General features: G+C 51.4%; 7 protein-coding genes across 10 annotated transcripts; 4 read left to right on the forward strand and 3 right to left on the reverse strand.

Moving 5' to 3' along the window:
* Positions 1–31,230: 31,230 nt before the first annotated feature.
* Positions 31,231–42,335, reverse strand: WDR93 (WD repeat domain 93). Its single transcript, XM_063345379.1, has 15 exons — positions 42,072–42,335; positions 41,113–41,308; positions 40,422–40,486; positions 40,113–40,191; positions 39,119–39,240; positions 37,645–37,732; positions 36,821–37,004; positions 36,525–36,595; positions 35,980–36,066; positions 35,534–35,665; positions 34,770–34,986; positions 34,005–34,065; positions 33,093–33,249; positions 32,796–32,976; positions 31,231–31,664 (listed from the first exon to the last, which is right to left on the reverse strand). Exons 1-15 carry the CDS (start codon positions 42,333–42,335, stop codon positions 31,547–31,549), a joined length of 2,022 nt encoding a protein of 673 aa, XP_063201449.1. The 3' UTR covers positions 31,231–31,546.
* Positions 42,336–43,124: 789 nt separating this feature from the next.
* PEX11A (peroxisomal biogenesis factor 11 alpha) lies at positions 43,125–48,553 on the forward strand. The gene is made up of 3 exons (XM_063346924.1): positions 43,125–43,248; positions 43,594–43,709; positions 45,277–48,553. Exons 1-3 carry the CDS (start codon positions 43,193–43,195, stop codon positions 45,840–45,842), a joined length of 738 nt encoding a protein of 245 aa, XP_063202994.1. The 5' UTR covers positions 43,125–43,192; the 3' UTR covers positions 45,843–48,553.
* A 4,154-nt stretch (positions 48,554–52,707) lies between these two features.
* On the forward strand, positions 52,708–60,086 carry PLIN1 (perilipin 1). Its single transcript, XM_063345509.1, has 9 exons — positions 52,708–52,789; positions 53,959–54,017; positions 55,413–55,611; positions 55,759–55,841; positions 56,210–56,462; positions 56,654–56,853; positions 57,401–57,553; positions 58,244–58,477; positions 58,991–60,086. Exons 2-9 carry the CDS (start codon positions 53,973–53,975, stop codon positions 59,360–59,362), a joined length of 1,539 nt encoding a protein of 512 aa, XP_063201579.1. The 5' UTR covers positions 52,708–52,789; positions 53,959–53,972; the 3' UTR covers positions 59,363–60,086.
* A 203-nt stretch (positions 60,087–60,289) lies between these two features.
* On the reverse strand, positions 60,290–64,579 carry LOC134520758 (ras-related and estrogen-regulated growth inhibitor-like protein). Its single transcript, XM_063346530.1, is given in 6 exon segments — positions 60,290–61,683; positions 62,257–62,333; positions 62,788–62,841; positions 63,282–63,429; positions 63,431–63,469; positions 63,471–64,579. Coding segments are annotated over 6 exon segments (1,035 nt in total). The 5' UTR covers positions 63,762–64,579; the 3' UTR covers positions 60,290–61,257.
* Positions 64,580–64,653: 74 nt separating this feature from the next.
* KIF7 (kinesin family member 7) lies at positions 64,654–76,720 on the forward strand. 2 transcript variants are annotated; one of them, XM_063346528.1, is made up of 18 exons: positions 64,654–65,455; positions 66,709–66,909; positions 67,131–67,545; positions 68,293–68,824; positions 69,123–69,260; positions 69,407–69,634; positions 70,032–70,231; positions 70,515–70,621; positions 70,944–71,099; positions 71,438–71,640; positions 71,757–71,954; positions 72,203–72,328; positions 73,440–73,616; positions 73,918–74,133; positions 74,644–74,850; positions 75,237–75,435; positions 75,529–75,672; positions 75,872–76,720. In XM_063346528.1, the coding sequence occupies exons 1-18, from the start codon at positions 64,942–64,944 to the stop codon at positions 76,255–76,257; spliced, it is 4,347 nt and encodes a 1,448-aa protein (XP_063202598.1). In that variant the 5' UTR covers positions 64,654–64,941; the 3' UTR covers positions 76,258–76,720. The 2 variants fall into 2 exon arrangements, with proteins under 2 accessions (XP_063202598.1, XP_063202599.1); XM_063346529.1 differs by having other exon boundaries at positions 75,875–76,720.
* Positions 76,721–78,480: 1,760 nt separating this feature from the next.
* Positions 78,481–96,229, reverse strand: TICRR (TOPBP1 interacting checkpoint and replication regulator). Of its 3 annotated transcripts, none has more exons than XM_063346996.1 (22): positions 95,462–96,229; positions 94,630–94,915; positions 93,840–94,078; positions 93,343–93,586; positions 92,679–92,814; positions 91,785–91,927; positions 90,831–91,043; positions 90,099–90,247; positions 89,230–89,324; positions 88,777–88,870; positions 88,525–88,604; positions 87,953–88,195; positions 87,245–87,341; positions 86,914–86,983; positions 86,134–86,274; positions 85,547–85,637; positions 84,969–85,030; positions 84,016–84,168; positions 83,123–83,280; positions 80,625–82,917; positions 79,261–79,374; positions 78,481–78,911 (listed from the first exon to the last, which is right to left on the reverse strand). In XM_063346996.1, the coding sequence occupies exons 1-22, from the start codon at positions 96,119–96,121 to the stop codon at positions 78,793–78,795; spliced, it is 5,880 nt and encodes a 1,959-aa protein (XP_063203066.1). In that variant the 5' UTR covers positions 96,122–96,229; the 3' UTR covers positions 78,481–78,792. The 3 variants fall into 3 exon arrangements, with proteins under 3 accessions (XP_063203066.1, XP_063203067.1, XP_063203065.1); XM_063346997.1 differs by having other exon boundaries at positions 83,123–83,217; positions 93,840–94,081; XM_063346995.1 differs by having other exon boundaries at positions 93,840–94,081.
* Positions 96,230–102,094: 5,865 nt separating this feature from the next.
* On the forward strand, positions 102,095–111,043 carry RHCG (Rh family C glycoprotein). Its single transcript, XM_063347183.1, has 10 exons — positions 102,095–102,538; positions 105,947–106,133; positions 106,585–106,735; positions 107,495–107,642; positions 108,038–108,204; positions 108,906–109,043; positions 109,400–109,536; positions 110,070–110,194; positions 110,520–110,593; positions 110,722–111,043. Exons 1-10 carry the CDS (start codon positions 102,328–102,330, stop codon positions 110,785–110,787), a joined length of 1,404 nt encoding a protein of 467 aa, XP_063203253.1. The 5' UTR covers positions 102,095–102,327; the 3' UTR covers positions 110,788–111,043.
* The last annotated feature ends 27,708 nt before the right edge of the window (positions 111,044–138,751 follow it).

A 138,751-nucleotide genomic window follows, 5' to 3' on the forward strand; every position in this document is an offset into this window, starting at 1 on the left:
AAACAAAACCGAAATAATAGTCTACATAGATTGCAGCAGCATGCTTTGTACAAATGTACATTCAGTTTGTGCTTCCATCTGGCTCACGTGAGTCCCTACGCAAAGAGACTTTCCAATCCCAACCACCACCACCTAAAGAGAAGGAACATTGCAAGAAGGTGGAGAAAAAGCCAGTTTCCTAGATCATATCAAAGCTGTTGATGAAGACAAAGTGGGAACACGAGCCTCCTTTCCTGCAGGAGATGCTGAAGGAACAGCAAGCTGTGCCCAGCAGCAAGGCCCCTGAGGGCACCAGCTGCTTTGAAGAGCTAGACACAAAGCCATGTATTGCCATCTGTCTCTTGGTGGCAGCTCGTGTCCCAGACGTCGGTGGGAGCCACCCTCGGTGGCAGAGGTGCTGCCTCGCAGCAGCACAGGGATGCGCACAGTGCTTCAGAAGAGAACAAGTGCCTCAGACAAACAAGAGAGCTTGAATTCCTGCCCAGCAAATCATCCCCTTGAAAGGGAACTTTCAGATCAGCGTTTATTAATTCTGGAGCGTGATTTTGTTTCCAAGAAACTTTGTCGGCTGCAACAATAAAAAAAAAAATATGCTGGTTTGGCAAAGTTTCTGATTGAGGAGAATTCAAGTGACAGCAGGAGCGTTTTGCTGATAACGAAATCATGTACGTTTTTTGTTTTATAGCCCCTGCTATTTGCTGCAGGATGTTTACGGGATGTGCAAAAAAACCAAAATCTCTAAACGCTCGGCACGGCTCAAACTTCTTTCCCCTGGATGGGTCCTTTTCCCAGTCAGGAGTTTTGACTGGGGGAAGTGCAGATGTTACCTCCCAGAGGTCCAACCAGCCGACACCTCTGCTGCACACACGTGGCCAGCTCACCCCTCCTGCGTGGCACCAGGTCTGCCAGGAGACACCAGATGGAGCAGGGAGGAGCTGCACGAGACGCGTACTCATCCCTGTCCATGAAATCCTGTTAGCTGGGGTGCAACAGCCCCTGCGGGCTGAGGTCGAGGAGGCAGAGGAACCAAAGGGACCTCAGCTCACAGGGCTGCCGCTGCTTCAAAGCCCCCAGGCTCCCCCCAGCTGGTCACAGAGCCCCAGCCCAGCCACAGCATTACTTTATCCAGCATACAGCAAAGCCTTCACCAAAGAAATCTCACCTGGGAAACCGATCAGAAGTTTAGCCAGAGGAACACGCAGTTGTCCTGCTCCTGTGCACGAGGCACATAAAAGCCCACTCAGCAGCTCTGTTTCCCTCTGATAGTTTAGTTTAAATCAAATCAACATTAGTCCAAATAGATGCTCTCATTTAAGCTGTTTCTAGGCAGCCTAGCTTATGAGTGGTTTTTTATCTGACTTGAAAGTCTTTTTTTTTTTTTTTTTTTTAAACACCTCTCGCAGTTGAGACTGGAAGCATAAGGCAATTTCCAGCTCTGGCTCCTGCCTCGCTCAGTTCGCCTGATAGATCTTCGGGCAACGCTGCAGATTAGTGGATTGTTGCTAGATCTCGCATTGCCACCTCTGAAAAAAGAGTGTGTTGACAGACACCGATGACTGCAGGTCAGAGCAAACAGCTGGCAAATGGCTACTAGTGTTTCTGTGGAGGAAGCAAGACTATCAAGCCTGGAGTATTTATCAGGCTGCAGGAGAGCTGACTCGCCTGCTAAACAGGGTGGGCCGGGTTTTCCTCCTCCATTCAGATGGGGAGGGAGTAGGAATCTCATCCGGCTGTTCGCTGGAAAGGAACAGCTTTCCAGCCTAGCGATAGCAGCCCTGCCTGAATTACCACTATCCTGACAGCCAGGATATATTGCCTTGCTACTTTTTAAAGAACAAAAATTCATGGAATCGCAGCTACAACCCCTACCATTAATCATCAAGATCCAGAGATCTGACTTTTCTGCACCTCCAGCACAGCTCTTTGATATGCAAAAGTTGTCTCTAACCCACAGGTGATGTCTCTAACATGGAGGTCCAAGAGCACAAACCAGGACCACATGTTTCCATTTAGAAGAAGGACCACAGTACGAGTCAGTGGCATTGTGAAGGGTCTGGACACCAGCCGATACCCACCTTCCTTAAAGACACGTGCATGCTGGAGATGTAGAAGTCTCCAACTCAATTAGGAATCGCAGCCTCCACACACCAGGTCAGGATACCCTGCTGAACAGTTCAGCTCCGCATTTTCCAGGTAAAAACATCCCAGGTACATGCAGACAGGGCACTGCTCCGAAGTCATGACGTGTCTGCCATCGTTACTGAACACAGCTGGTTTCATTCATTTCTCAGTTAAGCTCATCAATCCACAGAGCGGCTATTACTGTTACTGATGTGCCTCAGACCCCAGGGGTCCTCAGACTTCCAACCCCAAGAGCTTTAAAGTCATGAATTAAGCCCTAAGAGTCATTATTAAAAGAGCTCCAACCATTGCATTATTTTCATCTGCCAGCTGTTTAAATGCTTTAGGCTATACTTAGCTCAAGGTTTCTCTCCACAAGAGCTAGAAATGTACTTGCTCTTAATGAAAAAAGTCCTATTGTCCTGGAGTTATGCAATGATTTGAATTGAAGTTTTCATTATTGCAATACTTGCAGTACAGGCAAAATGCTGCGGTGCTCCCAGCTTGCCTTTAAGAACGCCTTTCTCAAGGTGGGGAAGGGTGAAAATCCAGCATCTGGCCAGAGTTCATCTCACAGCGTTTGTTCCCACACACCTGTGGAAGACAGAGGTGAGACCATGCCACAGTTCACATCGAGACAGTAATTTTCTTAGAATTAGTTTTCCTATATCTTGGGTGTTCATCAGCACTCCTCATCTTTGATTTTAAATCACTAGATCAAGAGCAATACGGTTTACCTTAACTTTTCCACTCTGATTCATTTTCAAGCCACTAAAAGCAAATTGGAAAGCAGACCACAGCTTGAGTTTCCTAATTTGCTCTGATGGATCCACCCCACTCCTCACAGAAAACAGCCTTCATTCACCTGCTTTCACCAAGAGCAACATTAATGGTAACAAATGTGGAGAAGATAAGAGAATATTTGCCCTCAAAAGAAGGTTTTTTACATTTTGCATTTTCCTCTTTACTGAAGTCCCATTTCCCCCAAGTTCTAAAAGAGGAACAAAGCTCAATTACAGCTGAATAAAAGGTGTTCCCTTCAGCAGTTACAGTATCTGAGGTCCATAGGCTCCAGCCAGAAATAGCCCGTTTAGATTTTTAACTACTTCTTCCAATTCCCATAGTAGAAAGTTTGTGGTTATAAATGAGGACCCAGTGCTCCTTGAAATCAGTGAAAAAATGGCACTGACATCAGACTTGGCCTTGCAAAGGAAAAAAAAAAAAATCTTTCTTTAAGAATAGCCTTAATTTCTATATTCAGCAGGAATTCAAGAAAAATCCAGTATGTTTTTCAAGCCAGGCAGCGCTTCAGTTTATTTTGTGCTTTATAAAATAATCCTATTGGAAACATCTCTGTGCATACATTCAGTAACTCTGTTTCAACAGAAAAGGAAGCCCTACCCAATACTGTAGATAGCTTTAACAAATATTGGAAGGATTGCTCTACAAATACCGCAGCCCTGGGCGGCTCTGGAATCAAGAACAGCGGCTGGAAGGTGGATGCATCGTCCCCATACATAAAGCACCCCACTCCCCTTCCACAATCCCCTCGCTATGCAATAATCCCCTCTATTTGGGTATCAGCTCAGTCAATAGTAATATAAAGCAGATGTATAGTAAGACATCCACAAAATAAAATGGCAAGGAATTCACGCATTCGCATTGCTGGTAAGGTCATTGCTCCATTAAGGAATTAAACCGTTCACTGAAGTCAGTGGAAAGGGTCTTTATTTGTAAATGAGAGCCCACAAAAATATCTGTGCCTTGTGCTCCGAGCAGCTCCAGCTCGCCCAACTTGACTTTGGAAGTTGTGAGCAGACTCGGGCATCCGCGAGTCTTCACATCATTGATGAGGCCTGGGCACTTTGCACAGCCCCTGCTGCACTTTTGGGTGGCAAGATGCACAAAAACCAGAAGTAATAAGTTAAGACCCTAAATAAACCCCGAGTGAAAACAATTTTCACATTCAAAACACGCCCGTCCTGGCCGAATCAATTAGTGTTTCCTGCTGCTGACACCACGCTCTCGTTTCTGGAGAGCACTGAATGCTCTAAAGCAGCTGTATCACTCACTCGCAAGGGCACTAACAATTCTTTTAATAAGTAATTTTTCAACCACCTACCACATTCAGCCATTCATGTCTTCGGTGCTCATCTGCTGCTTTACTGAGGCCCTTTGTTAAGGCACAACGTGATTGACTGGAAGCTCTCTAGGGTGAGCCAATTTTCACAGAATATGGCTTTAACAAATTCTACGTAGCCAACTGGAAAATTAAGAACTGTCTCTTTTTCTCTGGGATTTATTGAGGTTGAAGTGGTCTTTATAAGTGTCTTCTCAACATGCCGGTGCTATCTAATCAATTGAAGTTAAATTAAGGGTTTGATCAGATTTTCTGTCACAGGAATTGACCTGATGATTAGAGACGATGCCCTGTGTGTTACTTCATCCAGTGCAAGAAAAAAACAACCGTAACTTGCTAGGAGTGGTCAGTTTTGGGTGTTTGAGGCAACCTGACCCATTAAGCATCACTCAGTCCTACTGTTGACTAACAGTGACTGTACAACATATTTTCTTTTCATTTGACTTTGCAGGAGAACTGTCATTGTTGTTATTTAAATAGCTTTAAACTGTGACAGCTTGAAGTGCAGAGGGGCAGACCAGGCCACGCAAACCCAAGCAGCTCCTATGGTCATGACAAAGCCTCCTCTATAGCCTTCCTGGCCAAGAGACAGAAATGCCTTCCGATTTTCCTTCTCAAAAAGACGACAGCACCATCTCCAAGCAGTCAAGGGTAGTTAACAGGGGTAAAACCCAGATCCACCTTCACACATTCAAATTCCCATGTCAGGTAACCAGCCACATCCTAAACCAGGTAGGGAAAAGGCTGGGAAGCCCACGCCAACCTTCCCTCAGACACCCGCAGGGTCTGTAGAAATACCCACACACACCATGGAGGCATCTTCCCAGCATCTACAGGGTAATCCTTCAAACTCTACACCATTCAGGGCAGCCAGACACTAACCTTAACACAGCTGCTTTGGCTTGCTATCCAGGCGTCAGAATTGCTGGACAATTTGACAAATTTGGCCCAATATCCCTCTCAGTTGCAAGAGGTGCGTCTCAGACACACAGTACTGCAAGTCTCCCACATGCCTGCAGAGACCCTGAAACAGCCAGGTATTCATTTCAGGGAAATCGTTGAAACAGGGACAGGAAAAAAAAAATATAACCCACAGGAAAAAAAAATTAGTTTCTATTTGAGTGTAACGGATAGCCCCCGGGAAGATGACAACCTTTGTGTATTTGTTGATAGAACAAGCCGATGATATGACTGGGCCACAAGAGAGGCTAATGAGTTTCTGCAATTATTACAGAAGGTCTGCTTAGGAGAAGCTGGAGATTAGTGTGATTGGCTCAGGCAGCGGTAGGGGATCTGAAAAACAGGACAAGCCCAGGCATCCCAATTCAAAAAAGATCTAATTCAGACCGGAACAGGTACAAAGAACTGTAGTTGTTTAGTTAATCTGACAAAAGGAGATTAAAAATAGCTCATTTTAGTTTGCAAACGAAAGGCCAGGGGTACAATTACAGTCTTTGAATCAATCAGGGAGATTACTAGCATCAGACCCTGCCTATTTTTACACTGGGAGCTGGAGCGATCCCCGTCTCCACCGACAACGTGCAAGACAAAAAGCAGTTTTGGCACAAGGGAAATTTTGCACATAATTTCCAGCACAAACTCACCGGTTAGTTAAGCGTCTAAGCCTTTGATGAGAGCAAGGCTGGAAAAGCTTTCCCATAGGAGGAGAGGGAGAAATGGGCATCCCTCATTAAAGGGCATCTTACCAGCTAGAGAGGGTGACGCTGTGACACAGCCGGGTCTGGACTTCATTCGCTCTTCCTTCGACAGCAATGTCTACATCAACATCGTTTTATGTTTTCACTGATGACCACCTTTCCCCCGGATTGCTGGCTGAGCACATCCCAGCAGCAGCTCCTTGCAAGTTCCCTGAACAGGGCTGGGATTCTTCCTTGAGCCAAAACGCTCAGTTAAACTTCCAGCTGCTTTCCTTTTCTCCCTGACCCCACACAGCAATTTGTGTGGATACCAAAAAGCCCCAGTAGCAACTGCAAAGCTGTCCATATTTTTCAGTCTCCCCACCACTGACTATTTCCATGAAGCAACTGTGAGTGTTTCAGAAGAGGAAGGTGGCAGGGGGTGGAGGCGGGGGAAACAATTTTAACATATTGAAAAATTAAAAATTTAGGGGCAGGATAAAACTAATTGAATCTTATGTTAAATTATCCAACTGCAGGAACGCCAGTGCAATTTTACCATTCATACTTAGCCTAATAAAGCCCTCAGGCCTTTAATTTATCTCCACTCCGGTACCATCCTGCATCACAAAAGGGTTTTGCTGCGGAGCAGAGGTCAGGCTTGCCGCAGAGCGCCACGAGCTGTAAATACAGGCGGCTGGATTCAGCAGCTTCCCCTGTGGGACCGGCATCAGGCTGCTCTTTTCTAAGGATAAATCAGAGAGAAGCACAGCACCCGAGAGCTCATTTGCTTTTGTGCTCTGTACAACTGCTTTGCTGTTCAAATTGGGCACAAGACCACACCAAGCGAGGACGGGAGGAGTCTCAGCTGGGTTTGTCCATTCAGCGCAGTGTCACCAACACACAGCAATAACTCACGGATCATGCGATCGCTGCTCTTCAACAGGACAGGAGGAACAGCTTTCCTTTTTCCAAACACCCTGGTCCATCCCTTCACTCCTCTCTGCACAGCATCCATTCCAGCCACACTGAGACCTACCTTCAGCTCCCTCATCACCATCATGGTTTTCCTCCTCAGCATGCCCCAGGCCCTGGGCACACAACCCGCACCCTTCACCTGCGCCCACAGGGCAGCTCCACCACCCCGGCCACCTCAAACGAGCTCACAACCATAATGCAGCAGCTCCATCGCCACCACTTGCCCTCAAAGGGATCCCAACAGCATTAACTGTGTTGCTGTTTTACTGGATTTCCGTATTTTAAAATGCTCCGAATACAGCATAGCTCAGCAAAACGCTCCCCTTCACCCGACCTCCCATCCAGATTTTTTGGGGAGAAGGAGGTGACACCACAGCAGAAGAGAGCAGGCAGCACAATACAGGAAAGGGAAATTTTTGCCCATAAGATGCTTCAGACATTATTATCCCCAAAGGCTAAAAGCTTATAGGGCCCTGGAGATATAAATACCTTTAATTTCCCACGCACCAGAGGAGATGGCAGTGCGTAATGCAGCGGGAAATAGGAGCCCTCGGATCTCACCAAACCTGGCTGGAGCACAATGACGTTGCCATGGTCAAACCCAACTTGTTAGGAATCTCACGTGTTTTCTGGGGCAGCAGCAAACACAGCATAAAGGCGAGTCAAGCTTTGAGATATGGTCAGGAACTAATACATTAATTCCACCCTTTTGGTAACCTGCATTTAGAGAACCTCCTGTAACTACTCAAGCACCACGAGGTGTTTAAGCCAGGGAAGCTGGCGTCCTCAGGATTTACTGAGCTTCCTCAGCCCATTCCCAAATTGCCTGTAAAAGGGCAGGGCCGTGTACCAAGCAGTTGCCGGCAGCACATCAGACCCCAGGAGACAGAACAGCTAGTGCTGGAGCTTGCGTGACCTGCGAGACCTGCTGTATGTTAGTCCCCAGACGTGTAGGGATATGTGACATTTTCTATATCTTCTGGACTAGAGATTTATTGCATTTACCTGAGCTCAGCATGCCAGCTGATCCCTGTTAGCCCCGTGCCCCTGTACTCCTTTGAAGCCCTGTTTTGAGTTGATGGGAATTCAACATGTTCTGGAAGATCTGTGTGGCTCCACCTGCCTGAGACCTGGGCGGATTTTGATTTCACACATCAAGTTGCTCAGTGAGAACTTTCTGCTCCATGTCTATTTCACAGCAGGGTGCACAGGACCTTGCACTTGGAGCACTGGTCCCTGCCAGTCACTCACCCCGCTCAAACCTCAAGCTCAGCCTGCGCTCCATCAGTAACCCCAAACTGGTCAGAGTATGAATTTCCACAACGCGTTTTAAGAAAATTTCTACTACAAAAAGCCAACAAGAAAATGAACAGCCAACTAAACTGTGGCAAAACTGACACGTTGCACGTTTTTGAGGAATTATTTAATTTCCCTTATTCATACAAGCTATGCATTCGTAAGCAGCTCGGTGCCTCACCAGCCTCCTGCCAGCCTGAATCATTTTAGCTGGAAGATGAGAAACCGCAAGAGTTCAAGGTCGCCACAACAGCAACCAGGCTTTAGGTCTGGAAATACTGTAGACAAGTAAGCAAAATATCCCTCGGCCTCAGGACATTTGAGATTCAATTTCGTCTAATAAAGGCAGCCACGTGTGATCCACTGTGGTACCCAGCAGCATCACAGGCAGAGGGAGGCACACGCCGATGCCCACTGGAGGCAGCGACCGCCCCCGGGATGGGGTCCCTGGGAGCTCTTTGGTGGCCCCAGTGGCACAGGATGGAGGGAGCCACCAGGCACCAAAGGGTACCCTGGAGAGATCGGTGCTGTCTCTGCTGCAAAGATGCCCTTTAGGTAGTTCTTACCTCATAAGTTTTAACCCCTCCCAGGTGAAAAGGACCACCAGAGCATCTCCCCCAGACTGAGAAAGGCAACACTACCCTGCTGCCTCTACAGGGACATCTCGCACGGCAACCTGTAGAGCTGCACTACACAGGTACATATGGCCAGGGACCACCTTCAACACACAGCGGTTTTAATTATTTTTGTTGCTGTGCCAGACATACGGCATTTTACCTTTTGTTTAAGTGCTATCAGCTTCTATTCCCATACTGTTCCTATCCAAAAACTTGTTCCCTTTCTCCCCCCTTCAATATTTTAGGCTGCAATGGAACTAGATTTTTTTCCAAAGGAAAAGTTAGTAGCCAAACAAATATGTCAGTGTCATAAGATGAATGATTATACAGCTAAAGCAGTGATGCTTTCAGGATTAATCTTACCTAAATATTTCATTTCTTCGTTTTGAATTATGAACTTCTTTTTACATAAATAGTGATAGAGTTTATAGATCATTCCTGAAAGCAAAGCTTGATTAAAAAACTAGAAAACCACTTGGGAAAGAGGACTTACAGTCTTATCCAAAAGACAGTTTTTGCTATCTACCAAAGAACCCATGGCAAGATGACAGATAGGTCACTTATTTTTGATAGTGTTTTTATTTTGACTAAGAGGGCTATCATCAGTCTTGCGCTATTTCTGCCATTGTTGGATTAATATAATGAAATATTTACTTGAGAATAAAACCATTAGGCACTGTCAGGGACTATCTGGGACTCACCATTCTGCAAGGATTCAGCACTGCCTGCACCTCCTGGATTGTGGAATTCATTGAGAGCTGTCAATACACATTTCCTTCAGAAAATTAGAAAGCATAAGAAACCCTGTGGCAGACATGATGCAAGACTGATGAGCTGCAATCAGTATAAATTAGCACCTGCAAAGGATAAATCCAATACACAAGGAAAGAGAAAACACCTATTATGATTACCAGCAAAAAATCCAGGTGCAACATGAGCTTGAGGAAGTCACAAGATCGTTATTTACAGCAAGACCTGTTCAGCAACTGGAGCTTTGCAAAAAGCCGAGACTCTGCTAACACCCACTTCGACACCGTGAAGAGGGGCGTACACCACCACAGCCAGGCAAACCCAGCTCCCTCGTGCACTGAGCTAGCTTTAGTCTGCATTCACACACTCTTCTTCCTGGCAGAATCACGCATCCACGAAGGATGGATGTCTCTGAGTCCTGAGCAGCAGCAACACCTGCACCAGCTGCTGAGGGCAGCGGCGTGGGCATAGGACCGTGCAGACAGCAGAGGCTGGGAGGCTGACAGAGGTGGAGGCAGCTCCAGAGCACAACACTCAGTGCCTTCTGTAAATTAACAAGATGCCCCCAGCCGAGCTGCAGCACCCACCGCAGTGATCTCCTCTGGGGCCAGCAGCTCTGCCAGAGCCAGGCAAGGCGGCCCCCCTGTCGGCGCAAGCTTTTTGAGATACGGTGGGGTGGGCAAACCTCTTGCTGCATCCTTCTTGAACAGCCTGTCTCTCCAGCCACCTGCCAGTTAGGGCAATGTCCTTCTCAGCTCTTAGTTAACATGGAAGAGCTCCTGGAAAGCCCCCAGATAGCACAAGCTGCTGGGGAGCAGCCTGGGAGACCCTGAAGGCAAACCCCTTCCTCCAGTATGGGACAATTCTGACCTAGCTTTTCCTGATGACTCTGGTCTTCCCTCCTCATCAGTGCTCTGTGTTGTCTGTGCTGGCCCTGGCATCCCAGATGTTTTCCATCTGTAGTCTGATACACAGTCTTTCTCCAGCCACCAGGCAGGACTGCCCATGCCCCAGTTCCCCACCACTGACTCCCACCTGCTCTGAAGACCACTTTATCAGACCCTGCATTGACCTGGGTTAGCTCTAGAACTTGGTGCCTTGCCTTAATAATCCAGCTAATATGGAGAAGTCCCTCCCACATGCTGCTGGGTGTATCTAGTCCCCAGGTCCTGTCCATGCTCCTTGCACCAAAGCCAGATGCTCAACCCCCAGCTGGGCACCAGCTCAGAGGTTGTTGGAGGGCCAGCTGGGGAGGAAAAAAAAGTGGTAGATCTTCCAGAGGAGCAGTTCTGACAAGGTTTCTGCATGTCATGCAGGTCCAACAAGGTCTATTTTTCTCCTGTGGGTTGCTGCATGGCCAGGATGGAGACCCAAACTGGAGTGGAAATGCTCTAACGGACCATGCAGATGAGAAGAGGAGATGGGTGTCAAGGGCAAACACAGCCCAGTGTCACCAGGCATCCCAGAAGGTGACACAAATCATCTAAGTTATAAGTTTCATTTAGATCCCCATGTTGTTGCTACATCTGCACAATCCAGGTAGCAATCTCATCCAACAGCTCTTCCTGAACCAGAAGATAAGTACCATTAATTACCAGCAGGCCTGAGGGTATCTCCTTTCCCTACTACCCTACTTTCTCTTTGATAAATACTGAGTTTCCTCTTGCAGGGGGAGGGATCATATCTGCAAACTGTTAATAGTCTAAAGCCACTTTCAGAATAGCTTGTACCAGCTGATAAGTTTATCCTGCATCTCGGCGCTTTAAAAACAGCAGCTCCAAACATATTCCCCCACTCCCGCACCCCCCCCACACCCCCCCGACCAATTTATCAAGATTTATATCAGATTTGGGCTCTCTATTCCAGCTTGACTTGCCCAATTTTTCAGCATTCTGTAATCAAACCCCGAGAGACTCATGACTCCCGCGCACAACATCTTCTGCTTTCGAGACGCTCCCGTGTTATGAAATGAAGAGGTAACCGTGTCAGGCAATAAGCGGGAAGCGAATATTTCATGAATACAAAAGCAGTAATTAAAACTCAGCCATTTATTTGAGAACATGTATGTGCTTTTGTTGGTAGGAGAATGTCATCCCCAGCTTTTTTTTTAATCTCGAGATGCGCTGATGTATTGTGGCACTTTGTGCTTTGCGGTGCCGTGCATTTCCATCCATTTCGTTCCCTCGAGTGGGGCAGGCTTTCCGTCGGGTTGTCACCATTTAGTAATTACAAATATAAATGTCACCGCTGTCAAATAATATAACACACCTCACGCATCAGGACACAAGCTGTTTAAAATCAAACTATTATAGTAAAGCTGCTGCTGTGTGAACACGCCTTGATTAAATTCATAGACATTAATCATTTTTAATAAAAGCTGAATTTTGTCAAGGCAGCAATGAACTTTCCAGAAGATAGAGGAGCAAAATGATGCTTCCAGAAGCCACTGTTCCTCCAGTCATCGCTTTAGCACTGGAGACTAGTTCAAGAACGTAACGCAGAGCTGCAAAAAGCATTTTATCAGAGTGACTTCCATACAGCAGTTCAAGACCGCAAAAGCCCTGAAAGCCGCAACTCTCAACATATGGCAACTGCTCGCCTGAGCACAAGCGGAGCCGTGGCCATCAGCGTTGTCTGAATAAGCCCAGCCCTGGCAAGCCGAGGCCGGGGGCCGCAGTAATTGGGTTTACCGCACTGTCAATCCCCGCCCCAGGAAGAGGTTCCCCTGCCAGCCTGCTCAACACCAAGACAGTTTCCATTTTCCACACTGTCAGTCTCAAATCCTATCAGATTTCAGGCTGGAGAAGATAGATTATCTCAGCAGCATTATGATGGATGCACTGCTGAGGATGTCCAGTTACTCAAAGAGAAAAGGGTAAATTTTTTCTCCCTATGCCTTTCTGTCACCGTCAGACCCATCTGCCATCCACCGCCGCGTTCATCTTCGTCACGCCTGGGAACTGAGACCCTACCAAAGGGTCTGCGGCACGCATTAATTAAGCGGAAACACAGTTTGATGGAAGGATTTAGCTTCTTTATCTTTCTAGAGAAGGGACATCCTGGGAAAACAAGCCGTGATTATTTCCCCTACATATATTAAAGAAGTTACTCTGCATCGCGATCAAATTGCAGTCACGGAGTGGAACGGCCACTTGGCACGATGATAGATTGCTGTATCAGTCATACCTGTGAACCTTATTTACAGAAGCACTGCAAAAATATTTGAGCTGGCAGCTGTTCCATTTTGAGGGCAAATGTATCTAAAAATGCTTTCTATTCTGCAGAATTTACAAGTTTAAAAAAAAAAAAGCTCATGCAAAACATGTCTCTCTCCCCACAGTCCTTCAGCTCCTGCTGGCCTTTTTCAATAGGAAACAAAACAAAAAATCTTAAAAGCATAAAGTATTTGCTAAAATACAGGCAACGATGTTGATGTCGCTGTTCAGCCTACTTATGAGAGTCCAACTCTGAGACCGAGAGCAGATGAAAGAGGAGAGACATCACGTTCAGACCCAGCTGGCTGCACACCCAGCTGAGCCAGAGGCTCTGTGTTCTGGACAGAGTCTAGTTGGAGACCAGTGACGAGTGGTGTTCCCCAGGGGTCAGTACTGGGTCCAGTCCTCTTCAACATATTCATCAATGACCTGGATGAGGGGATAGAGTGCACCCTCAGCAAGTTTGCTGATGACACCAAGCTGGGTGGGGTGGCTGACACACCGGAAGGCTGTGCCGCCATACAGAGAGACCTACACAGGTTGGAGATCTGGGCAGAGAGAAACCTTATGAAGTTCAACAAGGGCAAGTGTAGGGTGCTGCACCTGGGGAGGAATAACCCCCTGCACCAGGACAGGTTGGGGGCTGACCTGCTGGAGAGCAGCTCTGTGGAAAGAGACCTGGGAGCCCTGGGGGACAACAGGATGACCATGAGTCAGCAATGTGCCCTTGTGGCCAAGAAGGCCAATGGCATCCTGGGGTGCATCAAGAAGAGCGTGGCCAGCAGGTCGAGGGAAGTCATCCTCCCCCTCTGCTCTGCCTTGGTGAGGCCGCATCTGGAGCACTGTGTCCAGTTCTGGGCTCCCCGGTTCAAGAGGGACAGGGAACTGCTGGAGAGGGTGCAGCAGAGGGCTACAAAGATGATTGGGGGACTGGAACACCTCTCTTATGAGGAAAGGCTGAGGGATTTGGGTCTCTTCAGTCTCGAAAAAAGACGTCTGAGGGGTGACCTTATCAACACTTATAAATACTTAAAGGGTGGGTGTCAGGAGGATGGGGCCAGGCTCTTTTCAGTGGTGCCTGGGGACAGGACAAGAGGCAATGGGCACAAACTTGACCATAGGAAGTTCCACCTAAACATGAGGAGGAACTTCTTTACCCTGAGGGTGGCAGAGCACTGGAACAGTCTGCCCAGAGAGGTGGTGGAGTCTCCAACTCTGGAGACATTCAAAACCCGCCTGGACGCGTTCCTGTGTAACCTGCTCTAGGTGACCCTGCTCTGGCAGGGGGGTTGGACTAGATGATCTCCAGAGGTCCCTTCCAACCCTATGATTCTATGATTCTATGATTCACACCCCTGGAGCTGGGTTACACCATCATAGAGTCAGCCTGCACTTAAAACACTGGTTTCCCAGGTGGGAGTGAGCCTTCTCCAGCCTGGGGTGAGTGGAGACACTGGTACCAGTCCAAGCAACGGTGCACAGGTGACAGCATAAGTCCCCTGGGGACAGAGCCACTACCCACTCCCAGAGTCAAACCAGCCCCAAAGATGAAATTTCTTACCTTTCCCCTGACTTCAAAATCCCAGGAGAGCTCAGAGCCCCCTCATGAACTGGGCACAGCCCCAGGGATGACCCTGCCCCTCATCCCATGCTGCTCCCCCCATCACCCCACCGCAGCTGCACACACAGCTGCACAGCAAAGCAGACTGAGGAGCCGATCGGGGCTAAAAATAGGGGCCACTCTTTGCAAGCAGTCTCTTAATTTAGCTTCAGAAGAGGCAGCAAAACTCTGCTTGAACAAGGCTGCTCTGCTGGGACCGAGACACCTCCTGGCAGGGAGCACCCACCGTGGCACGCTCAGCTCCTCCCAGGAGATGAGGGGTTTCTCCTGCCGCCCTCATGCTCCTCAGCATCGCACAGGGCAGAGCCTGTGGTCCCCAGCATCACCACGGTCCTCCCCTGGGCCACCCGCTGCCAAGCACAAAACATCACGAGGCAGCTCCGCCAACTTCCCCCCAGGGTACTCGGTGGCTTTACCACATCATCTTAGCCAACAGCAAAAGCCTCTAAATTTGGGGGTTTACCATTTTTAATACATTTTCCTGATCAGCTGAAATATGCATCCAGGCGTTCCACAAAAGCAATCTCTCTGCAGCCAGCAAAGAGAAGCAGACAGGCAAAAAAAAAAAGACAGAATTTGTTATAAATGCAACAGCCAGAGTCCACAGCCCTTCCCCTTCCAGATGACGGCCCCTGCCTCAACCAAGCACATTAACCAGCTCTGCAGCTCGGTCCCCTCTTCCCGATATAAATGCACATCAGGAGAGACTGTGTGCCAGGACACAGACCACATTTGCACCTACCAACAGAGCCAGCGCTGTGCTTCATACCCACAAATCTCTCCCGGGTGCTTGTTACAAACTCACGTCAACATTTGACTTCCCTGGCACCAACCGGAGCAGCTCTACTGAAAGCTGCTCAAACTGCAAGAGCTTGCACTGGCACAGCCCCCTCTCCCCAAACATGCTCCTTGAAAGACCGGAGAACTTCACTCTATCCAAATAGGTTTGCTTTCTCACTTGGCTTGCCCATCTCCTGCTCCTCAGCACCCCACAACAAGAGACTGAGCCCCAAAGTAAAGCAGCTGTTTCAAGCACAAGTGAAACCAGAGAAGTCACCCACCTAACCTCCATCTAGGCTCTCAAGCAGTTCCTCTTCCCACAGCCATCGCCTTCCTCTGCAAAGGCTCTTCACCCTGCAAGTCTCCAACCTGAGCTCCTCACTCACCACCATCTCCCTGACGTGGGGCTGGGCCTTTTATCAACTCATGGCCCCTAATGATTTTCAGGTGGTTTGCATTCGATGCACCAAAAAAAAAAAGCTCATCTTCTCCACCTGAAAGCTCTTACCCCAGCCTCCTGCATTGTCCAGGGAGGAAACCCGTGACTTTCACCACAAATCATTTGTGTTTCTTCATGGGAGAGAGAGGAGAGGCTAACCTAGCGGAAAAGGCTGACAGAGTCCAAATGGAATTGGTTTTGGTGGTTTGGTTTGGGCCTTTTTTTCTTTCTGGACAAAGAAACAAGTGGTAGAAATATGAAGATGTTAGGGGTAGAGTCAGCAGCAAAGCTCACATCTTCTCCTAAAAAAAATAGCACGTGTGTATAGATGTAATAAAAGCATCCGGGTCTCGCTCCGAGCTTCAGCCCTAGTGTGTCCCTGACGCATTCCTGCCTCAAACCAGACAAACCAGAGCTGCTGCTCCACCAGCGATGGAAGAACAACCTGGAGTCTACTTGGCCTCATAAATCACCAGCAAAACTGTCCCGAGCAGAGAGATCCCCCGCTGCAGCCGGGGTGGGGGAGCAGAAAGAGCCCAGCTCGGTGTCCCCAGCCCGGCCGCGGTGGCCAGCGGGGCTGGTAGCAGCCACGACCTGTCGGAATGGGATCTCGAACCACGGTGTGCTGTCTTGCCCTTCGCTTTTCAGCGCCTGTTTTTAATGTGCAGGGTTAAATTTGTTTGCATTAGTTTTGGGAGAGAGAACAGGTCCTCAGTAGTCACCAGCACTACACACCTGCCAGCGCTTGCTGCTGGGGTGCCATGAGGCATCCCCTACTCTTATCCACGCTTTACAAACGAAAGCCAGAGTAACAGCCACGCTTGACAATCTAGAGGAACCTTCCTGTGGACCACTGCAGAAACGATGCTCTGCAAAACGTGGTTTTGGTCTGCACGTGCAGAACAGGAGCTCACTGAGATCACACAGGTGTTTGTTACTTGCAGGACCAGAGCCCCGAAACCCCTGTGCCGTGTCCAGCCCGGGGCAGCCGCAGGGGCCGAGAGCAGCGTGCCCGCTACAGCATCCCTGAGGCACCTCTGGCATACACCAGGGTGGATTGCACCCGGATTCTCCCTCCCACAGCAATCCCAAGAGCACGGCATCCTCCTCATCTCCATAACCCCGGCGCAGGAGCAGAAGGAGTGAGCACTGCAGCCTGTTTCTGTGGGGCTGGGAGAAGCAGTCATCCTGCCGGCAGGGCTCCAGGAGGTAAAGAAAAGTAGTTTTGCTGAAGTGATGGCTGTGCACGGTGCTCTAGTGATAACACGGCCATAGAACTGAGCACCGATCTCCACAAACATCGTCCTTCTGATCTGAATCTGAAAACCTTTACAAAACCCTTTCATACACCTCAATTATTTTAACCACTTAGCCATCACGTTCCAGTATTGATTTGAACACATACCAATTATTTAAGTCAATTGCCTATTAAAATTCATTTTTGGTGAAAGGTCAAACCTGCAAATTGAAACCAGTTGCAGTACATTATGCCTATCAGTATTGTGATCTGCACACAAGTTCATTATTCTGTTTCTGCAGAAGTAATTTCTCTTGTCAAATTTTGCTCCACACGCCAGTGTCGCTATTACAAGCTCTACTAATTAAGAGGGCTTTTATTATTATTATTATTATTATTAACTGAAAGTTTTAAACACTGCAGTCTCAAATAAAGATATGTACAAAGGCGTCAGGGTTTACCCACCTATAGCACGCTGCTCACGTTGTTTGGCAGGAAATGAAAAGGAATTAAGTTTGCAGCTGGATGTGCATTTTATTCGGTTACAGAAGATCTGAGGAGCTTTGAGGCTCCCTGTTGAGAGGAGCAGTGGTAAGTGGTACCCTCGTCCGAAGCTGCCAGCAACATCCCCGTCGCACATGCCGGGCTGCATCGCTTGTAAAGCGCGGTGACTTCTGGGCAGCCGTTAATCCACTTGAAGCCCATCAAGAGGGAAAAGGCCCCGGGAATGGCCTCTCCGTGTCACCTCGAAACTTCTGCCGACTCCTGATGAAAGGCAGCAGAAGTACAGCAAACCTCAAAGAAGTCTCAAAGCAGTCGCGCTGCTCTCTCCCTTCGTAGCCAGAGCCGGGAAATCCCACCTTGCTTTTGGGTTGCCCTGGGCTAGCATCCCATTTTAAGGACCTAGAAAAATAAAGGCCTGTTGCTCCTGGGTTGCTCTGCCACTGCTCGCACGTGTCTTCCCCCAACGCACCCGCTGCCCTTCACATCTCTCTTTTATGTAAAAGGATACGAGTGCCCTATGCAGCAAGGAGGACGTTGGCACACAGGGGAAAACGCGGCATTTTCTCCCAGAGTATCCGAAGTGTTTTGTTTCCTTTGAGATTGACCCTGTAATTGTCCCGAGGGAAAAATTAATTTTCTTCCAAACTAAAAATCATTTGAAAGGAAGCCAGCAGTTCCAGTGGGAAAATGCTGGCATTTCCCTCGGGAAAACTGGAAACAAGCCAAAATGGAAACCTGCATGTTTAAAATGACAACTTGAAATGGGATATTTGCATTTCTGCCCTCCAATACCAGGCATTGTTTTCCTACTAAGATGTTTTTAAAAAGGTCGCGTTTTGGTGGAAGGAGGGGGTGTTTGATAATTCTGATAGGAAAATCTGTTCTCTGACCACTGAACATCTGAAAGTGTTTTGAGCTCTTTGCAGCACAACCTACATTCTCATTTCAGGATGCTACAAGCTGCACAGATTAAATCAACAGATTTTAAGCATCTTACGGGTAGTTCAGTTCATTATGTGTCTCCCAGACCAGGGAATCACTTCATTTGCACGTTGCACCAACACAGACCAAGGCTGTACTTTAATTACAGCTATTTCCGCAGTTCTTCCAAGATTTCCTAATAGCTAAGACAATTTCTGGGGAAAAGTGGAAGAGAAAAGCCAAGAGAAGCCAAGCGCAGTTGGCGGTTCAGCAAGCACCCACAGGCGAATGATCTTTTCTTCGTGAAAGTGGAACCTCTTCTTTCTGAAGTTCTTATTACTTTCTTGTAAAAATATTTCTTTTCGGTGTGGATCTATAAAATCTTTCGATTTCCTTATGTTGTATTTGCTGAAGAAAGGAGCCAGAAGCAAGTGGAGGCACGTAGGTGTCACAGGGAGTGTGCACGGGGGGTGCGACCCTTGGAGCTCCATCCTCAGTGGGCCCATTGTCCCCTTATCTGCCACAATCAACTGCATTTTTTTTCTGCTGTTGAGCACAGCTGGGTTTTCTTGTGGCGTTTACAACAACAGTGGAATGGCCACATTTACTGGCTCTCAGGAAAAAAGGGGGAGGTGGCTGGCACCTCCAAAGCGTCCCTACAGAAACATCTGCTCCTGGATTTAGCTCTTGTATCCCAAAGCCCTTGTTCCCACTCCCACAGAGGGGCTGGACTTTGCTGCCTGGCTGACAGCGGCCGAGGAGCCCTACGAGATCGCTCTGAGCAGCTCTGCTTCCAGGTCCCCCGTGTTTGCATGGCCTGGGGAAGGGCCCCAAGGGGGCAGGAAGGGAGAAAGAGAACAATAGGACCAGGAGGACAATTTTAACAACAGGCTGAAGCCATGCTGTGATTGCAGAAGAGGTCTGGGGATGGCGAGTGACGTCCTTGGAGCTCCCATCTGCAGCTTGCTGTTAGGTGGCAGAAATACACCTCCCTGGGGAAGATGGATGAGAAACTCCATCCAGCTCCGTGACTGGCTCTAGGTGTATAACCAAGAAAGAAAACTCACAACAAAATATTTGTTTGTTCCCTTGCACCCACCTCTCTGGTTAAAACTGAGATAAATGTCACTGAAATGAGAGGAAAAATTTTAATTTTCAACTTATATTGAGAGCAAGCAGAGTAGCCAGGCTCCAGCTGACTTGTCCAGGAAGGTCTGGGATAGCGGGACTTGCATAATAAAGCAAAGAGTATGTTATTTCTTATTCTCCCAACACCTCCCTTGAAATTAAACCCAGGGAAGAATATATTTTATTTTACAGAAGAGTTGGTATCCTACAGGGAAGTCTTGGAAAGGTGCGGGTGAAGGGGCTGCAGCCGGAGGAGGTGTCTCTCTGCTGCACATCTCGAGGGAAATGAGAAAGCATCTCCTGAAACCGGGAGCGTTGTGCAAACAGACACGGAAAACGGGGTTGAGGAAAGCCATCAATAAGAGAGAGTCCTGTTTGAAGGGATGCAGTGTCGGTCCTGCTTCTGGTTGTGTTGCACTTATCCCTCTCTAAAGTTATTTTCAAATACCTCTGCGGGCCCAGCCTCTAGAAAGGATCACTGGAGGGGATCAAGTTGGTCTCTCAGTGCCCATCGTATTTCCAGTTCAGCTGCAGGGGCAGCTGGTCTAAAGGCAGGTTGGGGCTTCTCTTGCAGCAGGTTTTGTGAAAGAGGCATGTACCTGCTGGGAAGAGAGTGGCGTGGCCAGGCCAGCAACGCTAGCAGATGGTGAGGATCTTCCATCTCAGCACAAGCCGCAGGGCCGTCTCAGGAGGAGGGCAGGCTCAACACCTGCTCTTCGAGTCTCACATGGCTCCAAGCAAGCAAAGGGATGATCCAGGAGGAGGAGACGCACTGCCCAGGGCACCACCTCCCCAGCTGTGATCTCTGGAGGCCACGGCAAGAGGTCTGCAGGACCACGGCTTTTGGAATTCCTCACTGGAGATTAAAACTGCTCCATTTGGCCGAAAGAAACCATAGGAAGGGCTAATTCTTTGGAGCTGTGTAACTCAGGGGTTATATCCCATATTCTAATATCTTCTCTCCACCTCTCTTCCTTCCTTCCTCAAAACAAGGATGAGATAGGTAAGAACCCAGCCTTGGGCAGGACTTCACAGTCCGTGTCAGGCAAGTTCTCCCTCTCTGAATGTGCTTCCAAACGACCAACATCGAGGAGTTACAACAATTTGGCTGAGCTCATCCCAGCGCCAGTGCGAGACGGTCCCCGGGTAGGGTACGCAGCTGATGCGAAACTGATGCTACACTTGATCTTAGCTGAAAGGCCATTAAAAAGAAATCAGAAGAGACTGGCTAAAAGCAATTTATGGGGTTACAAAATGATGTATTACATGCACCATGGCTCCAGGTTTGCAGTAATTTAGGCTGGTATTGATTGAGGAGGGACTGGGGCATATTCCACCACCTTTTTAATTTCAGTCTGATTTGGCCGCTGCTTGCAGGTCAGCAGGCAATTTGATGAGACAAAAACAAACCAAGCATTAGAGCAGCCTAAATCACCCGCTTTTAGAAGTACCTTGTAAATAACTTTTAAGGCCGAACAAGGAGAACAAAATGAAAGAACTGGCTATTAAGGAAATCGAGACTGAAGTTTCAGGCTGAGAAAAAATGGTTTCATGGCACAGTTAGGAAGGAGTATCACTCACACATACCATCGTTGCCTGCCTTTATTTTCCCAAACAAATATGCTGTCTTTTTCCTCATATTACGGTGCTAATTCTGATTCAGTGTGAACTGAGTAGATACCATAATAAAGCCAAAGTACATACAGTTGCTTACAAAGGCCTCTAATCATATCACTGCGGCAATGGGATGGATGACCTGGTGGGATTCCAGATTACTCAAGCCATGTGATGGTGTAGGATTGTCTCTACACCCCAAAGAAAGGGACGGGCTGTAAATCTGAGTGTACATTTCCTGGGAGGGCAAATCTGGGCTGATTTTTCTGCTGGAGGTAGCGATTACAGTACTAAGTGTAGAGGCACACAGGAGGTGATAGTGAATAGTGGAAACCCATCAGTATCTGAGGTGGGGAAATTGCCCATCGACTGACATCAGGGAAGAAAACTTGCCACATACCAGGTGATATTCAGCAGACAAAGCATAGGCAGACGAAGTGGAGGAAAGGTAATTTAATTTTTAATTACGTCCCTTTCATTCTGGGGTTGAAGTGGTCCCCTCCTCACAAACCTGCATTAATGTGCATGAAATCCCCGTCCCTTTCCCCTCTCCCTGCTGGAAATCAGCCCCATGCGTTACCTGTAACTTCTGAAACATGCCCAGAGCCTCACAGGGCAGAAGGGCGGAGGAGGGATGTGGTAAAAGGGGGAATCGCATCAAACCAACAAGAGTATCCGACTGCAAACTGCCTTCAGTGTCAGCTGTGGCCCCGAGCTCACCTTCACTGCGTTCGTGTATTGATCGCGCGCAGGTCATAGGCAAAGGTCTGAGTAAAGAAGATTGATTACGTAGCTTATACCAGCCATCGGGTGTTGGATATAAACGGATTTTCCAAGTTTACTGTGACTACCAAAAGCTTGAACTCTGATGTGCACAGGGAAAGAGAGACACACAAATCTCTGATTGGCCTAATTAGCACTTTCCTGCAAGAAAGCTTCTCTGATCTCTAATTGCATGTTCATTTCAGTCTTTTAATATCGTGCTTGTGAGGCTCTTTTCTGCTTCCTGCAGGTAAAGGGAGACGTGACCTCGTATTCCGTCACACGTGTTGGTAGAGCAGCAGATGTGACACCCGGGTTTGCTGAAGCTCGGGAGGGAGCGGGAAAACTCTCTGCATTTACTCCAGACCAAGCAATAGCTGAGGACCCAGTTCTCTATTTCTGGCTAGCGGGGCGTTTGATCAAACGGCATCCCAGGCAAGACAAAGTCCCACAGGTTTGGCTCATAATAAAACCAAGTTGAGTGGATTGAGGGAGGATAACGTCACCTTCCATGGGCCTGTGGAAATGATAACCTGCTCCCAAATACACACGCACGCTGGGAAGGCCAGCCCAGCCGGGCTCTGATGGATTCTCGCAGTTAGCACAGAAACTGCAGGGCTCAGCCGCCAGTGAACCCGCTTCCACCCTTCTCATAATTAGATGTACAATCAAATGAAACCACCTGAGCATCTTGTTCCTTTGCTTCAACTCCAGAAGTCAAAGACCTCAAAAGTTATTGGCAGTTTTAATTAAAACTAGCTTTGAGATACAGAGCAACTTATAATGGTTATGGCTCGTTCTAGATAATACTGTAATAAGCCTCTCTCATATTAAATATAGCAGCAATATTGTTCACCAGAGAGGAGGACATTAGCACAAATAATCAGCCTCGCTGTCACGGGGAGGGCACTGAAGCCAAGAGGGGGTCTAAAATGATTGCATAAAAGGCATTTGCTCCTGAAAAAGGGAATATCCTGCAACTCCCTGCCCTCTTCAGCATCCTTCCCAGAAGGCCCCTGAGCCTCCAGCAGATTTCGTTCAAAACCCCCTTCCTCCCTCAGGAACGTGCTGCCAGTGGGAGGCAATTTCCAGGTTCCTGCCCCTGCCTGGCCTGTGCTGGGCCATCTCATTCACCTGAGCCATTTGTCACCGGCACAGAGCTGTAGCAGGGCAGGCTGCAGGCACAGCAGTTGCAGATGTGTCCACAATTTCAGCCCCGTTCAGTTTTTCCCTCATTCCAGACCCTTGGCTCTGCCCAAGGGGTTGCAGCACACGCAGGGCTCAGCTCACCGTTTACTCAGAACTTAATGTTCGAGTAGGCTGAGAAATATAATGGCTGCGTTGCTGCATTTCAGTGCTGGGGTGGCCATGCTGCTCCAGCAGAAAGGCTTTTCTTGGGAGCCCATGAGGCTCTGCCTTGGCCTGGAGATGCTGAGAGCCACCGTGGGTTAGCAAACCCTTGCTCTGAAGCAGTGAAGCCCAATGGCTAAGGACGTGTTCCACGAATGTACCCCTGATGCAATGCCAGGGGGACAGAGAGAGGGTCCTCCAGGAAAACTCACCTTCTGCTCGTTTCTAAATCCTCTGAGTGGCTGCAGGTAACTAAAGTTCCCGCCTCTTGATTTAAATAGGAAATGTTTTTTCCCTGGTGTAAATCCACTGAAGTCAAGACATTCAAGGAAGCCACATGAGGAATGAATTTGAGCCAGGGAAGTTGATTTCACAGTCCCAGGTGGCCACTGAAACTGTCCAAGTCAAATGGCCCTTGCAGTATCAGCCCAGCGCAATTTTATGGGGCAATGGAAAATTTAGTTTTTTCCTCACATGAATGACGTGTGCATTTTCTAGGGAAATATCTTATGTTCATTTGAAAAACCTTAAAAGACTCCGATTTGATTTGAAGGAGGCCTTTTGGGGACAATGAAAACAGTCCATTTGAAGGAACTCTAGTTGAGTATCACGAGGTAAAGGCATCCAAGATCACTCATTTCTTTTGAAAGCCATGCCTCCATTCTTTCCCAAAACACTGAGCATGTGCACGGAGCTCGCTGAAACAAGTTTTTGCTCAAAAGACCATTTCAGTGAAAAGCACCGTGGTTTTTTAAACTAATGAAACAAAATACAGCAATATTTCTCCTTTGAGAAAAATAAAAAAATAAAGCCTGCTTCCTTAGAGTTCTTATTCCCTCTTCACCCTGTGCCTCTAATTAGATAATAAAGACAAGTGAAAAACTACTGGGTTTGTACTCAAAATTTGAAAATGTCTTCACAGGATTTTTTTCAAACTTCTTGGGGAAGCGCTTAGCTTTCCGACAGATGATACATACCTTACTTATACAGCTATAAGCTCCTGCTAACTTGAAATCCCTCACATATGAAATGCACTTCAGTGGCCATTCTGTTCGGGAACAGTTCATCCTTGGGAAAATATTATCGCTGGAATGCTACGTGAGTCCACAGCTTAGAGCTGAAAGATGCATTTAAATTCTCTAAAGAGGCTTTAGGAATTCATAACGGTTCTTGATCTACCTTTGGGGGAGGGAATGTGTCTTTTTTTTTGCACCGCAACAGCTGAAAGCATTAATTGGTTGATCTTTTTGCCAACAATTCATTATATTTCATTACGTGCCTTTTATGTGTCCGTTCTGTTGCCCCAGCGCCTTGCTAAACACTTCCTAACTGCAGGATGGCATCTTTGAAAGAGGGAGAGGGGCTCTAGCAGTTGCTCTGTTCCCAAAGAATGAAAGCAAAGTCAAAATTAAATGGGTAAATGACTGTCACCACAATGATAATCAAACTGCAAACTGTATTAGCGTTTTTCTTCTGGAAGCTCCGGAATGAGACAACAAGATGCATGTCTTTCAACGACATAATTATGTTATAATGAGACTGGCCTATTGTGTTCAGCAAGAGGAACTGTTGTTAAGATTGACTTAAATGGAAGTGCACAAGCAGAACAAGTAGCCTAAATGACAGTTAGGCTCCATATTTTCTTCCCCAATCTGGCAGATTAGGATCAGTGTGGTCATAGCGAGACGCCAGCGTAAAATCCAGATCTGGATTTCAGGTTTGGCCTCAAGAGGTGGAGAATATACAGAGGAAGGCTTTTGATTCAGACTCCTTTTGTAAAGGAAACGTGTAAGTCTCTATCTGTTCACTCTGTTTCCAACAAGTAAATAACCTCAGCCTCTCTGATCCCTGAGGAATGATGATTTACAACACTGGTAATGTGCACTGAAGAAAAATACAACTTGTTCCTGAAAACCACTGATTAAAGTGATCATAGCAAAGCAAAATAACTCAAGGCTTCCTCCTTTTATCACTCATGCCTGCTTTACCCCTTGTTACTCCGTTCAGCAGCACTGGCTCCGATTTAATCTGCAGGAAGGGTGCTTGTCCGCAATGCCGATCAGCACAATTCAGCCTTCGCAAACATTTACCAGTGCCAAGGGACCTTCCGGTAATGATTTTAGCAGAAATATTTGTAAGAAAATGAATTGCTAAAATATAACTTCCCCTGAGACAGCACTAGGATTAAAAAAAGAAATTAAAAAGAAGAAAAAGGGACGATAAAACTGTAGTATCCATTGTCTCCTCACTGTGAAGGGTAGGAGCTATTGAAACGGGAGGGAAGCACAACCTGGCAGATCTGCTTAGTCCTGTCTCATTCACCATCACTGCCGCAGTCTCTGCCAGGAGTCTGTCATGGGGGAGATCCATAAAGGCCAAAAGCTACTAGTAATGGAATTGAGCATTCAATTCCCATTGGGGAAATTGCAAATCTTTTTCCTGGTCTCTCTCCCCTCTCCTGTTGCCTCCCTGCACTGCCACAGGAATTGGGTGAAATGCTTTTCTCATTTTCCTTCACCACATCTTACAGCCTTCACGGAGAGCAAAGGACCAGAGCGCAGAGTGTATGAGGAAGGCTTCAGGCACCCAGACCACTTCAATTCTAGAAACTAAGAATCATGGGAAACTTAGGCTAGAAAGAACTCAAGAGTTCCCCCTGTACTAGTGAATCTCCCTGGCCAGGGCAAGGTCTATACGATGCCACTCAGGGTAGATCACAGAATCACAGCATGGCAGGGGTTGGAAGGGACCTCTGGAGATCATCTAGTCCAACCCCCTGCCAGAGCAGGGTCACCCAGAGCAGGTCACACAGGAACGCGTCCAGGGGGGTTCTGAATGTCTCCAGAGACGGAGACTCCACCACCTCTCTGGGCAGCCTGTGCCAGGGCTCTGACACCCTCAGGGTAAAGAAGTTCCTCCTCATGTTTAGGTGGAACGTCCTATGGTCAAATTTGTGCCCGTTACCTCTTGTCCTGTCGCTGGGCACCACTGAAAAGAGTCTGGCCCCATCCTCCTGACACCCGCCCTTTAAGTACTTATAAGTGTTGATAAGATCCCCCCCTCAGTCGTCTTTTTTCGAGACTGAAGAGACCCAAATCCCTCAGCCTTTCTTCATAAGAGAGGTGTTCCAGTCCCCTAATCATCTTGGTAGCCCTTTGCTGTCCCCTCTCCAGCAGTTCCCTGTCCTTCTCTAGATGTTTGAGAAGGCTTCCATAGACAGACGCTGCATGACTCCCCAGAAAAACTACACTAATGCTGCCTCCACAGCCAGTACAAATTTCCCTTCATACCTAACCTGAACCCACTACTTTGCTCCACCGGGGACACTGAGATCTATTTAGTGTCCCTGCACCTGTTTTGCACACACACACAGAGCTTGTAAATCCCTCCAGACAAACCATACCTTTTGCTGGCGGGCTCTTCCATCTCCCAGAGATCCAGCAAGGTCCAGTGACTGGAAGCTGGAACGTGACCTATTCGGATTAGAAACAGTGCAAATTCAAACAGCACAGGTTTATATATTTATATATGTATATATATATACATTTATATATTATAACAACTGGGACAATTTACCACAGGCTGCTCTGGCAGCTATGATGGGCAGTTTAAAATTAGGATACCGGATGTTTTTAAATGATCACTGTGTTTCAAAAAGGAATTAATTCAGAAACATCCTTTACCTAGTGTTTACCCCGCATTACTATGCTATATTATCCTATAATTGGTTGTTAGGTCAGGATTGCAACCTGGCAGGTTCCTCTTCCCTGCCTAATTAGTGTTTCTTCCTCATTGCTCAGCGCGGGACTTGGTTTTTTCCCCCTACAGATCTCCGTCTCCTGCGCACACCCCCTCACCACGGACACCCATTCCCTCTCCCGCCAACGACGATCCAGCCCTCCACATGCAGAAGAGCTGCCGTTCGCCCAAGCGGGCTGACGCCACGTTTCTAACAAAACGAGCCGCTCAGCCTGACGCGCTCGAGGCGGCCAGAGGGTTTCACACTTGGCAGCCCGGGCCAATTTGCCATTCAGATACTGTACATTTCCCTCCTGCCTAATCGGCAGCCCTGCAGTGACATGAGTCATTCGCCTTCCCCTCCTCTTAAGGCATGGACTTTCCTGGGGCTGAGCCAACCCATGGCACTGCACAGAGGTGTCCACGTGAAGACCTGGCTCTTGCGATGACAAATCCTCCCCTACTGCACGGCCAGTCTGCTGTGCTACATCCCAGCCCCAGCACTTGGCTTAGGTAGGGTGCAAGTTCTTTATAGCACGAGCCCTGTCTGTCTTCAGCTGTGTAAAATGCCTGTACATCCATGGGGCGATAGCCAAAACACAGCATCACCCTAGTCAGCATGCAAATCTCTTATCTCTCAAGCACCCTCAGCTAGGCTCAGCCAGCTTCCTCCTGTATTTTGGCCTCGAAAACACGGCTCATTTCTCATCCCAGCTAATGGCCCTGCTCTTGCAAAATCAGGTACGAAGGGCAGCTGAACCGGGAGCCCCTTGCCCTGTGAGTGACCACACATGAATATTGTACCAGGTCCTCAATAGAGCAGGAGCAGAAACACTGGACAAACTGCAAGGGGTTTGCAGAAACTCAAAATTAAACTAGACTGAGATGTCTCACACAATGCATTAGGGGAGATTAAAAGAGTTAATCTGCATAGCTTGGCTGAACAGCACAACTCGACAGCTATAGCCTGGACTCAAAGGAAGATGAGAAACTGTACCCTGGTACAGGGAACTGGCATTAGAGGTAATGAAGCGACACTAGTTTGGACAACGAGAGCTATTTGAGCGATTAGGAATGGGATGCGGTGCCTGGTTCACCTATATGTAGACACAAATTTGTAGAGCAGGGGAGGAGCATGACTTTGTGCTGCCCCCAGACCCAAGTATACCCCTACTTCCAGAGCAAACAGAGCAAACACTTGCTGGGACTGCCTTGCCCTAGGCACCACCGCACGTCCCACGGTGTCTTGTGGGGACATTATTTGTCCCAGATAGGACACAGAGGTCTTTGCAGATTCCTCCTTAGGATGGCTTCAAGTTATACATGGCGGGGCACTATGAGATGTGTGGGTTGTTGCATTAAGGCTGGCAACACGAGTGCACAGAGTGCAGCTCTCAGAACACACAACAATTCAGCTCTTCTGAGGACCACGCTCCTTCCAACAGCACAGACGTGACTTAAACCAAACAGCCCCAACTTCTGCTGACCCTCAGAAGTGGGGGAATCTTATCAGATCAGCCTCTGATTTCCTCTGCTTCCACAGCACAATCAAGTATGCAAAGAAGTAAGATGACATTTTGCTTCTTGCAGAGAGCAGCAGATAATTTACTGAGATTAAAGAAACAGCCTCCTCTCCCACAGAAACCATCTCCGCATGGCTGGGCAGTAACCTGGCTCCGCTGGAACGATGCTGCTCGAGCGCCTCTCTGTGGATCTCAGCTCTTTTTCTTCCCTCTACAATCCTCAATCCACTCACTGATTTTTTAATTTTATTTTAGTTTTTTAAAATACAGAGCCAAATCGCTCCTATTATACCCGGGTAGCACCTCTGAGTGCACTGAACTTGGCACTGAGCTAGGAGTTGGCCCAGCCAGAACTCTTACAGTATCATCTTTTGATGGTGATATTTATGGTACCTCTGAAGGCCTTTCTATAGTTTCCAGCAGCAGAATAACTCGAATTGGCTCAGACCTACAGCTGCCTGGGGCTCATGGAGTGACCAGGAATGGAAGAATAGCTAGTAAAGGCACCATCTTTGGAATTAGCAATCAGGTGTCTCTGGTCCGCTCCAGACCATGCTGTGGAGCTCAGCACACAGCTCCATCACAAACATACATGTCAACACACAGATCACACCAATTTTTCTGTATCACTTCAAAGAAGCAGGAAACAAATGGTCCCCTGCTGAAGTCATGAGTAAAAACAAAGGCTCTTCATCAGCCTCCTGCAGCTGCTTGTTGTTTTCCTTTCTCTGCGGAGCCTGCCAGCTCCTAGTTATCTTGGCCAAGCACATGATTAGGGTTTCAGAGCAAATTCAATCTGCAAACAAACAAGCACATCTTGAGATGAATACACACAAACTGGTGGATGCACAGTATGTCTGGCTGTTTAGGAGATCCTGTCCTGCCTCTTCTTCTGATGCTAGGCCAGCCCTGCTCCTCTTCTGGATGGGAAGCAGATGGGGTAGGATAACGGGCACAGATCCCCTAGCCCTCTACATTTGCGCAAATAGCAAGAACTAGACCCAGTGCTGTTTGAGGGGCCACGTATTAGTAGTGCTGGCTCTCTGCAGCGTGGGAAGCAATGCGGGAATAGAAATTCCTGCCCTGAGTAATCCCCTGTGCCCAGTTACGGCAGAAGGCCCATTGTTTCTTAACTTAATGACAGAGACAAAATAATTAAGTTGTTACTGCCACCACAGCAAGAGCAGAAGAAAGGATCGAGGATCATTCCTTGTTCACTTCAGTGCTGAACCAGGTGGCTCAGTTTAAACAGGCATTGAAGGTGGTTTGAGCTAACCCGCTTGACTTTGCCCTGAAGCAGATGGCAAGTGCTCACACAACCCAGTATCAATATCCGTAACAATCAGATGAGCTGTGAAGCTGTAATCTGCGGCAGATGGAAAATGACAGCACAAAAGGCTTTAACTATGGCCCTCAAAGCCCTTCACAAAGGTAGCAAACAGGAAGGTTTAATTCAAATAGCTTGTCCTTCTCCAGAGCAAAACCAGGCATCTGAAACTGTGAAACAAGTGAAATGCTTCTCCCCCGTCCTACCTCCACCACAGGCTGGTTGACTTTATTACCAGAGGATAAACTGAGAACTCCCATGAAAACTCAATCCAAACTGAGACAACTTGCTATGAAAAACTGAAACGGGACCACGGTATGGGAGCATCTACATAGCTCAGTCTGTGCTGAACCCCTGGCACCCTGCATCGACGCTTTACTGAACGTTTGGGGGAGTCATTAGTGGGAGACCTGCAAAAAAATACAGCTCACTCATGCACACAGATTGGAGTGGTTGCTGGCAGATTTGTCAGATTCTTTGTGGATTAGGCAGTCATCTTGGAAGCACAATCAGTTGTAAAAAGACTGAGGCTTTCTCATGGTTTTTATGCTCAAGAAAGCACGTGTTTGCTATGCTCGAGACCGGATGGTTTGCGTCACCTCTCCTAAAGCCCCTCAGGTTCCAGAGGGCCCCTGACTGAAGAGCAACAAAGATGCCCAGTTCAAAATGCAGGTAGGCTCTCAGCCCCCAGCTACGCAGTCAAACTCTGCAGCTAACGTCTAGATACTGCCAGTATCCCACAGGACAACAGTCCTGAAAATACTGGCTAGTGAAAGGCTGACCAGAGAGCCTGTGTAGTTTTTTGCCCCCTCTGTCAAGTATACAGGGCAAGCTACTAACTTCATACACTCCTGGAGTGAGAAACAAATACATAGGTGCTTGGCCTTGCATTGCCCCTGCTAGTTCTTTGTTCTGTGTTGCCTTTAGGAGGGATGCTTCAGCCTTTTATGGCCTTTGACCAACATGCTGGCCATGCCCCTGGCCTGTCTTTGGCTCAACACAGCCCTGACTTCTCTGAGCCCCCCAGCTTCTGTCCTGCTCCTCAGCGACATCAGTTCTTGGCTCTAATACCAGTTCCAGCCTGACCTTAACCCAGAGAGCTTGTCTGCGCATTTCCAGGCTGCAATTCCTAAGCAGTCTCATCCCAAAGCTGCCTGCTTTGAAGTCAAAAGAAACAATTAGACGGCAGAACAGCCTAGGTCATACCCGACACACTCCGCAGTGTCACTGCTGCTTGGCCCTGCTGCTCTCTGGGGGGTGCCACCTTCAGGGCTGATTTGCTGCCTCTTGCTAAGCACAAGGATGCTGCTGCCTGCCCATCTGGGTCGGAGCAGAAGATGAAACACACTGATAAGCCCCAGCAACAGAAGGACACAAAATCAGAGCCTGATAAAACGCCAGTCTTGTGAAGAGTAAGAGACATTTAGTGGAGAAAAGGCTTTATTAAGGAGGGACATTGTAACATACTATATTGCTTTGACACTCCAGCTCTCTGGGAGGACCCAGAGATCCAGCACAAATACTTAGCTGAACCGCACAGGTGTTGGGCCTGACACCTCGGTGAGAGGCCTTTCCTACCTCAGGACTCTTCCATCAGCAGCGTTTGTCTCTGATGAGGAGGGGCTGAACCCTGCTGGGACAGGCTGAGGGTTAGGCAAGGAGAGAGGCAGGGCACAGACCTTGCAGCTGAGCAGTGGCCGGCAAGCAGCTATTTCAGATGACAAATTGCCCCAGGCTGGAAAGCAGCAGGATGGATTTGAATAGAGTTGCTGTCAAAATATCAGTGCTGGATCATGGGTCTGCAGGACCGTGATAGCGCAGAGCCTGGCCCTCAGAATGCAAGGCTGACTATGGCTTCTTCTGTCCCTTCCCTTTCTGTCTCTCCTTGTCCATGGCAGCTGCTTGTGCCTGCAGCCGACTCCAGTACTCTGGCAACTGCTCCCTGAGTCCCAGCAGGCTCTGCTGCCTAACGAGGGAAGAAACGGGCGGTTAAAACAGTCCCCACCATCACCCCAGTGCTCAGACAACCCTAGCCTGGTTCCCCCAAGGGTCCCTGGGGCTCACTACAAATTAAGCAGTTCAGACTTCTTGGGTTCGAAAAACCCCAGTGATTCCCTCATGCCACTCAGCGCTCAAGTTTACTGCTCTTGACAGCAGTGACCTCCATATTTCTCTTTGCCCGTTAGCCTCTGTGGACACAGGTCTCACTGCTCTGCGCTGGCTTGAGCTCTCAGTACCCAGGGAGCGAGATATCCCTGGAGGGGATGTCACCCCAGTTTTTCTTGTATAAGGCAGACGAGAGTCTCCTCTCCAGGCTTATGAGAAAGAGGGACAGAACTGGTGGCTGGCAGCATAGGATGAAACTTTTCTGCATTTAACTAGCCAGGTGACACCACGGGATTCACCCTGTAGATGAAGGAAGGCTACCAGGTAACATGTGCTGTAAGGTCATACCTGTACCCACCTGTTCCATTTCAAATTGGAGAATTAAGGCATAGTGAAAAGAACAAATAGAGTATCATTGCCACTATTTGGCTCCAGGTTCCCAAAAGAATTCAAGGAAAAGGCCACGCAATAAGAGATGTCACAATGCCATCTAGTGACGGCATGGACTCAGTGCATCACGTAAACTGACTACAACCTCGGCCTGAGCGTGCTGGGGATCTTCTCAAATCGAGAAACCTCCAACACAAATCGCGTTTAAATATCAAATGAATCTAGGAATGGAGGGGAGGAGCAAGGGACAAAGAGATCCCCGTTCTGCCTGGCTATGGGGTCAAAAGAAAGAAGTAGACACTTAAGTGAGGATTATATTCCCTGACAAGCTTTCACAATCTATGTTACACAATGACAAGCCTGCCCCAGGCATCCTGACTCACAGTTGTTAAGGTGTTCTAGGAAGGACAGAAGGGAGAGGAGGAAGGGTTCTGGGTGGCTGTCAGGAATTCACCTACCTGAACCTTACCCAGAGATAAATCTTCCACAGTGCCCTGAAGAACCCAAAAGCTCCAGGGTGAGACCTTGCATGGAGCTGAGCAACACCACAGCTTACAATAACGCAGGTGCACTTACCTATCAGGCAGAAGGAGAACCTTACCTATCACGTAAGAACATGTTACATCTCTCAATCCATGGCAGGTTCTGCAAGGATTTGAGAGGCAAATCTGGCTCCTTTGGGAAAGCCTCCTTCAGTGGGTAGGAGTTGAAGTCAAAAATGAAGATGGTGCTGTCACTGGGTCTGCTCTGCGTTAATGCATCTGCCTGCTGCTGCTTATCTCCTAGACAGAAACAATTGCATCAGGAGTCATCCAATAAGAACTACCAAGGATCAGTGCACAGCTGAATGCACCCAGCGACTATGTAACCAAGACCACCACTCCAAGACGCTACCCACCTCGAAGCAGCAGGCACCAATTCACACCATCCACTGTGAACACTGGCTGCCAGGGAGACGCTACAGCATGAGAAGGTGGAATACTGAAGCAGTAAACAATCTGTGATGTGGCTGTGTTCATCAGGGACACTGTGCCATCCCAGGAGAAGACCAGGGCCTGAAACAGCAAGTTGACACTTAGAAATGGATGTCAGAGAGGTGAAAAGTATTTCCTGGAAAGGACATGGAATGACATTCAGGACCTCACATCCCCAACCACGATGCCGTTTTCTTTGACTGCCCAGTAGTCGTAGGGCCACAGCAGATCAAGAACAGGCTGTGCAGGGAATTTGCACTGGAATTGCTGCAGGTTGGGACTGGGAAGGAGCAGCAGTGCAGGTTAGAACTGAACTAGATTCAGCCTTCTGCATGGCTGGCCCTGGAGAGCAGCTTTTCATCTTTTTTTCTCCCCATGCCTGAAAACTTTCTGAGGCTACCTGAAAAGTCTGGCTGGATTTGTGCTCGCAACTTCTCCTCACCATGGTGCGCTCTCATATTTGACCCTGATGCCTTAAGCTTTGTGTCTGGACCCTCTCATCTTTGCTGATGGACCTGTCCATGTGCAGAGGGCCTCCAGAACCTCCCACCTCAGTGGTCATTAGAGGATATGGGTACAAATGGATATTGAGTAAGATCATAGAAGAGAAATCTTTTGGGAGTTACTAGCTACATACAGACCTGTGACCGGTGCAGGAAGTCCCCACGCTAAAAATAGTTGGAGGCTGGGAAAGCATGTGAAGGCAGTACCATATCTGATTGCCCTGTTCTTTATCTTCTAGACACCCAGATACAGCCATTACTGGAAATAGAATCCTAGGCCAGAGGGACCTGTGTTCTCACCCAGTTCTTAAGAGAGCTTGCAGTAATACTCACTGCACTGGGGAATGCCAGGACAGGCACCACGGCGCTGATGGCAAGATTTGGATCTTCAGGCCTGTAAAACAAACTCCAGCTTATGTTACTGTTCCATGCACTTGGCCCATACTGAGAAGCTGTGATAATGACAATGGTGGTTTGTGGCACATGGGCTGGCATAAAGTTCCAGCCCAGCCCTCTCCCTGTGGAGACAAAGCTTGCCTCCTCCAGGCAGGAACCCCTGAGGCCCGTCCCTGTGCATACCTGCCTAGGAACTATATTGGAGATACAAATTCCCTGCCTGCCAGGGAGACATGAAACCGTAGTCTTCAGAGCAGCAGCTTCCCCAAAGCTGACCCTTCTCAAACCAAGGGGATAAGTGAACATAAAATTGATAGAAAGATGGCAAGAAATGCTTATTATGGCTTATAGGGGGAAGTTATTCTGGCAAGGGCAGAAGACAGGAGAAATAGTTTCCCCGGGTACCTGGCAGTAACCCAGCTAGTTGAATGTCAGCCCTGTAGCAGTGCTATAAGCACCTGTGTTCTAATGCACAGAAGAACCCAGAAACACCCCTAATTCTGGCATAACCATTGGATTTTAGCCCTGGAACTGACTCCCAGCAAAACCGCACTTGCTACTGACAGCAGCGTGGCAGAGCCACCTGGGTAAAAGCAGTAGAAAGTTCTCTACCCTACAGAAATCTGGGGCTCCCTGCTGGACCCGACCACTATACCACATGGTTGCTTTGGCTGGAGTGAGGTCTATCAGAGTCTACCTCACCTGTCTGCCAGGAGCGTGACACTGGACTTCCCGGCCCCGGGTGCTTTCACCAAATAGAAAGAGCTGTCTGTACATAGCACTAGAAGCTGCACGATGGGACAGGTAGGATCTGTACCAGGGCAAGGTGTCTCATCGCTGGCACCTGCAGAACTCTGCAGGAAGTGGATACTACGGATAAGACGTTCCTCTAGAATGGCAGTCACAGACAGTGGGTATCCTGGGGAAGCCATCGAAAAAAAAAAAAACAGACAGCTGTGTAGGAAGAAAAAGGAACTGGCAATTTATCCAAGGAATGCTTAGCTTGGACTCTGGCCTGCTCAGGGGCAGCAGCCACCAGAACAATCCTGATGGCAGAAGATTCTTCTGCAAGGAGAATCCCTGCCTCATGGCAGGATGATACTAGCACTGATGGCAGCCTGTACTGTGATGCCACAACAGCCTCAAAGATGACTTGAGGGTGCAGTGGCAAAGCAGGGACTGTCTCGTAGCCTCAGGGCAAGAGAGGCATCAGTCCTCGCTGCAGCAGTTCAGAGCCCCTGCATTGCTGTGGATGGGAGTGGTTCTGCCAGGGCTAAGGCAGTCACGCTGCACTGGCAACTTCTGGCCAAGCATCCCATGAAGAAGCGAGTCCAAACTATTTTCAGATTTGCTTGTAAACTCACTGCCAGTCCCCTGTTCACACCAAGCTGGAGCCTCAAACTCCTAGGGAAGAGAGCAATTTATCCACTGTGATTCCAATACACAGTCCCAAAGGGCAAGCTCACCTAGGTGTTCATCCCAAATAGTCATTGTTGCATCTTCACATGCCAGTGCCAGGTACCTGGAGCAGGAGCTGACAGCCGAGCATGCAATTGGAGCTGCACATGGCCACACAACATCAGGTTTTGGATCAGAATCTAAACAGAAGGACATGAAGAGAGTTAACTGTAAGAAGGTGCAGAGCATTCTCTCTCATGGTACCAGCTTTCAGTTTCCCAATAAAGCATGCACCATTCTGGGGTCTCCTGCCAGAGCGGCTTCACTCAAAATACTGCCAGCCTGTGCAACATGGAGCCTTACAATCCAACCTAACCTACATGATAGGGGGCAGCTCTCCTCCCCATTCCTCCTTTCCCTGAATCATGAAGATCTGGCTGAAAGACAGCGACTGGCCACTGAATACTCCCACTCCCCACAGAGCGCTCTGCTAGAGAAAGCAAGACTTTCTTACCCACTTGCTCCTTGAGCAGACGGTTAAGTAAGTAGAAGCAGAGATTGTGGCTTCCATCCCAGTGCACGCTGATGCCAGCTGGAACATCTGGTATAGAAAAGGAGACAACACAAGAGAGAAGGAGATTGGAGACAAAGAAAGGAACAATCCAGGACACCAAAATACCATTAGAAAGCTCTCATTAGGGTTCTCACGGTTTCCCTGATGGGACTTACAGAAACTGCTCACACAGAAACTAAACCACAACAAACTCTCCCCTCGACTGTTATTTTTATCTTGCCTATGTAGCCCCTCATCTTTTTTGGTGTTTTGGGAGTTTTTTGTGTTTTGCCTTTTTTTTTTTTAACTATGGAGCTAAGTTTGTTTGACTCCATGCCAGTGACTAACTTATAAGTCTTAGGGATGACATTTTTATCCAGGCTTATGTCCCTGGAGATGGGATTTATATAGTGAACTGAAGCCAGAGCCATTGAGCTCTAACTGGAGCTCAATGTCATGCAACAACATGCTTCATAGGTTAACAGCTTTTTGCCCATTTGGATTACCTGGCTGCACTTTCATTTCAGGTCCCACCTGTAGGATCCGGCTAGGCAGGAGAAAATGAAAAGTAGCACGTCTGGGGGGAAAAAAAAAAAAAAAAAAAAGGACTTAAGAATGTGAAAGGAAGGCCTTGATAAGTAGGCAGCACCACGACAAGACCTGGAATGGCTCTAACCCCCTGTCCTGAAGCCTTGGGATGAAGGCGGCAAAGCTAAGAAAGACAGAGACTTCTGTCTAGACTGGAAAAGTGTCCTGTGTTGAATTCTCATGGACTGAAATCCTGGTCGGTTCTCCCACTCACCTGGGGATCTCCTCCTTGCTCTCTCTCTCACCCTCGGCCTCCAGATACTCCCGATAAGTGCTGCGGAAGATTGCTTCCTGCTGCTCCCACTGGGAGTCCTTGATTAGGTGATTGTACCCCAAGCCAAGCATGCTGCCATCATCCACTTTCTTCAAGGCATCCAAAGGGCTTTTAAAACTACTTCCTGGATTGGGAACACCAAGGGAAACGACACAGCCCTGTAGGAGCAGACACCATGGAGCGCTCAGAGGCACTTTGACCATCCCTTCTTCAGAGTGGCGTTATCTTGAGGAGGGACACACTGCATTGTTCTGGTAGAAGTATTTCAACACTAAGACTATATTCTGTGGGACTTTCCATATCACTAGCCCATTTTCCAGTATTTGAAGGCAGGGACTAAGGCAAGTAATCTGAGGACCCAGCTCACCTTGCCTTTCTGTGGCATTCTCCCTGACATTGTCCCAGCTCCCTCCCTATCCTCAGCATTTTCCTATGAATCCAGGACTCAGAATGGTGAGCTAGGAGTTCTGTCAGGTTGCTAGGATCTAGGAAACAACCTCCTCCCTCACAGACGACAAGCCAAGAGTATATGACACCCACTTCGACACACACTGAAGTATTTTGTGCTAGCAAAGATGACTTGTGAGACGGTCAGGTAAGAAGCAATTCCCAGTGCAGGATTACATGTAACTACAAAGACAGGTCAGGAGGGGACGAGGGAACACATTACTGAAACTTTCTGACCTGTTCTGTAGTCATAAGGGCCATGATTCCTTTGCTACCTGACGGAGGCTGCAGGTTACAAGTACAGAATCAGTCCTGACCTGTAATGGGTTTGGGTGGCTTCACTTGCAGCAGCAGCACTGGGAGACTCAGCTTTCTATCAGCTTTGTTTGCAGGCACAGGAGACTCCTGCAACAGAAAAATGTCAGTCTGAGAACTGTGTTGTGCCCTACACTGCTTATTTTTCACTGGTTCATGGGAATCAAATGCTTCCTGAAGTAAGCGTATGCAAAGGTTGCCTGACACTGCCTAGGAGATATGGGGTTTAGGCTCATTCTTCAGGCCAAAACACAGGGAAGTCACTACTTTCTTAACATTAAAAAGGATGTTTTGCCCAGACACCTCCTGTCTTTGTGCCCTACACAATCTCTCTGAATTACTCCTGTTGCAGCATGGGCCTGGGTGAGGCCCAGCTAGGCTCAGAAAAAAAGAAAAAAGAAGCAGGACTAAAGGTTGCGGAGTGCTGCTGAATACAAGAAACAGATTTTACTTTAGAGAGCCCAGGACTGGAGGAGGTCACATACGTGCTTGGCTAGGAATGGAAAATCCTAACAGGGGACAAGCACCAGCGTGTCACCACCACACCCCACACACATTGACACTTGGCTAAATTGAAAAGATCTGGCTAAATAATCAACCACATCTCAGAAGGAAGAGACAGGAACTTGGGTAGTTTACATGGGGGACATTTGCCCTGAAGACCAGGCTGAGAAGCAGCTTCCTCTCAAATGGCCTGGAAAATCTCTGCTGAAGGAGAAGGGAAGCGTTAGAACCAGGTATCACAGAGGGTTAGCTGGAGGTGCTGGGCAGAAGGTGCTTGTGTGTTGAGAGATGAAATGTAGCAGAGTGAAAGCAATGCAGAAGATGGTTAAGCACTGACTCAGCATTTAAAATTCCCCATAACAGCTCAGGACGTTCACTGAGGCCAGCTACAGTCTCTGCAGAATTGTCTCCATGCAGCTCCAGACTTTTCTGCCAAAGAACCGGAGGTGGCAACAGTTAGTGCAAACAGGCAGAGACCGTGCCCTTCTCAGGCAGGTTCGGCTGTGACCCCACCAGCCACCCCTTGTAGTTAGCCTAAAACACAAACCCTGTTCAGGACCAGACTCCCAAGTGAGGTATCAAGCCCATTTCCCACTCTTTCACCTTCCCCCAGTAACATAAGGGAGAAACCCTGTGGGAATACCCTTATATAGGGCCCCCTCAGATGGGGCAATACCGCTGGGAAAGAAGCTGCCAGTTTCAGGGAGAGGCAGCAGGAATGCTAGCCCTGGGACCAAGGGAACCTCGTCGGAAAGCCTTTCTTGGGAGAGTAAACATGTCCCAATAACAAAAAGGCCTTGTGAAATGTGGGATGGGCGGCTGTAGAGACATATACTCCATCCCCCTGGGCTGACAGACTTGTTCAGCCTGTATCTTGCTGTCACTGTCTGCAGGAGCAAGGCTTGGGGAAAGACCTGTAGGCAAAAGGGTATAAGAAAAAATAGCACAGTGGGAGACAGAACTGGTTTGTACCACAGATGTCCAACTTGACCTCTTCTCCCTGCAAGCTTCTGCAGCTCCTGCCTTCTTTTCCATCTCCTTCAGCCAGGAATCCTTAGGCAATCTGTAGATCTCCAGCCAAGCTTTTGCGCTGTCTGCATTGGGAAACCACGTTGAGCAATTGGAAATGAGGAGAAAAGGTCTTTCAAGCAAGTAGCCTCTGTTATCTTATATCCTTAAAACAAGATTTGGATATTTTTTGAAATATAAAATCCCTGTGAACTCCATGCAGCCCACCTCTCCTCCCACTTAAGGCTTGACATGCTTGACTGAGAGTGACGTCTCAGCCTCCAGCTCAAGTCCTCGAGGTTCCACATCCACTGAAGAAATTCTATGAACCGACTCAGTCAAAAAATTTGACCTGTAGCCTCTGAGGTAAAGTAGAAAGTGAGACGTGGTCTCACACCAGTTCTCTGCAGATGCTACATATCTCATTCTCAGCGTATGTCCAGGCAGATTCCACCAAACATGGGTCCAGAAAACCTGCTACCAGCAAATGTGCTGACGAAGGCAGCTGCCATGGAACAGAAGAATGTTGCAGCAAGGAGTTTCTTGTTGTGTTTTTAGACTGTCTCTATGCTGTCTAGCTTATGTCTGCAGAGAAAATTCTTCAGGTCTGCGTATTTCCAGTGTAAAAAGTGAGCCATAGCAAACCAGAGGAAGAACTGAGATTGGTACTTCTGGGGAGGAGAGGAAAACCTGCTTTCACTGAGCCTCCTGGGAGCTGGGAACTGCCCTGACCAGTTCCAGACAGCTCACTTTTGGGATCAGCACTCATTCATACCAGGCCTTTTGGAGAGGATAGGGAGTGGCAGCAGCAGCTCTCTAAATTGAAGGAGGGACTGGCAGGGTTAGGAACAGGATCCCTGGGAACCCAGAACACTTGGAGCATTTTAAAAGCATTGCTGCTGGCCTTTCTGCTAGAACACAACAGCCATCACCCAACACACCATATTCCTGCACTTGCCTTGCAGCAGGACTCCTGCGTAATCACCTCCCGGGGAGAGCACCACCTCCACACTAGTATTTCGTTTGCTGATATCCTCCTGACAAAGGAAAACGGGCTGGCATCAAAGCAAGATCACAGATTCAGAGAGCTCCATAGACTTACGGGGTGAAGGCCAGACAGATTGTTGGAAGAACAGGAATAAATATTGGGCAGCGCCCTTGGAGTGCTGCTGCCCATGACAGAAATTCCTGAGGGCAATTAGTACTCCTCATGATTGATTCCTTACCAACCTGTGCCCAGCCTCTATGGAATTAACTCAATACTTACTGTTTCATTTAGGATTTGAATGAGTAGGAAGCTTTCCTTGTGAAAGAAGAAGAGCCAGACAAGACCTGCAATAGAAATACAAAGAGGAGAAAAGCGAACAGATGGTAGCCACGCTCTTGAGAAATGGCTGTTACATGTGCAGGAGAGTGACAAGGACTACATTTTTTCCCGGGCTCAAGGAAGAATATACCACTGCTTCCAGCTCTAAACTTTTGCTGGCTTCCTTATGCCAGCACCAGCAAACACTTGATTGTACATAGAGATGGATAAGCCAGTTTGAAGTGTGTCTCCACCAGAATTGATAGGTTTCAGATGAATCAACAAACTAACCTATTTATCACAGGGCTGTGCAATTATAGGTGCTGAAACAAAGCACAGGCAGGAGGTCATGCGTAGCAATGATTCTTTCTGCCTGGTCCAAAGTGTTCCTAAAATTTACTGCACTTCACTCTCAGCTCTTCACCAGCCTCTGCTGCTCCAGAGAGGACACCAAACCCACACCCTCTACTAATCACAAGGCCCTAGGGCCACCCTGTCACCCTGCAAGCTGTTATCTAACGCCCTCTTTGCAGGGCTTTCTAGGAAACCTGTCAGCCATTCTAATGTTCCTCCTGATGTAACGCTTTTCCATAATGCAGCTCCACAGCACAGCCATCCTCAGCTGGGTCAAAAGAATCCATGTCACACTAACCCATTTCATCCACAGCAAGCAGGATGTGGCACTCATGTCCCAAATCCGAAGCATGGATGGCACAAATCTCCGTCTTGACTGCATCCCAAGCACAGACTTCCTTACAGTCAGAGATCTGGAAGGCAGCCAGGCCCACGGACAGGCCAACAAAGATGTATTTTCCAGACACTGCAAGGCAATTGGCCCTTCCAGTTACCTACCAAGAAAGGGAAAAGATGAGTGTACTCAACCGCTTCCCCAGTAGGAGGATACAGCAGCCATGCTAGGAATATACTCCCAGCCCGTCACCAACAGAAAATGCTGATTTATTTTACAAGGGAAATTTTTTTGCATGAACTTTCATCAAAAGAGCAGGGGAGGGGCCCTCATCTCTGTCACAGAGATTGTTCTGTGTTGAGAATGAGAAAGTTTGCTCCCACCTTTCCCCTTCTGATAAACAGAAGGGGCTTTAAAGGCCAAGAACTCAGTAGCACTCAGCCCTCCCACAGCTAATGCAAAGCTGCGATAGGATGCTGAGCTCCCCCGGGCAATCGCAGAACACCAGCGTATCCTCCTGGATACCTCCATGTAACAATGGGGAAGGCAGCGCTGCCCTTCTGCTGGCAACACTCCCATAAGTGTATTCACCATAACACAGAGCTGAGTTTTCCCATTTATATGCTCCTGACTAATTACCTTCTCCTCGCCAAACAAGGGTGGAGCCAGCCTGAGAAGCAGAAGGTGAATTTAGGGCTGTTTAATATCTGCTTCTCTCTTTTCAGAGAGGTGTGATAGATGGGTGGGAAGAAGAACCTGTCAGACAAGCTTAGAAGGCGCAGCCTTTCTGAAGTGAATCAGTGAAATGGTGGTGGATTCTGAGGAAGGTGATGACCAGAAGAATGTAAAATCAACTGCATGGATATTCTCTAGAAAAACTGCTATGCTGATTAACGCTCTCTCTGCTATGAGGGGCTCTGTACCTGGAATTCAGCTGTAGGAAAGAATTTTGTGGGCTGGACCTTTAGTTTTTGTGCTTCTCGGAGCATCTCCCTTTTTTCAATGATTTCCATAGCATTCTCAAAAACCATCATCACCAGCTTGTTGACCATCCTGAAGGGCTGAGACAAAGCATCACGCTTTCGATCGGGATCCTGCAGGAAGAAATCTTCCTCGTCATTCTTTAGCCAGTCGTTTTCCGATGGTGGAGGAATATCCAGGGGATGCTTCCGGATATACGCAGCCATGGCTCTGCCCTCCCAGATGCAAAACACACCACAGATGCAGGAATCACGGTAGATGCAGAAGAACGAAGAATCGTGCAATATCTACTTTCATGAGGTAAGGGGGGGGGGGCGGGGGGGAGAAAAAGATGGTTAACGATCTCTAAAAGGGAAGGGGGGTTCCTTTCAGTATAGATAGCCAGAGCAGACCTGTTCTGTATAACTTGTTTCTACTTGCTGTTACTCAGGGGTTTTGTCCTGCCCTGGGAATATCAGCCACACAGGAGCGGGGCGTCCTACAGAAAAAGGGTGCATAAAAACTTTGCCATGAGTATAAGAATTATGACAAAGCATTTAAAAAATACTATCTTGTTCTTCATTAAACGGTTTATCTGGCCTGGGTAGAACCTCGACAGTTAATGTGGAAAGCAGGTGATTTCACTGGAAGTTACAAACTTCATTTCCAAGCCACCGGGTGCTTTATGATCTTCCCCCCGCCTCGCCCCCCGGCGGGCCCGGGCTCACGGCGGGCACACCTCCGCCGCCGTCACCCCGCAGAGCGGCCTAACCTCGGAGCGGGAACCGGGAGCGAGAGGGACGGGGCCGGGAGCCGAGGGGCTGGGCCGGACGGCTCCAGATCCCGGAGCCGCTGCCGGCGGTTACGGAGACCGCCGCGCCCGGGGGGGAGCCTTTATCGGTGACACCCGGCCCGCCGTTGCCGGTCGCCATGGCAACGGCGCGTCGCGAGACGGCCCGGCCGGGAACGCGTCCCGGAGCGGAGGTTCCGGGGCCGGGGCGGGGCGGGGCCCGGGCGGAGCGGGGCGGAGCGGCCGCGGCCCCCGCGCACCTCCCGCGGCTGCTGCCGCCGCACCGCCGCCGCCATGGAGAGCTTCGTGGACTTCACCAACCGCAGCCAGGGCCGCGACCAGCTGTTCCGGTGAGTGCGGAGGCCTGGGCGGCCGTCCCTCTTGGGGGAAGCCCTGGACCCAGCGCCCCTCAGGGTGATGGGGCCCAGGGCAGGCCCCGGCCGCTGCAGGGCCCCCGCCTCAGGTGGCAGTGCTGGCCGGTGTCCCCGGGAGAGCTCCAGCCCCGCTCCTGCCGTGCTGATTCCCCCGCTGGGCCAGCCCCACCTGGGCTTGTGGCCCCTTCCCCCGGCTATAACTCGCCCTGGTTCCGCGGGGTGACCTTCGGCTCGGGGGTACTCCCTGCCCCGCTGCTGCCCGCCCTGCGAATTGTCCATGTTTCACCTGTGTACCATTTTCCTCATTTTTTTCCATTCCAGAGCCACTCAGTACACATGCATGTTGCTTAGCTATTTAATAGAGCATAAGGCTGATAAAAAGAAGCTGGTAATGAAACTCAAGCAGTTGGAATCTAGCATGAGCTCTGGCCGGAAAAGTAAGTACCTGGTGTCTTGAGGGATAAGTCCTTCTTCACTTGCTCCTTCCAGCAAAACAGCTCCTGGCCTTGCATTTTCTGTAGTCAACTTACCTTGAGCCATGAAAACTCTTTTAGTATATTCACAAAATTGTCAGTAGACCTCATCCCTGCCTTAGCTTGCCAGGCTAGGTAGGTCCAGGTAGACATTTATTACTTCCCCAGCCTCCTCTCTGATCAGGCAACCCGAATTATCGCTGGGAGAACTAGAGAAGTTAACAGTCAGCTGCTGCGGCAGAGATCAAGTTGTCATCTCTGTTCAAGGACAGACCACAGAGCTATGATGCGAGGCTCGCTTACTGCGCTCTCGATAGTCCTTCCAGCTAATGGGCTGAGACAGCCTAGTGTTAAAGATCATCACCCCAATAAAATCATCTCTGAAGGACCATCCTTCGGTATGGCTTTTTATATCCTGCTTCGCATATTCATTTTCTTCCACATTTATACTCTGCTAAAGCATACACCCTTCCATGCTTTTCTCATAGTCTAACCGTTTGCATCGCTTCGTTCTGTGTCGCAGTTGGATCCATTATGGCTACGCTGTTGCTGTGGTTGTATTGCTTGCTTTCGGGTTGATCTTACACCTACTTATCCATTGCTTAGTCCTGGAACAACTGCAATGTATGAGGCAAATATTATAATTTAATGTGTTACCATTGACTTGTTTTATTATTTCAGTTAGCTCCAGATTATGGTAATTTCCAGCAGAGAGGCCAGCTGGTTTATCAGCATAGCCGTAATTCTCTTCCTTCTGCTAAACAAATCACTAATAGACGTCAGGCCTAAATTCAGGACTTTTGCAGTTCCACTAAGCTTGGGTGCTGCCAACATCTGTCACCGTGACAGTGCAGCAGGTTATGAAAAGTATTTTGCGTAATATTGTATTAACATTCACAGGGCGGAACCTAAACTGTGCAGGGGATGAAATCTGGCTTTCCACGTATTACAGCTTGAAATGGGATATGCTGTTCCTGTTTGCAGGGAACTATGTGTACCTCTGACAAATTCACAGCTGAGGAGGGACTTGGGTCTCAGTGTGGTTGGCACGTGAATCACCAGCTTTCATGGAGCTCAGGAAGGTTGTGGCTCATGGTTGCAGCAGGGTTAGCGCAGTAACATCTGTCCACAGAGTGAGGTGGAATCCAGTGCAGCGTACAGCTGAAATTGGAGGCTCTGTGTCACTTTTTTGCTGACACTGACTCGTTCAGAGCAGTTGGCGATACTGGTCCAGAGGGCAGCCAGGCGCAGGAATGGAGCAGCAGGAGAAGGCTGTGAGTCCTGGCTATTGACAAAATTTGTGTGTAGGGCCTGGGCTGCTGCAGGACAGAACTGAGATGTTTACACCCCTTTCCTCGCTAATGCTAGATTCTCACGCTGTGAGAAGAAAATGCTTAACCATACAAATGCCCAAAGCCCACTAAGTCTTTTAAAAGTGCATGTAGACAGTGACACGCCAAGTTGTCCCACCTAGGGCTGTGTCTCTGCGGTAAAGGCCAGGCCGTGCTAACCTTTGTGGGGTTTCTTGCAGTGTTCCGCCTGGGCAACATGGTACACGCCTTGGTAGCAGCCAGGAGAACTACGCAGCTGCCAGATGTGGTTCCTCGCTTCTGCCTTACAGCCTCCAACCTGACCCGTGCCCTCTACTTTGTCTGCGATGCGGTCCTGTGGTTGAAGAGCGTTGGGCTCCAACCTGACATCGATAAGCCAAAGTGGCGGAATTGGGCTACCAAGTGTTACTACTTTTCACTCCTGATGAATCTAGCCAGGGACTGGTATGAGATCTCCTGGAGGGTGGAACAAGCTGTACAGGAAGAAAAGACAAAAGAGAATTTCTTCTGGGACAAACACAATGAGGAGCTAAACTGTGTGAAATGTGATAGTTTGCACAGTTTTCTCCTCCTACTGTTTCAGATACTGAAACGACATCCTCCTCTGCTGCTGGACTTGGTGAAGAATCTCTGTGATCTCTCAGGCCCTTTGGATACACTAGGGATCTACAAGACCAACCCAGGAGTGATTGGTTTCTGTGGCGTCCTTTCCTCCCTGGTGGGGATCCTCACATTATCAAGCCCACATCTGAAGCTGAAACAATGACATAAAAGGAGTTGCATAGTATGCAGCGAGCCAACAGCTTTGATCCCCTGAAAGGTTTTTATCCTCCGTATGGCACTTTCAAAATCAACATGTCTTGAGTAACCTCAGGATTAATTTTGCCCTCTGAATAAGTGAATCGTACCCCTTTGCCCTTCCCTGTGCCTTTACAGATGAGTTTGGTGCCATGACACAGTCCCTGATGGAGTGGAGGTGGGAGAAGGCAGGGAAATATTTCACAAACAGAAACAGGGCTTGGGACATGGCTGCTAGATAAGGAAATATTGATGTTCCAGTATTGTAATGCAGGGTTGTGAAATAGCTGCAGAGCCAACTGTAATACGTATATGACTCATAACTCATCGTGTTTACACTGGAAAGCTAGAATTCACCTATCAAAGGTTCCTACAGTTACATTTTGTATAGTAGGCTCAGACAAGATAGAAGCTGTGGTTAAAATGGCCTGAAGTCAAGCGTGAGTGTTCTGATGGGTTTGGAGTGATGGATCCTGTTATCTGTAGGCAGTGGTTTGAATGCAGTGTGATGGGAACTGAAGGGTGGTATGATCTGAACTTCCGTTGATCTCTGTAGCGTGCACTGGTGACACTGGATCTGTAGTCTAGCGAGTGCCAACTTGTGTCCCAGGAAATCAGGACTTTCTTCTTTTCCTTTGATAATGTGAGCCAAGGACTGTTGACCACCAACTCTTGACTTCTCCAGAAGGCCATGCCTGAGAGTTTTGGTGAAGGACAGCATGTGGGAGAAGCTTGTCTGAGTGCTGATGACGCTGTGATTTGTAGGGAACTGAGGTTCCAAAGCTGTGAATCTGGAACCACTCACAAGCACTGAATTTCCCATTACACACGCACCTTAACTCCCAAACCCCCGTGATTCCAAGTGCAACAATTTGCCATTAATCATATTGTGATAAGGAGCTTGTTTTGCTGTTTTAATTTTGCATGAAAAATTCCAGTATAATGAGGAGCTTTGGAACCTGCAGTTAAGGAGAGAAGCCTGGCTCAGAGCTCGTTGAGTCAGAAAAACTGCAGGGGTGTGTTTCCAGTTGGGTAAGCTCCCGGAGGGAAGGGAATGGAGTGGGTCGTGATAATATCAGAATCCCCTTTGAGAAGAAAAGCTTATTACTGGATTTGTGCATTCATGGTTTACATTTGCCTATCTGGTCCTCCCTATCCTTCCCTCTCATGACCACAAGATTTTTTTTTGTGCGTTCCCTCGCTGGTTGAATGGGTTCTACCATTTGAAAATGCCTTACGTTTGCCCTGCAACTGCATTATTGTTTATCAGTTACCTCGCTGGGAATGATTGCTTGGCAGCCTTAAAGGAGAAATGCTGTGTCCGACTGTCTAACAGTTACATGGCATGCAGTCTTTGTTGATCCTGACTTTGCAGAGTACCAGTTGTGACACTGAGAAAAATTTGCACACTATATAGGAGATAAAATTATAATTTTTCTTCATCAGAGTTAGGCCTGTGTGTTTTGCTGCTTTCTGGTGCAAGGACTCCTTGTTTAATGTGTCAGGAGACGTGAACAGAGACTACTCTAACCTGGACCAAGGTACTCTCTTATTATTTCTGATGCTATCTGAAAACAGAAGTTAAAAGGTGCTGGTCTCTTTTATTAAAAGGAGAAGGCTGTGGAATTGAGTAGGCTGGTAAGGCAGTGCCCCATTTACCTTAAGTCATTGTGGTTGGAATTACTTCCAGTTTGAATCTGAAGTGTTAGCCTGCCAATGAGGTGTTTGAAAAAAGAGGTTGCTGAGCAGGATAATTAAGTGTGCTTGAAGACACAAACGTGGCCTGCAGCAGCTCTTCTTTTTAATATGGAAATTAATACCATTAAAAGTAGAGCATACCAGCAGTCCAGACCATAATGGAGCATTACAGATGGGATATGTTGTCTTCAAGGGCTTCCTCTCCTTTTTAACAATGGATTTTTTTTGTTTCTTTACTCCATTTGCCTTTGAGCTCCTGGCAGTGTGGGGCCCATCCCTCCCTAGTCCAGGTTTGATCATTATCCCTCTGTGTAGCGACCCCTGTAAGGACGGAAGAGGAGTCTTGATGATCTGGCAGTGGAGGTTTGACCACCTTTTGTCTACAGAATTTCATCTTCTTGCAAAAAAATGCATTTTGAGTTCCTCCCAGGGGAGCTCGTGGATACAAAATGCTTCTTTCACTGGTTTGCAAACTGATTTCTCTTTTTTGCTGGTAGTTCGTAGGTAAAGGGAAATGGATTAACATAGTGATGTGGCCCCTGGGTAGCTACCCCTCCCTGCCGAGGGAGAAGGGTGGGTCTTTGCCTTGTGCCAGGCAAACACTGTGCAAAGCCGTGAGACAAGCTTTGATGTTTCTCCTGTAGGGACTGTCTTGGAGTAGCAAGTACGGACTTAACCTGGGAGGTGGGACAGTGAATTTTCAGCCTGGGACAGCCTTACTTGCCCCATTCTACATGACGTGGATTGGAGCATGCTGGAGTAACTCTTTACTGGGTGTTAAGCACTAACTACTTGCCTTCTGCTCCCCAGCTGGAGGCCAGCAATTTAATGTACCTTAATGTAATGTGACTGAAGCCATAGGATCATGGTCAAATGGAAAAAATCCTTTTAGTGCCTTTTTTTTTTGTATCGTGTTTTTAATACAGCAGTTGGAATAAGGACAGCTCTTTGAACACAAGCAATAAACTGAAATGAGCGTGACTCCATGTCTGTGTGTGTAACTTAAATGGTGGTGTAGAATCATAGAATCATAGGGTTGGAAGGGACCTCTGGAGATCATCTAGTCCATCCCCCTGCCAGAGCAGGGTCACCCAGAGCAGGTCACACAGGAACGCGTCCAGGGGGGTTTTGAATGTCTCCAGAGACGGAGACTCCACCACCTCTCTGGGCAGCCTGTGCCAGGGCTCTGCCACCCTCAAAGGAAAGAAGTTCCTCCTCATGTTTAGGTAGAACTTCCTATGGTCGAGTTTGTGCCCGTTACCTCTTGTCCTGTCGCTGGGCACCACTGAAAAGAGCCTGGCCCCATCCTCCTGACACCCGCCCTTTCAGTATTTATAAGTGTTGATAAGGTCCTCCCTTAGCCGTCTTTTTTCGAGACTGAAGAGACCCAAATCCCTTAGCCTTTCTTCATAAGAGAGGTGTTCCAGTCCCCTAATCATCTTCGTAGCCCTTTGCTGTCCCCTCTCCAGCAGTTCCCTGTCCCTCTTGAACCGGGGAGCCCAGAACTGGACACAGTGCTCCAGGTGCGGCCTCACCAAGGCAGAGCAGAGGGGGAGGATGACCTCCCTCGACCTGCTGGCCACACTCTTCTGGATGCCCCCCAGGATGCCACTGGCCTTCTTGGCCACAAGGGCACATTGCTGGCTCATGGTCATCCTGTTGTCCACCGGGACTCCCAGGTCTCTTTCCACAGAGCTGCTCTCCAGCAGGTCAGCCCCCAACCTGTACTGGTGCAGGGGGTTATTCCTCCCCAGGTGCAGCACCCTACACTTGCCCTCATTGAATTTCATAAGGTTCCTCTCTGCCCAAATCTCCAACCTGTGTAGGTCTCTCTGTATCGCAGCACAGCCTTCCAGTGTGTAATCCTCCCTCCCATCTCTAAACTTTATGAAGGATGATACTGTTAAAGAGACGTTGCCTATAGCTGCGCTTGGGTTATAAAGCTTTCCTTTGGCAGTAGCAAGGTGGCAGCCAGATTCGTCGGACTAATTTACAATCCCTAATTCAGTTGCAAAAACATGACGAAGTAACTGTGTGAGTACCAGGTCAAACTGTGCATATGAAATGCCCTGAAGCAAAATGATGTTTTGAGAATTGCCATCAGTTGCCCTTGGGTACCGGCGGTGAGAGCTGTAGCCTTCTGCCCAGCGTAGGCACAGCTACGGTGAAAGGAACGGGTGCACCTGCATTTTATTATCTTATAAACATCCTTGCATTTGGATTGGTCTTAGCGTAATTGCTGCGGGTGCGTTCCAGGCAGTGAAGGGTAACAACTCCAGCTGCAGTGGGGAGGGATGGAGCCGGGATAACCATTGAAACCGAGCTTACTGTGAGCTCCTGTTCCCTGCAGGAAGAGCTTTGTGAACTTGGAAGCTCCAAAATATCACTGAACAATGTATAAAGCATAGCATTCAGCCGTGATTTAGCAGGATTTTCCTTCTGAGTTACTGGTCTCATACATATTTTGTAGCGGTAACAGTTGACAGGAGGGTGGTGTGGGTGGGACGTTGCAAAGTAATCTTCTGCTCTGCTTACAGACAAGGCCTTCCTAATGTTAATACCATGCTTGGTATGATATTCCAAGAAATGTGTGAGCCATTTGGGATTCCCAGGTGAGCGGCAGGAACGATCAAAGGTCTGGTTGAAAACCAACATCTCCAGGAGGGGACCAAATGAACCGGTTCTGTAGAGGAAAGGTGACTGGGGGAGGGTGTGCAAAGTCTTCAAGTGTCTAAAAGTTCGACTGCCAAGAGGAAGGCAATAAATCGGTCTCTAAATCCATCCAGGGCATGATACCTCTATATTGCAGCAAAGGAGAATGAAGTCACACAGGTGACTTAAAATGTAAGTAAAATAAAAGACTAAATGAAATGCCCAGGAAGGCAGTCCTTAAAAAGAGACTGGACAGACATCTGCCAGCGGTGGTTTAGGGGGTGCTCATCCTGCCACAGGGCATGGAAATAGTTACCTCTCCAGCCCCCTCCCCCGAGGTGTAAAGATGCCCTGCGGGTCTTTGGGCATCTGTCTGGTCCCCTCACCGCGGTATATCAAAGGCTATGGAGCAGACTGCGGAGACAAGGGTGTAAAACAGCTTGCCTGCACCCAGCGGATCCGCTGAGCTCTAAACGTTGCCTGCAGAAACTCAGAAAGTGTTTCTGGTGTGGGGTGGAGCGGCTGGGGCGGGGGCCGGGGGGGGAGGCTGCGGTACCTTTGCCCTGCAGAGCCGGGGGCTGGCACAGCCTTTGCCCCCGAGGAAGGGGAGGGGACGAGCGAAGGCGTTAGTAGGGCAAAGGCCGTGGCGTCTTGTTGATCCCAACTCCAGCCAGGGCAGAGGGAAGGTTGGCATGCCCTTTTAGCAAGGCCAGCGGGGCTGGAAAATGTCTCGGTGCCAAGAGAACAAACTTTTGAGCAGGCTACTGCCCTTTGTCCCGCTGCCTGGAGAGCAGTGATTCACCCCGCCGGCGAGCTGGAGGCAGCCCAGGACGTTCCTACGCCTCTGTACCCAGCGAGCGAGGCAGGCCTGCCAGCCTGGAAGCGAACTCCAGGCTCTATGGGTGGAAATGGGGTATTTTCTTCCCGTGCGGGGCTTTCCCGCATCCCTGAGAAGTCTCCCACCCCATGTAGGAGCAGGGAGCCGTGGAGCTGTGTGGGGTGCACACCTCCATCTCCTGCGAACATCCGCTGTGGGTATTCAAGGACTTGGCTCTGCTCCTTGGTCCTCCCCTGATGCTGAGCCTCACGCCGAGGGTCTCCCTGCCTCGTGCCGGGTGGTCCAGGACACGCAGCAGCCTCGTGTCAGCAGGCTGCCTGGATCCCCCATCTGCACTGATCCCCTCGGTTATTGCTTTGTCCTCTGGCATTTGTCCTCCCTCCACCAAGCTGTCCTCGTCTCTTCAGTGTGGCTCGTCCATGATGTCCATAGTCAATAACCAGAACCCATCACAGCTTCGTACAGGTGGTGTCTTCTTTCTTTTCAATCAATACCACAAATGGATTTGTTAATTATGGTGTGAGTTGGCAAGGCAGGCTGGCCACGAAAGAGCAACAGTGGCGAGAGCATCACCGGTGGGTCGAGGGGAGCAGTTGCTCCTCTCCATGCAGTACTTGTGAGGCTGCATCTGGGGAACTGTGTCCTGTTTTGGCCCCAGCAGCACAGGAGAGATCGTAACGATCTGGAGAGAGTCCAGCAGAGGATCATCAGGAGGGTAAGACACTTAGGGGCATGGAGCACACATCATACCAGCGTGGACTGGAGCATAAACTCTGCTCAGAGGTGCACAGAGGTGGCAGGCAGAAATTGCAACCAAGGAAATTCCAGTTGGACATAAGGTTTATCATCAGCATGGTTAGCACTAGAGCTGGGCCCCAGAGAGATGGGAATCTTATCCCTGGAGATTTTTGAGACTTGCCTGGATAAGACCTTGAGCAGCCTCATCTAGTTTTGAGCAAGAATTGGATGAGGTGACTTCCAGAGAACAATTCCAACCTAATTTTTTCCTCCATTTCTTTCCACTCTAAATGCCTAGAGCTTTCCTAATGCAATGTCTGCCCTGACCCTCAGCTAAAAGCCTCCTCGCCAAAATCCTTGGTGGATTCTTTTAGAAATTGCAGGCCTGGCTAAACTAGATTGCTTTGTGCAGGACGTGTCCCCCATGTCTGCCTTCTGCTCCCTGTGCTTAGTGAACTCTCCTGGGGAGAAAAACTATGTTCTTGGTCTGTGTTGTGTTTCCCAACAGGGTAGGATCCTGGTCCACCACGGGTGATAACACAAGCTATAGAAATACAGGAAGGTTTTAATCTCATCCGCATTCATTCTCCTCCCGTTGTGCATAACAAACCCTGCCTGACTCCTCACCTTCTCCCTGGCTGCTCACCATCTATTGCTTTTGAGGTGATGAGGTCCAAGGGTCACTTCTTTTCATCTTCTTTTGGTGGCGCAGCATTAAATCCTGGTGGATTCCAGCTGTGCCGCAGCTTCTGGGCTCTGCATGGAGGACGACGAAGGGGATTTTCTGCCGTCATCTGTTCCAAATTACGGTGGCTTCAGGGAGATCTTTGGCCAGTTTCCACCACAACCCGTCAGCTCACAAACCCGCGCAACTGGGAGGTGGGGCCTCGTGGTGGTAGTGGCCAGGGCACCGCACATCGCTCGCAGAGGAACCAGGCGAAGGGACAGTGCAGCCACCACCTTCTGCTCCTGCTCTGCTGGGTCCCTCGGTGAGTAGCCTGTCCCCACCGGGCGCTCCGGGGACCTGAGGGGTGAGAGCAGGGATCACCCCCTCTCCCTAAATCTCCTGAGTTTCATCTGCTGCTGAGAAAAGGGGGTCTGTGCCGGGGGTGGGAGCTGGAGCTGTGCTTTCGGGTGTCACCCAGCTGGGAGCAGTGAAGACAGGTGTTTTGCTGTGCTTTTCATGGAATCACGGAATTTCAGAGTTGGAAGGGACCTCTAGAGATCATCTAGTCCAACGCCCCTGCTAAAGCAGGATTGCCCAGGGCACATTACTCAGGACTGCATCCAGGCGGGTCTTGAAAGTCTCCAGAGAAGGGGACTCCACAACCTCCCTGGGCAGCCTGTTCCCGTGCTCTGTCACCCTCGCCGTAAAGAAGTTTTTCCTCATATTTGATCGGAACTTCCTATGTTCCAGCTTGTGCCCGTTACCCCTCGTCCTCTTACTGGGAACCACTGAAAAGAGTCTGGCTCCATCCTCCTTGAACCCACCCTTTAGATACTTGTAATAAGGTCTCCCCTCAGCCTTCTCTTCTCTTCTCTTTTGCCCCCGCCATGTTTTGCAGCTGGCTCCACCTCCCAGTTGCGCGGGTGTGGGAGCTGACGGGTTGTGATGGAAACAGGTGGAAAGTGCAGGGACGGGCGCTGGCATCACGAGCAGCAGATGCGAGGGAGGGAGATGCTGACCACGGCTGGGCAGCTCATCACATCCCGACCCACAGCTCCTCTCTCTGCTCCTGTCCTGACGCCTTACCCCTTCTCACCCTGCGTCTCCCACCCTGCATCTCTCACCCTGGCCCCGCGTACATCTATTAGTATCCCGGTTGCTCTGAGTTTGCTTTATAGCTCTGCCTTTATCCTACCTTGTGCCGTAGCTCCTCCAAACTAGATGCCTCTCAACTAATTCTTTGCATCTTTGGGTGTTAAGACACACTAGGAGGGGAGGGCTGCGTGGCATCACTGTTCGTACAGCTCAGCTGGTAAAAAGTCAAGTGTTAGGCAACGCCGCATCCATCGCCCCCATGGGAGGTGTGTGTCTCAGCCCAGCTCCCGGACCCGCCGCGCTCGGGGGGGGACGGAGTGCAGGAGTGAGTGGGGGGAGCCCGAGCCCAGCCCTGCCTTCGCAGTGGGGTCTGCGGCTCCCAACTTGGCTTTGCAGGTGGACGCGTGGCGATGACGGTGAAGAAGAATCAGTCTCTGCAGAATGGAAGCGCCAAGGTGGGTGGGGAGGAGGGAGAGAGGGGAGGGCAGAGCGCACCAAGGGCGACAGGTAGCTCATACCGGCTCTGCCGGATGAACACGAGTCACATCTGATGCTGTCCCACATGTCCCCCTGTTATCTTTATATGGATCTTTACCTGCAATAATATAGAGCATCAGCAAAGGGAAAGGATAAAACCTTTGGCATGCTTGAAAATTAAATAGTTCAGAATCAAGAAAGTTAACCCTGGGCGATGCAAGCCTTCGGTGATATCTGCCGGCAGCGCCTGTCCTTCGCCTGTGTCCCCGCTGCGGACCCCAAAGCTCCAGCAGTCGTGCTGCTGTGGATGCAGTGCTGCTCCGAGCAGCCCGAGCCCCGGGACTGCTGAACCGCGGGATTTGTGAGAGGGCTGGCTCCACGCCAAGCCAAAATTAGCACAACACAGCACAAAACAATATAGTTTTTATCAGGCATGCAGATTCACAGTCCAGTCATGGTCAGAAGTGGGACATGAAGCCAAACTCAGCCTCTCGTCCACTGGTGATCAGGGGAAGGCTCAGCGTTTTCTTCTGCTCTGCCCCATGCAACCCAAAAAGCGCTTCCCTCATGGCTGCTGCGATGAGCCAATGTTTGCCCCATCCCGCCCCTGGGGCTGCAGCATCTCTCGGTTGTCTCACCTCACCAGGTGGGCGCCAGGCGAGCGTAGGAACAGAGCAGGGGTTGGAGCTGCACGTTTATCCTCACCCAGCATTGAGGGACCTACCTGCAGCCGTGCTCTGGCACTGGCAGCACACACAGTTGTCAGCTGTGCTGGTTTACACTGGCATCCCACGTCACCCGTGCTGGCAGGGTGTGGGGATGCTGTGCCTTGTGCCTCGGGAGAGCTCTGGTGCCCTCTTCCTACAGCAATGGGTCCTACCAAAGCCCTCTGTGCCGTCAAGGACAGACCCGCTCCTCTCCCCTTTTCCTTTTTGAGTTCTCTGTCCCTTGCTTCTCACACTGGTGAGAGGACAGAGGTGCCACATAGGCAAAATGGACTTTGCTAGTTCAAGGCTAGGAGCAAGGGCTGGGTCAGACGGAAGAAGAAGCAGAGCGGGGTGGAAAGCCAGAGGGGGGAGCTCCTGGACAGTTGGGCTTGGGAAATGGGGGGAGTGGGGACCGTCACCCCTCTGACACTGCCTGTGGTGCCCCTGCTCCTTCAGCAGCAACAGCCAGCCTGGTTGTCCACAGCTGTGTCGTACGCAACCTAGCTGGGAGACCCTCAATGGGGTCTGAGAAATGCCCTCCTCCTCCAGTGTGACCTGAGGTCCTCTGTGGTCACTCCAACACACCAAATGCCACTGGTGTGCGGGAGATGGGGCATTCCTCAGGGAAGGGCGGTTGGCTAACTAATGCCCATCTACCATGCGCAGGAGAACGTGCTCCAGAGGGTCCTGCAGCTGCCAGTGGTGAGCTCGACCTGCGAAAGCCTCCAGCGCACCTATGTCAGCACCAAGGAGGCCCACCCGCTCATGGCCTCGGTGTGCGAGGTCTACGAGCGGGGCGTGCAGGGTGCCAGCGCCTTGGCCATGTGGGGTGTGGAGCCCGTGGTGCGCAGGCTGGAGCCTCAGTGTGAGTCCATCCACTGGGGGGGACACGGTGGGGGGGAAGCACCAGAACTTCCCTTGGTGGGACAGCACTGGTACTAGCGTGAGGGACCCCTGGCACAGGCCAGGAGCTTTTCTCACCAACCCACCACCATGCTTTTGCCCAAGGCAGTTGCCGTGGCTAACAACTTGGCTTGCCGGGGCTTGGACCACCTGGAGGAGAAGATCCCTGCCCTCCAGTACCCTGTCGACAAGGTAAGTCACAGGTGGGACAGTCTGGGATCGCCTGACCCCTCTGCAGAGCTCACAAGATGTCTCTGGGCTTGTTTCTGGATGGTGATGGGCTGCTCAGGGGGAAAACAGTGCAGCACCTCCAAGCAAGGCCTCCTCCAGGGGCTCCTGCAGCCCACGGGGTGGTTGGAACCCTCCCAAATATAGGTCAACAGCATGCTATGTCCTATCCCTGCGAAGTCCCTCCAGCTCTCCCAGCTGAAGAGAGCTCTTATGCCCCTCTTGGGGCTGTCTGCTCGCGTGGCCATGGCTAGGGCCCCCGTGGTCTGTCCAGCTGTCCCATGCCACCCTGAGCACACCAGCAGGACTGTTCTCCACCTCTGCACCTGCAGCTTGCATCAGAACTGAAGGGCACTATCTCCACCCCCCTGCAAAGTGCCAAAAGCACCATTGGCAACTCCATGGATAAGATCATGGAGCTGGCAGCGGAGGGCTATGAGGCCACCAAGAGCACTGTGGAAACAACAGCAAAGTACACGAGGAGGAACTCAGTGAGCCAGATGGCAGCCGCGGGGGTCGACACGGCCCTGGGAGGGCTGGAGAAGCTGATGGAGTACCTGCTGCCAGAGGAGGATGAAGAAGCAGGTAGTCCTGATGCCCAAATCTCATCTGAAGGTGTCTGGGGAGGGCTGGATGTTCCCGGGGTGGCACCTTGCTCATGGGGTGCACGTGGTGGGAGGAAACCCCTGGGTTTTGGCACAGGGCTGCCTAGGAGGGTTGTCCCACCAGGACGTAACCCCTCCACCGCTCTTCTGCCTGTGTTCTTCTGCCTTTAGATCAGAAGCCCAAAGAGACACGTGCATCAGCGGTAAAGGTCTCCCAGCAGCAGCCCAGTGCTCCCAGCACTCCCAGCACCCTGGGCCGGATTGGCGCCTTGGTTAGCACTGTCTCCCACCGCGCTTACCAGCAAACCACCCAAAGCCTCCAGCGTGCCAAAGCCAAAGGGCAGGAGCTGGCCACCTGGATCCCCATCCTGGTGAGTGCCAAAACCCACCTGCCAGGTTCCTGCTCCCCCGTACCTTCTTTTGGGCTCATTCTGCTTTGGGGTGAGATATTTCAGCCTCCTTGGAGCACATCCAAGAGCGGAGTGGTGAACGCTGTTGGTTTCCCCCGCTCAGCGGGACAAGCCGGGGCCAGCAGTTCCTGCGGCACATTCACACACAGCCTTGTACCATGTTAGCAGGATGAGCTATTTTTAGCTGGCTCCCAATGTATATTTTTGATTTATGGCCTTGCCATAACATCCTCACTAAAGCAAAAAGACCCTCTGGAGGCCCAGAGAGGATGGAGAGAAGGACGTGTCCCTCCTCTCCCACCCACCGCTGTGGTGGGGACCCCTTCCGTGGCCTGTGCCTAAATCCCAGAGCTCCCCACTGCCCCCGGGGTTTCTTCCCACATGCATAAATGAACCTCTCTGCTCCCGGCACACCCCAGGACCCCGTGAAATCCTCAGGCTAACAGCATGGGGCAGATGGGACCTACCAGCCCTCCCCACGGGCAGTGGCATTTTGCTCCCCTTCCAGGGCAACCTGGCCAAGCCAAGCGTGCCTGAGGCGCCACGGGTCCACGGTGATGGGCAGAGCACCACGGCCGGCTGGCTGAGCCGGCGGCAGAGCAAGGTGCCGGAGCAGAAGCAGGAGAAGGCGGGGAAGAAAGACAACAACCACACCAAGGAGGTATGGAGAAAAGGGGGGGCAGTGAAATGGGGGCACCCCAAAGCATCCTCCTGCCCATGGACTATGCCAGCATGAGGGATGTTCCCCCCGTACCCCTGGGGACCCGGCCCCCATCCCTCCTGAATTGTGGCAGGAGCTGTGGCTTGGAGGAGGTGAGGACGGGTTGGAAGGGGGACCGGAGGCAGCACCAAGCATCCCCCGTTCCTGACCCCCGCAAAGCTGGGGGCTGTGGGCAGCCTCTGCGCTGGGCAGGGTCACCCTGGCTTGTATATCCAAGACTCCTTTGCTCCTGTGGGGTGTCAGCACCAGGCCCCTGAAGAACCCCAAAAAATCCCCTCTCCCATTGTCCCAGCAGCGAGGGGTGGCGTGAGCCGGTGGGGCTGGGAACGGTCCCCGACATCGGCTCCGCTGGGATGCGGGGACGGGAAGCGGCAGGTCGGGGTCGCTGCCCTTCACCTCTGCCGGCAGCGGAAGCGCAGCCCAGGGCGGGGGGTCCCCGGGGGCCTGGGAGTGGGGGCAGCCGGAGGGAACGACCCTGCTGCGAAGGACTGGGGTGGCTTTTGCAAAGCAGCCAGCCAAAAGCACTGGGGCTTTGAGCTGCGGAGGGGATGGGGAGCCCAGGGCCACCCCTGTCCTGCCCAGAGGGGCTGGTGGGACGGGGACGGTAGCTGAGCTGGTTTCTCTCTGCAGGCAGGGGACGGCCCCGGGCTAGTGGGCAGCGTGGCTCACAACCTGCAAACCGCCTGTGCCTCCGGCATCTCCAGTGTGAAGAAGGTCCCAGCGGTGGCCTGGGATGCGGCGGAGGGGTTGATCCTCTTCACCCCGCGACGGCTGTCCAAGGCCATGGAGACAGTGGATGCTCTCGGGGGGACCCTCGTCAGTGCCCCCAAGCATCTGCTAGGCACCCTGTACAGCTACGTGCCGGTGAGTTTGTCCCAGCCAGGTCCATCCACCTCCAGCAAACCCCATTTTGCCCAGCCTCCTCCCATGAGCACTCCATAGTGCCGGGCAGTGCCAGGAGGTACCAGAGTGGGGAGATGGGATGCAGCTGGGAGACTGCCGTCCCACCCTCCTCCTGAGCATCCCCCAAGCCATGACGATGAGTCCCCCACATAGAGCCAGCAGGTCGGACAGTGGTGGCACCTTCATAGGCTTTGCTCCCAAGCCAGGGTGCGACCACAAATTCCTGGGAAGGTGAAAGTTCAGGCTGAGACCATGTCTCCTCTCCTTTCCCCCACCCCGCTGCTCCCCTGGGATCGTGTCTCCACTGCAGCCGCCTGGGTGCTGCAGCCACCCACTCCCCCCGCACTGGGGACCTCTCAGGGGGCAAACTGGCTTGTCCTAAGGTCCCCCTAGTTCTGGGGGGGCTGTGTAGCACAGGGAGAGCATGGCTGGCAGGCGGGTATAGCCTGGCTGGGTGCTCACCCCACCTCTCAGCTCCGCAGGCAGTCAGCAAAGGAAGAGGAGGCAGCCAGCAGCAGTAAGCCCAACCCGGAGACGGAGCAGAAGGAGGAGGATGCCAAGCCTACCACCCCCTCCGCCGAGGAGAAGTCCCAGCTAAGGGGTGACTGGCGGCTGTACCGCGGCCATCACCCCCTCTCCTTCCTGGGGCTCGAGGACCCCCTCTTCCTGCGGCATAACCTCTACCGCAGCCCTGCCTTCGAGCCTGAGTGCCCCCTCCCGCGGAAATCCGCCTTTGCCCCCTACAACAGGCGGGTGAGCGAGGGCTCCTACCGCTTCAGCCCCGAGGCCATGTACAGCCGGGCTTACTACGGCAACCTCTACAGCCCTGCCTTCAAGAAGGACTGAGCCGGTGGGGAGGACGACGAGCGCATCCCAGCCCCCCTCTAGTCCCCCCGCAGCACGCTTCACCTGGGCCCCCGCCAGCCGCCCGCACACACCCCTGTACTGGGACAGGAGCTCAAAGCGGTAGACATGCCATGGGATGTCATCTTCTGGAGTGTATCAGGGCCAGGATGGGGGAATAAAGGCAGACAAAAGCCCTGTTGGTGGAAGGAGAAGGTAGAGGGAGGTGGGACCAGAGGAGAACAGAGAGGGGAAGGAGATGCAGGAAGAGCAGTGAGACCAGAAAAGAGAAAAAGGGACCAGCCACGCCCGGCACTGGGCTACTGTGGTCCCTATAGCTTAGATAGCATGGACTTAGATGGGCTACATGTTGAGAACAGTACTGAGACAGAGCAGGAAGGACAGCAAAACCATCCAAAATCACCATAGCAAGCCTGGTTCCCCATCCTTTCTCCCTTCATCACACCTTGCAGGGCCCATCCCTGGCCACAGATTGCTCCTCGGTGGAGGAGCTGAGGATCCCCACTAACCAGCAGGACTCACGAGTCGGAAAGCCCTGGGCACCCACCCCCAGTTGATGGGGGATGGATGGTGGGGTCAGGAAGAAGACTGGTGACAACAGGTGGAGCTCCTGGAGCCCCTCTCTCCCGCAGGACTCCCTGGCTTCCTGCAACACCTTGTTGTATCTGCTGCAATAATAAACCTTGCCGACCTGCCGCTTGCCCCATCTGCTCGGCTGCTTAACGAGAGCAAGCCACCAACACAAGGAAGCAGAGTGGGGCGAGGTACCCAACCCAGGGCCGAGGGAGAGGGTATGGGAAACTCATCCTCGGGTCGCTGCGGCAGGGACAGCGGGTCCTCATGCCCAGCACAGTACGTGTCTCTTCCCATGCCTCGAGTACAAATTCACAGCCCCAAGGAGCCGGGGGCTTCCTGCCAAAGACAATTTATTGCATTTCCAGAAGAACACAGCAGAGAAATCAGTGTCCGTACCGCACACACAACACGCTGCTTTCCCAGGCGCACCAGGGGAAGGGTTTGGGGAGAGGCAGGGAAAAACCTTCCAGCAGCAGAAGGGTTCAGTGATGAGCCCGGTGACCCCCTTCCCCACCTCCCTTTCTCCCCGGGGACAAGCAGCCTTACAGAAGGAGTGGCTTGGGAAAGCGTACAGTGCGATTCCCCACCCTGGGAATGAGCCACATGCCTGGTTTTTCCCTGGCGCAGCCCATACAGCGCTTGGACAAGGGAAACTGCTACAATCGGTGGAAGCAGTGGGAGAGAGAACCAGGAGCAGGATGGTTCAAAAGCAAGGCGGGTGGGATGGGAGGTGTCAGCCCTCACCGAGGTCTTCTGGGGTCAGCCTGGTGCTGCGGGCTCTGGGACACTCGGACACGGTGATCCACACATGGGAACCGCCAATGGCTCCTTGGCGGAGAGACCCCTGCCTTGCCAGCTCACGGGTGCTCCAGGGTTACCAGAGAGGACCCTGATGAGCGTTAAACAGGAATGAGGATCCCAGGGTAGGAGCCGCGGGACAGGGAGCTCGGCAGAAGCGGCATGTCCTCCCTGCTCACCAACAGCACGGGGATGATGCTGCCTGGAGCGGCGGCAAAATCACCTGGTAGTTTCCAGTGTTGGAGGACGAAAGGAGAAAGCAGGAGGCACCTAAAAAGCTGGTATGGCAAAGAATAGAGACTCTGCCCCATCACGGAGCCAAGAGGAAGGCACTACAGTCCTCAGCTGCACCAGCTGTGTATGGCAAGACACACAGACCCTGACATTAGAAGGACAGCGAGGAACCCATCGTACTTATGGAAACACACGCACCACCTCCGTGCGAGGGAGGAAGCTTGGTCTAGCCAGGCAGGCAGAGAGAGAAGCAACACCCACGCCGTAGCTCAGAGGGAGTCCGTTCGCTTGCGGGCGAACACAGCCGACATGGTCTTGACGATGCCACGAATCCCTGTACCCTTTTTCATTGCCAGTTTGGTGTCGGGGATGCGCTCGGCCAGTCCATGGAAGACCATGAGGGCCCCATGATAAGCCTCAGCTGCAGAGACCTCGTAGAAACCACAGTCTAAAGAGAGGGCCAGAAGCCGACCCTCCTCGCTGGATACCACCCGCTGGTGGTGCAGGTCCCGTTTGTTGCCCACAATGACAATGGGCACCTTCTCCTGATTCTGCCCCTCCTTGGACGCCTTGATGAACTGGATTTTGAGGGGCAGGATGTTGAAGCTGGCACGGTCGCAGATGCTGTAGACCAGAACAAAGCTGTCTGCCCACTGGATTCGCTTCTCCTCCGAGGAGCCCTCCTCCGCCTGCTCCTAGGGAAAGAGAAAAGGAAGGTTTCTTTACCCGGTTTCCCTCCCTCCACACCTCCTAGCACAGGGCACGGCGATCCTGAGCCCATCAGGAGAGGGATGGCTAATGAGCAGCAGCAGAAGGGTGGAGAGAAAGAGGAGCACTGAGGAAGGCAGAGCAGGACCTGGCAGACCTCACCATGGAGACGTGATCTGGGATTCAGCATCACTGTCCTCACTTATCACCCAGCTGGCAAGCACTGCAGGCTGCGGCTGATAACAGCATGGCAACCTCAGGGCGCCACTTCCACTTCATTAGCATGGTCCTATGCTCAATCTGGGCTGATAATGTTAGTGCTTCAGCCCCAACATCTTCAGTCAGAGGTCCACGGGCTACGGTGACTATTGCTACCCTGCCAGCAATGCTGCTGCCCTGTGCTCTGCAGGCAAAAAGGGTTTGGTTGCCTACAAACCATCTGACGCAAGAGTTCTGCTCAGCTGGAGCTCCCAGCCTATGGTTCCCCCCGTGTAACTTTTAGTAAAGGGGTTTTTTCTCTCCAGGGTGAAAACGGGTTGACGGGAGCAGAGCCCTCTCACCTGGGAATTGGGGACATCCCAGATGTGGAAGAGAATCTCTCGGCCATCCACGGTCAGGTTGTGGCTGTAGATGAATTCTGCCAAAAAATGAGAATGAAGATCTCATTGGTCTTCACGGACCCAAGAGACAGCTCCCTCAACCCAGATCTTCCCCTCCTGGGGACAAGCCTGTCACGTCCACCCTGGGAGACCGTGCTCTACGAGGCAAGGTCTGGGGGCTCTTTTTGCACAGTAACAACCATGCAGAGCATGGGTGTTGTGTCTGCCCCAGCCTGCCCCCGCCCCAGCGTGCAGTCCAGGCACACTGGTGCCACCAGCTGCCACCACGGACCTATGGCACCCAGAGAAGCAGTTCTAGAGCAGAGATGGGTCACTGAGCAACTACAACCACCGAACCCCCCGGGAGCAGGTAAAGGCTCTGAAGAAAGGCAGGAGAGGATGGGAAGCAATGAAATCCTGCAGGCAGAAGCTGGATCACCTCCTGACCCCAGTCCCTAATGGGAACCGGCCTGGTCCTGGCCTGGCACTCACCCATGTCTCCGTACTCCCCGATAAAGCGCCGAGTGAGGAAACGCACAGTCAGAGCTGCAGAGGGAAGAATGAGCATCGTCAGAATAACCCTAAACCTGAAGGATTTTCCTTCTTAAATCCAGAGCAGAGTCAGGCACCATCCCCTTGTAAACTCCCACTAGCAGGAATGACCTCGGGTTTTCTCCCAGCCCTCGGCAGGTCTGCGAGGAGAGCGGAGGCACGGCATGAACCAGAGCATCAGCAAACCACAGCTCAGTGGAAAATAACCTTCCCCGTCCCTCGCCCGCTGCCTGCAAGGTTGCGCTCAGCTTCCCCGCCTGGGATCACCACCGCAGCCGAGAGCTCAGCCCCATCTCACCAGCCTGCTCTGTGGGGCTGCTCTCTGCAGCTTGTTTTCCAAAAGCTGCAGCGGAGGTTTCAGCCCTTTTTTGGATGAGAGAAGCAGGTCTCCCTGCCTGGGAGCCCCCTGCTCCCAGCTCACGGTCGGTTCTTACCTGATTTCCCCACGTTGTCCGCTCCCATAACGAGGACGTTTGCTTCCATCTTCAGGGCGGTGGGGCCAGGCACCTCCATGAGGGCAGGGTGGTCGGGGGTGAAGCTGGCGCTCCGGCGCAGCGGGAGCCGGAGCCCCATGCCAAGAGCGGTTGTGCCTCGTCGGCGGTCCCAGCGGCGTCTGCGACTCCTCTCCGCGCAGCCGAGGAGCCAGCGCTTCCCAAGGCACCCAGGGGACCGGCGAGGGCCATACCCCTCCCCGCAGGGGCGGTGCAGCCAGAGCTGCGGGCAGCCAGATGAAGAACTCTGTTATCACTCAGATCGTCACTAACGTACGTCAGCGCCCAGAGCCAGCACTGCCATCCCCCGGCACGGCAGGCGGCCGGGAAGCACCGTCTGGCTGCACCAGCTGCTCCACAAACCGCATCCCAGCAGGCTGCCCACGCCTGCGCCTCGAGCATGCTGTCCCTTGGCAGGGCCATGAAGCCCCTTGTTCCTTCCCCACGGTGACCACGCAGCTGCCTGTGAGGAGCGGTGGAGTGTCTCACGAGTGGTGGAGCATCTCGTGAGTGATGGCGCAACTCGCAAGTGATGCAGTGTTATTGCACAAGTGGTGGAGCATCTCACAAGTGCCAGGGCATTGCTTCACAAGCGGTGCAGCATCTCACAGGTGGTGCAGCGTCTCACAAGTGATGGAGCTTTGTCTCATGAGTAATGGAGTGTGTCACAAGTGATGAAGCGTCTCATGAGAGATGGAGTCTCTTGTGAGGGATGGAGCATCTCACGAGTGATGGAGCATTTTCTCACGAGTGATGGAGCGTCTCACGAGTGACGAAGCCGTGTTTCACAAGCTGTGCAGCATCTCGCAAGTGATGGAGCGTTGTCTGGCGAGTGACGGAGCATCTCACAAGTGATGGAACATTGTCTCCTGAGGGATGGAGCATCTCACAAGTGATGGAGCATTGTTTCACAAGTGGTGCAGCATCTCACGAGAGATGGAGGCTCTTGTGAGCGCGGGAGCATCTCACAAGTCATGGAGTGTTGTCTCATGAGTGGTGGGAGCATCTCATGAGTGATGGAGCGCACAAGTGGTGCAGCATCTCACAAGTGATGGAGCATTGTCTGATGAGTGATGGAGCATCTCACAAGTGATGAAGCGCTGCCTCACCAGTGGTGCAGCATCTCAAGAGCGATGGAGTCTCTTGTGAGAGATGGAGCAGCTCACAAGTGATGGGAGTGTTGTCTCACAAGTGATGGAGCATCTCATGAGTGGTGGAGCGTTGCCTCACGAGCGGTGGGAGCATCTCACAAGTGATGGAGCGTTGTCTCACAAGTGATGGAGCATCTCATGAGTGGTGGAGCGTTGCCTCACGAGCGGTGGGAGCATCTCACAAGTGATGGAGCGTTGTCTGACGAGTGATGGAGCATCCCACGAGTGATGGAGCATCCCACGAGTGATAGACTGCTGTCTGATGAGTGATGGAGCATCTCACGAGCGGTGGAGCGTTGTCTGACGAGTGATGGAGCATCCCACGAGTGATGGAGCGTTGTCTGACGAGTGATGGAGCATCCCACGAGTGATGGAGCGTTGTCTGACGAGTGACGGAGCATCCCACGAGCGGTGGCGTGCTGTCTCACGAGCGGTGGAGCGCCTCAGAAGCGATGGGGCCCCTCGGGAGTACGCACCCCTCGCCCCCGACCTGCCGCAGCCCCTGCGTGTCCCCGGCCCCCTCCCCACGCCACCCCGCCGCCCGCCCCCTCTCCGCCCGAGGAGGGGTGAGGTCCCCTCGACCGAGCCCTCCGCCCCCGGGGCCGGGCCGGGCGGAGCCGCCTGACGCCATCGCGGCGCGCCGGGGCCGGGCGGGTGCCGCCATGGCGGCGGAGGGGGCGGCGGTGCGGGTGGCGGTGCGGGTGCGGCCGCTGCTGCCCCGGGAAGCGCTGCGGGGACACCGGCCCTGCCTGCGGGGCGACGCCGCCACCGGCGAGGTGGCGCTGGGCCGGCGCCGCCGGTTCCGCTTCGCCGCCGTGCTGCCCGAGGCGGCGGGGCAGGCGGCCGTCTACCGGGCCTGCGTCCAGCCGCTGCTGCGGGCCTTCTTCCGCGGGTTCAACGCCACCGTCTTCGCCTACGGGCAGACCGGCTCCGGCAAGACCTACACCATCGGGGAGGCCAGCGTGGGTGAGTCGCGGCACGGCCGGTGGCACCCTGCCCACCGGCATGGCCATCCTACCAGCGTCGCCATCCCACCGGCATCGCCACCATCCTCTGCGCTCCCCACCAACCCCACCAGTGCCACATCGCCACCTCCCTCCATCCCAAGCCAAGCCACCATCCCAGCCATCCCTCCCGACCCACCAACTTCACCGATGCTGCCATCCCCACCCACCCCGTCAACTTTGCTCTCTCCATCCACACCCACCATCGCTTCCAAACATCACCATCCTAATCAGTCCAGCCACCCTGCCCTCCTTCTTGATCCTGCCAGCCCAAGCCCACCAACCCATCCTGCCCACCCCAGCACCCACCCACGCGGCTGTAAGCACCCCCCCATGAACAACACCTTCTTTGAGATGCCAGCGCACGGGATTTCCCCTCTACCACTGCAGGACAAGCAAGAAGACCATGTCTGGTCTGCAGGTGGTGGTGATCTTCCCAGGGCACCACTGCCTTCACCTGGCTTGAATCTGTCAGCCTTGTCCTAAAATAAACCTTAAGGAGAGGGAGGTTTGTGGGGGTTAATCCTGTTCGTTTGTGTATGTGAAGGAGATGAGGAAAAAGGAAACCGTTCCTTTCTGTAAGTGCTGGTTTAGTGGTATTATGATATCTTACAGAGGGTGTACTGTAAACCTTTCAGTCAGCTTTAGTCAATTGCATAGTTTGTAAACATTAAATTGTTTCCATGCTTTCAGTCTACCTCTCTTTTCAGTTTCCCAGTTCAGGCTATCATTGCACCAAATTTGGGGATTGTTCTTCTATATGGCTGCTGGAGACAAAAGTAAAAACCATGTAAAATCTGGCCAGCAGAGTCTGTGGCCAGATACGAGCAGGCTGCAGAACAAAAAATAAACCTTCTCGGAGCTGGGAAAAGCGTGGAGTCATGCTGGCTTCAAAGGACAGCAGGCCATAGCTGTAGGCACGGTGTTTGCTACCTGCTGAAATGCTAACGTACCTTTTCCTTCTTGAGGAAGGACTGGAAACAACCAGCGTTGCTGGAATCCAGCACGGCGGTGGGATAGGATTTGCCCCGAGGTCCTGCGGCATAGAAACGCTCAGAGGGATGTTTAATCCGGGCTGTGAGGGCTGAGCTGCGGGAGGGTTGGGAGGCTGCTCCTTTCCAGCTGACGCGTGTGCTGCAGGCAGGCTCCTGCCCACGGCTCCGTCCCCAGCGTGGGCTTCCCGGGCATTCGTCACCATGTCCATCTCTCTGCCAGCTTCCATCAATGAAGACGAACAGGGCATCATCCCGCGTGCCATGGCTGAGACCTTCAGGCTCATCGATGAGAATGACCTGATTGACTACACGGTCCGAGTATCCTACCTGGAGGTGTACAAGGAGGAGTTTCGGGACTTGCTGCAGGTGGACACAGCCAGCAAAGACATCCAGATCCGGGAGGATGACAAGGGGAACATTGGTATGTGTGGCCAGGGTTGGGTTATCTGTCGCTGAAGGCAGAGCCAGGTCCCTCCCTCTATCCCTCTCCTGCAGCAGATTGCCGTGCTTTGTCCTGTTTGGTGTGGAAAGCTGGTCTGTGCATGGCTCAATATGGGCAGGGTGATGGCACCAGGCCGTGCAGAGGAGCTTTGTCCTCGGGCAGCCTGTGCCTCCCAGCCACAGCTCCGTTTGCCGTTGCAGTGCTCTGCGGTGTGAAGGAGTCAGAAGTGGAAGGGCTGGACGAGGTGCTGAGCCTGCTGGAGATGGGGAACACAGCCAAGCACACGGGAGCTACCCACGTCAACAGGCAGTCGAGCCGCTCGCACACCATCTTCACGGTGACCATGGAACAGCGGCGCAGGGCCGGCCGCCTCCCGCTCCACCACCACCACCACCCCTCCGTCCCTGCCTCAGGCCAGGTCCTGGTTTCCAAGTTTCACTTTGTGGACCTGGCGGGCTCAGAGCGAATTGTGAAGACGGGAAACACGGGGGAGAGGCTGAAGGAGAGCATCCAGATCAACAGTGGCCTCCTAGCCTTGGGCAATGTCATCAGTGCCTTGGGAGACCCTCGGAGGAAAAGCAGCCACATTCCCTACAGGGACTCCAAAATTACCAGGTACAGCTGGGACCGGGACCCCCAGGTCTCACGGGCTCTTGGACCAACAGGAGGGAGCTGATGCTTCTCCCTGCCTTTCCCATACCCAGCCTGCCGGGTTTGGTGGCGGAGTCCCCAGGCTCGCCAAGAGGAGCTTGCAGGGCCAGTTGTCCCTTCTGCTGTCACACCGGGCTCTCAGACCAACTACTTGATGCTATGGGGCCAGTTCACCCGCTGTGCCTCACAGCAGTTTACAGGTCTGCCCTCTGTGCAGGTCTTCACGTAGGGAAGCTTGAGCAGCAATGAAGCCAGGACAGAAATGAGAGACTAGCTTATTGCAGAAGATGGGGCTTGCATAAGTCATGCTGCTGAAGCTGAGATGGGGTGTCACCAAGGGTCATCCTGCCCTTCCTGCCTGGCAATGAATAAAACGTCCTTCGAGTAGGCTTCTTTGGTGGTCGACAGTTAGTTTTTAGCTCAAGTAGGTGGCCTGAGCAATCTCCAGCAGGTTCCCATGCAGCACGTGCCTAGCAGTGATCACAGAGTGAGGGAGCTCCCAGCCTCGGGAATTATTCAGATGGAAACTTGACACAGCGCAAACTGTTATTCCTCTGCTTGACGATCCTGCTCGCTTCACTAGTGCCAAACAGTGCTGAACAGAGCAAGAATATCATTTTGCTTGGGCTTAACATCTGAAAAGGATTGGAAACCTTCTGGTTATGCATTATTTTGTATTTCATCTATTTTAATGACTCTGCTCTTCCCTAGGATCCTGAAAGACTCTCTGGGCGGGAATGCCCAGACTGTGATGATAGCCTGTGTCAGCCCATCCTCCTCCGACTTCGATGAGAGCCTCAACACGCTGAATTATGCCAACCGGGCTCAAAACATCCAGAACAAGGCCGTGGTGAACTGCCGCAAGGAGACGGAGCACGTTGAGGAGCTTCATCGGCAGATAAAGAACCTGCAGAAGGCACTGGAACAGCGGCACCGCTCCGAAACCCGTATCATCAACCGCTCGGCCACCGCCAAACGATGCGCGCCAGATCCCACGGCTCGGCTGCTGGCAGAGTGCGCGCATTACCGGACCTGCACCGACGCCGCGTACCGGCTGCTGATGGAGCTGCAGGAGGACAGTAACCTGACGGTGGAGCAGATCTTGCGGGTTAAGGAGTGGCTGTGTGCGGTGGAGAGCGAGAGGAGCGAGCTGACCTCAGCCGGGCTAGATAGCGGCATCGAGAGCACCTCCGCGGAAGACCAGAGCCCCGAGGCACAAGGCTCAAATCTGGGAAAAGCCCAGGTAACGGTTGGTGTGTTGCAGCTCTGAGGTTGGGTTCATCTGATGGTCACTGAACGCGTGGTGGAAGGGTCAGTAGAGGGAGAGGAGGAGAAGCAACCTGTCCACAAAGCCGTAGGGAGGCAGAAAGATGTGGTCCTTGGAGCAGGCAGGGAGAGGTTGGATTCAGCTGCAGCAGAGACACCTATTTTGTAGGAAAAATCTGGGTCTGCAGAGCTGCTGTGCCCTTGCAGAGTCCAGCATGGGAAAGGAAGGGCAGAGGTGGATGCTGATGCTGCCTCTCTTGTATTCCGGGGGGCAGATGAACACCGAGAAGGGGTGTGAGTCCATCAAAGACGAGCAGGTGGCCAAACTGCAGAGGCAAGTGGAGCGCCTGGAGGAGGAAAACCGTGATTTCCTGGCTGCCCTAGAGGATGCCATGGAGCAGTACAAGCTGCAGGTACTTCTGGGCTCTGCTGTCTTTGTAGGGGCCTGCCCCACTCCTCCCCTTCCTCCCCAGGAGAGCACAGCTCAGCTCTCAGGTTCTTCTGCAGCAGGTCTGTGATCCACGTGTACAAACTCAATGTTTTTCTCGTTGCCTCCTAGAGCGACAAGCTGCAGGAGCAGCAGGATAAGATCTCAGAGCTGCACGTGCGCTTGGAGATGGCAATGCCAAACCTGTGTGTACCAGAACTGCTGGAAAACCTTCACCTGGTGACTGCCGACCAGAGACCTCACACAGCCCCGCTGGATGCTGCCCCATCCCATGGCCTCAGCGGGGTTCCCTCGAGGCTCCTTGCCACTGAGCAGAGCAGCAGAGACCTTTGTAGGAAGGTGAGGGTGCAAGTCTGTGCCATTGAGGAGTTGTTGCCTTTTCACTCGGGTGCTCCACTGGGTGAACAATTTTTTCCCCACCATTGAACATGAACCTTGTCAGAGGTGCAGTCTGGAGGACTGCGCTCAGTGTTCGCATCCGAAGAGATTCACAACTCTGGCAAGACCAGCCCAACTTCAAAACTGAGGCTTTTACTTCGATGTTACGGGCAGGTCCCAAACTTGCTCAGCTTGTGAGCAGCAGAGGGCAGGAGGTCAGGCAACTAGCAAACGCGCTCAGCTCCATTTTGTTGCGTCTTCTCTTGTCTAGCAGTGACACCCAGCTGAGCGCTGCTTTTTTCTAATATGGGCTCTCACACGGCACGTTTCCTCTCTTCCCGATTTTCTGCCCGAGCAGCTTGACAGCAACCCCTCCTTCCAGGAGGAGGACCTGGCAGGCTGGCACCTGAACCACACGCAGTGTCCAAGTGGCAATCCAGAGATCAAAGCCACGGTGCTGAGGAAGGAGCTCAACCAGGACTCGGAGAAGCCAGCGGAGGTGTCCTCGGGAGAGGAGGAGGAGGAGTGGGAACAGAAACGGTCCCTGTCCCAGCGCCGGTGAGTTGAGGCTGTCCCAGCACCATGCAGTGCCCTGGTAGGTGCGTGACCTGGCTGTCCCACCTCCGCATCTCAGCTCTCATGTAGGATGTAGAAGCAAACGCTGCCTCTGGGGTCAGCGATTCTGCTGAGACAGCTGCCTGCTTGCTGGGCAGCTAATTACCAGCTTTCCTGACCATAGCTACTGTTTCTATCTCCTGAAGCTTGTGGATCATGAGGGTCTTTACTGGGAACAGCTCTGGCAGTGCCCAGACCCAGCTGATTAATTTGCTGTTCCTTCTAGAAACGGGATCCAAAGCTGGAGCAAGAAAGAGGTTTGCAAGTTGAGCGAGGAGCCAAATGGAGGCAATGCCCCCTTGATTCAGGAGGAGCAGCTGGAGCTGTTAAAAGGCAAGTAGCAACCGTAGGGGTAGGTCGTTGGACAATTTTCCTAGGGCTGGTGGTGCTTCACAGGTGCTGTTGATAGGAAGGGAATGTGTCCCACCTGGATGAGACCAGAGGACAAAAATGGAGCAGGTGACAGTCTGGCTGCTTTTGTTAAGGAGAAACTTGAACTGCTGGGGTCTGGCGAGAACTGTGTGTTTTGGTGGAAGCTGGGGGTGACTCTGGGTGGTGCTGTGTCAGTTCTTGGCTACAGATCTGAGGTTGGATTGTCCTTCTGTCACCTAGCTGCTAAGACACAACGTTCCTTACCTGGGAATTTGTGTTGCAGAGGTCTGCAGGAAGCAGGAGCCGCTGCTCGGTCCCAGGGAGCACTTGCCAGGGAAGGACTCCGAGTGGAGGCTGGTGCAAGCACAGCAGAAGATCCGAGAGCTGGCAATCAACATCCGCATGAAGGAGGAGCTGATCACAGAGCTCATTAAGACAGGTACATAGCTGCCGGTAGGATCTTGCTTGCATTCCCTATGAAGTCTGCTCCTAGTTGGGATACTTGGTCTCTACTCCCATCCTCACCTTCCCTCCCAGTGTTGTCTGTGCCCAGTCCTCTCCCATGTAAGCAGGAGAGCAGTGTTTCTCCTTCCCTCCAGCTGAATGAGTCCCTTCCCATTGGTTTCTCCCCTGGAATAACTGAGGGCAAAGGAGCATTCAGTCTCTGTAGCCAAAAATACTTGAGGAGGAAGAGAGAGGAAAGGTCCATCCCTGGGCAGAATCCTGGCTGTGAGGGAAGGGGGCCTGGAGGTCACGGCGGAGGGGGGTGTGTTGCAGGCAAGGACGCCCAGGCTCTGAACAGGCAGTACTGCCGGAAGATCAGCGAGCTGGAGCAGGAGGCAGAGCAGGTGCGGGCAGAGCTGAGCGACAGCCAGAAGCAGCTCCAGGAGCTGGAGGGCAAAGAGCTGTGGGACCCCGGGGAGAAGCGCAAGCTGCAGGAGTACCGCACGCGCGTGGCAGCCGCACAGAGCAAGGCACAGGTGAGTGGGAAGGGCTCTACCCACCTGGGGAGGTGGGCAGGGGCAGAGTTGGGGGCATCTCTGCAAAGGGCATGGGGGAGACGCCGAGCCCAAGGGCAGCTTTCACCCTCCGGCAGGTTCTGTGCAAGAAGAAGCAGGCAACAGAAAGGCTGGTGTCGCTCTCGGCCCAGAGCGAGAAGCGAGTGCAGGAGCTGGAGAGGAACATTCAGGTGATGCGGCGGCAGCAGGGCCAGCTGCAGCGCCGGCTGCGGGAGGAGAGCGAGCAGAAGCGGCGGCTGGAGACAGAGGTGAATAAGCGACAGCACCAAGTCAAGGTAAGAGCGAAGGAGCAGCTGTGCTACTGCGGTATTTGTGAGGACGATGATGGGTGGGCTCTGCAAGCTGCTGGGCAGGCTGGTGTAGCTCTGATGGGGTCTGCGATTGTCTTGGAGAGCATGGGGATGGAGAGTGGAATTTTTTTAAGAGTATCCAAAGAGCTAGCAGAGAACACAACCTGTCCCTCAGCCCCTGGCTCTAGGGCAAAGAAGCCTCTCGAGGTTCACAGCTGCTCCTTCCCATACAGGAACTGGAACTGAAGCACGAGCAGCACCAGAAAATCCTGCGCATCAAAACAGAGGAAATTGCAGCTTTCCAGAGGAAGCGGCGGAGCGGCAGCAACGGCTCCGTGATCAGCTTGGAGCAGCAGCAGGTACAGGCAGAGCGAGCCTGCCGCCTCCGTCCTGTTCCAAGGGGACTGCTGTGGCGTACTGGTGGTTGATGGGAAGCAGGGGTTTCAGCTTGAGACGGGACATAGCCCATCCTGCCCTTGAGGAGGACAGTCCATAATGTCACTTGTGTTTAGTAGCAGAGAACTTACATCTTGTCTTACCCCCAGGACCAGTATTCTCTTCTAAATCCTAGCATTGGTAAAGCAGCTGTGAAATTTTGTCTGTCAGCAGAAGGGTGGTGGGAGATGCGGCCCTCAAGAACTCCTTGGCAGCTGGGGAGTTAGCTCAGCTCTCCCTCTCAGAGCAGCTGGAAGGATAAAACCAGTGAAGCACAGCCATCAATGTGCCCTTGTGGCCAAGAAGGCCAGTGGCATCCTGAGGTGCATCAAGAAGAGTGTGGCCAGCAGGTGGAGGGAGGTCATCCTCCCCCTCTGCTCTGCCTTGGTGAGGCCGCACCTGGAGCACTGTGTCCAGTTCTGGGCTCCCCAGTTCAAGAAGGACAGGGAACTGCTGGAGAGGGGACAGCAAAGGGCTACGAAGATGATTAGGGGACTGGAACACCTCTCTTATGAAGAAAGGCTGAGGGATTTGGGTCTCTTCAGTCTTGAAAAAAGACAGCTAAGGGAGGACCTTATCAACACTTATAAATACTGAAAGGGCGGGTGTCAGGAGGAGGGGGCCAGGCTCTTTTCAGTGGTGCCCAGCGACAGGACAAGAGGTAACGGGCACAAACTTGACCATAGGAAGTTCCATCTAAACATGAGGAGGAACTTCTTTCCTTTGAGGGTGGCAGAGCCCTGGCCCAGGCTGCCCAGAGAGGTGGTGGAGTCTCCGTCTCTGGAGACATTCAGAACCCCCCTGGACGCGTTCCTGTGTGACCTGCTCTGGGTGACCCTGCTCTGGCAGGGGCTTGGACTAGATGATCTCCAGAGGTCCCTTCCAGCCCTATGATTCTATGAAGTCTGGGCTATAGGGGTTAACAGAGATGAACTCAAAACTCTCTGATCTCAACCCCATTACTCTTTAGCAGTCCTGGGCATTGCTGCTGCTGTCCGCATGCATGCACATGCCCTTTGCCTCTCCTTCCATCAGAAAATTGAGGAACAGAAGAAGTGGCTGGATATGGAGATGGATAAAGTTCTCGAGCAGCGTCGGGCCCTGGATGAGCTGGAAGATGAGCTGCGGAAGCGGGAAGCTATCGTGGCCAAAAAGGAAGCCCTGCTGCAGGAGAAGAACGGCCTGGAGAGCAAACGACTGCGCTCCAGCCAGGTAGGACAAGAGCATGACACCTCAACCCCTTGCTTGATTTCCAGCAGAGGTGGGAGGCTGGAAGACCTGTGTGCCATCCTGTGTCTGGCAGAGGGCTGCATATCAGGATGAGATAGTGTTGGGAAGTGAGTAGCAAATCTGCCTCTGCAGGAGACCCTGCGTGTGCTGTGCCTCTGAGGCAGTTGTTTTGGTAGCTCTTAGCTTAGGTGTGTGTGGTTGCTTGACCTATGGAAGGAGTAGAAAGGGGCTGGGGGGCTGATTTGCCTTTAGAGCAGATCCCCTCGAGCATCTTCTGCTGCAGGCCCTGACAGATGACATAGTGCGTGTGTCCAGCCGCCTGGAGCACTTAGAGAAGGAGCTGACTGAGAAGAACGGGCAGCTGCGTCATGGCAGCGCCCACGACCAGCAGCAGATCCGCCAGGAGATCAACAGCCTGCGCCAGGAGAAGGACCAGCTGCTCAAACAGAGGTTGGAGCTCGACAACAAGCTGCGTCAGGGCACCCTGCTGTCCCCAGAGGTACCTCTTCTTGGGCTGGGCTGCTCTGCTTGCAAGAGCATGCGAAAGGAAGAGAGAACTACCTGAAAGGAAGTTGTAGCAAGGTGGGGGCTCAGTCTCTTCTTCCAAGTAACAAACGATAGGACAAGAGGAAATGGCCTCAAGCTGCATTGGATATTAGGAAAAGTTTCTTCACTGAAAGGGTTGTCAAGCATTGGAACAGGTTGCCTAGGGAAGTGGTGGAGTCACCATCCCTGGAGGTATTTAAAAGACGTGTAGATGTGGTGCTGAGGGACGTGGTTTAGCGGTGGACTTAGGTTGGAGAGGACCTTTAAGATCATCAAGTCCAAATGATTCTATGCTCAGGTAAAGACCTGAGCATGGGGTCAATAGCAGATGCTCCCCCACATTTCCAAACCGTGCATATCCCAACTTCTTGCCAGGACTACTGAGGTGACAAGGGAGGTGGGGGGCAAGGTGAGACAGAGCAAACCCTTTGCTCCCTAGTTAACCACAGCTTTGCCCTGGCAGGAAGAACGGATCTTGTTCCAGCTGGATGAGGCAATCGAGGCTCTGGATGCAGCCATCGAGTACAAGAATGAGTCTATTACGTGCAGGCAACGAGTCCTGCGGGCCTCGGCCAGCCTCCTGTCCCAGTGCGAGATGAACCTCATGGCCAAGCTCAGCTACCTTTCCTCCTCCGAGACCCGAGCTCTGCTCTGCAAGTACTTTGACAAGGTGGGAGACAACTGCCCTCTGTGCTGGTGGGAGCTGCAGTATCTGACTAAACTCTTGTTTTCCTCACTTTCAAGCTTCCTGCCTGCCTCCTACTGTACTTTTGCGCTGTAAAGTCAGGCCACAAAGCCACAGCACCATGATCCCCACCTATCCCAACACCTGGGAGAAGGGCTTAACTAGTCTTAGGATGCATGGATCCCTGCAGTGGCTCTGACACATCAGTGCAGCCACACATTGCTCTTCCCTCTGAGGCAGCTGGGACGCCCCAGAACTACTAACCTTCACATGCTGTACCAAAATACTAACTTGATCAGGCTCAGTGGGGCACGAAATCTTCCCAAGCTCTGAAGGAGCTGAGATGTTCCTTGCTCTTGGACCCTGGCCAGGTTGTGACGCTGCGAGAAGATCAGCACAGGCAGCACATTGCCTTCTCGGAGCTGGAGATGCAGCTGGAGGAGCAGCAGCAGCTGGTGTACTGGCTGGAAGCAGCCGTGGAGCGCCAGCGCCTGGAAATGGACCGTCAGCTCACCCTGCAGCAGAAGGAGCATGAGCAGAACATGCAGTTACTGCTCCAGCAGAGCCGTGGTAACCACCCAGGCTCCTGAAACAGGCAGCAGTGGCACTGCTTTTGTCACTCACGGGGCTCACAGCTTGAAACGGCCTTGTTTTCCCTTGTAGAGCACATGGATGAGGGGCTGGCCAGCAGCAAGCTGCAGTATGAGGCAAGGATTCAGGTGCTGGAAAAGGAGCTGAGCCGTTATATGCGGGCAAACCAGGAGCTGAACCAGAGGCTCATGAACCTCCATCCTGGGCAGACCAGAGGTGAGAGGAAACCCAGGACGGGGCTTTACTGTTCCTATCAAGTTAAAAGTAAGGGAGTTTAAATTCCCTTCCGTGGCAGTGAGAGCTCAGAGCGGAGCAGGTGATTGATGGCCTTGAGCAAGTGCTCTACAGGTACTGATTTTGATGAAAAAAGTAGAGATCCTGATACTCATCTCGCTGTACCCCCAATCTTTCCCAGCAGGGATGGAGAGAAGCATTCATGGGGTTGGGGACAGAGCTCCCCCCGCGCTCGGGACCTGCGAGGAATCCAGCCTTGGGGAGCAGCCCATGCCTCTGGCTGTCGCTGAAGAAAGCCATTGGGTCAGGGATGAGAGCAGGGACCTGGTGCACGCCCCGTTGCCAGCAACGTGGCGGCGTTCCTCCCTGCCCAACGACAGCCCCGGGGACCTTCGGCAGAGGGATCCCGAGCACTTGCTGAGAGCGGGGCAGCCCCACGAGGTGCACCCACCACGGACCCTCGCTCCAGCCTCCAAGCCCCGCCGGGAGCTGCGCAGAGCCAGCCTGAACATGACCCCAGTGCCTTACCACCCAGCAATGATAGACGTGAGGAAGAACCCACTCTAGACATGAGCTTAACGCTTACCCGGCACAGGGCAGGGAGGAGCAGATATTGCTGATGGTGAGCTTAAGAGCCTTCCTGCCCCTGAAGCCAGCCCGGCGACAAACCTGTTACGTTTCAGAGGCCTGAGGAAGAGAAAGGTGTGACTTTTCATCATAAGGGAAGCAAGCATGTAAGGTGTGGGAGCACCAGTCTGTGTTCTCCACGTTGCTGCCAGTGCAGGCAGCGCTGGCTGGACACCTCTCCTCCCACACCCTCAGCGGCTTAAACACTGGGAAGCGGGAGATGCCTCTTAACACTAAAAAAACTTGTTTACAGCTTGGAAACCTCTGCTGCGGGGCTTGCTCTCAGCCCTAGCAGCCTCAGAGGGAGATGTTCTGCGATCCTGCAGGACTTGTACATAGATTTTTGTAGTAACTTTGGTTTTTTACATTCCTACTGGTAACTTTTATAATAAAGCAGAGTGAGTTTTATGAAGCAGTCACTTGTCAGAGGCTCCAGTCGTCACTTTGGGTGTGTAGGAAAGGAGTTCTATTTAAACCTCACTGCATGGGAACTCGGCTGCTGTCACCGTGTTGCCTTAATGTTTAAATACCTGCTTTGTAAGTGCTCAGTCAGAGCTGGCAGGCTTCCTACGTTGAGCTGCTGCAGGAAGAGCAGCTCCAGACAGCACTAGAATTGTCTGAAGCTTCCAGGATAAAAGCAACCTTGGTTCAGTGCCATTTTGTGCTCTAGCCTATAAGCTGCTTTAAGCAAAACTTCCAGTCTGGATGTAAGGGAGATTAAACAGAAACTTGCAACTTCACACTGACACCATCCACCTCAGGAAGGAGGACATAAGTTTAATTCTGGCAGAGCAAGAAATGAAAGCCCCGGTACCTGCTTTAAGGGCAAGGCAGGGTGAAATGGCAGCTGACCCCAAAAAGCAAGCCACTGCTTCAGCCTAAAATCACAAGGTGCACAGCTACCACTTGAGGAGTAACATACACCAAATCAAGACCCACCATCTGATGTAGGAACCACCTTATGATCTTCCTCCTGCATGCTTGATCTTGCCTGTAGGGGTATGGATTTGAGGGGGGACATTACTGAGAGCTCTAGGTGTGGCTGAGCTGCACAAGATTTAAGTTCAGAGCCCTTATTTTCTGCTGTTGAAAACAAAGATCTTCAGCAGAGAAAAGATGAATCCATCCTACTTGGAAGTAAGTAGTAGTCTTGGAGGTCCGTACTTGTGTATCAATCCACATCCTTGAAGCAGGTGCACCTCTCACACAAGCAAAATAATCACTGATAAGCACACCATTCCCCCTTCTCTCGGCAGAGGGAAACAGCCAGCTTTCCTGTAACAAACAGTGCTTCCAGGAAACAAATTCCATTGAAAACCATCTAGCCCCTTAAAGCCAGGAAACAAACTTCTGCAGTGCCATGCCTGGTTTCAGGATGACCTCACTCTGTCTTCATAGCTCTCTGCTTCCTCTACATTCCATCCCATTCACAGGGGGGTGACTTCCCCAATATCCTGCCATGCACAGATTGCTATCCTAAGGGAAAGAACAGCCATTCCAAGATAACGCACAATTTTAGCCCCTTGTAGGCTACATCTCAGGCGCTGAATCACAGCACCTGCTGTCTTCATGGGGTTAGAATGCAAGCACAACTCTCACAGATAATTAGTCACTATTTAATGAGTGACTCAGTTTGGTAAAGAGTAGTCTTGAACTATCATCTCCAGTTATTACATCCGAGTTGTAGCTCTCACGGGAAGCTTCCCCAGCCAGTCCTCTCTGGCCCACCGCAAGTTTGCAGAAAAGGACAATGAAGTTACTCCATCAGCACCTGCTTACCCAGCAGCGGGCAGGGGCAGATACACCAAACCATTCGAGACCTACAAAGAGGGAGAATCAAACTCCTCTCCTTCCCTGTTGCCACCTAAGTTTTCTTTCCCCCTCCTCTATTTGGCATTTGTCAAGTATTTTTTAGCAATTTACTCATTAATCTGTCAGAGTTAACACGCTTGTTGTTTTCTCGCTAAGCTGTGGCAAACGGGATGCAACTAACAGAGGGATCCAGCTAGTATCAGGACAAGATACACAGCAGGAGCATGCAGCTTGTTTTCTACCCATTCCTGTCCAGCATCCTTCTTCCTGCAGCCCCAACCCCTCACCCATCACTTGGGCTAAAGACAGATTTCTGATTAAGTGACACAATGAAAATTCACATCAGTTTATTTTACAAGAAAACTGTTGAAAAGCGACAATTCTCCCTCTTTACCTATAGAATTGAACCTTCTCCACAGAACTCAGCTACCACACGCAGAAGTGCCAGGAAGACCAAGCTAGGCTTTGAATGGACGGAGAGATGCTGCATTTGAAGGACCACTCAAAGTTTTTTTTAAACTTATTTCCACTGTCATTTGCTTGCATCCAGTCTCCCACCAATACAAGACAGCTCCAGTCCAGCACCAAATACAAGGTCCATGTTAAAAAGGATGTTGTACAGCTGGGATAATGCAGTTTCCCATATTGTTCTGGCTCCAAACTTCAGCTAAGCAGCTTTTTCCGTGAGTAAGTCCTGCTAAGGGAACGCTTCCTGGAAGCCATGATGTGGAATGGAGACAGCTCCTGGTTGGCAGCAATATGGAAGGCATCGGATTCCTCTTCTATAAAATAGGAAGAATAAATTAAAGCCACAGTTTGCCAGTTTACTAGTGACTCCAAGAAGCCAAATACCAACTGGAAACACAAGAACAGTAAGCTCCACTTCCTGCTAAGCTACTCTTTCTTCATTGCTACCTCCCCTCCCTTCCAAACTTCCCAGTTCATGCCAAGTTTCTTGGAAGTGCATGAGATGGAGACACTGAATACAGAAGTGGCAGATACAACCACAGGCTTTCTTCCCAAAGACCAATCCCTAGCACAGTTTGCTTTTGTTCTCATTTAGTGGCAGGCAAACGGAGAGCACGCCCAGTCTGCTCGAGCCCAGCCTTTCCTTACAGCACAGGTGGGTACCTTGAACACGTTTTCTCCGAGATGGCGGTGTCTGTCCCTGGCACAGCAGTGGAGACCGGGTCAGTGCTAGAAGGCTGCTAGCAGAGAGCGTGCCCTTCACTGGTGGAGTTGAGCCTGGAAAAGCAGAGTGAGATGCTGCAGCAAACTGACCACTCCAGAGCACTTTTAGGTAAGTCTCATACACAGCCTTTATTCCACCTCCAAACTTCCATCAGTACAAGTGATACTTTGAGGTTATCTGAAACGAACTCTAGGCTGGCACAGTGGGTTTCTAGCAGCAAGAAAGGTAAACGGCAGTCTGGAATTAGCTCTTAGTGCATTTAATTTTCTTAGGTGGTTTAGTAGAAAAGCATTTCACTCGTATTAAACATAGTTACTCTTCAGTTAACTCCTGTGTCCTGGAAGAAAACTGTTATAACCATGATGGTCTGTAAATACAAAAATAAGGTCTGTAGGAACAGCAAGTCTCTTACAGAACCAGCTTAAGGCTAAATACTGCTATTATTTCATGTCCTGAATATGGACTAATGTTGCTTTGAAGTTTGCCCATTTTTCTTACTGATCCCTGTTGAATGGATAAGACTGCCTCTGTATAGAAACCTTTCAAGAGGAAAGGGACACTGAAGCTTAATACTTCAGGGCATGCAATGGCTATAGAACATCTGCCATAGTGCCCTGTAACATGTAATTTCTAGAACAATACTGGATTAAGTATTTGAAATTCACAAGGCCTTGGATACAGAGCTGAACCAGCCTGTTTCACCAAGGTCAGCTCAGTCATCTGTACCCACAGCAAAAGCGAAGAGGTAGTTTAAAATTAAATACCTACTGAGACAAAATTACCGCAAACAAGAAAATAATTTCTGACATGCACTTTCAATGGGCCCACCACCACAGGCAGATAGAAGAATCAGAGCATCAATAATACCAACATCAGCAGGACTAACCCCGCAAGGCTCCAGCCTACAGTGAAGCAGCCAAGCTTTAGACTTAAGACAGTTGGCTTCAGTGCTGGATGCTGGGCAGGAACAGCTAGCAACATCCAACACAAACCCAAATAAATCACCAGTTGAATGCAATTGGGATCCTCCTTCCCCAAGTTCTCAAATTTTCATTCCTCCAGCCTCCTGCTCTTTCCCACTTCTCTGATCTCTCTCCCATCATTAATACACCATTGATGAACTAACATCCAGTCTGACTCTCCACATAATTAACTTCCATGTCACTTACAACCTACTCTCCCCCTCCACCTCATTCTCCCTCAGATAGTTAGACAGAAAACAATTGTGTTCTTGTTTTTGTCTACCCCACATTTTTAAGCATCTCTGAATTTCAATGGAGCATCACTCATGCCACTTAATTACCTGACAAAAGGAAGACATCGTCATCCCCTACACAACTGTGCTGCTCAGGAGTTATAAGCGCACATGCTTGTGGTTTCTCAGGAAGTACAGAGTCCGTCCTTGATTTGCTTCTGTTGTCCTCATCTGTGGAAAAGCCAGCAAGATCTAAGTCGCACCTATCAATGCAAGATCTCTTGACATCACGATTCTCTTCTTTTTCTGGCGACACACACATAATGACCCGCTTCCGAGATTTCAAGCCAAAAGATCCCGTGGCAGAGTCCTCATCAGCCCTGGGTTCAGAGTCACTAGGAGATGCCTGATCCTGGAGCCTGTAAATCCCTTCCAGCTCGAACTCCCCAAGAGTATTTGTGACTTTGCTGCTGCAATGCTCCAAGATCTTCATCTCTCCTTCTCTGCCTGTTGACATTCTCTTCTGTTCAGCATTCTTCTCACTTTGACCACAGCTAGCGTTAGCAGTGCTGCCTGCCGCTCTCTTTCTCCGAGGCCAATCGTTAATAGCATCAGGGGTAGTCTTCCCCTTCTGCTTTGGGGAAGGCGTCCAGGGAACTCCTGCTTCTAAGGGAGACGGGGAGGTGGCATTAGAGGCACAACTTGTTGGGGTGTATGACTGGCATATGTAGGTCTGTCCTCCACCTTTCCCAGGTGTACTGTGGAAAGAGCGAAAGCAGGATGGTGAAACACAGGCAGATGCTTGTTTTCCCGGGTGCTTGCTACACCAGGTCATAGCAAGATCACCAAAGGGGCTTTCTCCTCCCTTGGGTTTGCTGCCACTTGCTTCAGGTTGAACTTCCAGTGACGAGCAAGAACCAATTTTCTTAATGCGAAGTTTGGGCAGGCCTGAAGCTTGCATTTCAAGTTCAACTTCGTAAGTCGGTGGGCTAGCAGAAGGCAGTTTGCAACGACTTTTAGGAGTAGAGAACTTGGCTAAAAGTTGCGGATTTCCCATCCGTGCTGCAGCTTCCCGCTGCCTCCTGTCTGCAGTGCAGCGTAAAGAATAGGCAGGAGCAGACTTTGGCATAGGAGGTGAAGCATTCAGGGCAAGTCTGGAGCATCTCTTAAGACTTGGAACCTTCAGCCCCGTATATTCTTTCAGCAGGGTTCTTGGTTCCAAGTCATCGCTAACTGTTCGAGAACCACTTAGGAAGGACTCACAGGTGTTTGCACTGGAGTTCCCCTCCTTAACCAATTGCTCACACTCTGTCTCAGCATTCTGTGCATGCACCTGCCCTCCAGCAGAAGACTTTGGAGACAAGTGCTTTTCCAAGGTTTCTAAGTTCTCTTTTGGAGAAAACTTTTGAGATGCTACATCCATCTGTTTATTTTTCTCCAATACAGAGGTATTTTCAGTAACTTGGGACTGACGGGGATGGAGTCTTTCTACAGAGGAGATACCACTGTTATCATGACGATTGTCCTTATTTTTAGAAGGTGTTGCACATGCAGATGTGAGGTTCTGTCCTCCAGAATTTGGTTCACGTTTCGCCTGCCTGGGTGTGTGAAGCAGAGACCTCTGCGAAGTGCCAGTAATACCTGGAGATTTTTGAAAAGATGGTTCAGATGCGTCAAGTTCCCAGTCAGAGTCCCCAGCCTGCACGTGGGAAGGAGAGCAGATTGCCACAGTGTTCGTGGAACTTTCAGGGAGAGGAGAACTGAAGGGAGGCTCCAGCCTCACAGCGAGCGGCGACAGTTCTGCACTCAATGGGCTGGTACATGGTTTTGAACCTGGATCTCCAGGTTTCCTGGGAGTACTTTTAGTTGCTTGAGATAACAGATCTGACTGCACCTGGATTTCCTTTGGGAGGACTTGCCTCCAAGTACCAACTGGAGATGCTAACTCTGAGTGGTATCTCAAGGAACGTCTTGGAGTTTGCAGTTCTGTAAAACTTCTTTCCTGGATGGCAGAGGGGGAAGAAGCAGCTGGATTTGAGTCTGCCAGAGGTAGTAACGAGCCACTGAGCACTGAGAACCCTTCATGTTCTGGTATTTGTAAGCCAGCCTCTTTGCAAGGAGGTGAAAGTCTTTCTGCTAGAGAACAATCCTTAGAAGTTGCTTCTAGTAAGTGAACCCTCTTACTTTCAGTTAACGCAGATGATGACCTGACCCTTTGTACAGGATGAGAAAAGTACTTTCCCAAACACTTAGCTGCAGTCTGCTTAGCAACTGGACTTTTGCCAGGAGTCTTCTCTAGCTTCTGTGGTGTCCTGTGGAGAATGCGAGGTGATCTCCTTGGTAGCTTACTGGCAGAATTCAGTGGCTTCTGGGCAAATTTATTAGGTGTTTTTCTAGGAGTCTGCAGGGGGGAAAAAAAAAAATAAAGAATCATGCTTGTTCTATTCCCCGCAATATTACCTACCCCACTTGATATTTACTTCTCAAGAGTTAGAACACAAAAAACATTTGATTAGACTTAACAGAAACACTAGATGTAAGATGTATAGGTCTCACTAAACATGAAGAGAAAAAGGGTATGGAAAGAAAGAGGTAAGTGTTTCTACCTGACAGGCAGTCAGCTCGTCTAAGTGTGAGGAATCTTTTCTTGTTCTCCGCCTTCCAGGTGAATGCTTCACTGCAGGACTGCACATGTCAATGACTGCACCAAAGAAAAACCTCTTGGGAGTCTGGACAGTGGGGGTGTCTGAATGCCACTTAATGCCTATAAAGTAGAACAGTACAATTCAACTAACACCAAGTAACCTGCCATGAACAATTGTCTCAATCACTTCAGATGTATGGACAAGTAGCATACAAAGCCTATAGCCCTGGCATGTTCTTTTCTAGCCAAGTGTTAAAGCTTCACCAGAATTATTGTTATTTCCCAATATGAAACTAATATCCATCTGTAGAAAGTGTGCTCTAGCGAGAAAAAAAAAAGAGTACAAAATAGCTCAGCCTCTTATTCTATTTATAGCTTGTAGCTTAAGAAAGTTCTGGTTCATGACTAAGGATTCTAGCAAGTACAATATAAAGAACTAAATGTCACCATTTATAGCTGATAATCCTACTGAGCCAGCGAAGAAGATCCCATCAGTCATTGCTTTATGCTGCCAGAGTAGACTAAATGTAAGTTTTAGGATTTCTGTCCCATATTTTAAAAGGATCTCACTGCATTTAAGGAATGCAGACTGACAATCAGTGGTATTCTGTTAGATAGGCCTGACTAGCTTCTTAAGTTGGCAGCGTATTCATCATAGAAATAACTGCCTTACCATCCTCCAGATTCCCAATTCAAAAATAATTACTGGGGATGAATTTCTGTCTACAGAAGATATCACATGATAGCTCTTAGCTTCTTACAGTCTCTCATAGAGCCAAATCAAATCGAACTTAGAGCTATCCATGCCAGCTTTTCAGATCAGCAATATCAGCTTGCTCAAATCCCATTCAGTACCTTCTACATCCTGCAGCGTACAGCTCTCCTCTTGTCCCTGATGGACTCGCTGTGAATTTTGTGAGCGGGGTTGTGTAGTGGAATAGAAAACATCAGAGCAGGTCCTATTCAGAGACAGCTGTTTGATGCGTGGGCTTCTTCTCAAACCTGCTTCTGAAAAGGTAAGGATATTGGAGATTGAGCCTTCTTTCTCCCTCAACAAGGGGGACATCTTCAGGACCAGTTTGTAACTAAAAAGAACACACTTTAAAAAGAAACTTCCATACAGCTAACCATCTCATGCAGGGAGCCAAGCATGTGAAGAAGAAAGCTTCAACTTGGCAATTTTGAATAGCAATGCACACATATCTCCTTCCAAATCATGATGCCCCCTTCTCTCTCATCCCTTTCTAGCAATTATATGGAAAGGAATGACAGAAAAGCCATGTTCAGTTCAAGTTACATCCAGGTTAAATTCTTGGTTAATTCTCCTGTACTTTTACTAGTGATTTCATCTCCCTGCTTGCCCAAACGTGTTCTTTCTTCTTCCCTTCTGGGGATAGGAAACAGCAGTAGCCAACATAACAGAGACGCTCCAGAGAGCCAGGTGGCTATCTGTTACAGCAGAAATCAGAGTAGCACTAGGGTCACAGCACAACATGTTGAAGTTACATTGAAATAAAATCCTACATGTGCTGGTTTGACAATAACTAAAGCAGCTCAAAATCTTGTTCATTCTCAAAGTCCTTCACGAATTTTCATTTAAAAGAGTTACTATCTACCTTTCTTAACTTCTACTATACAGGGTTGTCAAAGCAGTGAGCAGCAAGTGGTTCTATCAGAGGAGGCTGTGCTCCACCAAAAGAATAGCACAATAGTTTTGTACCAACTACTCATGAATTAACCTAAATTGAAGCATGCTCTTACGAGCTACAACACAGCAAAGCCACCTGTAATCAAAAACCAGTGCTTACCATTTATGGCCTTCTCTGGAGATTCTTCTACAACACCAGTGTCACAACCTGGATCTGAAGACCTTGAGAAACAGCAGACGTTTTGGACTTAGTATACTGGTCACATTTACAAAAACACAACTTACCACATAGACTGAAAAGCAGTACTCTATTCTACAATAATATATTGCTTTGTAGGGTAGCTCTAAGTGAGCAATTAGTAAGCACTTTGCCTCCTATTAACATAGGACTTCGTATGGATAACTGTCTAGCTGTATAGTTCCACATGGAAGTAAATGCTAAATTTCAGCCTGGAGTCCATGGAATACAGCACATGCCTTTTCTTCAGAAGCCCCTGAAACAGCAGCTGAACCTAAACAGAAGTTAGCTTAACAGGAATTAAAGCAACCTGACTTACACAATGAAGCAAGCCGTGTTTCCCCCCACTCAGACAATGGAACTTAGCCTCCACTTGTTTTCTTACTGCCTGAGGTGAAGATGACACTTCAACCACAAAGAAGATGCCTGGTTCTTGTGCTTACAGCCATTAATTAGAACATCCAATACTTACTGAAGACATTCAGAAAGAGCTTACTCACCGGCCTTTGATCTGCTTATGTAGTAGTCTCCTAGAGACCTGCTTATGCAATGGTGTTTCTGCAACTCTCTTGGTCAGTAACTTGCGATGATCTAAAAATCAAGAAATATAACATCACACAATTAAAAAGCAGTTAAATAAATACATACAATTTTGTATAGGATTCAGTTTAAGAATGACAGGCGATATAGAATCATTGAGCATCAGTCTCCCAGCACTCATAAGCTATCGTCCTTTCGAGTCCAGTGTCTACACTTCCTTCCCACTCCCTCAATATTACTAGTAGTACCGTGTCAGACACAATCGATCTACTGAGACAATTTTCATTCTTCATCTTTCATTCACAGATCCCTTTTTAACCAAGCATTTTAACATTAGTTTTCTTAATGAGATGTAGAGTTCAGTAAGATAGGCTTCAGTTTCGATACCATCCTATTCACCCTCCAAACACCAGAGCAATGATCTAAAATATTTTCTCCATCATTAAAAACATCATAACTAATTGTTTCACAGAACTGAGGATGCAAAAATAGGAATTTTAGTAAAAGCTCTTCCACAACAATCCTGCATATGCAAGTCATGTCCTACCTTTAGCGTCTTCATCGGTACATTTGTATCTTAGACCTTCCACAGCAGATACTGACTGGCTTCTAGGCATCTTCTTCATCGACCTTTTTGATGGTGAAAGTATCTCTTCATTGAAGAGGTTCCTCCTTACCTTTGTAACCTCTATGAGGCAAGACAAAGCAAGAAATTATCAGATTGAAAGGAAAAAAGGAGTAGCAGAGGGGGTGAGAGAAAAAGAAAAAAAATCACAGGAGATAATTTTATCAGTCCACTAGAGATGGGAACATCACATACCAGTGTAGAAAAATAATTTTTTAGAGGCCACAAAGCATTAAAAAGTTGTTTTTCTGCTACGGGAACACATCCTCCTCTAAATCCATCCTGGACTTCTCTTACAAATTTCCATTATTTGCATTATTCCAGCAATAAGCTACAAGCAGATGCCACAGCAGAAAAAGCAGCAAGTCAGTCCCAGATGGAGCAACATTAAGTGAGCTACTAAGTGAAGCAGGAGTTCACTTGTGTCCTCATTTTCTTTTCGGGACAGAGAAGACAGAAATAATTGCAAGACCGAAGGAAGAATGGAAGTGTTTTCTTTTCAGGGTATATGATCTAAGTTTTCTGCATGTGAGCACACACACAACACAGTGATTTTTCCTCAAAGTTTTTGCAGAATTCAGCAGAACTTCCATCAGATTTCCAGCCTGCTTTAGCATAATTTCATCGTAGCTCACTAAAATTTACAGGGAGAACACATGCTGAAGACGCACCTTTCCATGGAAAAGCTACAAGTCAACATACCTTGCACTGCTGCTTTCTGCAAAGGCACCTGTTGGGACTTCTCAGCGGCAAGGTGAGAACGCAAGTTCTCCTGAAACAAAAAAAAAAAAAATCAGCCTCACTGACAGTTTAATGTTATGGTTTTTAACTATTACAAATATTAACTGTAACCTCTGAACCACACATTATTTCAATTTCTCCTTCAAAACAATTTTGATCTCTGTATAGCTGATAGAGGGCACACTTACTAAGTAAATACAGAGCAAGAGTTTTTGCACTCAGGTGTCACTTCATAACATTGCTGCACCCCTGCAGAAGCAATCCACACACAATCCATTTAGAAGAGTTTTACCTTTCTGTTGGGATTCTTGGCTATCTTGGGAATCTCAATTTGACGCAGGTTCTGTGATGCTTCTGTCATGCTCCTGTGTCTGGCTAATACATTATTCCTTTAGAAAGTATACAAAAAACCAAGTTAAAATAAGAGCAGAAGTATAGGTATCAACCTAATGACAGTTAAACTCAAGTTTGACTCTAGAGATAGGAAGTCTTTACCTAAATTCAGACTGCATATTGTGTTGGTACCTCACTTACGTTACAATACTGGAAGATGATTTGCAATATAAATAGCTATACGTAACTTTAAGGTTGGTATTAAAACTCATTTCACAATTTGCTAAAAAGCACACAGGATCCCCAACATACAGGTCTACAGTAAATCAGTTTTAACTTTAACAACATGAGGTCACCTCCTGCACAGGTAGAACATCCTCTTCCTCTCATGGAAGATGCTCATTAACTCTACTTGTGCATATGACAAACATGTACAGAATCAAGATTACACTTTCATAGAGTCAACAATGGCAAGTTAAAAATGAAAAATGGGAGCCCTTAGTATTTCTCTCTCCAGCTTGTAAGGCTATTAGCAGCTGCCAGCTTGCCCCAACTAACTATCCAGCAATAGAAAAAAGATGACTGAGCTGTAGATTAAACAACTCCTCAGCCACCACCGAGGCTGCAATTTGGAATTTTTAGGCTGCCTCCTATTTGGAATTGTTACCGTCTCTTTTTGGCAGATCTGGTGCGCAGCTCCTCCAGCTGATCACTCTCAGTGCGTTGGCAAACGGCGCTGGGGGTTAAGGCAGATGATAAAGATGGCGGAAGGCTTGGAGATTTGCTATCCAGAGTCACAGAATCATCACTGAAGAAGTCTGAAGGCAGAACAGATGCCAGCTTTGGGGGTATTTGTGTACCGAGACCATAGTAAATATCTCCAAGGGTCTTCGGTATAGAATTCATATACCTAGAGCATCAGAGAGAACCAACATTAAATATAATCACCCACAAAACTGTCAGTGTTTCAATCCCAAGGTTTGAACTAAATCTTTGTTCTTAAATGTCAATCAAAAAAACAACTGAAAATCAACTGTTTTTTTTTTCCTATTAGTTTACTTGCTTAACAGCTACTTTTTCTTTAATCAAGATATAAGCGCAACAAACAGAACATGTCTAAGCTTCTGAAAATTACAAAGATGCAGTAAACCAAAGCTGCAGATTGCTGTTTACTCAAAGACAACATTCAACCAAAACCACAGTCCTCAGTTAACACTTAAGTCATCCTAAAGAACTTACAATTCTAATATTTCCTCTAGAAACTTTGTAAGATACCCTGGGTCTTCAGTCAGACACAAAATACGCAGCATATCTGTCATCTGGAAGAGAAAGTCAGGTGGGAAAACTGATTAAGCTGTGACAGCTGCAACACCAGATTTTTTTTTAGCAAGGCATATAGTATGTTACGGTAAAATCAAGGGAAAGCTACAGGTTCCGGGTCTGCATTTCTAGCGCCATCCAGAAACCCAGCGTGGTCTACAATTTACTTGCCTCTTCTAACAGCTCCTCCATTTCATCAGTGTTGCTCTGCAGTGAAGGGCACTGAAGACATAACTCAAGGCGCAAAAATACCTGAAGTTGGCACCTAAGAAAACAAGTAACCATTCACTGCCTTTTTTCTGGTGGAAACAGCATATTTACTGCAAAAAGTACGTGCAAAAAAGTTATGGGAGAGGAAGTGACTCCTTTTGACAGCATGATTTGGTTAGCATTTCATTTTGGTGGCAAGGGAGATGCCTCATTTCAGATCTAAGCTGCAATGCTTATCGCACAGACTATTTATATTTGCATTTAATGAAATGTTTTTACTGTGACCAGAGATTCTCCTTGGAACATTTACCCCCATCTAAATATTTTTCCACTTGTACAAAAAAAGCCACCATTAAAAATTGCTAACCAACTCCACAGTATCTCAGAAGTTGAAGTAAACAGAGTGTCTCATACTCTCTGACTTTAGTCTCCTTCTGCAAGCCATGCTGTTGTCTCAGCATTTTGCTGGTCTTCAGGAGATGATTTCTGACTCTTTCCACACAGGCCACCTGCAGAGACACATAGTTACAGCAAAAACTTAAAGTTTGTTCCTTGTCTGCACAACAGTTCTCCCCCCGTGCTCCTCCCCCCACTCTCTTGACCCATTCTTTTGGGAATAGCTCAATTTTTTTCCTTCTCCTTCAAGGAAAATAATCCTCTTTTTCTTTCAGTAGCAAAGTCATGATGACATCAGACACAGAAGAACTTATAGCTTGAAATCACAGAGAAAGTTACTTATGTGCAGCTTCAGGCCCTTCTTCAGTAACTACAGATACATATTTCAAAATATTTTTTCAATTACTCAGAAGTTTACCAATTTTGGTTTCAGTGAGTTACTTTAAGTCTATACATAGTGTTAAAAATTATAAGAAATACTGTGAACTACTTCTCTTTCCTGGAGAAGCAGTAGGCTTAGATTTACCATGTAGAACAAATTAAGAAGATGCACCTTTTTTCAAATGCGGTTTGCAATAATGTATTTTTTAAAATACTGTCTTTGAATAAGTGAAATCAGAATTCAGAATGAGGTCAATGTAAAGGAAAGAGAGACTCTGAAGCAATCTTTACCAAAGGCAGAAACTGATAACTGAACTGGATTTTCCTACATTCTTTAGAACTACCTACAGTTTTTCACTATTGAGTCAGCACAGATAGTAGTAGTTAGTGGTTGTGATTTTGACTACCTGCAACCATGCATAAAAACTTCAGGTAAGATGAAGAAAGGGTAGCCTGAAATAGTAAAAGCTTTAATTTCCAGATCAGCAACAACCCTGCCCACGTACCTCTTTCTCTTTGGCATCTTGTGCTTTCAAGAACCTTTTAATGGCCACGATCATATTCTGGGCACATGCAGATGAAAGAATTCCGTTGGCAACAGCCTTCTGGTAGCTTGCCATTAGATGGGACTGCAGTTCCTCCTCGGTTTTCAAGTCTGCAAGGGAAATGTTTTAAGTTAACTAAATGCTCGTTCACCATAGCTTCCTGATAAAACATTCATTCCAGCTGAAGAGGGGAACAGAGGAAGGCATCAAAAGAGATTTTCTCCAGCAAAGATGCATCCAGACCACAGAACAGTAACAGAAGCAGTAGCAGGTCCAGACCCATAACAAATTATAAGCTTAGTTCCGAGTAGGTCAGGAAGCTTTCAAGTTACTGCAGCAGTCAAGAAATTCCCTTTACTTCTACCTAATTAGTAAATAGGGTGCTTCCCTCTACTTTTGGTTAAAGAAAAAAAAAAAAAAAAAAAAAAAAAAAAAGAGTTCCTCATTGCCTTTTTCAGGTGGAGACAAGGCAGAAAACTAACACCAGGAGTATTTGTAACACTAGGTTATAAACATTTATAGAAACTAACTGGGAGAAGGGTGGAAAAAAATAACCAGTCTGCACCAAGCTGAAGATACAGAAACCCAAGCATTAATCTGCTCCCTAGCACCCAATACTCCTTTATTATTCTTCCCTCTTAATTCCATAAGAATCCCCTATGACCTACAAGTATCAGGACTGATAACACACACCTATTGATATTTTAAGTGCCTTTTCTTTTTCTTCAGCCTTTTCATCCAATCTTTTTCCTGAAAGCTTCTGTGGAACCTTCTCATTCACTGTTGGTGGCACACCATCAGGTTGAAACTTCTGAGCTTTTACATTCAGTCTTGCTACATTGAGCATCTGCAGGGATCTGGACATGGTCTTCATCTTCTGCCTGACTGGAGTTCGGGGAACCCCACCTGCAACGCCACAAAAAGGGAGTTCTACCATCAGACACACTGGGGCAGGAACTCCACACAAAGTAGAGCATAATTCTGAATCCCATATTACTGTCAAGTGAGATTAGTAACCTTCTAGTGGAAAAGATGGCCCAAAATGTTTGTATTTCTCCATGAAATAAATGTACAGGAAGCATAGTAGGCAGCTACTTCTCTAAGTAAAAAGCATGTGAAAACTGTTGCTCTGCATAAGAGCTTATATAGTATAATCAGAAGTTACATATATAGGAAGCAATCTTACATCACAGAAATAGAAAGAGCTGACAGACCAAGACTTGGGGATACATCAGGTCAGGGTATATGCAACTGTAGTTAGTATACTGAAACGCAGTGATTAGACTCTTCTAGAGGAAAGTGTTTTATTTCTCCAAATCAGAAAAAAATTGAGAGGTTGAATATTTGCTAGTAGTTGGAGCGGTTTCTATTTCAACACCTACTGAAACTGCAGAGGTCTGCATGCTGCTTTTTAACGGTTTTGTTAGTCACTGTGCAGCCTTGAATTAAAGAGTCATTCGGGTTGTACTAAAGGACAGTCCTAATATTAATATGTAAATGATGCTGTCTCTAAACAAAAAAATCTAAAGCGTGCCACTAACACAGGAGAGTGCAGATCTCTACGGCTGATGCATTAAAAAGGCCTGCTGAGAAGTCTTTATCATCTTTAATTGACAACATGCACATATAATCCCAAAGTATACATACGTCTTTTTTTGTTATTTCCTGGTCCAGCTGCAGCAGATGTTTCACTGAATTTTCTCTGGTACAGCTCAGAGAGACTTTCTGAGAGTTCTACTTCAGATTGGTCTGCATTATCCTTCCCATTTGCACAAGGAACCTGCAGGAGTCTACATAAAAGAGCCATTCGCTATCATTATCAAGAAAGATGGGTGTGGGAGACATCTCTTGTCCCCAGTGGACAGGAATCAGGTTTTTCTAGGTGCCAGCCCACAGCATTATAGTGCAAGTAACACATGCTAGTACTCTTCCAATGCCTGCTCCCCAAAACTCTTATTTAAAAGATTCAAAAAACCAAACCACCTTCTTAAAAGGGTCACGCCAAGCTGGAAACAGGCATAACAAGAGTTGCCTGATGTACAATGGATATGCCACTGACTCATGCCACAAAACTACATGAGTAGGTTTGTGCTAAGCTATCCTGCATTAGGCTTTTTGTTTGTTTGTTTCACTAAGCAAACTCTTTGAAGAAAACGGGCTTACTCGTTCCTACTAAATTACCAGCTGTGATAACATAACCATTGTCTTCAGTATCTTGCACTGAGTCTTATCATACCATAAGAATAGCTGAAGTCTGACATCTCCCCAAGTAGCTTAGGCCATTTTAAGTCACCTATATCACTCCTGAAACTATCAATATCATAATCCACGCAAACTGCTACCCAAGCCTCCTGTTCCCAGCTCCTTTTGTCTATACACCAAGACATAATGAAGCAAAAGCACACACTAAACTGAGTACAGAAATAAAAGCACTAAGAGGAGCATTTAATTCTAGAACTCTGAGCAATGCTACAGCCATGCTCCCTTAACAGGAAGCAGAAACCTTTGATTATTACTTAGAGACATGTTTCAGAAAAATACCTGAACGACTCCATCAGATCTGAACTTGCTCCACAAGCATTCGATGAAGGATACCACACTTCAAGCACTGAAGGATGCCAGCCCCCTGTATGGGATAGTTCCCGTTGGACCCACTCTGGCATAGGAGTTTCTTCTTCTGCAAGCAGACACACAAAAACAAAAATTAGAAGGAAACTGAATGAAGTGGCAGAAGGTCCCAGCCTTCACAGAGAGTCTAAAGCAGAGGTTTCCAAACTTCTGCTCCTGGAGGGGCAATTTAATAGCCAATGTGTCAAGAAGGGAGACTCATAGGAAGGCTCACTGTAACACAAAACAGGCGAGGTAAAAGCAGCCTCCGTGCAGCCACACCCAAAGGCTTTACTGGCCAGGGATGCCTTATGTGACACATTCGAGGAAACCTCCTTCTAAAAACTTGTCCCCAAGTACAAGTAGCTATGCTTTATCTACAAGTCAATGGAAACTAATGCTCTGTCAATAAAACAGAAAGGTACACCAGTGCAGATTTCTGTACCACAAGACCTGAGCCACAGAAGACAAAAAATTAACAAGTTCCAAAAAATGAGAGACTCCTCACTGGGGAAACCATTAGCTTTATGTTTTTCCACTCCAAATCAGATCTAGAGGTGATCAAAAGATGTCAAGTTCTGCATTTCCTGACACCTACCCGTACTCTCCAGAGAATCTTCCACCAATGTGTTCATTTTACTCAACACACTGTTCACAACTTCTGGGAGGTGAAGAGCATGGTCTTGGGAAGAGTTCTCCACTACAGCTCCTTCAAGATTGCATCGCTGAATTTCAGCAGTCTTCTCAGTACCAAGTATAGTCAGGACTGCAGTGCTCTCAGAAAGTGGTGATAAAACAGCGGTGCAGGGGCACCAAGTTTTAGATAAAGATACCTCAGCAACCTACATTAAAAAAAAAAAAAAGATAAAAGTTTACGTTATCTAGAAATACAGAGACCTAAGGAGTACAGACACTTTACAAACAAGTATAGATTTACATGATCTTCTAAAGAATGCTCTGAATTTAGCTCCAAATGAGCAACTTACAGTGCAACAAATACCACTATTATTGTCTTCACAACACAATACAGCATTACCCCTTTTGTCACAGCTCATTGCAGAATAGATATTAGTTTAAGGCAAAGAAAAGATTTACCATGTGCAGTTCTTCAGTCACTAGACTCCTTAACAGCTGATGAAACAGTGACCTGTTATGTTCGGCCTGCTCAGCCTGCGAGCTCTGCAGTATCCAGCTCTCTGTGAAAAAGCATCCAGCCTGCATCAAGCTCCAACCCGTCAGGCTGCCTTTCAGGAAGATGTTGACTGGACAATGCAGTTGTCTTTGGCTCATGGCTAGGGGTTCCAGGACCACAGCACAGCTTTCCTGCTTCTTTCCTCCTGGGCAAAAACAAGATAAAGCACAAGCCCTAAAGCTTGTAAAACAGTTTTTTCATCTAGATGAAGAGACAACTTCAATGCCAGAAAAATAAATTCAGACGTTAAACTGGGAATAGTTCTACATAAGTATATTGCAGAACTGATCTTCCCAAGCTCTCATGAAGGAGCTAAGCGCACAAAGGGACCTCTAAAGAGACAACACGCATTTCACGTTGCTTTAAAGCTAATCTACTTTCTTTTGAAGGGACTTTTTATTTGTGTTCTTAGTTTAGCCAAATCGAATCTGAGACAAAGCATGTAGAAGAAAAGGGTGTACATCTATATAAGGTGGGACCAGCAAAGAGCTCTTCAGGCATCCAAACTTCTGGAAGCATGGAAAACTGAAGAGACTAAATCAGAAATATGGGCTAATAGCTCTTGTATCAGAGGAACTAGAGCATGTGCAGGACTTTTTTTTTGTTTAAACTTAGGCTCTTAGGCATGAGAGATCACAGTTATTACTATGCGCACTTATTTCTCTTTCTTTCCTTTTTTTTTTCTTTTATTACCAGGCATGCTGAGAAACATTGTTCCTTCTTGCTGGGGGAATACTGCTTGAAATACGGAGGACTTCGAGAACAAGCAGTTCAAAGTCGCGTCCAACGGCAAAAGCACAGTCCAAGGCACATTCTGTGGCACTGTGGAACTCGAGTCTCCAAGAAAGCCATGAGCAAGATCTGCCCTATGGGGACTCAAACATTGCACTAGGGTTTCAGATGGCAAAATGGTGCCTCCTGTCCGACGGATCAATTCAAACATTGTCCAGTATCCAAGATGATCTGGGGATTCAATCAGCTGAAATAAAAGTAACAGAGAAGTCTTGAGTTAATGTTGGCAGTAAGACAACCTCAATCCAAACAAATAGAGACTGCATGTTTTTAGAAAAATTGGCATAAGAAACACATACAGATCATCTTAACACAGTGCTTTCCAAGTGTTTTTATGGAGTCTATTAACCTTATCAGGAACCCAGTAAAGAAGATGCTATTCCCACTGAATTAATCTTCAAGCACATATCCAGACACCTGAGGTTTCAGATTTCTTATTTGCAATTCTGAATAGCTGTAACTCCCACCTAACTCAAGGTGGACGTTGACATCCCATCAATAAACACTGTACAGGTATATTTAATTGCTGATATACCTCAGTCTCCACGCAGATGACTACCATTCCAGTTTTCAGTCTCTTGCTGGACAAGATTACATATCAGTAACTGAAAAACTTTCCCCACCACCCAAAGACCACAGCATAAAACTGCTCTCCCTTTTTATACAGGAGGGTAGCGTAGAAAATGTCCCGCTAGAACTCGCGGCTAAAAGCAGCGCGGTATAATCTCATTACCTGGGACCACTCGGCAGTGTCCACCCAGAACAGCGTGATCTTCTGGTCCGCGATCAGCTCCTGGACGCTCTTGGGCAGGAGTTTCTCCGCCAGCTCCTGAGCCGTGGGCGGCTCATGAGAGGAGGAAGGGACGTCGCTCCCCGACACGAACTGCCGCAGCTCCCTCCGCGAGTGGGGGCAAGGGGAGAAGAGGAAGACGGCGTTCACAAAGCCCTCTGGGGGCGCCTGGCTCTCCGGGGGTTCTCCGGCGGCCAGCCCCGTCCTCCGGCTCCTGCGGAGCGGCTTGGCTGGCGACGCGATTTCCGGGCGGTCCCACTGGAAGTCAAGGAGCGTCTCCTTCAGGCCATTGTGGGTGAGGGCGGCGCGGGGAGCTGGCCCGGGCAGGACGACGGCGGCGGGTCCCCGCGCCCCGAACCGCTCCGCCAGCTCCTCCTCGAAACGGGCCCAGGCGCGGGGTCCCGGCGGGCGGAATCCGCCGCCCCGCGAGGCCCCGCCGCGGCCCCCGAGGGAGTCGAAGAACCTGAAGGCCCAGCGGAGGCGGGGCAGGCCGAAGCGGCAGCCGAGGTGGTTGAGGAGCCGCAGGGCGCCGCGCTGCAGCCGCTCGCGCCGCCCCGGGCTGGCCGTGTCCAGCAGGAACACCACGCTGTGGGAGCACGACATGGCGCCCGCCCTCACGACGACCCGACGGCAACGGCCGCCGCCCGCCAGCCCCCTCAGGCCGCGCCCGCCGCCATCGCTCGGTACAACTGCTGGCGCCTTCGCCTTCCCGCGCCCTCATTGGCTGCCGCCGATTGCCCGCCCCCTCCAGCGCTCGCTCCCCATTGGGCCGCGGCGTGGCGCGCCTGCGCACTGCGGCGCCCGCGCTGGCAGTGGGCGGGGGAGCGGCCCCGGCCGTTCGAGCAGCGCTCCGCGCTGATTGGCCGGGAGGGCGGCGTGCGTGCGTGCGTGAGGGGGAGGGTGCCCCATTCCATTGGCGAAGGGCCCGTGACGAAATGAGAGGGCGAGGCCAGCGCCCGCCGCGCGCCCATTGGCCGCCGCCGCCGCCAATTTAAAATTGAAAGCCGGCGGGGGCTTGGCGCGTGATCGTGGCGTCACTGCTTTCTTCTCCCTTCTCATTGGGTGAGCGTCATGATGTCACCGACGTGACATCAGAAGGCAGGGCGAGCGGCCGCAGGCGCTCCCGTTCTACCTGCCAACCAGCTCCTCTGCGGCCCCGTCACCCATCAGGCGGCCAAGCCCAGCAAAGGGACAGGGCAGAGGCAGGAGCCTGATGGCTGCCAGGCAGGTCCTCCAGGCCCTGGGGGGAGATGTCACCCCAGGGTTTTTCCTCCTCCCTGAGCCTCCCCTGAGGACAACACAGTAAACCCAGGGCCCATAGGGGTGAGAAGGTGTAGGGTTGGGGCACCTGATGTATGAGGAGGTGGAGGATAAAGACCTTGGGTTGTCATCAACCACCTTGTCCCTGAGCATCACCTCCCTCTGGGTCTCAGAGCACACCTTCCCCTGTGGGTGTTGGCAGCCAGGGTGTGATCCAAGCGTTGGGTGGACTGCATGAGGTAAGAGGGAGGAGGAAGCCCTGCAGACCAGAGGCGCCCAGATGTCCACGCCACCCTTCTCTCCAGAGCTTGAATGCCCCAGCCTAAACCAGTGTCACCAGCAGCCAGTCGTATTTATAAAGCAACAAAGACAAGCGGGCAATAAACCACCCATTCGGCTTTGCTGGTGACTGTGAACACAGCCGGGTTTAATGAGCTGGAACGAGGGGCTGATCCACTTGGGTGCGCAGGAGAAACCACCAAGAGCAAGGGAAGGACATCGGGTCTCCCTGGCTGAAGGGGCGGCGGGCAGCATCCTGCGCATCTGGGGATGTGGGCTCCCTGGGGAGCCATGAGTCCCTCCTCCTGGCTGGGGATTGCTCTTGACCTTGCGAGACATCTCATGGCTGCTTGTCAACATGTCACTCGCCTGCATGAGCCCCGAAGAAGAGCCAACCCCACTGTGCTCCCGCTGCCATCGCCTGGCTGCTGGCATCCGTCCTAGCTGCCTGCTGAGGACACTTAGCAGAGTGTGACCAAAACCTGCCTTATCACGGTCCACCTGGGACCAGAAACAAACTCGGGGCATGGGGGAGTTTCCCAGCAAAGCCTGGTAGCTCCCAATGTGGGAATTGCTGTCGGCTGCTCAAGCTCCTGCTCCTTTCCTGCCCACTCCAGCGTATTTGCTTTTGAAGCCCATTCAGCTCTTGGGAAAACCGTCAGAGATGTTGGCTAAGCCCCGGTGACCTGCGTGTTTCCCAGCGTGACAGCCACAGTCCCTCATGCCTCTGCTTCTTGCGCTGTCCCGTGCTTATGCTGCTCACGGAGACATTTGCCCTCTCTGCCTGCTCCCCAAGGACACCGACTTCTCCTCTCTCAAATATAGCCCTTGTGTTCTCTCTGGACAATCATTTACTTGCCAATAAATGGCAATAAATGGCAGTTTCTTGGGAGGAAGAGAAGGGCACAAGAAAAATAATTTATAAATCGGGCTCATGTTTGGTTGGTACTTTGATCCGGATATGGGGGTTTTTAACTTTAAAAAGTCTTGCTTTATTTTGACCTTTTTCCAACATTTCTCTATGAGTGGTATTTAATGGCAAGGGGCTGAAAAGAGAAAACCCAGACCTAAATGAACTGGTTGTTCTCCCACCATCCCACCACTGTCCCACCCCGGTGGAAAGCTTTGTCATTCTGCCGAGCCAGCCAAAAAGGTTTTGTTTTGGATTGATTCAGATGCTTTGCTTTCAGGACACTCCTCAAGAACCTGAACAAGCAAGGAGTCACCTTTGATGCTGGGCAATGCCCAGAGACTCACTTGTGCTGTGGGAAGGCTTCTGAGCCTCCCCATATCATCATTCTCCAGTGCCCTCTCCACCACACGTGCCCAAAGGCTTTGCCCACTAATTCTGGAGAGAAAGTCAAGTTGGGCAAAGGGCTCCTTAGTGGATCTCCAGGCTGTCGTCTGAGAAGAGAGTGAGCTGCAGGAGGGGAAGGGGACATGCTAGGAGGGTTGGCTGTGCTTCTTGGATGTTAAAGTCCTCGGAGGTGGCTTTGACCTGGGTGTAGCATGAAGTGGGAGGTCACTGGTGCCTCCTGGGGAGGCAACTTCTTTGCTTCTCTGTCTTAGTGGAAGAGAATTTGATCTGCTTTCTTTCTGCTCCCAGTGAGCTAGGCAAGCCAGCGTGAGCTCCAGGGTAAATCCAGCCAGGAGCAAGGATAGCTGCCTGTTGCATGTGGGCTAATCCCTCCCCGGAAGAAGTTCTGGTATTGCCTGGCTTTATCTGGTTCTCCTCACTCCAGTGAATCCTTGGAGCTGCCAGAGATAAAGGAGGAAAAGACGAGAGTAAGCAAGGCTGCAGATGGTGGAGATGGTGTTTCCAGCTCTGCCCTCCCCTGGGCACCTTCCAGACCCCCTGGGTCCTCAGCCTTGCAGTCACCCCTCTGAGCCAGCACAGCGCCTGGGCCCTGCAATAAGATCTGCCAAGACAGTTCACAGTGACCCAAGGAGCCCCCATTCCCTCCTCTCCAGGGTGAAGCTGCCTTCAGGCCTCCAGGCAAGACGGAGGGATTTCTGTGTGCTTTAGATTTTGTTTTTACATCTCTCAAATATTTTTAGTGCTCATAAAAGTGAGAAACTGGGAGAGACCCAGCCGGGACCAGTACTGAACAACCCTCACCCAGAGCCTTCCCAAGGCAATTGAGATCTGACCGCTGCCAGCCCTAGTCCCACGTCTGCAGAGCAGAAGGGCAAATGTACCTGCCCCTCTTCCCCCAGCATCATCACACTGATTTTTGGGGGAAACCTTGCCGCTCTTATGGGTGCTGGATATGATGGGCCAAATTCAGTGGTGGAGCAGGCAGGCATTGCCTCCAGTGGGCGTTGCACTGGCTCACACCAGCATGGAGTTTCCAACAGGGCTTTTAAGCAGCTTGATGTTTGTGACTGGGGTATGGTGAAATCTGTTCCATGTGTCCTACCGTGCAGTTAGGTACCTTTTAGGCTGGATGCAAAGGGCTTGGTCTAACCCACCATAGGAAGCGCTCTGCCAGCATCGCTGTAGGTACCTGTGCTATCACAGCCCTGTCAGCCTTTCCAGCGTTACCCTGGCCCTGCAAAGGAGCCTGGAGAGAAACTGGTCCTTTAATGGGCTCTCACAGCGTGGGCAGCCAGTGGAGCATGCCAGCTCTGATGGGACTGCAGTGGCAAAGTGCTGATCTGCAGGTCGATAAGGAGGGGCAGCGCAAGGCAGTGCAGCAAGGTGAGACTATCAGGCTAGCGGAAAAGCCATTAGCCTTTGTCCTCAGCCTCCAGACACAGAGGAGAGGGGCTGGGGACAGTGGGTGGGACAGAGCTGCTGCCTCCTGGGCTGTGCAAGGGCTTCACAAGCTGCTTTTCTGGGGACACTGCCATTTTGGTGAGACCACAGATTAGAAAAAGCTCTGCAGTTTGGTTTCTTCTGCTAAAGGGTAATTACAGAGCATAATTGCTGGCTAAGCCTTAGCAAGTTCCCTTGTGTTATAAAAAGCTCCTCTGCGTTGCCTTTCTCAAAGTGTCCAAGAGCTGCTCTAGGCTAGGGCTGAAGACTGGTCCTACCACGTAGCTGGCAGGAGAACATGCAACTATCAACAGTGCTTCTAGCGATTAGGGCTCAGGTATTGTTTAGGGATTTCAGCTTCTTTCTAGCTGGAGATCTCTTCTTTCCTGGTGCATACAGCTGAGACCGCCTTGCAGAAACCGTGTGTAATGGGAGACCTAAAAACACAGTGGGTGGGCCCTGAGCAGCATTGCTCAAGGGAGCGTCCGTCCTCAGGACAAAAACAGCATCCACTTGTTTTAGGTGTCCCCACCAAGTGACCCTGCTCCAGCCAAAGCCGGCTGAAGCTCTGCTTGTGCAGGGTAAAGGGCTGGGCAGATGGAGTTCCCTTTTCCTCAGCCCTGGCATGGACGGGAGGGGAGGGGTGCTGGTCTGGACCCTTGCAGAGACAAGAGCAGCACTGTTTTATGGCCCTGACATCCCAGTGCTCTCCTGGGGCTGCGGGAAGGAGCCCGCACCCCGATGCTGTCCCATGGTCCAGCCTTCGCTCACCATCTGCGTTCACTTGCTGTCTCACTCCCACCTGACCCTCCCTGGTGTGTCTGGATCGCTAGCTGGTTCCTCTGCCCTACAGAAGTGCTCCTGAGCTGCATCTCCCCGTCTCTTCCCAAAGCTGCCACTGCCCTGCTGCCTGCACAGCGCCCAAATGAGGCTGGAAAATGATTTTGTGTGGCCGTCAGTCTCTTCAAGACCATCTACAGCATTTTTTGGCCATCTGTCATTTTGAGAAGAAAGCAAACAAGAAAAAATAATAAACTCAAATTATTGCCTAATCAAGACAGAAATCAGTGCTGCTTGCTCAGCCTGCGGGCCACAATTAGATGCCATCAGCAAATTTGGGCAGCTTGCCTGGGCTGCAGTCTTTCATTTCTTGAAGACTGACGGGCATCTCTGGGATCTGTAAGCAGGGGAAAGAGCTGGGATCCGCTTCGAGGACTCGCCCAGCTCTTTGGGGAAAGAGCACACATTTCAAAACAATGGGAAAAAAGGAGCAATGTGTTTATGTTTATTAAGTAAAGGAAGCCCCATACCAGAGGAGGGATGTTTAGGCTGCAGCTCTGAGGTCTCCAGCCCCATCTCCAGCACCATCTCGGAGTATTGCCCTGGTTCACGCAGCTCCAGCCTGGCTTGTCTTGCCGGGAGGATGTGCTGGGGGTAAATCACTCCGGGAAATGATGGGTCATGTGTCACTTCTACATCCTTATAGATATATGGCAGCCTTGGCAGGGCTGTTGCATGTCTGTGCATGTGTGCAGGTTCCTCGCATTTGGTTTGAAGCACGTATCTTCCTCTTCCTCCTGGGACTGCCCCACAGGTTGCTTTTCCAAAAGAAAACAGCGGGACCCACGCCCAGCCCAGTGACTCAGGCAGGGATGTGGAGAGGCCCCACAGCTCATCTTCTCCTACTCATCAGAAGGGAATGTGGCCCCTGGGCTCAGCACCATTTGGTCTTGGTCAGAGAGAGCCAGATGCTTTGGGGAGGGGGTGAGCAGCCCCAGGCAGCCCCCACTGCAGCAGGGCTGTATCCCCCATTCTTGCACCCAGGACTGAGACTCCCGGGATGAGACAGGCCTTGGTGACAGTTTGATGTTGCCCCAGAGGCTCTGGGACTTGCCCTGCATGGGGCGGCAAGCCTGCCTCTGCTCCCCTGGCTCACATGGTGTAGTCAACTGTCCGGATGCATGGTCCAAAGCAAGGAGCAGGACGGTCTCACCCCAGGGCGAAGAGTCTCCTGCTGCACCCCGTGAGACATGGGGACAGCTGAGAGCTGGAGCGAGGGGCACCCTCGGTGCCAGTTGGGGAAGGGTGCTTGCAGAGCCAGAGGGGTGCTGAGGGGAGCACCCAGTGCAGGGAGGGAAGGCGCTCGGGACGGCGGGGGTCAGGGCGCTCCTGCAAGGGGAAGGGAAGGGGTGCGGGGCTGGGCAGAACAGGGGGCAGGACACCCAGGTTCCACTCCCCACTCGCACTGGTCTAGGCGTCCCGGGGGAGGCAGGGCTCAGAGTTGCTGGGAGCAGCTCAGAGAAAAGGTGCTGAGACCGGTCCCTCCTCCCAGGGAGGAAGGAGGGTGAGAGGAGCAAGCCTGCTGAAGCTCCCACGCTCTGAAATGTGATCCCACCACAGGCACCTCCCTGGGCCCCACCTCGCCCTCTCTGACATATATATGTCACTGGCCTTGGCCCACACGGGGGACGCGGGCTGACACGGTGTGCCAGGCCCCTGGGGATCCCTGTGGATGGAGCGGCCGAGGCACCAGGGAATGGCAAAGAACACGTACATGCGCTGGCGGCTCCCGCTTGTCTGCCTCCTCTGGGAGGTGGCCATGATCGTCCTCTTTGGGGTCTTCGTGCGCTTCAGCCCTGAAGCTGATGCGCACTGGGAAGAAGAGAAGCGAGAGATGAACCTGACCAGCGACATAGAGAACGATTTCTATTTCCGATACCCATGTGAGTATATGGGAAGCCTAGTCCTGGTGCTGGCTGGTCCCCATCCCATCCCAACCCATCCCATGCACCTATCCATCCTATCCCAACCCCGTCCATCCCAACCCCATCCATCCCATCCCAACCCATCCCGTCCCATCCCATGGCAGAGCCTGTCAGAGGTGACATCTCCACCGATTGCTGGAAAGTCGGGCTCTTGTCTTGAGGCTGGTTTAGGGCACACCAAGGAGCAAGAGAAAAGCCATGTGGCCCTCCAGTGCTCTTGGGGCTCTGTCAGCAGGGTACCGTGACACCAGTACCTGACGTCTTTTTTCCAGGAATAGGGCTGACGTCTTCCCAGCACCCTGCAAGTTTTGTCTTGCTGCCCCCTCCCTCGGCTCTGGATCAGAGCAAGCTTTTCTGTGCATACAGAGGAACGGCTGTCGAGATCCTGTGACATCTTCCTCCCCTTCCTGCGTCCTCCCCCTCACTAGCGAATTACCCTTTAGCAACTGGCATTTTGATGCCGGAGTCCTCCTAACCTGCCAGGTTCCCAGGGCTCTTGGGTCACTGCATCGTATTGCCACCGGGATTATTCAGGTGGTTAAAGCCCTTCTGGCCAGGCAGTGCCTTTGGCCGGCTTTGATCTCCAAGGCTGGTCATCTTTGTGAGCTGTTGGAAACAGACTGCTTCTGTAGGCAATTGTTTCCAAGGAAGCAACAGGCCTGAGTCATGCATCTATTTAGAACATTTCCATTAAAAACACCTGCTAAATCAAAGGAGCTATAGAAACCTGTAGCTGCTGAGGATTAGCTAGTTCAGAAAAGGATTTGCTTACAGAAACCTGCTGCTCAGCCAGCCTTCAGGTTAGGGTACGGCCATGGCTGCCCTGGGCTCTCCCTTGAGATCCACCCTTGGGACTAACCCCACACAGGTCAACGTGAAGCAGCAGCAGTGCCTGAAGGCTGCTCTTGTCATTGATGTGCTGGGAGGACATCAGGAGTCCAAGAAAGAGCTTGTAGGAGCTAAGGACATGACCTCTCTTCTGTCCTCATATCCTACCCCTGCTCTGCAGAGCCAAATATTCCCCCTCAAATGGCTGCACACAACTAAATCAACCGCAGAGCAACTGCTTAGCTTAGTTTAGCTTTGAATTACATTTCTGTTTCAGACCTGAGGAAGGGCTCACATGCCCAAAAGCACAGGTGGTTTTTCTCCATTATCTAATCAGAAGTATTTTCTCTCTGCAAAGATGGGCAAACATGGCAAGGCAGCCAGGCCCTGGCGTTTTGATCCCTGTGTCTATCCAGCACTGCTCAGAAGAGAGCACAATGGTTGAACATCCAAGGATCATTGGTATTAATATGTCTGTGACTGCTGCTGTCCATAGGACCTGTCCACAGTGGCAGTGGGAGGACTGACAGGTCCTCCAAGCCCAGGGATGACTGGGAAGGCAGGCAGAGGGAAGCCAATGCACGGTTGTGTCAGTGGTGCCCATTGCCAGGTCCAGTCAGTGTGACAACTCCTTCTCGCTTTGAATCGCACGTTGATATTCCTTAAAGGGTGACTCATCTGCTCTGTAGGGAAAAGAAATTATACTCTTTGGCACAGATAGTATTCCCAAAGCCCAAACACATCCTCTCAATAGTGATGGCAATTGTCTTCCCGCAAAAGCAGGGTCACAAAACCTTGAAGTCATGGCAGCACCTGGGCTGCCTCTGAGTAATGCCAAAGTTATTCTTCCCAAGGGAAAACAAATGCAAGGATTAGAAAAAGGCTTTAGACTGGGTGCAGTTTGAAGAAAGACTTTTCCTCCTGTGTTTCTGCAGGTCCTAACACGTAGTGGGGATCCTCTCTCTTTTCGGAGGGGACACAGTCCGCAGCTTTAACTCTGACCTGTGTATTTCTGCTTTTAGGGTGAAAGTGGGAATATGTAATGCAAATGCAGAAGATAATTCTAGCAGTGTATTGTGCTGCTTACGCTGGAAAAGAAAAGTAGGGAGAATAAATACAGCTGCAGAGGGAACGCCTGTGGGGTTGTATGGTAAAACCAGAGTTAGGAAGACTCATTCTACCGACACGCGGAGAAGTGCATTTGAAGTGACCTCTGCTGAACAGTGTCAGCTGCAGATCTTGCCTTCTTCCTTTTCTAATGAGTGATTTCATAGGCATGGAGGGCATTTTTAAAAACAAGCAGATTAACTCATCTCTGCAACATGGCATTGAATGGCTGGAGCCTGTCCAAATGCTTGTCCTTAAACAAGTTGCACGATCTTGTAAAGCACCAAAGGAAAAAAGCCACAGCTTCTGCAGAGCTGCACCTCACCCAAATCCTCACCCAGCCCTTAGTGGAAGCAGCCGATACAACCTCACTGTCCCCGCGGGACCAGATCTGGGGCTGCTGGATTTCAGGGGTAGAGCAGATTCTCAGTCACTGAATTTCCCTTGCCCTGAGTTTGTGCCTTCTCTGAGGCCCACAGACATTGCTGGTTATAGTGGTTGTAATGCTTTGTGCACTGCATAATGCAGAAATTGCTGATGTAGCTCTGTCGGTGTTGTATTTACCTGCTCTACTGCGTGGGTTTGCTCTTAGGAGTTTCCTATGGGGGATCCCAGCCGCGAGCCTCCTGCTCTTTCCATGGGCAAAGTGGCCTCCCGTATGAGGGTTTGCATGGTTCAGTTTGTAAGTATGTAGCATTTCAGCTCACTTAATTGCAAAGCAATCCTTATCTGATAGAAAACCGCAGCATTAAAAAGTACAGCAGGTTTACTGCACCAAGAAGTTCTTTCAAGAGGCTCAGGCAGGTTTGGTTTCCCCCAGGGAAGGGCATCTGAGGGGCTCGAGTTAGCAGGTCTGAGCCTTTGCGGGAAGAACTGGGTCTCTCTGGTTTAAGTACTCAAAATTTCACAAGGTGGGATCCCAGTCTCAAGGGTATTTTGCCACTGATTTCAGCAGCATTTTAAAAATGTATTTGTAAACTTACTTGTTCTTGAACTCTTCTTGCTCTGAGCCATCACCAGGACGCTGCATTGGATGGAGCTACCCAAAATGACCATTCATGTGTTTTTAACAAAACTTTACTGTTCATTTCACGTGACATTTTCTGAGTTTTTTACAAAAGGAGAAAAAACAATCTGAATAGAAGAATGTTTTCCCTTGTGCACGCCACTAGTCTTCAGTCTTCTCTTGCACACAGCTTTTAATAAACATTTTTTACTTTCAAGGCTGAGCCTTTTAACCAAAAGCCAGTTTCTGAAAGCTGAGCTATTTTCAGACTTAGAAACGTGGGGACATGGGACAAACACATATTTTCTCTTGATTTTTCCCCCCTACTGCCACTGATATGGTTAGTTTCCTTTCACCGCCGACTTCAAATGGCACTCACAGCCCTGCTGTCCCCACAGAGCTGACGGTCCCTTCCCTCTGTACAGCTTTCCAGGACGTCCACGTGATGATCTTCGTGGGCTTTGGCTTCCTCATGACGTTCCTCAAGCGTTACGGATTCGGAGCCGTGGGTTTCAATTTCCTCCTTGCTGCCTTTGGGATCCAGTGGGCTCTTCTGATGCAAGGCTGGTTCCACTCTTTCAAGAGTGGGAAGATCCTCATTGGAGTAGAGAAGTAAGGAGGAGCTGGGCTCTGGGATGCCACCCCTTGTCTGGCCAGTGGAAGATGTGGGATGGGAGCCTGTCCCTCTGTTATATGCAAACAAGTCTCTAAAATGTTGTCATCCCTCTGCATACCTGCACTTGCTTTCCACCTTTGAGCCCAAAGGTACTTGCCATTATGGTAGTACTGCTCAAAGGGCAATGTGAGACAAGCATCACCCCCGAGTCCCAAGACAAGCACCATGGCTGCCAGTGCTGAGAACATACATTATTTAAATAATTTGGAGGAAAGCACCTTTCCTGGATAGTATGTCAGAATGGGAGGAAGCTCAGTGGGAAATCCAGGACTGGCTCCTAATCACCTGTACATCTTTGGGTGGGTTCTCTAGAGCTGGGGGTGGGTAAGGGTGAGTTACAGAAGAGTACTTCCTCATTAAACCACTATTATCCTTCCCCTTTTCCAGCCTGATCAATGCTGATTTCTGTGTGGGCTCTGTGTGCATTGCCTTTGGGGCCATCCTGGGCAAAACCAGCCCCATACAGCTCCTTGTAATGACTTTGTTTCAAGTCACGCTCTTCGCGGTGAATGAGTACATCCTCCTCAACCTGCTTCACGTAAGGCTTTAGGCAGCACCCACTTGGTTCTGCTCCTTCCTCTCCGCATCTCTCCAAATTGTCTCCCTTTGCTATGGCTCCACCAAGTCACTGCCTTCATAAGCATTTGAAATGCGAGAATTCAGGCAGAAAAAGTAGACAGATTAGAAAAGAGGGGGTTGGGGGGGTAGGGTGTACTTCCCTGAGAAGAGAGATCTCCCTGACTTTTACACAGAAGCCTGGCAATTCAAGAGCACTGGGTCCCCTCATTGTGGCTTCCAAGGCAGAGAGGGAGTCTTAGTACAAAAGGCCAGTCATTCTCTTCATGCCTGAGATTTCCCTGTCATCTGTTTTCCCTGCTGGAATATGGGTGTTGTAGAAGGAAATCAAATGACAAAGAGAACAAGATGTCTGCTGATGGAGGCAGGGTTCCTGTCCTTTGAGAGAGGGCTTGGAACGCTGGGAGCCAAATAGGCCTCCAGAAGACTTGAGTGCACATGGGAGCCAACCTGGCTATTGCTGAAACCCACTTGCCATTGGGAAACTGCTCTCTGCTTTGATGCCTTCCATGGGGAAGCTAAGAGGAATGCCACAGCCATGCATGGGACTAAGTGAGCAGGATAGACAGCAGGACTATAGCATTTTTGTCCCATTTTCCCATGACTGAGTGCAGGCTGGACGGACGGGTGGGCAGACAAGCTGAGCATGATGCAAACCAGACCTCAGCTCCAAAACAAGTGGCGATTGCAGAAGCGAACCTCTGTTTTCCTATGGCTGCAGGTTAAGGATGCAGGTGGCTCCATGACCATTCACACCTTCGGAGCCTACTTTGGCCTCACGGTGACACGTATCCTGTACAGACCCAACCTGGAGCAGTGTAAGGACAAGCAGGGCTCCGTGTACCACTCCGACCTCTTCGCTATGATTGGTAAGTCAGCCTCTGCCTCACGGGTGCTGGTTTCTGCAGACCACTCAGCTGTAGAGGGCTGGTGACTCCTGTGTCTCTGGGAAAACCAAACTGAAACCAGGACCTGGGGCTGAGAAGCTCTATATCCTGGTCTTCCACCTCTCAGAGCTACTCAACTCTCTTCATCAGTGGCTGAGCTGAGATGGTGCCTAGGAAGACAAGGACGCATTTGGGATCCCCCTCTCTGCCAGCCCCTCCTGATGCTCGTCCCGTCATGGGGGGTGCAGCCCTGGGGCAGCAGGACTATGGGATTTAACTCCCCCCTGTGCAGAAAGATCTTCTTTAGAGGTTTTTTCAATCCCTGTATTCTCTCTTTTCCCATTCTCTTCTTTCTCCCCTCATCCCCATCCCACCAGGTACTCTGTATCTATGGATGTACTGGCCCAGTTTTAACTCAGCAATTTCTGATCACGGGGATGCCCAGCACCGGGCTGCCATTAACACATACTGCTCCCTGGCTGCTTGTGTCCTCACCACGATGGCCTTCTCCAGCATGCTGCAGAAGAAAGGCAAGCTTGACATGGTAAGCTGGGAGCAGAGCACCCTGTGCTGCCCAGGAGACTTATAGTGAGGTTGATCGAGGGTCCAGGAAAAAACTGGCGCTTGTCCTTCGCTGAACAGATGCTAGGTTTCAGGGTGTGATGATGCAACCAGCATCCAGGCAGAAACCCAGAGGCTGTATTCGATAAACAAGTGGGAAGTGAGTCCTGCAGTGCTTGAGGTGCAGGGTGATGCCCTGCACGTGGTGGACCTAAGTCACAGCAGAGACTGGAGCTGCTCTGCCCAGAGAGCTACTGATGGGCATGTTGCAGAGCCACGTTAGGCAGCCCTCTCCAGCAAGCTGAGCAGGGCCAGTGCGGCAGCTCATGAGCAATCGGGGGACTGACTTGTACGTGTTATGTGTGTGGGTGACATGTCTCTGTGACAGCGGAGCTTGCATGACACATGGGTGAGACAATTTCCATCTCATCACAACTCCCCACCCAGATTTGTGGATGCAAAGAACGTGTGTGGTACGGGGAGTGGGAGTCTATGTGCGCCTGTGCTACAGACAGAGGCTGCCTGTTCTTTTCCTCTTGTTTTTTTACCAACAAGCAGGAAAATGGGCTCTGATATTTCCTCTGGAAGCATTTTCAGAGCTGATTCTCCCACTTTACCATTTGCACCATCCCCAAGCAATTGTAATCTGACCAAGATGCCAGAACAGGGTGGTTACTTCTGCAGGTCCACATCCAGAACGCAACGCTGGCTGGTGGCGTGGCTGTGGGCACCAGCGCGGAGATGATGCTGACTCCATACGGCTCCCTCATTGTCGGGTTCATCTGTGGCATCGTGTCCACAGTGGGGTATGTCTACCTCACGGTGAGTGCTGCTCTGGGGGTCTGCAGCCCTGGTCCTGCTAAGGAGATCAGGGATGGATTCACTTCCCTTTGAGGGTCCCTGCTTTCCACCATCCCTTACGGAGATGCATTTCTGACTCCACTTACTGCCCCCAAAGGCTCAGGAAGGTTCAGTCTTCCAACAGGAGAGTGTTTGGAGCATATGTTGTCATTTTATTTTGAGCTTGCCTCACAGCTTTGTCTACAAGCCCTTAGCTCCTCAATAGGACACAATATCACTCTTCCTTCTCTGCTTATCCCAGTCTTCCACGGAAGGAACTAATCCTTTCCAGGGCTGTGCTCAGGTCCCTGATCTCTCTGTACCTCCCTTTCCCTCAGCCTTTTTTGGAGTCCAGGTTGCACATCCAGGATACATGTGGCATCCACAACCTCCACGCCATGCCGGGCCTTATTGGGGGCATTGTGGGGGCCATCACTGCAGCTGCAGCCACAGAGGATGTATATGGAAAGGAAGGGTAAGACAGCTTGAAACTCTTACATGAGAATAGATTTTACCTGGGGCTTCTTGGGCTGGGAGTGAGGAGCAATTAACAGCCCTTGTTAATTGTTCAGAATTTCCCCTTTCCCCTTCAAAAACATGGGGTGCACTGGCTGTGTTGGGCTTACTGAAGTGTAAAAGACTCATCTCTTGCAGCTGACTTCTGGTGGTCTCAAAAAGTGAGCCATAACCCGCTCCCTGGCATTGCTCCGGGGCACGGTGGGTGGGGAAGTGCTCCTCCCTCCATCCCTGCATTGTCTCGGGGGTCAGGTAAGGCTGAAGGAAACAAAAGAAATGTTTATATTTTGGGCTCCTCCTAGGTAAAACTTTGCCAGGGGCCAGAGAAGAAGGAAGCGAGAGGTGTTTTCTGTCATTGTGACACTCTCCTCGTCCATTGCAGAAGAGGGATGGGGATAGGGAGGAGTCCTCGAGGGAGCAGGGCAACGTGGCTCCTCCAGAGCCAGGCAAAATCCTGCCAGGAGCAATCCGCACCATTTCTGCCCTCGGCAGGTTCATCAAGGCCTTTGACTTCACTGGCGCGTACCAGACGCGGACACCCAGTGTCCAAGGAGGGTTCCAGGCAGCTGGCATTGTGGTGTCTCTGCTGATTGCTTTTGCCGGAGGGGCCCTTGTGGGTAAGAAGGGAAACATGGAGAGGGGAAGGTTGGGCTCAGCCTGTGGCTGCAAGGGAGGCATCCACGTACTCCTGCCCATGGCTGGATGCGTCCATCCCGCTCGCGTTGTGAGGGTTGCAGCCTCTGGCTTACTCGGTTGGAGCACGGGACACCGGGCAGCCAAGGTGGGAGTAAGGTCAAATGGGTTTGGAGAAAAGGGAGACTGGCACTGAGCACCGTTAGCCCCCTTGGCTGCCGGGACGGGTGGACTCCGGCCATCTGCACCCTGCCTGCGTCCCGCACGGCAGTATGGCCCCTGCCCACCACCCTGCCCGCCTGCTTCCAGGGGCCATCCTCAAGCTGCCCGTCTGGGGGGACGCCGCCGCCGAGAACTGCTTTGAGGACGACATTTACTGGGAGGTGAGCCGGGCCCCGGCCGAGGCGCTGCGGCGGCGTTCGGGGGCCGAGGCCGGCGGCGGGAGCGGGGCGGGAAGGCACAAGATGGCGCTGTCGCCCCGCGGCGCTGAGGCGGCTGTGTCGCCCCGCAGGTGCCGGAGGACGAGGAGAGCGACGCGTACCACATGCACAACCCCGACAAGCCCGCCTCGCCCTGACCAGCCCACAGCCCCCCGCCGCCCCCCGCCTCGGGAGCTTCCTCCTCAGGGGGGCGGCGGGGCTGCCCGCCATCTTCCCGCCGGCGGGGCTGCCCCCGCCGCCTCTTCCCCCGCCACCACAGGACCCCGGGCCCCGCTCCTGGAGGGGGTGAAGGCTCGTTTTCTCCCCGTGACGACGAGGCACCCTGCCTGGCCCTTCTCTGCCGCTTTTGTAACGAGCTGTTGTGAATAAAATAAAAACGTGTTCTTCTTTCCAGGCCTGTGCACCCGCGTGTGAGTAGTGGCACAGGACGGGATGTCGCCCGGACCCCGTCTCTCCCGCCAGTAGCACAAAGCAGCTACTGGGAGAGTTCTGGGCTGCTGGGGGTAAAGCGGAGGCACTGAGACGCTCCCGGTGTCTGGGGGGCTGAATTGGATGCACCAGCGATGTCAATGTGGGGATAGCGCAGGCTGTAGAGACGCTTGGCTTAGGACCAGGCGCCTTAAAATACAGCAGCTGGAGGAGGCAGCAGCCAGAGCTTCCACAGGCTGAGTCTGTGTGGGGAGCACAGGCCAGGCTGGTGCTTTTTGGGGGGGTGCTGGGGTGCAGCAGCTGTCCCTGCACTGGCGCTGCCATCCAAGGCCTGGGCGAGGGCCAGCTTTGAGTCTGGCTACACTTTTACGTGCCTCCACCATCACCTTCTCTTGACCTGCTCTACCAAGGCCTCCATCAGCTCCCTGGCAGCCTTCTTTGCGCGTACAGCACAGGCTGGCAAGATGCTTTCCCCTTCTTTGGTTTCAGCCATTTCTTCCAGTGTCATCAGACCACTCCTTCCTCTTACCGGTGCTATCCTGATGGGAAGAGCCCAAACACTGAGCACAGCCCCCAGCTCTGAAGCCCATCAGGCTTCAGCCGGAGTTGGAGGAGACGGGAATGAAAATCAGGCCCAAAACCTGCATGTTTTCCAGGGTGTTATGATGTGAGGAGCGGGAGAGGAAAAAGGGGGGGAAAAAAGGAGGTAGGAGGGCTGATAGGTCTCTTCACTGCGTCTAGCTGTAATTCTCACACCTGAGGGGGGGAGTCAAAAGTAGCTATTCACATCCCCTTGGGATATGACACCCTCATTTTCCATGCTGGGTAAAGACAAAAACCCTTTACAACATGTTTCTGGAATTTGTCAGCGGCTGCCAGCAGCAGCATGTTAATTAAATGTCGGCAAAGATGGAAGCAAGAGGCTCTGCTCTAATTGGACACTTTGCTTGGTGGAGCTGAAAAACATTGTGACAGAGGAGGAGGCACCGAAACACTGTGTTCCCCCGCCATGGGGACAGGGGACAGCCAGGCGCAGGAGATGCTCTCTTCTGAACCGGCATTGCCTCTGTTTGGCCTGAGACAACCTCGACGTTGAAAAAAGAAGAGCAGCAAAATAACAAAAGACCTAAAATCCCCCACAGCAATGGTCTCGAGCACGGCAGCAGCGTGGGATGCAGGGAAAGGGCTTGTTGGCTAAGGGGAAATTCAGAAATATCTTAGCTGGACCATCAGGCGCTCTAGCCCTCTTGCCAGCTGGTGGTATAGTGTATGTTATTTTATGATGGCAAAGGCACCCCATTTGAGCTCTGGCCATGTCCCACATAAGCCAGCATCCAGCAGTACGTCCAGTCCCTGTGGCCTCTGGCCTTTCCTCCCAGCAGCTTGCAAGGGACCATGGGGATCTGCCCCATATGCACGTGCCGACAGAAGGAACCCCAGCCCTTGTCCCTTTCCCTCCAGGCTCTGCCTCCGCCTCGTGGGAAGACACCTAAATTACCCAGGCTGCTGGGCAGCGAAGCGTTTTATTGCCCGTGATCTTGCGGGGCTCAGTCTGGTCTCAGTACCTAAATCACTCACTGGGGCTGGCCTTGCAGTTTTAATTCCCTGGCAGACAATGCCGGGGTCGGGCTGGCGCGTTTGAAGTGCGGTCATGGCCCCAGCGGTGGACGGAGAGTTTCTCAACAGGGGAGCGCGGGGAGCAGAGGATTGGGCTGCTCAGGCAGGCGGGAGGACGTGTGAGAAAGGGGCTGTCGATACCCGCGGGGATTAGGTGGTACAAATTGGCTGGGAAGCACCAGAGGCATTGACCAAAGTTGTCCTGGGGCAGGTTCCCATGGGGGGGCTGGCTGAAACAACCTGCTTTCAAGGAGGCTGGAAGGCCCAGCCTGGCTGCTAATCCCCTGGGATCTGTGGGGCACCGAGCAGAAAAGAGGTTAAAAAAAAAAAAAAAGGAAAATCCCATGTAAAGGTGGTGGTTTCCCCAAGGGGATGATGTTAGAGAGAGCTGGAACGGGGCGAGGAGGGGGGAGAACAGCATCGTTTAATCCCGCTTTTAATAGGCAGGTGGTGGGCTTTGCTCACACTCACGCTCCTGTGAGCCTCGGCAGAGATTTCGGGGAAAAGCCTCTGCTCGCCTCTGCTGTCCCCTGCTCCTGGTGGGGACCTCCATGCCTCTGCAGAAGGTCCCCATCTGTGGGCCTGCTCAGGAGGAGGGTCACGTGCTCACATCTGTGTGCCCATGTGTGTCTTGGTGTGCGTGGGTGCAGGTACATGGTACAAGCCCCACGTTTGGGCTGAAATGGGCTCATGGCACACCCCACACGCTGGCCACGGCGGATCTCCTGCTGGCAGTGTGCCCACGCATGCAAAGCCCTGTGTCCCCACACATGTGCCTTCAGCCTTCTTGACCATGCACAACCAGCGCACTGATAACCACGTTGTTCACGTTGCCGATGGTGTTGGTGTGCCCTTGCACACACATGCCAGCCTGGTGGCCACAGTGCCACTGTGCATGTTCATCTACCTTTGCTGTGCATGTCCATCTGCCTTTGCTGTGCACATCCATCTACCTTTGCCATGCATGTCCATTTATCTTTGCCATGCACGTCCATCTATCTTTGCCATGCACATCCATCTACCTTTGCCGTACACATCCATCTATGCCATGCACGTCCATCTACCTTTGCCGTGCACGTCCATCTACCTTTGCGCTGGTGCGAGCACATGCCTGTTGGACCTGGCGTGTCCACGCCTGCGTGAGCACGGCTCCAGCCCCTTCTGAAGGAGTGCTGTAAATTGTAATCAGATTAGGGCAGCCGGTCGCTTAGGGCCCTTGAAAAGGGCATACGTCCCCTCATCAGTACCTAGCATTGAGTCGCACAAAGGGTCTAAGTAACTCGGCAGGGGTCGGGCCCTCTGGAGCGCAGGGGAGGGGGCTCGCCTTTCTTTTCTCTCTGTCCCTTGTAATTATGTCAATTTGCTAGCCAAATTGTTTGCTTGAGTGGACAGTGGGGGCTTGCCCCCCTTCCCGCCTCCCCCCCACCCCTAACCCCATTCATGTGCTAATGTGGGAAGGAGCATGGCCTCCTGACTTCAGGAGGTGGCCGTCAAGAAGCAAAGCACAGGGGGGCACGGGCCAGGAGCCCCCCATTTACGTGCCCATGGATGCCTTGGCCTTGCAGCCCAGATGAATAGGGCACTTCTATTTGCTTTAGCCCATGGCGGGTTGTGCAATGCCCAGACAGCCCTGGCCAGCCCTGATTTTCTCTGGTCATCCCTCACCTGCACCACATCCCTGCTTGGGCCACCACATCCCCAGGGCTGGGAGCCATGTCCCGCCGTGCGGCGGCTTTTTCGGCACACCTCCCCACCCGCGCACCTCCCAGCATTTGCATATATTCTGCCCGCAAATCCTTGTCAAGGGGAGCCTCTTTATTGCCTGTATAGATCACAGGGTGTTAGTTAAGGGGCTTCTTTGTATTGCCTCAGACAGCTGGGGTCATCAAAAGTCCTGCGGTGGGAAGGAGAGACAGGAGGAGGGGGGAAGCTCTGACAATACGGACTGAAGGATTAAAGGAGCATATAAAGTTCCTATTGAGTGAGACAAGAGGCTGTTCACTCCCAAGATTGACAGCAACCAGGAGGCGATTCCCAACACAATGTCCAATTAATTCTCTACCCTCTTCGCTGCCGTCTCCTCCCTCCCTCCTCTCCTGGGCTGGGGCATGAGCAGGGAAGGGCTGAAGCTAAGATCCTCAAGAAGGTAATTAATTATTCCTGACTAAGAGGAGCCTGCCGGGGTGCAGGCCAGTCCCCAGGCTCGCTGGGCATCCGTCCCCCTCCCACAGGCTCCCATCGGCTTGGGCCACTTTGGGGTAGTTTTCCTTTCCATCACAGGCAGAGCTGTCCCACCAAGGGTCCATCTCCACAGCAGGTCCTGCACAATAGCCATGGTTAGTGATGAGCCCAGAAGAGGCAGATTTAGGGCTAAAGCCAGGCTGGCAGCGCTATGCAGCGGGGCATCGAGAGAGCTAGGGAACAGGGCGAGGTGTGTGGGCAAGATGTGTGGGCATGCAGGGCATTTGGGAAGAGGCAGAGCAGCGTGTGCCAGGCCTGGGGATCAGGTCTTAGCCGTATGTACAGTGGCAATGGTTAAAGGAGCTCCATCTACCCAGGTCTTGTGAGAAGTGGGCTCCTGGCCATAAGGGTGCATTGCCACTGTCCCCTGCGCTGTCTGCCCACACTGGCCCCAGTGCTGAGCATAGCAGGACATGTGGAAGATAGTTGTAAGTGTGCTCCTACCTCTCCTGCTAACAGCATCTTTGATGTACCCCCATGTACAGGAGCAGAATCTGGGCCACCATGTGAAATTTCTGCAAACCACTGAATATGAACTGTTTGATTTGTCTGGTCTATTTTTTCCCTTGCAAACATCTCAGCCCAGAGGGAGGGACTAACCAGGAAAGCACCTTTCTCTGAGCTGGCCACCTTTTTGTTGGTACATCTGCAGCGCAAAGGCTCCCAGACATGGGTGGCAAACATCCTTACACAGTGACAAACATCTCCAAAACACCTGGTTTGGGAGAAAAAGCCATGCAACCAGGAGGGCCCAGTTCTTACGGCAGGGGACACTGGCCAGGCCAGCTACCCCAGTCCCACCATTCAGCACTGACCCCGTCCCCTCCGCCGCCCCTGCCTGTGGCACAGAGGATAATGCCACCAGCCCTGGATGGCATAGGGTGGGTGACCAGTGCTGTCCACCCCACACACATCACAAGCGGGACATGCCCTCGGGACGCCGGCGTGAGGCTGCCAGCGGCTCGGCATCTCCTGCCCGCTCCCTCCCGCCGCACACGCTCCCAGTGAAGTTGTTTGAAAGTCTTCCGGCAGTTTTCGCGGCCAGGAATAACAGATTAGCCATGATCTGATCAGCCCAGTATCTAAGCTGTTATTCTCCCCGCTGACAAGTATTTGAAAGAGGGGAGGGGCCACTTTCAGCCCAACGATGAATCTTTCACCGACAAGAAAAGACCCTTTTTTCTCCCGCCAGCCGCAGGCTGCTCCATGCCCTGTTGCTAAGCGAGACCCGGGGCCGCCGTTTGCACGCGGCCGGCTCCAGCAGAGCCCTCGGGTTAGCAGGATCAGGAGATTCACACCAGACATCTTGTTTTTTAAGGGGGGTGTTTCTTTTCTCACCCGCTTTTGACTGGCAGATAACAGCTCGCTGGCGAGGCCTGGGGATGCCCCTGCCGAGGCAGATCGCCCTGGGAGGAAAGGGAAGATGCAGAAGCCTTTGGAGGGCAGTTTGGGATGCTGGGGTTGGGGCTCAGCTCTGAATGTCTGGGGTTTGGTGCCATGCAGGCTGGTGTCCCTGGCCAGGATGCAGAAGAGCAGCCCCCCCGTACCCACAGCCCCTGTGTCCCAGTGGGTTGGGGCACAGCAGGACCTTGGGGACATGGCCTTGGAGGATGCTCGGCGCTGGTAGCTGAAGAAAAGCCTGGCTTGGCTTCATGCAGGGGTGGCTCTGGGCTTGGGCTTGCAGGGGGACATGTGGCAGAGGAAACGGGAGGATGATCTCCAGGCTTGGGCTAGCTTTTTTGTCCCCGCAGCCTCACACTGCTCTGGAGCACCCTTCCCCTCCCACCCCACCAGCCCAAACTGGGGCCAACCGCCCTGAGAGAAAGAAGGAAAATCACTAAAACAAAGGCTTTCCAGGCTATTTCTGGAGCTGCCAGCATGAGGTGCCCTCGCCTAAGACATGGTGCTCACATCCCCCTCCTCTCCTGCAAGGCAGCGGTGCAGGCAGGGCTGCAGGCTGCCAGGCCCTGGGCTGGCACTTTCCCAGAGTCCTGCCTGCCCTGCCTGCCCTCACTGGCAGGAGGGGTGCTGGGGGGGAGGAGGAAGGAGGCCCTCCTTCGTGCGTGTAACCCTCCGGTGATTCTAGTGCTGCTGCCGAACCTCCCTCGCCAGCCCTGAGAGAAGGCACCCCTGGGTATTACCGATGCACGGCAGCTCAGGCTCTTTGTGCTCAGCCCTATGCGGGAAAGCCTCCCTCTCCCTGCTGTAGAAAGCCTGGAGAAACCCCCTCATCCCTACCTTGGCCTGGGAAGACTTTCTTGACCTCAGACTCCTGTGAGCTCTTGATCTCACGGTAGACAGAGATGACCAAGGCTTGTTGCAGTGATATGCAGGAGGATGATGGAAGAGACGCAGGCTGTTTCCCTTTCCACTGGAATGGCACCTCAAGCTGCTTCCTCCCTATGGCCATGCCCCGCACCCAGTCGGTGCAAAAAGCCCCAGGGGAAGATGCCAGAGAGGCTGCAGAAGTTACTGCTGCTTTGAGCAGCACAAAACGGAAAGAAACCCTGAGCCTTCGGGTTAGAAACACAAAAGGCCGGATCTGTGGCTCTGATACAGCCCTTTCTGTAGCTTTAGCAGCACAAAGCCGCTGAAAAAACAGCTTCTCTGGCGAGCTGAGCTCTGCTCCGGTTTGAGGGAGTCCTTCAGTGCCGATGCCACGGCCACCTCCAGTGCCATGGGCAGCGGGACAGGATTCCTAGTACCCCAAGGTTGTCCTAGGTCGTGTCAGAGGCATGATGGCTTTTTCCACTCTTCCCAGGAATAGGTGTACCTACGTTTGGGGTTCTGGGGGAAGGTGGAGTTACAGTGCAGGTGCTCTGTCAGTTTGTGCTCACCATGGCTCTGTGGGCTTGACAGTGGGCACCCACCCGAAATGAATATTCCCCAGCCAGCACCTGCTCAAGGACGTGTTCAAGTCTCTCTAGGCTTGAGCCAGCAAAGCACAGGCAAGGTCTGCTGACCTCTGAGACATCTCTCGCAGTCCCACCTATCCACCTAAGTCTCCGTCACCCTTTTTTCCCAGCTGTTGGCCACCCTGGCAGGGGCAAACTCCCGGCTTTGGGACCTTACCACTCCTCTGTTACTTTAGGCCAGATTTCTCACTCTTTTTGGCTCTGCTAGTCATGAGATATGTCCTCTGCTGTACGGACAGATCTCCTGCCTTGCTCTGCAGCCAAGAATCGCCTGTGCGGAGGAGCAGTGGGAGAGCTGGGGGCTTGGAGCATACCCTTCACCCTCTCCTGGGGAGGCCGAAGAACTTTTGATATACCTCTTAAAGCTTCCTGAGCCCACTGCTTGGTTAAACCTGCAAATGGTCTCTGTTCCTCTTGGATAAACTGACCAACTCATTCACTTTATTGTCTGCAATATGATGACCCAATGCTCACACCACGGACACAAAGACCCATGTTTTACTTTCACTGCCCCCAACCTTCACGTCATCATGGCACTGACTAGGTTTCTAGGAGCTCCATGAGCTACAAACAGCAAGTCCCCAGCGTCAAAACGATTTGCTTTTGACTATATTTCTTTTGCCTCGGTTGTTTCTCCTGGCTTTGCCTCCAAGCCTTGGCTTCGCCTCCAAGCCTTGGCTTCACCTTGACTCGTGCTTGGCAGGTGCTGGAAGGTGCTTAGTGGGTGAGAGCAGCAGCTCCCTGTTCAACTTCACTTTTCTCTGGGGAACCCTGAATCACTAAAACCAATTTACCCTTTAACTCTGGGTAGTCTCTGTGTTGAAAATGCTCTATGAAACACTCCTTTGGGAAGGATGTGGTCTGCAGAGAGAGGCCTGACTGCCCTCCTGATGATCTGATCATCTGCGGGAGAGCACAGGGGCTCTTCCCTGGCCAGGGGCCTGGCGGCACCTCGTCTTCTTGAGGAAGACAGGAAAATTTTCCTTCAAGGACTAGTCAGTAAAACCTGATCGGAGAATTCACATCCCAGTGCTGAAATAAACCATTGTGCAGCAAAGAATAGTACACAATGTAAGCACTCAGGAAAGAAGAAAATAATTTTATCCTGATTTCTAGTGTCTTCCTGACTTGTGAGCATCCTCCCATACTCACACATGTCAGCAGAACACAGTGGAGATATATTTATATGAAAATCTGGCTGTCTCCACAGCTATCTATAGCGTTTCTTTCTGTGCCCTTAGCTCCATCCCATGGCTGTGGATTTGGTTTGATTCGGTTTGGTTCCAGCGCTTGGAACATCCCTGTGCAAAGGTGCAAAGGGATGGTATGAGCACCCTGCGTCCGAAGGGGACCAAAATAAAGAGCCATCATGCAATCCCACCAGCAGCTTGCATGGGTTGGGGGGCACATGGGGAGCCTTGAACATTGCAGCATCCTTTTCTGGGGCGCTGCTGGCGGGGACGGGGGTCCCCCCACCGGCCTCCCTGCAGACGAGGGCCCCCACTCAGAAAGAAGTGGCGGCACATCAGTATGCAGAAGTGGTCGCCGCTTGCCAATAAATTAGCATAAACCACTCTAGGAGGTAAATAGACATACAAGGCGCCAGTGTGTGCAGCGTGGGCTGCGGCTTTGTCTCAGCCCCACTATTGTCACAGCCCCTGCTGCACACTGACCGAGTGGGGCCGGTGTGGTGGGCTCTTACACTTTTGACTGCTGGATAAAAGGGGGGAACATAAAGAGAGGGGAGAACTTTTTTTCGGGTTTTTTTATAAGTCCAGACGAAGTTACAGACGTCTGTTAAACGTCAATTACAGCTGAATAAAGACGTCTGCTTGAGGCTTAGTTATGGCTCCTTTCAGCCTCCGAGATTTTTCCAGGGCTGGCCCGGGATGCCTTCGGCAACCTAATTTGGAGATTGTAACTCTATAAACAGGCTCTGGCATTAATCAAGGCTGGTGAAAATGCAAATGATGGTGTGGAGGGGGCTCGGGGACGGGACGGGGTCCTGTGCCTTGCAACTCAGGGCAGGGAGTAAAAAGAGGAAAGCAAAGAGGAGGAAGAAAGGGGCCATGCAGAGGAGCAGGGATCCATAAATAGAGAGCTTGGTGGGGTTTGCTGACTTTCCTCCTGGTGCTCTGGGAATCTGGTCCCATCAGGACTCGTCTGTACCCGCCTCTGCTTCCCGCTGGTTAACCCTTGTGGTGCTCCATGCCTGATTGCTTAGCTTTTCCGAGCAAGACCAGGGCCAAAACATGAACAAACTGGGCATTTAATAATTTAAAATTCTGGAGGATCGTTGGGTGTTTTGGAGAATCCAGACTATATGAGAGAGGGTGTCAGAGCAGCGTGGAGACTGCAAGGAGTCTCTCCTTTGGGAGGGCAGCTCATGCTCTGTGTGGTGGCTCATCACTTGTTATGTGGCTTGTTGATACCAACTCCATTTTGTCAGGGAAAAAAGGCCTCTGAGCTCTACCTGAGGGAGGGAATGAAATCCTAGGTCAACGTTGTCCACACCATTAAAAGCCATCGTGGTAACCATGAAGAACAAAGCACTGTTCAGCAGGAACAAAGTACCTAGGAACCTTCTTCCCTCTTGGACACATCCATGTCAAGAAGATGAGGGTGGAGGGCTGGAACACCCCTTGGCCTCACCGACAGTATTGCCTTTTGTCCTGGGAAGCTCTGGCAGGCTGAAGTCAGTATTTGATGAGGAGAACCATGTCCTATCCTACAGCCATGTCCTAGCTAGATGTTGCATCCCAGGATATAGGAATAAGCCTAAAAATCAGAGTGGAAACAGTGCTGATGTTGAGGGCTAGCAGTGTTTTATGTGTAATGTGGAGCGGGCTCACTCCTTGCTCACCCGGCCCCTGGAGCACCCTTCCCCTGCTCTGCCCCAGTGCTCAGCACTGCACCAGCCTGATGCACTGTGCAGGGATGGTGGGATGGATGGTCCAGAAGAGCTCTGATCTCCCTCCCTTCCTCAGATCTTCTGGGAATCTTCTTTTTTGGAAACATTTGAGAAGACAGGTGCAGCATTGTAGAGATAACAGTAACACAGGACCCCCCTTCCCATTCCCAATTCCTTGAGAAAGCATTTTCTCCTCTCATTTCCACTCTATGGGGAGCATCCTCTCCCCACCCCAGCCTCTGTTTTTTTTCCTTCTTTGTCATTCCGTTTCCCCTGTCTCACATGGTTACACATTTTCCTGTCTCCTCTCTGTTTCCATATCAGAAAAATCAGACTGGCAGAGAGATACAAGACACTCAGACACAGAATCTCCAGTGAACCCCCTTTCTGGTTCCTTGGAGAAACTCTGTGTCTATTGTACTGAATTCAATAAACCTGGGGTACTGCCAGGCCTGTGGAGATGGGAGTTGGAGTCCCGGCCACCACGCAGACCTGCCATGGGACTGGCTTGAGGGGGTGACAAAAAGGGGGGTTTATTGCAGAGAACTGAAATAGAAACACACATCCCAGGTCCTTCCCCTTCAGGTGGTGGTCAGGAGGGAGCCTGCCCTTCCCAAGCCATCAGCCTGACGCTGCTGGGGACTGAAACTGGGCGTATTTTCTCCTGGTTGACTTCCATCCACCACTATCTTCATCACAATGGGCTGAAAAACCAACTGCATGCTTCTAGAAAACACCTGAAGGATCCCCTCTGAGCTGGAGAGGGTCTACAGGGGGGATGTAGGCCAGAGAAGCTTTTCTTGGTTATGGCTTCTACACAGCTGAGCAGTTTTCCTGCTGAAGCGTCCTGAGAAACCCGTAGTTGGGCCCGGGGAAGTGTGAATGAGGGAGGTGATGTGCCAAGGCTGTGGGGAGCCCCTTGCAGGGGTGCCACCTACGTGTTCATGGGTGTCTTTTGCAGCATTTGATTTTTCACAACGGGATGCGGTTCAAGGGAAAGCCAAGAGAAGGATGGAAGGGTGAGACCTCAGAGGGCTGCAAACACTGGCATAGGCAGAGACACAAAGCGGCAGTCCCCAAACAGGCAGCGGGTTGTTATGGGCTGGGCAGGGATCGATGGTTCTCTGCAGCCCCTAACTGATGTTACCGTAACCCTGCATTCACATCCTTTCCCCTTTTACCTGGAAAGAGGGGGACAGGCGGCTTTTTGGGGAGCTGACACCACTTCCAAGGAAAGGAAGGTCAGACCTTGCGGTGAAAAAGTATTGCTGAGCCCAGAAACCGAGAGACAACAGAAAAAGAAGGGATGGAGGTGGGGAAGAGGATGGAGATGAGAGGATCAAAAGGGGGGATGTGGATCAGGGCACGGAGCCAGCCCGGTGGACAACGCCCAAGGCTTCCCGAAAAAAAAACGGAGGATGGGGTGGACCAGCGACAGCTGGAAGATTTAATTGCTCCTCTCCGCAGACCTGCTCGGCTCCCTCCCTCTCAGATCTGCATTTCAATATGAGAGCAGCAGTAAGTGGGATGCCGCTGGAAGGGGTTAGAATGATTAATCATTTAAAAAGCAAGATCTTAATTACAGGGTGCAATTTTTGCTATTTAAGGAGTCCATTAGTTTCCAGAAAGGAAAAAAAAAATATATATATTGCAGGTTATTCTCCTTTTGAAGAAAATGGGAGGGGTGGACTGGGGGGCCGCGGTACCCAGGCTGGCATGGCCGCCCCTACCGGGGCGAGGGCGTTGGTGTGCGAGGATGGCGAGGGGGAGGTGGTGTCATTTGTTCCCCGAGTGATATTTTTGAAGGGTGCTGGCTGTGAGCGTTCGCCACGCTCAACCACGCGTTGGCACAATCTGTGCCGGAGCAGGCAGACGGCTTCTGCTCAGCCTCCCCCGGCACGGCTCCTCCTCCCCGGGGGCAAGGGGAGGATTCGGCCGCTGTCAGCACCGCTGACCCCTCGGCCGAAATAGCTCCCAAAGGGCGTATCAGGGGGTAATTGCCGTGATAACAGCTTGTCTGCTGGGAGCCAGGCTGAGACCTCGCGCAGCTCGTCTTGCCCGTGGCTTGGGGCAGCTCCGGCCATGCCGGGGGGGCTGCAGAGCGCCATGGGCCACAATGCCACCCCTGACCGGGGACATGGAGCATCAGGGTGCAAGAGGACACTGGCTCAACTGACGCCCGTGATGCCTCGGCCCCGGCGGCTGTGGGCTCGGGCCGTCTCGCCCCGCGCCGCAGCCTGGAGGGAGGTGACAGGGGTTAATCGCCCACCGCCTCCCCTCTGACCCCTCTGTGGGTTTTTCTCTTGTATGGTCATTTAGCCGTCCCCTGACACAAAAGGGAGCGATTAAACACAGCTCAGGCCCTTCATGCTTTAGTGGATTAATTTGCTGATCCCCCACGGATTAAAGGTCTCGACAGGATCAGCGGGAGCAGCGGGGCAGACCCCGGCGGGAGGAGGCCAGTGATAGTCCCGGGCAAGCCCCAGCCCGCAGCAATCCCCCTCTCCAGAGACCTGACGGTGTCACCGAGCCATGTCAGGGTTCAAGGCATCGGAAACTCGCCTAAATACCGCGTCCCCAAACCCTCCCGCTTGCTTCACCGAACAGCCGGGGGACGGGGGATCCCTATCGCCATGCTCCCTCCAGCAATGGGAGCCGAGTCCATCCCCAACGTACCCAGCAAGGCGGATGGGGCAGCATGACCAGCTGCTCCGGAGGAAAAGGGGGACGGTGGTGACTCTGGGGGGGCTGCAGCCCAGTGCTGGGGGGGGGAAGCATGGTTGCCCTCCCCAGGCCTGCGGGAAGCAGAGATTGCATCTGCCTTTAATTACTCCCTCTCTGCATATCAGATGCTCGTGCACCTTCTGCACATGAATGCTGATTAATTGCAGGGTTAGGCTCCAAGGCAGGCCGGACCACATTATTTCTGATGTTTGCTCTTTTCACGAGGAGAATAAATGCCATGAATCCACAGTAATCAGTGGCTTTTAGCTTGTCACTCTTATGACACTCTTTACTTAGACCAGGAAATGGCAAATGTGGTGGAAATAAGAACTTTATTATCTCTTCTTTATTTTTTTTTTTGCTCCCAAAAGGGAGGTGTGTGGCGGGGAGGGGGAAGAAGGTGGTGGGGGCATCTCGCAGCGCGGGAGAGGGAGAAAGCGGCTCCATTTTCCCTGCACCCGAGGAGCCATGCTTCACCCTGCTCGGTGAAGGAGAGAAGGAAAGCAGCAGCATCTTCTTTGTGGAAGGAGGCCAGGGCAGTACAACAGGCTGGGTCTGTCCTGGAGCAGCGGTGGCACCCTGGGGATGGCAGAGCTGGAGGGCAGCGGGGTCTCTGCCACCCTCCGTAGCGCCTGCGACCTCATCTGAAATACTGACCCTGGGCATGCACCCTATGGCCACCGCCGGGGACAGATGTCCCCATGTGCTGCATCCAGCCTGAGGGACATCCCGTAGCCTAGGCAAAGGAGAGGAACAAGGCTGGGGGGGGACACCCAGAAGGGTGCTGGGATGGGCACTGGGGGACGAACAGCAGCACCCGCAGCACCTCCCATCCCTCATCCCTTGCCTTCCCTCGCCGCCGGCAAGCCACGCTCTCCTCCCGGCCGAGCCCCATCAGCTCAGGTGGGAAACCCTTTCACCGCCTTCCTCAATGCCCTGCTACCGATCTCATTGCCGACGCTTAGCTCAGTGCGAGGGCAGCCCTCTGCTTTTCAGCAACGAACATCTGGCGTGCCGCGGGCGGCTGGCCACCGGCCGCCTCCGGCCCCCTCCCCACACCGCCGGGGATGCCCGCAATTAGGCAGCCGTCCAGCCCCTGGCCACGGCCCCGCTCAGGTGAGCGCCCGGTTCCCGGGGATGGAGGTGTAATTAAGGTTAATCAGAGGGCCGGGGGGTCAGGGCGGTGGTGGGGAGACCCAGCGAGCCTAATGGCGTCCGTAATTAGGCAGCTGTGGAGAAGCGGTTAATGAAGACGGCAACCGTTAATAAAGCTCTTCCTGAGCAGCCTTCTGGCCCGGGTAATTGAGGGATTTGCAAGTGCCATCTCCCCCTTAACCCTGTAATGAGCAGACCCGTGGCGGCCCACGTTAACCCTTCCAGGGACGGAGGCAAGGGGGCCGCTGGCCGCCGCTGGCTCTGCGGGGAGGTGGCAGCGGGGCTGGGGTCGTGGGAGGTGGGTCTGAGCCTCTCCCCTTGCCACCGCATCCCCGGGGCTCCCTCTGCCCCGTGGCTTCCCCAGGAGCCCTTTGAGCCGTGCTCAAAGCGGCTGGCAGAGACTTTTCTCGCAGATGCTGTGGTTTCCCACGCCTGCCTCGGCATTATGCAATCCCCCCCCCAGCCCTCGCTGCCCCCCAAGCCCCACCACCCACCAGCGCCAGGATGTCATCATCAGCCCAGGCCCTGGGAACCCACATTGTTAGCTTAGTAAATAGAGAAATCCCCACTCAAGCATTGCAAATGAGGGCAGAGGGGGAGCCGGGGAACCGCGCCGGCCACGGCAGGCCGCAGGGTCTCTCCCCTCTCTCTCTCTCTTTGAGTTGTCAGATGAATTCAGTGGTTAACAAAGAGCAAGGGAGGGAGCTGAGCTGCCGTCGCAGCTGGGTAGGGCGGTGAGAGGAGGCAGGACTGCAATGCCATCGCTCTGGCAAGCAGCTACGGCCCTGCGTTACCTGCCGCAGGTGGGCAGGAGCTCGGCGTACCCCCATGGCTGTGCCTGCCGTGTACCCAAGCATCAGCAGCTCCACACCCCGAGGCTCGTACTGCAACAGGGGGTGATGTTTCGGAGGGTGAAGCAGCCAGGGGAAAGGCTGAGAGGGCCTGGGGGTATGTCCCATCCTCAATTCACTTCTCTGCTGCTGGTTGTACCTGCGTGGCTGCAGTTCCCCAGGGAGTCCTGGGGACCCTGCTGAGCGACAGGGACCCACAGAACCCAAATGCTTGTGAGCATCCTGAAAGTGTCAGTAAGGAAGTGAGGCAGATCAAAAGACACAGAAATGCTTTTATTTTCATCTAAAAGAGAAAACAAGCGCCAAAAGGCTGCTTTTACAGAGCAATGGTTCTGCTTCTCTGAATGGGGCAGGAAAATCACCCGGTGAGTGGAGAACCCAGTGCCCAGCACCAGCCCTGGCAGCGGTGATGCTGCTTAGGCTGTATCACAGTGAAGTGTCTCTTGGCCCTACCAGCAAGTTTTCCTTCACCCCTCACCAAGGATCCTCCCATTTCCCTCTCGCTCTGGGTTTCTGCGTGCACAGGAGGTGTGGAGAACAGCACACGCTCTCCTTTGCAAGGTGCACAAGGGCTGAGAGGTGCTGTACAAGTACATCCCGCTTGGTGCTAACGTCCAGAACCAGGCTCCTCGCTGAAACCGCTGTGTATCTGCCTGTGCGACAGCCAGCATCAGGCGGGGCAACTGGGGAGTCTTTAAAATCTTTATTGAGACGTGGAGGTGCAGATGCCCTCCCTTGTGGTTTTCCTTAGCCTAGAGCCTGAGAAGGTCATGGTAACGTGTCAGGAGCTTTGCAGACTTTCTTCCCTGCCTTGTGCTGTGAGCAACGATGCCGCTCCTGATGCCGAGCAGAGCTTGAGGTCCCGCTGCCACTGTGCCCATGGAGCTGCCGTCCAGCAGGTCCCATGGGTGGGCACAGCCGGAGGGTCAGGAGGAGCCACCAGCCCCTGGCTGGGCCTGGGCACCCAGGGGGAGAGGGGATGACGTGGGCGCACAGCTTCAGGACAGTGCTCTCTCCTAATAAAAAGCTTTTGCCATCATCCCTGCACAGTCAGGGAAATCCACACAGAGATGTCGGCCAGGAAAACCAGGGGCACATTTTCTTGGGCCACTGCGATTTGTGAGGGGTTGAAAGATCTCAGTTGTTGATTTCTAATGCTAACCTGGTTTCATTGAACTGTTTTGTTAAACTCTTCAAATTGTGTGTTTCTATCATAACAACATGCTTCTGAAGGTGGTAGCAAAAATGTTTCACTCCGGGCCTCTGCCCCTGGTTTCTGGCACTGCAGCGGGACTAGCAGTGGTGCAGGAGGCTTGGTGGGCCACCAAAGTCCTGCTGGGGGCTCGGCAGGGCACTGCCAGCTCGGCCACCCTGGTAATTTGTGCCATGGGGAGCCTGTCGGGGACAAAATCCTTAACCCAGCATAAGCAGGGGCAATTGCTATCGCAATCAGGTAGCCAGAGGCAGAGCTGCTGAGATCCGGCACTAGGAGTGAACCCCACACTCTACCCCATTTTGAGGGGGTACAGCCGGTGCCTGGCACCCCTGTGCCCTGGGTGCCACCCCCAGTGCCTGTCCCCAGGCAGGGACAGCCCGGGGGGGAGTGACAGCCCTTATCTCCAGGTTTTTCCAGGGCAGCACATGGTGATGCAGCCTGAGGCTCACTCATGCTCTGACCTCTCCCCAAATCTCTCGGACTGTCCTCAGGTCAACCCTCTCCCGCCAGATTCACTGCTGGTTATACGGGGGGGATTGGAAGGAGCCAAAACCCACTCCTCTGAGACAAACCCAAAGCGGGGGGTGCATGTTTGTCTTGCCCTGTATGTTGGTGTGTATGGAGGGGTGGGAAAGAAGATGCTGGGAGGAGAGAGGAGGTTGGAGCGGCACTTGTATTTGGGAAGGATGATGAAGAAGAAACCTCTCCCTGCAGCCCCACAATCTGGGGGGCCCAGATGCTCCGGGTGTTCCGCACCGATGTCAGGTGGGCAACCATGCTGCGGGGTCAGGCAAGCTCCCAGGATCTTCCAGCTACGGACCTATGCACCTCAGGAAATCGGTGGTGTCTCAGCTCGCATCCCTCCATCCCTCCATCCCTTCCCAGTCCCACAGGCTGACACTGCAGGGCCCAGCGCTGTGATCCAGCAACTCCTACACTCCTGGCACACCGCAGCATCGCCGAGCCGGGAACTGCAACCAAACCATCACTTCTAGGTATTTTAGGGTGCCTTTTCCTTTTTTCTCAAGGAGAGCAAATTCCTATTAAATTGCAGATAAATAAAGGGTAGGGAAAGGCTCAGAGGAGACCAAGTGGTCTCCGACAGCTGGTGGCTGCTGGTGGTGAGCATCACAAAACAACCTGGTAACAAATATATCATCTTACCAATTATTTACCAGTAAACCCACTTTGGCAGAGCCCACATAGAATAAAGTATGTTGATTTTTCATGGAAAGGTTTATTTAGGTTTTTTTGGCTCCATGCATCATAAAACACATTTACCCAGTCACATACAAGATACACTTATCCAGTTTCTTTAAAACAAACAAAATAACCTCTCCTCTCCCATATTGCCCCTCTCCGTGCTCCTTTCTAGCCTGGTCTCCTTCTCTATTCCTCGCAATATGGAACATGACAGGGTATTTTCAATGCTATTTTTGTCCGTTGTGTCATAGCTTATATTTAAAATAGCATTTAAATCTGCCAAGTAGTGCGGTGTTTTAAACTGCTGTCAGACTGAATTTCTCCTCCTACATACCGCAGATTTCAGCTACGACTTAAAGACAGCTGAGGGAAGCTTTTGAGGGGAGGGGGGAGGTGGAGGTGGTTGGGGACCAGATTGTCTGCAGGTACGAGGAGAGTCGAAGGATATTAATAGGGTAAAGGGATGCAAAAGGGGCTGGATGGGGGACGCAACCCCAGAGAAAACCAGGGAAGGTGCATATGGGAGTGAAACCGCCTTCCCAAAGGAAGGCCTCACTCAGGACAAAAGGCTGCGATGGTGGGACCAGGGATCTACACCTGGCAGCTGTGGAAACCAGGGGGTCCCTGGTCTGAAGGTGAAGTGAGAGACCCCAGTGAAGTGGCATTTGCTCTGCATTTGGGGTTCGCCTCACAGCTCCCCAAAGTGGGGTCGATCGAGGTGGGGTCGATCGAGCCTTTAGCGAGAGCAGCCCTAAGGCAGAGGGAGGAGGTTGTGCTGCCCAGCTTGCATCAGGGTTTATTATCCCTGTCTTCATCATTTATTTTTTGGGACACGGTTGACATCTGGGAAGACCCAGGGCAAAGTAGCATGGTCATGGTCCATGGTCAACACTCGGGAAAAGGCCCATTCCCCTTCCTTACGCTTGCGGGGATCTAGAAATCTGCTGGTCTCCCTTCCTTCACCACCATTAATAAACATCACAACCAGCCCCAGCAGAGCTGGTTTCATCGCGATCAAGTTAGAAACATCAGCTTCACTCTCCCAGCCAAACCCTCGGCCAGCTCAAACCTCCATGACCTCTCTGAAGCCATCTCCCACTGGAGGAGGTGCTCCAGAAATGGGTTTTCTCTCCCACCTGAGCCCAAACCACCTTTGCTTCTTATGTTCAAACTTCAGGCCTTTGCTGGAGCAATCGTTGTTCCCCGGGTGTCTGGTTGTCCCCTTCTAGTGTTCCCCTCTACCCGTTAGCACATCCCAGCAGGGTGATGGGTCCTGAGCAGGATCTCCCCACCTCTCCCCCTTTGCTTCTCTCTACCCCTGCAAGCATCATCCCTTGGGCATCCGTGTGGTAAGGAGACATGCCATGCCACCACGCTCCCAGCATACGAAGGGCACAAGGATGCCCAGGCTGTTGTCCTTGTCACCATGGCCGCTGCCTCCCTTCATCCCTCCTTGGCTGTTGCTGGCTCTGCTCCTCTTGGCTCGGCTGCCTGCATGGGAATTGTTGGTAGCACAGGAAGGTCCAACCAAGGTTGGGACCATGCCCATGCCAAGCCTGGCAGGCACGAGCCCCCACCCCGCTGCGGAGGAGTTCGGTATCTCTTCTTCCCCATCTCGATTTTGGATGCAGCGAAGGACTGATCCAGAGCAGCTGACGTTCAGGGGCAGTTTCCTTCCGCGCCCCTCTCTGCCATCAGAGCTCCCTGCACAGGGGGTGCGGGGTCTCTCCCAGCCCCTCACACAGCCCTGCACCTTCCCCAGTGCCGATGGGGCCCCTCCCAGGCTCTGACAGCCACTGGATCCTTCCCCATGCCTGGAATGGTGGGTGCTTCACGGGGTGCCCCCATCCCACAGGTGACCTCCATTTTCCAGGAGGGTTTGAGTTTCTTTCCTGCAGCCATCCTGGGCAGAGCACCCGCACACAGGCTCATTTCTTGCTCCATCTCTGCTGGTGTCTCACCCTCTCCTGGGACACGCGTGCCTGCCGTTGATATCTCCTACCCATCCTCTTCTGTCAACACCGCCTGAGGAAGGGACAGATTTAATTTTTAGCAACGTGTCCTCTGTGTCAATAACTCCCCCTCGTCCTCTCCTGGGCGGCAGGGCTATCTGCTCACCCATCTCCTCCTTCCTGCTCGGCAGGCAGCTTTCCCCTGCCTCTCCACTCTCTTTTCTTCACCTTTTTCCCTTCTGTCTAGAGTTTTCCATCGCTAATGCTTGTTCCCAGAGGGAGAGGTGACCATTCCTGCAACTCCATGTTTCACCCAGTGCCACATCCCTCGGCATAACCCTGTGCCAGCCCCAAAACCAGCTCTGCCACCCCTGGGCTGGGATGGCAGAGGCGTCTGCATTACACGCCACAGCTCGCTGGGCTGAGATAGGACCGTCATCGGGACCTCTCCCTTTGGGATCACCTCGTGCTTCCGGCTCGGTCCCATTCCCCAGCTCAGTTTGGGATGGGGCAGTGCTCTGTGGGTGGGGGTGCCTGCTTGGGTTTGGTTATTTATTCCCCCAAAAGGCAAGGCTGGGGAAGGGGTACGGCCAGCTCCGCGATTGCATCGTGGCGTGTTAATCAGCCGCATTAAAATTCCGAGACAGCTCCTGCCAAAGTGGCTGCGCGCTGTGCAAGGTGGCTGGGAAACGCCGGGAGCCGTGACAGGCAGGCGCGCGGGCAGACAAAGAGCTCGCTCCGTCACTCCGGGTCTGCTCCGGCAGGAGAAAACCAACACACACACACACACACACCCCCCCGCCACGCTGCCACGCAGCCCCACGCCGCCCGGACACACGGGTGCCACCGGCCAGCCCTAAGCGAGCAAGCACGCAGCAGCTGGTGAGCTTGTTGGCATCCCAGCACCGGCCCCGGGGGATGTCTAGGCTGGTTGGGCGTCCCGGCTGACCCCACGGGCAACCACAGGGATGGGTGGTACCCACCACGGGGGACCGGGATGTCACGGCAATGGGGACCACCCACTGCCCAGGCCCCGGCATCCCCTCCCTGCCTGCGTGGGGGGTGCGTGTCCCTGTGGGGCTGCGAGCCCCCAGGTCGAGGGTCCCCCCAAGGCCTTGTGTCCCCCTCCAAAGCCCCTGCCAGCTGTAGTAATGCATTTTGCCACAGGGTGCCACTATGGCAAAGCTGTAAGGCCGGCCGGGCCCTGCAGCCCTGTTGTATAAGTGATACCTGGCGTTACCCACGTTACTCGTGGTTTGCTCGTTCCCCTCCACTCCCATCTCCCCCCACACCCCCCACAAGGAAACCGCAGCAAGAGCCCAAATATTCATACGATGGGGACGGTGCTGCCAGGTGACCCCTATGCCGCATGGCAAAGGAGGGGATGCTGCAGTCCCCTCTGGGGTGTCCTGAGAGTGACACGGGGGACAGTGGGGACTGACATGTCACCAGCATGGTGGCATTGCTCTCTATCTGCCAGAGCCAGCAGGCAGGAGAGATCCTGGAGGCTCTGCGGGTCCATGTGCCGTGCCAGCGAGCGAGGGCGATGCTGTGTAACCCAGGTGTCTGGGAATGACATGCCAACCCTGCTCCTCTCCTGCATTTGGGGTGCTGGGCTCTGGGGACGCAGGTCCCTGATAAAGGGGGGCTGGCACCACTGCTGGGGGGCACACAAGGGGCCCAGTGAGGCTGCGGCTGGGTCCTTACAGGTGGCACCCATAGCTGCTTGCTCGATCCAGCCTTTCCCCAAGGATGGATCCAGCCAGTCCCATCCTCCCGCAGCCGGGTCTGTGAACTGCCTACAGGAAAAGGGATGCTGCAGCTGGGGCACCCCATCCCATCCCATCCCATCCTATCCCATCCCAGGACAACAGCGCTGTAGGAGCGAGCAGGCTGGGTCCCGCACCCCGAGTTTCTCATCCCCCTGGCACCCTCCAGCCCCTTCCCAGCCTCTCCCCAAAGGCAAGGAGGAGCCCCAGGGGTGGTTCATCCCTGCGCCCACCGCGGCACCCCAGCGGCCCCATTCTGCACCCACACGAGCATGACGGCACAGCTCAGCCTGGGAAACTGAGCCCACAAGAGCTATGCAGGATCAGGCCAGAAATGTGAGATTTTTTAGGCTGAAAAGTGCTCTGCAAATGGCAGGCGGTGGGATCCTGCGTGCTGCATCCGCCGCAGGCGGAGAGAGAAAGAAGATTCGCTTCTTCCCTTGCTAATAAAGTCTGGTTGAAATGACACAGTATAATCAGTGTTTACCTGGGAGTTTACATACGGTTTGTTGTAATTATAGTTTCAATTCCTGCTTTTGCATTTTTTTTTTTATTTTTTTTTTCCCAACATCTATTTTTCAATCAGTAAAAGTAAATACTATTTTCAGCCCAATGTAATTCTTCCACTCCCGTGGCCACAAACACAGCGAGGAGAGCGATTCCATTTGCGCGCTGTGCAATTGAGCAGAGAGAGGAGCCCGGCGGCTGCGGGGCATCAGCAAAGCCACAGCCGAGCAGGGACCCGGGGACAGAGGGACGAGCCTCCTCTCCCTGCCACGAGTCCCCCGGGACCGCCACCCCACCTGGCGGGGCTACCTTTACCGGTAAAAAAATCAGCATCAGGCCCAGGCGCTGCTTCCCATCGTGTCAGCAGCGTTAAAACCCTAAAGCTGCCTGGTCGGAGGCAGCAGGGAAGGGATGAGAGCCATTAGGTGCAGCATCATTTATTTCAGGGCTGGCAAAGCTTTGTTCCAGCCTGAGGATTGAGTTGGCACTAAAAGCACCGCGATCCCTTGGATTTAATTCCACCCCCCCACCCCCCTGCCTTGTTTTTACGGGTGTGATTTATAACAAATCAAGGATGCCGGTGTCAGGTCCCCTTCTTCACCCAACTATTGTCGCGCACACACACACAGGCTGATTAAAACCGCCCGGCCCCCGCTGGTTCCTCCTCGTCCATCCATCAGCTGCTCCGGGGACAAACTTAGACATCCCACTTCCAGCCCACACCTCCATACGTGCGTGTTCTGGTGCCGTGGGTTTTAAGCCAACACTGGGCGTTAATTTGATATGCACATACACACAATAAATATATATATATATATAAAAATAGGTATATTTATTTATGTCATGCCCCTAAATCCTTGAAAAAATAATTGGGAGCTCTGTCTCAAGGCGGAATTGGGCATTATTGGGATGCAGAATAAAAACGTCGCCCTAGAGACGGGCAGCGGGTTTCTGCCTCAGCCACCCGGGTTGAACGTTTGCCGGTTACGGCCCCAAATCCGGCACCATTTGAACCTGGTGCCAGGGCAGAGCCGGTGCCCGAGGCCGGCGGGCAGGCGTAGGAGGGGAAGCATCTCAGCGATGCTGCAGAAAAGGGGACCCTTCTGCTGCCCAGAGGGTCTCAGCCCCTCGGGTGTGCCAAGCAGAGACCAGCAGCCCTGCCCGCCCCCCATTACACCCCAGCATCCTCATCATCCTCATTCGGGGGTTAAAAATTAGGTGATGAGGATGCTTCCCCCGCAGCTGTGTCCTTGGCCTCCGCTCTCCGACATGCCCTGCTCCTCGACAGGGGAACTATTTTGTTTACTATCCCCAAAAAGGGCTCTTTTCTCCCCGAATGCACACGCTACCCCTCTGAATATCCCAGGGACCAAAGGGGGAAATTTCAGTGAGGGTTTTCGGAGGGGCCCCTCGCCCCCAAGGTGCCGGGGCGGCGGGTGTGGGGAGCTGGGGCCGGGAGCGGAGCAGCCCCGCGGCAGCTGGGGCTCCCCGGGCGTTTGAATTTTGGCTGCGCCGATAAGCTCCCGTCCCGAAGCACGGGCAGCTGCGGCCGACGCATCCCGGGGAGGCTGAGTTTGGGTTTTCCTAAGGTGGGAGGAAGGAGGGTGAATATTGGCCGGGTGGGGAGAAGCATCCCTCTCCTGCTGCTGCGTGACACTGAAGAGAAAATGAACAGCCAAGCAGCTTTCAAAAAATAAAATAAAATAAAATTGTTTTCTCTCTTGCTTTCACACACACACAAAAAAAAGCTCTTCTCACCAATTCCAAGCATGAATATATTTTCTTAGTACATTTCTTAAAAGCCTACCCCACTCAACCTTTTTTCACCCAAATGAAGAATTAGCTGGTTTAAACTCTCACCCAAAATATTTATCGCGAGGAACAAAGATACTGGAATCACCTCCAGGATTGGATTTCAATTCTCCCTTTCAGTCTTTTATCTTTTCAATCCAAATTTCAGTGACAATAATCCGATTTTGATTGACATTAAAATTATTTATTGTCACATTGTAGCTGTTTAATAAATTGTGCCTGCTTTATTTTTTGGCTTATAAATACGGTATCTTTACCACCTTGGTGCTTAATTCAAGGGAAGGAACCCCTTCTGAAGGCAGGCTGCAATGGTCTCAGCCCAGACAAGATGTAAAAATGCCTTTTTACACACATGACCCTGAGGAAAGAGGGGATTCCACCTTTTTACTAATTTATATATTTTAAATCTCTCTGGTTTATAAAATTTTGCTTTATTTTCTAATGGTAAAATGCTCCTGTGAGTTACGTGCAAGATGAAGATGATTTTAATCTCCATCCAGATACAGAACAATTAATTTGCCAGGAGTATTTTAAAAAAATCAGGAAAACAATTCAGGACACTTTCATGATCCAGATTTGAGAGATTTTTCACCATTCAGGGAATGAGTTCATCCAAAACAAAAAAAAAATTAATAAAGCAAAGCCCGGAGACATCCATTTCAGAGTGCCATTAAAATCTGGGTCGCGTTGCAAATGATTTTTTCTTTTTTTTTTTTTTTTTAATTTCCACAAATTACTGAAAGTTAAAAGAACCACCAGCCCATTTTACTATTTAAAAAAAAAAAAAAAAAGAAAAAGAAAAGGAGAGAAAATTAAAAAATAACATATAAAAATGTAGCCCGTTTTAGAATAAACCAAAAGCAGTCTCTCCACACCTCGGCAGAAATATTTCCCTGGGTGGAAGATTTCAAGTCTGGGTCCTGCAGATATCTTTTGCCGGGGCTGGGCCGGGTGGGGGGGAGCCTTTTTGCCCTGGGTAATAGGGGGGTACCGGGGGGTGCCAGGGGATGCCAGTGCCCCCGGGGATGCTCTGGGGCTGCAGCATCTTGCCCCCCTGCCTGCAGAGGGCACAGGAGGGAGTTTGCCTGATGCCCTTAAAACTCCTTTTTGGGGGGGTGCTGGCGTGGGAGATACTTTTCTCGTTGGCAGACAAAGGAGATCTCTGCCGAGGGACAGCGCGTTTGTGTCGGGGTGGAGGTGCCGGGGCCCCGGGTGGGCTCGCGGGACCAGGGAGGGATGCAGGGCGAGGCGGGGAGCAAGGATGCCCAGCCCCAGGCACCCCTTGCACCCACCCCCCCCACCCCAGCTCATCCTCGCTGCCACCCCTCCCCTGCCACGCATCCCCCCCAAAACCACACCAAAGCCCAAATCTACATCTTACATCTACACGGATTTGGCTCCCGCTCCTTTATTGGGGATGCTGTTTGGGGGTGGCGTTACTGTCCCGTGCAAGAGCCCCTGGGGAAAGGCAAGGCCTTTCCCACAGGGACATGGGGTGGCCGTGGGGACACGGACCCTCGCCCAGTGCTGGGGGGACAATGGTGCTGCCCCAGGTCTCCCCGCTAATCTGCTCTGCCTCTCCCAGCGCCAGGCGGCCACAACGACTCTGGCAGCCGCGTTTGTTTACGGGCTGAATTTGTATTAAAACGGTTCATTATTTCCCTGACTGGCAGGTTTCCAGTGTCCGTGCTAGTTAATAATTGCAGCCAATTAAACCTTCGCAAAATATGCATTGCGGGGACGGGGTGGGACACACACACACACACACACACACACACACACAACACGCGAGGATTTCTCGCAAGCCCACGGGTGGACGGTGCCGCCGTGGAGGAGCCCCACGGTGGGGTCGGGGATGCGGCGTGGCATCGCTGCCGGCTGCGGGGGGGACCCCCTGGGGACGCGGTGGCCGAGCCCCCCGGGATGGGGATGCCTGGGGGGGCTGTCACTGCAGAGGGGTTTTGTTCCTTTACGGGGGCAAAATTCGCAGCTGGTGGGGAAAACAGCGGCAGGATCCATCCCAGCCCCGCGGATTTGCTGCCCCCTTGACCTTGCAGGTACCAACGCTGCCCACCCCAAGCCCCGACCTGCCCTGGATGGGTGTCCCTGGTGTGCTCAGCCGGGGCATCGCCCCAGCCCCGGGCATCCCGTCGCAGTTGCAAGGAGGTTTCTTTTTAAAACACGGCTCCCTCTTTTCCTGCCTTTCGTCTCATTCCCTTCCACCGCTGGAACACCCTCTGCCTCCGCAGGCCGGTAGAGCATCGCCTCCAAATGTCACCCCGATCCCCCTCCAACCCAGACACAACTTGGGAATAAAACATTTCTCGGGGCTGAAATACAAGCGAACCTCCGTGATCCAAAACCCACGCGGAGCTGAGACTGCCCAGCTCCTTCCACCTGTGACCTCGGGTGCCTTTTGCAGGCCGTCGGGATGCGAGCACGTTTCTCGACCGCCGCTTGAAAAGCAGCCAAAGAACGGGAATAAAGAAACACATATTTAGCGAATGCTCGCCCTGCTCTTTGAAGCTGGGAAGCTCGGCAGAAAGGCTGGGTGTTCAGGCGGGCTGTGGCTATGGGAAGGCTGGGGGGGATGTTTCTCGGATGCTAAAATCGCTCGGAGAGATGCAGGAGCGGGAGCACGATCGTGGGGAGGACGGCTGACGCGGGGAACCGCCGCCTTTCAGAAAGGCAAATAATCGCAGCCTAGGTTAGCTCTTCTGTCGAGAGAATAATTGTGCTTCTAAAGGCCCTGATATGATGAGCAGCACTGCTTTGAAATCGAAATAAATACATAAATAAATCAGAGATCTTGGACTGATTAAGGCAATTGCTTCCCTTGCTTTTGCAACCCCTTTGGGTCCTGGTTCCCAGAGCCAATTACATATTTAAAAAGTTTCTCTCTGGAAAAAAAAAAAAAAAAAAGGACTTGCAACTCTAAAATAAAGTTTCTTTGTGGTTGCCTAATGAACAGCGAGGGCCGGGGCAGTTTACAGCTTATTAATTGGTTTTAAATGGCTCCAGCTCTGTCTCGGAGCATCTTTATGAGCCGGCCACAATGTGGTTGTGCCCTCCCAGCTGCCCCGCACGGGGTCAGGGCACGCCGGGCACTGCCGGCCCGGGCCCCTTTGTGCGGCAGGCGAGTGGCCAGCCCGCCTCCCCCGTGGCCTCTCCTCCTTCTCCTCCCCATGGTCAGCCCTACAAAAGCCCCCCCAGAACCCGCCAAGCTCCCGCCGCCTCGGCCAGGCTATGGATGCAGCCGGCGGGGAGAGGAGCCGGGGAGATGCTGAGGATGCTCAGCCATTACTTTTCCAAATACATTCACAATTTTTTCCAGCTCCCTGCTCCTTCCTGTATGACTATGGGGGGGGGGATTTGCTTTGCCACCCGCTGCCCACTTTGCCTCCCGCCGTCGCACACTGCAAAAACCTCCTTGCCACCCAAACGCCAGCTTGTTTTTGGTTTCCGCTTGGCCACGACACACGGGAGCTCGGCAGCCGGCACAAGCCTGAGCACCCCTGACACATCACACCTAACAACACCATGCACCTCCAGGCACCCAGCAGGCGGAGAAAAGGCTCCGTTCCTCACCCAGAAAACACCCAGGGGGGTTATTTCAGCAAACAGTTTCCTTGCCATGAGGATGGGGGGAAATAAATCTTTCCCCCACCCCAGGGAGATGCAGAAGCCTCATCCCTAAGGGGAGGCAGGGCTGGAGGCATGGGCCTCCTCGGGTGTCTTCTCCCCGTAAACATGCATTACTGACAGCAGAAATTATATCGGATTGGGTTTGGGATGTAAGGAAACGCTGGTGATTATTGATATTTTCCAGAGCTGCTTCCAAACCTATTCTTGGGCTTGAACGTGTTGCGTGTGTCACCTCCGAGGAACGGTTTTAAGCTTTAATTCAAAAAATAGCATTCTGTTTATAATACTATATAAGGTTTTCTCCTGCCTGTACGCACGGGATTATATATGTGTCTTGTGCGTGGGTGTGGATGTGTGTGCAGGGATGTAAGGAGACAAACAACTCAATCTGGAGCCGGTGGGGAGGCAGAGCCGCACACGCAGCCCCGAGAAGCGGCTGCTTCCCTTTGGTACCAATTCGGCTTCTTTTTTACCAGCCGGCGGAGTTTTCTGAATAAACACGTTATCGTTTGGACCGATCCGTAGATAAACAGGCGGTGATGTTGTAGGTGCAGGTATACATCTGGGGGTGCGTGGGGGGGGGTGTGTGTGTGTATTCACCAGCCGTCGAATGCTGGAAAAGGGGCTGGTGCGTGACAAGATGCCAGACGCTTTGCGGTACATCAAATCTCTATCTCGGCGCTTTTCACGGCGCAGAAAGGAAACAGTAATTAAGCGACAGGACTTACACCGCTTCCGCGCCGGAGTCGCGCCGCATCCCTTTTCAGCCCTGTGCACGTGTGTGCCGGCACGCCCCGCCACGCCAAGCGGAGACTCACCCCTTCTTAAACGCAATCCCAATTAATTTTTATTTTATTTTATGATAACAGATAAATTATTCAGCAGAAAGAGTGTTTCCCCCACTCTAGGATTTTCCCGGCAACACCTTACTGGTCATTCCTCTTGATCCCTGCCCAACTCTACTGGTTTTATGAAACGCTCTGGAACAATACTGGGAATAGCAGCGTGTGGGAAGGAGGAGGAAGGTTTTTAACTCCATGGGGTCTTCCATCTCCAGCTCTGTTTCTATGGATATCTGAATGGAGTTTATATTTATCCCTCCCGTTTGAGCCATGTGTGCAAGTTTGGAGGAGGAGGAGGAGGCTGCGGGCAGA

This window comes from Chroicocephalus ridibundus, chromosome 9 (genome assembly GCF_963924245.1).
Source record: "Chroicocephalus ridibundus chromosome 9, bChrRid1.1, whole genome shotgun sequence".
In the NCBI taxonomy this organism is placed as follows: domain Eukaryota; kingdom Metazoa; phylum Chordata; class Aves; order Charadriiformes; family Laridae; genus Chroicocephalus; species Chroicocephalus ridibundus.

Bases quoted from the DNA above. Each gene is read 5' to 3' on its own strand.
- WDR93 (XM_063345379.1), bottom strand. From the start codon at position 42,335: ATGGCTGCGTATATCCGGAAGCATCCCCTGGATATTCCTCCACCATCG. The intron at 41,309-42,071 runs GTACAGAGCCCC...CTTTCTTGGTAG, and splicing joins TTCCTACAGCTGAATTCCAG to GTAACTGGAAGGGCCAATTG. The intron at 33,250-34,004 runs GTGAGTATTACT...TTGCTGTTTCAG, and splicing joins TCCTGGCATTCCCCAGTGCA to GCCCTGGTCTTCTCCTGGGA.
- PEX11A (XM_063346924.1), top strand. From the start codon at position 43,193: ATGGAGAGCTTCGTGGACTTCACCAACCGCAGCCAGGGCCGCGACCAG. The intron at 43,249-43,593 runs GTGAGTGCGGAG...TTTCCATTCCAG, and splicing joins GGCCGCGACCAGCTGTTCCG to AGCCACTCAGTACACATGCA. The intron at 43,710-45,276 runs GTAAGTACCTGG...GGTTTCTTGCAG, and splicing joins CATGAGCTCTGGCCGGAAAA to TGTTCCGCCTGGGCAACATG.
- PLIN1 (XM_063345509.1), top strand. From the start codon at position 53,973: ATGACGGTGAAGAAGAATCAGTCTCTGCAGAATGGAAGCGCCAAG. The intron at 55,842-56,209 runs GTAAGTCACAGG...CTGCACCTGCAG, and splicing joins TCCAGTACCCTGTCGACAAG to CTTGCATCAGAACTGAAGGG. The intron at 56,463-56,653 runs GTAGTCCTGATG...TTCTGCCTTTAG, and splicing joins AGAGGAGGATGAAGAAGCAG to ATCAGAAGCCCAAAGAGACA.
- KIF7 (XM_063346528.1), top strand. From the start codon at position 64,942: ATGGGGCCCCTCGGGAGTACGCACCCCTCGCCCCCGACCTGCCGCAGC. The intron at 68,825-69,122 runs GTAACGGTTGGT...TCCGGGGGGCAG, and splicing joins CAAATCTGGGAAAAGCCCAG to ATGAACACCGAGAAGGGGTG. The intron at 73,617-73,917 runs GTAGGACAAGAG...CTTCTGCTGCAG, and splicing joins AACGACTGCGCTCCAGCCAG to GCCCTGACAGATGACATAGT.
- TICRR (XM_063346995.1), bottom strand. From the start codon at position 96,121: ATGTCGTGCTCCCACAGCGTGGTGTTCCTGCTGGACACGGCCAGCCCG. The intron at 86,275-86,913 runs GTATGTTGACTT...CTTGCCTCATAG, and splicing joins GCAGAAAGCAGCAGTGCAAG to AGGTTACAAAGGTAAGGAGG. The intron at 85,031-85,546 runs GTGAGTAAGCTC...CTGTTTCTCAAG, and splicing joins CATAAGCAGATCAAAGGCCG to GTCTTCAGATCCAGGTTGTG.
- RHCG (XM_063347183.1), top strand. From the start codon at position 102,328: ATGGAGCGGCCGAGGCACCAGGGAATGGCAAAGAACACGTACATGCGC. The intron at 106,134-106,584 runs GTAAGGAGGAGC...CCCCTTTTCCAG, and splicing joins ATCCTCATTGGAGTAGAGAA to CCTGATCAATGCTGATTTCT. The intron at 106,736-107,494 runs GTAAGGCTTTAG...CTATGGCTGCAG, and splicing joins TCCTCCTCAACCTGCTTCAC to GTTAAGGATGCAGGTGGCTC.